The sequence below is a fragment of the Misgurnus anguillicaudatus genome, chromosome 7 (genome assembly GCF_027580225.2).
Source record: "Misgurnus anguillicaudatus chromosome 7, ASM2758022v2, whole genome shotgun sequence".
NCBI classification, from domain to species: domain Eukaryota; kingdom Metazoa; phylum Chordata; class Actinopteri; order Cypriniformes; family Cobitidae; genus Misgurnus; species Misgurnus anguillicaudatus.
In genome coordinates this window covers 29,888,042-30,010,000 of record NC_073343.2, presented here as the reverse complement: position 1 = coordinate 30,010,000, position 121,959 = coordinate 29,888,042, and the positions used below count along the sequence as shown (strand labels likewise).

At 37.2% G+C, this 121,959-nt stretch overlaps 3 protein-coding genes across 7 annotated transcripts; 2 read left to right on the top strand and 1 right to left on the bottom strand.

The window, feature by feature from the left end:
• The first annotated feature begins 618 nt into the window (after positions 1-618).
• Positions 619-66,690, top strand: luzp1 (leucine zipper protein 1). 3 transcript variants are annotated; one of them, XM_055171502.2, is made up of 5 exons: positions 619-948; positions 18,509-18,603; positions 51,043-54,158; positions 62,227-62,406; positions 64,803-66,690. In XM_055171502.2, exons 3-4 carry the CDS (start codon positions 51,264-51,266, stop codon positions 62,380-62,382), a joined length of 3,051 nt encoding a protein of 1,016 aa, XP_055027477.2. In that variant the 5' UTR covers positions 619-948; positions 18,509-18,603; positions 51,043-51,263; the 3' UTR covers positions 62,383-62,406; positions 64,803-66,690. The 3 variants fall into 3 exon arrangements, with proteins under 3 accessions (XP_055027477.2, XP_055027475.2, XP_055027476.2); XM_055171500.2 differs by lacking the exon at positions 18,509-18,603; XM_055171501.2 differs by lacking the exons at positions 619-948; positions 18,509-18,603 and adding an exon at positions 1,093-1,284.
• Positions 66,691-80,858: 14,168 nt separating this feature from the next.
• Positions 80,859-96,970, bottom strand: kdm1a (lysine (K)-specific demethylase 1a). 3 transcript variants are annotated; one of them, XM_073869712.1, is made up of 21 exons: positions 96,732-96,970; positions 95,483-95,795; positions 94,033-94,198; positions 93,797-93,930; positions 93,429-93,507; positions 92,435-92,527; positions 92,135-92,241; positions 91,973-92,054; positions 91,769-91,863; positions 91,401-91,418; positions 90,599-90,738; positions 90,423-90,516; positions 90,204-90,338; positions 85,748-85,818; positions 85,517-85,631; positions 84,945-85,077; positions 84,675-84,862; positions 82,961-83,075; positions 82,587-82,714; positions 81,997-82,143; positions 80,859-81,919 (listed from the first exon to the last, which is right to left on the bottom strand). In XM_073869712.1, the coding sequence occupies exons 1-21, from the start codon at positions 96,953-96,955 to the stop codon at positions 81,734-81,736; spliced, it is 2,763 nt and encodes a 920-aa protein (XP_073725813.1). In that variant the 5' UTR covers positions 96,956-96,970; the 3' UTR covers positions 80,859-81,733. The 3 variants fall into 3 exon arrangements, with proteins under 3 accessions (XP_073725813.1, XP_073725811.1, XP_073725814.1); XM_073869710.1 differs by having other exon boundaries at positions 94,033-94,202; positions 95,484-95,795; XM_073869713.1 differs by having other exon boundaries at positions 93,797-93,924; positions 94,033-94,202; positions 95,484-95,795.
• Positions 96,971-97,568: 598 nt separating this feature from the next.
• On the top strand, positions 97,569-104,274 carry tmem30b (transmembrane protein 30B). Its single transcript, XM_073869709.1, has 8 exons — positions 97,569-97,726; positions 98,440-98,632; positions 99,690-99,797; positions 99,886-99,993; positions 100,084-100,174; positions 100,267-100,411; positions 100,504-100,709; positions 103,491-104,274. The coding sequence occupies exons 2-8, from the start codon at positions 98,447-98,449 to the stop codon at positions 103,670-103,672; spliced, it is 1,026 nt and encodes a 341-aa protein (XP_073725810.1). The 5' UTR covers positions 97,569-97,726; positions 98,440-98,446; the 3' UTR covers positions 103,673-104,274.
• Positions 104,275-121,959: the final 17,685 nt, after the last annotated feature.

The following is a 121,959-nucleotide window of genomic DNA, read 5'->3' as shown; positions in this document are numbered from 1 at the left end:
GAAATGTACGAAAGCGACTGAGAAAAACGGTAATATTAAACTATATATTAATGATTCAAATTAATAAATAGCCAAAAATAGCAGTGGGGCTGTGGTACAATATTGCACTTACAATATTGCCAAAGCATCATATGTAAAACAAGATTTATAACAGCACAATAACAAAAAACAATGGATTGAAATTAAAGTATGATGCTACTGTAGGTGAAGACAAAAATATTACTTATTACATTTTAAAATTACATTTAAACTAAATATTATTTATTTAAATTATAGACCTATTTAAAAATAACTTTTTAGGATAAGGCAAAGTTTTTTTTGAGGGTATGTATAACTGATTTTTTCTCAATTTACCTGTTTGTTTGTCTGTCTGTCTAACTAAAAATACTTTAAATATTAATTTTAATAGCCTACATGTTTGTAACGTATGAACACTAAAATTAATTGTTTATTATAAATATTTTAAAAATTTTATTCAAATACATGTTTGTAAGATATGAACACCTAAATTAATTGTTTATTAAAAAAGACAATATAGGTATATCTGTTAAAGCGCGTTCCCGTTATTCCTCCAGCTTCCACTAGAGCTGAACACAGGTCTGACTCGTCTCTCTCTCTTTTTGCACGGGGAAGGCGGGACCGTATTAGCCGGGCAGGGCGTTCTTTTTGCGGTCACAGACAGCGTAGACGTGCTAGGGGTGGGTCTTTCTTGGCAAAGGAAAACCCACCTTTTTCATTGTTTGGATGTCGAAGGAATGTGATGGTTTGATCTTGCGGCGCAAGGGAGGGGGTGAGAGAAGGAACTAGCGCGGACCCTACTGAGAGAACTGCTCGGTTCAGTCCTCAAAAAGTCAAAATCGACTGAGTAGTTTTCCGAGTGCTACCTCACGGACGCTGACTCGGCCTGAAGACTGGTGGGAATTGTCAACGCTTTCCCGAGTGATCAAGGTAAGAGAAAACTTAACCGGATTTGTGAGGGGGGGGGGTTCAATGGTGGAATCTCGCCCCTTGTACACAACTCCAAACTGCGGCAAGTTTGCCATCCTCCTCCCCCTCCTGTTCACCGCAGCGGAGGTGCTTGATGAGACGGACTGCGGCGATTTTAGTCGGGATATTTCGTGTAGGATAACCTCGAGTTAACTTAACCGGGACTTTACGAGTAGCAGATGTTCACTAACCAACAGATAGCCGAAACATAGAGCGTGAATCAGGAGATTTCACCGGTATTCAGATACGGACTGTTTGTCATATGTGGCGAATGAAAGTTTTCGTCGTAACATCTGAGTAAGTTAATGTTCATTCACTGCCCGCTGAAAGTCTTTATTTGCCGCATGCCAACGCTGAAATGTCAAACTGATTGAAATTCATCGCCACGTACACCTAACATACGGTTTACTTTCAGTAAAAAAATTGGTTTTCAAACAAATCGACCTTTCTTACTTTGGGAAATTTGTGAGCATTAGGGTCGAATCACAATTTTGTATTTTCACACACATTTTCTTAACGCGTAACCACGGACGCGTTTTCTGACGAATAAGCAAAACGCACTCGGCCGATAAATCTACTGTGGGACAGTTAAGACTTCAAGTATAGCTCATGCGAACCGTGTTAAATTTGGATTTCTGTATTGTAACTTGTAGCTTTTTTGACGCAGTATGTGTCCTGACCTGCGGTGCTGACGGACACTAATAGAAAATGTATTTCAAGCTGAGGCTATTAATGTTGACAGCCGTTATTAGAGCTTGCATATGATGACAGGGACGATTAATCGCGTTTGATGTCTTTAAACAGAAGTTCGCCGTCGTCTCACATTTGGGGCCTAAATTAGAATAGGAAAGTGCTGTTTTTACTTATCCCACAAAACTGGTGCTTATTTTTGACTTGCATGCTTTAAGGTGACGATGAAAGGTCTGGATGTTGTAGTCTACCTGAGGGTTTTGTGGGCTTAATTGCGCATGCGCCATTGCGTGTGTGCAATGTGTCAAACCAAGGAGACCCAGGCACAAATACAGGCTATTTATTTGTCAGGTTAGCTGTAGTGCTGGTGCCTGGGGGTTGGGAAGCGTAGAAAACGAAAACATTAAACAAGGAGAACAGCAACCCCCATAGAAGCTCCATTACACTTGGCAGGTGGGGCTCATAAAGCATAAAAAACCTAGGGACGAGACAGCTAAGAGAGGACCTGCCGTGGCCTGTCCCAGACTCAAATGGAGAACATTGATGGATTTCCAGTAAGGCCCGAGAGGCAACGGCTGTGCGAGAGCGAGCGAGTGTTTGTATAAAGTATGTGAAGAATTGGCGGTATCTTAAAGGAAACACTGGTCCATTTACATTAGCTGTCAAAGAAATGCTATCTCTAATCTCTGAAGGTTCCTTTACATAAACTATCACCTAACATTTTACAAAATTCCATTAACATTTCTGTGCCTATTGTACTATGCTGCTTTGATTTGTAATTTGATTAATGTCGGAAAATAGTTTGGTTTATCAATGCTTAATTTTGAGAAATTTCCATAGAAAAAATGTGTCTGTATGGAAATAATTGGGAATGTCATAAAATCATTATTTAAAAGGGAGGAGGAAACGCGTCTAATATTTTTTTTTCTTGACGTCAAAGGCATGCACCCAATCACACTCAATGGTATTTTGGCACAAGTTTGTGTCACTTTAAGATCACCAAATTTGGCAGATGCCAACATGGGCATAAAAAATATGAGCTAAACTACATTAGGCAATAAATATGGTATTGTGTTGGGTCATCACTTGACACAAATCTGGGTCTTTAGCTTGCTCGATATTAGCTTTATGCTAGAGTCGGATGTATGTGCTTTCATTCAAACACTGACTGACACTCTCTGTTTATGCTTCAACTGTTTCTTTGTTACTGTGATTTGTTACGACTTCTCTTCTGAGCGTTTCATGACCTGTTTTGCAGTTTCGTTCTCATCTTAAAAGGGTAAAGGTTGCGTTCTGATGAACCATTGCTGTTGTTTATACAACAATGCATGTGAACTTTGTAAAGTTAAACAGGACGGGTGTGTGTGCGAGGGAGAAGGGTGCTTCTTTGTGAAGTAAAAGTAAAACAGTATTAAAGTCTCATGCAGTCTGATTTCTGCCCACCATCTGCACTTTTCTTTATGAGCAAGTCCTGCTTCTGGTTTTGCCAGAGTGCTGATGGCTTTTCCACGCAGAGCAGTCTTGTAGTGAAACTGATGTTTAATAGTTATAGGTGCCGCCCAATAAAGTAATTACCAGACTTAGCACCAGACCTGGGGATTACGGAAAGGCTAAATGACTAGTCTGAGGTTCAAATTGAATATTGCGGTTCTCTCCTGGTGTTCCCCCGTACTCTCTCCATCACTCACAATTGGCTAAAAGTTTCTGACACTGAACTGCAAATATCACCGCACCAGAATTAAAATTGTGGCTGATAGTGATAAGCTAAAATGTCAGAAATTGAAAAAGATCTGTACTAGTAGTTTGATTGAAAAATATAGAATAAATACTACACTCAATAGTTAAAACTGCTATGAGGAAAACAATGATTTGTTTTAAGGGCTGCTTAAGATGACCACTATGTTTAAATTAATCATGTTTAAAAAATAAACTAAGTGAGTGCTTTATGGCAGAAGAATCAGAAGGATCTTTATTGTCCAAGTAAGTTGTGCTTGCAAGGAATTTGTTTTTATACACTGTAAAAAGTGAAAAGTTGGATCAACTAAAAAATTACTTCAATTGGTAACACCTAAAATTTCACTTTAAAGTTTAAGTTGAAAAAAGCATACATTTTATAGGTGTTACCAATTGATCAAATTGATTCAACTTTGTGTAGTGTTGACGTTACTAGGGATGTAACGATTCAACCGTGTGTCCCATCAAAAATGCCTGTCTGAAATCGATTCTGAATCGCAAGGCTGCGATTCTTTGTTTCATGCACAGCTTGTGCGTGTACTACGGCATTTGGTCAGTAGGAAGTCCTTATCAGTCTAAAATCATAACGAGTCGGAGTCGTTTATAACGTGCATTTAAAAAAGCAACACTCATTAAACAAAATCATTTAAAATATTCTTTATTATCATGTAAATACCTGAAACAATTTGAAGAACAGTGATATAAATATTCCTGTAGACATTTCCTGGAATAGCATTCGTAAAGCTACTTCTTCTGTGGCACAAAGGGAGTTTCTGCACGGGAGCGCCCCCTGGCGTTCGGATGTGCCTGGATTTCACCGTATTTCATTCAAATTCATTCATTGAGAAAACGCGCATTTGCACGGTTAATCGTTACACCCCTAGACGTTACGTAGAATATATGTATACGTATATCAGTCCTTCCAGAAAAACGTAGAGTTTTTTTGTGATTGTTGCGGGCAAAAATCCTTGATCTTGCGGCACGTATTCTTAAAAAATGCTATGGAATATGCGGGATATTTATGCAATTTTATGCGATTAAATTGCAGGGACTTGCAAAAACTGCGGGAACTTGCAAAAACTGTTTGCAGCTTTTTATTGATGTTCACGTCGCATAATTACGTCACTTCATAACATTCCCATGACAACAGGGGACATGGCTGCACATGTGTGAATTAAATGAAACATTTTTCAGCTTTCTGTTAAGATATATATGGCTTTTTCCTACGGGGATTATGAAATCTTGCAAGCCACGCATATTTTGCGAGCAGAAATGTGCAATTTATGCGGCGAAAGTGCGGCGTATTTAAAAAATGCGGCCCCCGCATAAATATGCGGACTTTGGCTGATTATGCATTAAATCATGCAATCGCATAATCGTGTTTTTCTGGAAGGACTGGTATATAGTTGAAATATTTTTTTTAAATTGAAATGACTTTTTTTTTTTATTAAAATGTGGCAAAGTTTACTTTCATCTAAAGAACTTGTGATCTGACTCTAGTTTTTCTCCTCTCAAATGCGAAAGGAAGTGAAATTTGCCATGCTTTCTGCCAGACAGATAAAGTTACTTCTTACATGTCAAACAGGTCGTTATGAACGTCAATGGTGGATTAACTTTTGGCGGCATGTAAATGTCCTTCCAGCACTGCTGTTGACATTAAAAACCAGTTGACTAGGTTGTTTATCTAGGAAATGTCTATTTAAAAGGTGAATAATACTTATGTGAGTTGCAAAATGGGCTAAAATGTTCGTAGTTCATGTGAACTGCGTAATAGTTGTGAATAATTAGGTGTTTATGGATAGAGATGACCAGATCTAATGCCCAGCTAAATGTCTTTCAGTGTCTTGCTGTCAGGGAGTGGGAGAGTTCGGTGACAGATATTCTGCTTGTTGAGAAAGAGGTGTCAAAGTGTGAACATGTGAAGATTACAGCAGCTTCTCCCACGCACAAACACACTTAACCAGTACAGCTGCCCCAGTTAGCCCTGCGTATTGATTGATCTCCACAAAGTATCACAAGACTAACTGCCAACACGAGTAGGGCTGTAACGATTAATTGTCCAAATGTGCGTTTTCTCAATGAATGAATTTTAATGAGTTATGGTGAAATCCCGGCACATCCCAAAGCCAGGGGGCGCTCTCGTGCAGGGGCGCTCCCTTTGTGTCGCAGAAGAAGTAGCATTACAAACGCTATTCCAGGAAATGTCTAATTGTCTTTAGGAATATTTATATCGCTGTTCTTTAAATAGTTTTAGGTATTTTCATGATAATAAAGAATATTTCTAATGATTTTGTTTACCGAGTATTGCTTTTTTAAATGCACATTATAAACGACTCCAACTCATAATGATTTTAGATTGATAAGAATTTCCCACTGCCAAAATGCCGTAGTACACGCACAAGCTGTGCATCGATTCTGAATGGATTTCAAAGGCATTTTTAATGGGAAACGCAATTAATTGTTGCATTCCTTTACATTTGGAAAATACAGGTGTAATAAATTTTTTTGTGAGAAAGCAAGCTTTGCTCAGTGTAAGAGACTCCGATTTCCTTAAAAGAGAGTCAGTTGAAACAAAAAGTGCGTTCTTGTTGAAACATGATCTGTTTGGTCTGTAATCCATGTTCCTGCAAGTCTAGTTGATGTTACGTCACAGTTTCTTCGTTTTTTACCTGCACAGTTTGTCTGGCTATTACTGTATGTGTGTGATTTGTCCCAGTCACATGTTTAGCCTATATTTACCTAAATCAGTTAGTCATCACTGGCAAAACTGATCCAAGAACAGCACACCTTTGAGTCACAACTTTTTATATTGCAACGTATCAGTCAAGTAATTTGTCAGTGTCTGCTAATGATGTAGTTAATTGGATATTAAGTCAGTGTCTAAAGTTGGCTTCAAATTCCATGAGGAATTCCACAAATTCCTTGTCAATAGACGCTTTCAGTGGCAACAATGATGTGTATGTCTGCGTATACAAATACCACCTTTTCAACTGGACACAATACATTTTATTTTTAAGCAACATGCAACATGTATGCTAAAAATAAAGCCTTTAAATTTATAATTTATAAAGTATTTTTGTAATGTATATTAAATAGGGGTGTATGTTAGTCTCACTCTAAAATGCGTGTTTTAGCTGCCTTAAAGGTCCCGTTCTTTCTGTGTTTTTGAAGCTTTGATTGTGTTTACAGTGCACAATATACCGTGTGTTCATGTTTCACGTGTACAAAAACGTGGTATTTTTCACAAAATTCACCTATCTGTATAGCGCTGTTTTCACTGTCCTCAAAACAAGCTGATGTCTTCCTTGTTCTATGAAGTCCCTCCTTCAGAAATACGTAACGAGTTCTGATTGTCTAGCTTGTTTAGTGTGTTGTGATTCGATAGCAGCTTAGCTTGTTGTTAGCTTAGGCTATGTCCACACGAAGCCGGTGCATTCCCTATCCGTTCATTTTTTTTCCTTGCTCTAAAAAAATAATCCGTAAACACGAAACCACTGAAACCGACTGAAAGCGGTGTAGTATATATGCCGGACCAGTATGGGGCACTGCAATTCTGCCACAGATATACACTATACACGGAGAAGAAGACTTGAGCATGCGCATAACCAACGTATGGTGTTGTCCATTATCGCTTGTTGGTCACCACAATTGCATAGAAGCAATCGATTTTGCTGTAATAAAGCTAGTAGGCTTTAGTAGCTTCTGTAGCATGAACACAATCACATGGTCCGCCGTTATTGTTGTTGCTGTTACGTGTGACGCTTCCGACACGTGATGTGATGACGTTTTCGCTTCACAAAATATACGGATTGGCTGTACAGACGAAACCGCAAGGGTGTCGGTTTCTGATTTATCCACTTTAGGACCCGGTTTCAAAAAATAGCGGATTCAGTCTCCCAAAACGCCGGATCCGTGTGGATGAAACGCCAATATGATAACAAATTTATACGTATACAGTGATACGCGTCTCCGTGTGGACAGCCCCTTAGATGGCGACTGACGTAGGCCAGTGGGTGGAGTTTAGTCAATAAACTGTTCTTCTGACGTCATTAAAGCAGGAAGTAGTGGACTGTAGTCCAAACCGGCCATTCGCTATACCCTTGAAAGGCGTATTCTGTTCATTTTACAGGTATTATTTATGCTATTATAGCAACATTACACACTAACTAGGGTTTAAAAAATGTGATCAGAAAGAATGTGACTTTTAATATAAAAACATCTTGTACTGACACATCTTTAAATATATCAGTGGCATTGATTTTTTTCAAGATGCACATCAGTATTGTTTTTTTGTTAGGTTTGTTTGTAAAAATGACTTAAATGTTCTATTATAACTAAGACCTAGTCCTGGATTAATCTAAACCCTGTCCGGGAAACCACCCTATAATCAATTAGCAGCATATACTACACAAAACCGTAGTCCGCTGACAATCGGGGCAATTTCGCATGAATTATCGAGGATGTATCACCTGCGATAATTAATGCGAAATTGCCCCGATTGTCAGCAAACTATGTTTTTTTGTAGTAAATGCCGCTCCATCTTAAAACAGCTGATGGCAATTTACTATTACCGTAATCAAGGAACCGGCTTTACTGACGAAATGGGCATGACAATCCCCCGATATATATATTATTAAACAATTATTAGGACCAATTATGTCATTAATTTTAATTTTATGTAAACACAACTTAGACCTTGAAAACAGTATCACAGAAAATGTTAGTGGTCTTTGAAACCTTGGAATACCTTTGAAACCGGTAACCGGCCTATGCCTAATTTTAGATACAGATCCTTGAATTCTTTACTGGCTACCAAACCTAAAGTCTTTAGGAAACCAAAACTTTTTCCTTTTTGACCATGTATTTATTCCAGTTTAGCCAGTAGCCAGACCGATTAACAAACACAGACCGGTGTTAACTTCGGACCATGGACACCACATGTGTCCAATGAAGCCGTCTGTAAAATGTACACATTTTCACATTTTAATATATATATATTTTGTAAATGCATTGAGTAAATTTTGTCATGAGACGCAAGAACCAATGACACTCAAAGTTATTGAAGTGTCGCCATATTTGAATTTTCTGTGCAAATCTGTATGTTTATAGATTTGTGAGAAATCAATTGCTAAATTTTTTTTTCTCGTATTACTTCAGATGACACATATTAGACCGCTCCAGAAGATTTCAAAAGAAAATATTCCTTATTTGCTTCAAAACCTTTTTTATTACTTGACTAATGGATGCATGTGCTTTTTGAAGCTTTGCCATTTTGAGCCCCATATTAGAAGAGCATTTTCGTATTTTGATTCCTTTAAATAGTATTATTTGCATTATTTCTGTCATCATCCACTCTCTTATTGACACTGACTATTAAAAAAAAAAACATATCAGAAGATAGAAAAGTAGATTTTCTGGTTGCTGATGTACAAGGATACGCTCAGACTCGCTCCGCTTGAAGTGTTATACATCACAGAAAATACTTGATGGACTTATCAGAGTCTACAGCTGAAATGACTCAAGAGTCATCAGGAAAAGATGTCATGTCTCATCTGTGTCATGTCTCACCTTCAGAGAAGTGCCCAACCCTCTCACTCTCACCTGTGCACAAACACGCCCTTGTTTACACTTTGGTGTGTATATAGAAAGCAGAACATTTTGTATGCGGCATTAAAGAGTTACGTGCAGAAGGAATGAAGGCTGGACTTAATAAAGTCAGAGCGAGATGAGATGTGCAATGTGGAATTTAGACGTTTTGTCTACATGAATTCCTAAAAGATATACATAAGTTTGGAATCTAAATGATTCTTCACTGACCTTTAACAGTGTTTTTACTACAACCCCCCGTGTACTCCCCCAGGCGGTGTATCCGTTCTGGTGTCAAGGAGCATGGATGAGAGGGTGGGAGTGTGTTGATATTTCGAAGATATCCTGAAATAGCTCAGCCCGTACCAGAGTGATGCACACACTGCAGCCCACATGCCCTGTGATGGTGTAATATTCCCTCCGTATCCGTGACGGAACGCTGGACGTAAATGATTACATTAAAGTTTATTAGCTTCTGTGCGTGTTGGTGTGCATGTTCGTAATGGGTGGAGATGGGGAATTCCATCAGGGATCTGCTTAATGGCTTTCAACTGATGTTCTGGCTTCCTCTCTAAAGTCTAGTGTGCCACGGGGTGCTAATAGTTTTCTTTTTGAGCTTTTTTTTCCGGCTTGCCCAGTCTGCCATGGTTTGAAGACTCTTCCAGAAGATTTCAAAAGAAAATATTCCTTCTTTGCTTCCAAACCTGTTTGTTACCTGTTTTTACTGACTTATGTCATTTTAACCCCCAATGTTTTTCATTCTTGAATTTTTTTAAGTGTTGTTTCGCGTTTTCAGTGTATTCTTGATAAAGACCACCTCTTCAAACTTTAAAGGAAAACACCACCATTTTAAATATTTTACCATGTTCTTTCCCAAAATAGATGAATTAATACATACCTATCTTTTTTCAATGCATGCACTTAATCTTTGTACAGCGCACCGTGAATGTGTTAGCATTTAGGCTAGCTCCATTCATTCATTAGGATCCAAACAGAGATGAATTTAGAAGCCACCAAACACTTCCACTTTTCCCTATTTAAAGACTGTTACATGAGTAGTTACACAAATATTGGCGCTTTTCCATTGCATAGTACCCCATGGTTTAGGTCGGGTCAGCACACTTCACTTTGGCTTGGTTAGCTTTTTCATCGGGTTTAGTAAAACTTCGGAGTGAGAGGGATTATAGGCGTGTCGTTATATTTGTGCTGTCTACTGCTGCTTGATCCAATGAGTTTTTGAAAATGAGGGATAAGGGGGTCTGCGACATGGTCGCAGTATATGAAATTATGAAAATCATTTCCAGCTATTGTGGTAACAATGTCAAATCACTAGCCAGTTTGTAACCTTATTTTGCAGCTGAAGTTTAAGCAGTCTGCAGATTGTGCGCACACACTTAACTCGTAGTATTTTCTCATTCGAGGTTACGCGCCCAGGTTGCGTTGCTATACGCGTTGTCACAAAAGCTTAACATTTGTACGTATTTGACACCGCAGTTATAATTAAGTGATTTTAAGCCGTTGAAGCGCAAACAACAGTGCTGTATATGCACGCACTTTTTCTGTTTGAGAGGAGCGTGCAAGCCGCGCATTCGCTGCTTATTGAGTTTGTAGTATTTGTCCCGCTCTATTAGCCTTAAATACACACATGCATCAAAATTCCCAGCTTCTGCAAGTATCCGCATACACACGACAATTTAGGTCTTAAGAGAAAGTATAAACGGCTAAAAGAGAAAATGCATGTGTTAGATCTGGACTTTGGTCTTAAAGGGGAAGTTACCTAATATTGCTCCTGTCTGTCACTCGTGTTAATCAAACAGCATTGAGAGAAAATCTCTTACTACTCTTAACTAAATCAGTTTTCTACCTTTAGATTTAGATTAGTTTTCCCTCACTGTTTATTTTTCTTTTTTTATATAATTGTTTTTGGCCCATTTTGCCTTTATTTGATAGACAGTAATTACGAGATGACAGGAAAGTGCAGGGTGGAGAGAGGGATATGGGATCGGCAAAGGACCTCGAGCCGGGATTCGAACTCGGGTCGCCGGAAGTGCATCGGCACCATATGTCGGAGCACTGTCCACTACACCATCGGCTCGGACCACTGTTTATTTTTCTTGATTTACATTTTTTTCTTAGTTTGTTGTTGTAAATGTCCCAATTGGGACAGAGGTGGTGCCATTTTCAAAGAGTTTAATTAAACGTTCGTAAGTTATTAAAAATGTAACTGCTTAACTGGCACATAATATTAAAGTATTGATGAATTAATAGAATCAAATCGTATTGCATCGAAGAAATGGTTGATGTCTCCGCAAATATCGGCACCGTTGGCGGAGATAACCGATATTATATCGCAATGAACTGTCTGGTTTATATCCCTAGAATTTTGTATCACATTTTAATCCAATTTGTATATCCCATATACCCTTAGCTTTAATTTAAGGTCCAGTTTCAAATGAAAATGGCAATCAAGAAAGTGTAGAAAAGACCCTCTTTCAAACTCATTGGGGCTCTTAGACCCTGCACTGACCTGATTTCCATCCTTAAGAGATTCAGGCATGGCCTCCCTCCCCTTTTTCCGCAAAAAATCTCTTACGGATGCATGAACTAACTACAAAGTATGGTATTGACGATATGCAGAACGAACTCCCGTGTCAAAAATTTGTCTTTTCTTCGACATGTAGGGGAGGGTGGGGTAAGCTGTGCCGCAGTTTGTTATCTAGTCATGGGCAAATGAGACAGGTGAAACAACTACGACTTATGTTTCACGTTGTCAGCTGTCTTTTGAAATTAAATGTATACAATGTGCAACCAGAGAAATTTGACAGTGATAAACATGTATGTATTGTCATGCGCATGCACCTGCAATTGAACGCGCTATTGACCTAAGCTTGCCCCGGGCCACAGCTTTCCAACTGTCCCATCTTATCCTTCAGTTTGACAGTGATGACTCCATAATACCTCTGTTTACAGATAATACCTGTACTGTACAAATAAAGCGTACAGCATATTTACCTTTATCTTGAACATCTGCGATGATCAAATGCACGGGTGGGTTTGTACATTTTAGCGAGATGTTTTGGGGCTTCACCCGTACTGATTTTTATATTTTATGATTGCAGATGTTGTTCTTCAGCTATATGTTAAGATAGTGGGGATAATTGATGTAAATATTCTTTGAGGTGATTGATTGTTGCAGTAATCACCTGTGACATTGACGGGTCATTTATAAAATCCTACTTCATTGGCAGTGACTACAGTGTTGTATTCATGAAAGTCTTATTTCAAAGGCTGGGTGGGTGTGTTTTGGACTGGGAGCGTGGCTGGGGTTTAGCTGTGTGGTTTGGGATTTGGGGTGTGTTTTTGTGCAGTGCAGCATTTGGTTTTTGGCAGGCTGTCCCTTTGAAAGCACCTGAGGGCCGGTGGAGCAGCAGGTAATGGAGTGAACAAAGCCAATTGTCTGATGCATTATGAAGGATGTATATAGTGATTTCTATAGCTGTTTTTTGGTGTTGGGAAATTCAATATGAAATGAAATGAAATTAAGAAAATCAATTCAATCAATACCAAAATCAATTATAAAGTCCAATTTATCAAGACACAGGGCTGGGCGATATGGCCAAAAAATGATCAAGAAAATATTTTCCATATCAGTCGATATCGAATATTATCATGATAAATAACAAATCTTTATTCCTTTCAAATTTAAAGGCAGATTTTTGCTCCTGAAGAAAATTGTAAAAACCAGACAGTTAGTAGTAGTTTTAAACTACTTTTTATTCAGAACTTGACAAATACAAATACTAAAAATTTGTTTTAATGTTCAGGCATATGTTTTAAATGTAAATATATTTGATATGAAATCAACAGTAGAAAAATGTTTCCTCGCATTTGGATTCCGTGATTCCGTCTGTGTTATCCGCATTGCGAAAATCATTGGGCTCTACTAATTAATGCGCAACATTACGCACAGTGCGTAAACATTATTAATCATTTATTGAACGGTCGTTATCGTTTTATCGGAAAATTTTATATCGTAAAATTATCGTCATCGAATTATCGCCCAGCACTATAAAGACATTTAAAAAGATAAATACAAAAAAAGTTTATGTTTGGATGATATAGATTTTAGACATATGCATGAAAATTTGACAACATTGCTGTGGGCAATATCATAAATAAATAGGAACATTTGCTGTGTCCAAATTCGCCTACTTCCATACTTACAGTAGGTGAAAATTAGTATGCAAGGTGAGTAGCATGTCCAAATGTATAGTATTCAGTGTTGGGATAATGTATTACAAGTATATTAGTTTTTTAAACTGTTAAGCGTCGCCGTCCCGAATACGGGACACCTAAGTTTACATTAATATTGTTTATGTAAATTTTAACCTATCACTACAAACTATATATCGTTGGAAAGGTCTAAGCCTCCAGAATAGACATTTCAACAGTGTTTTATAAAATAAATTATGTAGGGAGAGTAATTGATTCATTTATGAAGAGAGTGTGCCTCAAAACAATCATTTTCTGCTAAATGTCACTGTCCCACCAGCAGGACGCCTACATTTACTTTAATGTTTGCATATGAATTCTTATCTAATCATGACAAATTGTATATTGTTTGAAAGCTCCAAGAGTGTAGATTTAACTCAATAGGGTGGGGTGACGCTTAAAAGGTTAATATTTAATATTACTTTTCTGAAGTAACGAGTAAAGTAACGGATTACTTTATAAATGTACACATTAACATTTGAGTTACTTTTTTAAAAAAGTAACGCGAGTTACTTTTCAGTTCAATTAATTTGATTTAAAAATAAAATAATCTATTGAATTAAACTGAACATATTAACATAAAATTACGCGCACTGTGCGCCTAAGCGGGAACAGTTTGAGTCCGAAACGGAGATGGCAGACCAGAGCTTGACATTTTTGCGGTCATAAAAAACACCTGCAAGGCCTGAAAGAGATCAAGCCTCAGCCAAGTAAGAAAAAGTAACGCAAAAGTAACGTAAGCATTACTTTTCATGAAAAGTAACAAAGTAACGCAATTAGTTACTTTTTAGGGAGTAACTTGATATTGTAATGCATTACTTTAAAAGTAACTTTCCCCAACACTGATAGTATTAGAGAATAGTAGGCGAATAGTACCCAGATGACCTACTACTTCCGGCTAGATTTTTAAGTGTGCATTTGATGGGCACTTTACAATCCTGTGAGGCCACTCGAGCCGTCAATATCAAGAAAGTGAATAAAATAAAAATACTGGAAATCTATTAATCTTGCGTCTCTTTAAGTGTTATAGGTGCCAAGAAATGTATTCCTTGTGATTTGAATTGTACTTGTAGATCAAAGTACATATGGGTCACATGACAATAAAAATACGGTAGATGCAGTATGTCCGAAATGTATTCGTACTATACCCAAAAAGCAGTAGGCACTTCTAATTCAGTATGTGTGCTTTCAGAGTATGCAATATTATTTTATTGGCAGTATGAAGTGCTCTCTGTGTTCAGACTGTGACAGCTGCATCCTCTTCCTCGTGCATTAGTCTACACAGGAGATGATTCAGCAATACACTATAAGACGATACATCAAGAACGGACCCTTCTGAGGCACAAGCTCCTTTTTACATTACATTGCATTTTGCAGAGGCTTTTATCTAAAGCAACATAGTGCATTAATTTTGTACATTTTATCAGTGTGTGTGTGTGTCCCTGGGACTTAAACCCATGATCTTTACCCATCAACTTTATTCTCGATCACCAAAATGCACCTGTGACAATGTGGACGTTTGTCTTGTGTGGTTTATCTGGAGACGGTTAAACTTTGCTATCTTTTATTAGAGGCAGTTTAACTGTGACCTGTGAACTGTGCAAACACATCGATAAGGTTTTCTATTCTGGTTCTAGGTCTTATCTCTGTCAGAAAACATGTTTCTGCTTTGGCGCTCTTTTGTAAACATTTTTGCGATGTTGGTTATGTAATGGTTTACATGTGGTAGAGAAAGTTTGGAAAGTTCTAAAAACTTTGCCCTACATGTTGCTTCCGATCCAGACATCACGGCCGAAACTTGTGAAACTTGTTCTGGTTTTACACCTGCAAGGAAATGTTAAAGAACATCACACTGAATTCTGTAGAGCTCGAGCTGTCAAGAGGAAACTATGAATGAAGATGAAACACCACAACGAATGAAAAGCAGTCGAGGAGATAACGGAGCCAATGAATTTGTTGTCCATTTAGGTTTTGGTGTCGACAAAGCCAAACTTATTCAGGATGTTTTCCAAGAATTTATTACAAAAGCTTTTTTAAGGCGCAAGCAAGGATACATGATCTCTAGAAATGGCACACATTGTGTGCAGATGTTCATATTATTGTATTGTCCCTTTACATAAATACATTTATTATAGGAGGCATAAACAAAATGAGTCTAAACCTTTTTCGCAGTATAAACTAGTAATGCACTGATCATGCTTTTTTATTGCTGATTTTGATTTGTTTATTGCTGATTCCGATACTGATTTCCGATTTTTTTCTTTACGCAGCAGACAAAAAAGCTGCATTCAATTACAGTATCTTCTTTCGTTTTAACACATCTCAAAATAAAGTGCTCTCAGACTCAGTCAGGCTCACTGACATTATTAGATGTGTAATTATCAGTTGTGAAACTAATTGCTGCTTCGGGATCGGCTTGTAACTGGCTGCGTGTGTGATAAGTAGGGATGGGCTCGAGTACTCGAACTTGGCATCGATAATTGATCTCGAAATCGATGATCTTTTTGGGTTTATTTATTAAATTTTTGTAATTATGGCGCCATTTGGACGTATGTCTGGTTAGCGTCACAAGCGCCTGTGGTCCATAGTAAAGACTGGGAGTGTGTTTGATGTCGTGTTGTGCTGCGCAGACGGCGTATGCCATGATTCAAAAGCAAAGGAGAAGTCGCTTCCAAAGCGCACCCCGTCCAAACAAAAGGACCGGCTTGGAATCGAATAGAATGTTATGAGACTGACCGTCCGTTTACCGATCCAGCTAATTATGCGTAAAATCTGCCAATTTCGGACTCTGGCTGGTCAATCGGTGCATCTTTATCATTTTTTTATTCATTTTAAATGCAGGGTTCCCACAGGTCCTAGAAATCCTTGAAAATTTGGGAATCTGGGGGGAATAATTCAAGGCCCTGGGAAGTTTATGAAAATATTCATACATAGATACAGGTCATTGAAAGTGGTTGAATCTATTTTATGCAAGAAGTTTTCTAGAAAAAAATCCATATAATTCCCCGTGTAGTGTAGGATAATAATATCATAAAAATTCTAGACTTTTAAGCACATGTGCTAAACTGTTCGCTTTAAATGGTTGTATCTTTTGGATGCGAATGTTTATTCATAACAAAATGCTTTTTTGCATAGTTGTGTTTGACACATGAAAACGTCTCGGGTTACGTATGCAACCTGAGAAGGGAACAAGACGCTGCGTCTCCCTTGCCATACTTTCTGCATCCCTGTAACGCCGTCTTTAATAGCAATATTTTTACTAGCGATATACTTCCTGGCTCCCGTGTCACCCTGTCTTTGTCGTTAAAGGGGGTCGCACACCAAACGCGCAGCGCCGCGTCAAGTCGCGTCTAGGACAACTCAGAGGTATCGTACACCGGAAGTGCACATTTAATAGCGTGAGCTTAGTCAGAATAGTTCAAAATGCCAAATGTACGTTAGCAGCCAATGTTAATCGCTAACGATTTGGGACAAATATGATGTTATTTAATGTTAAACTATGTGAGTGGCGCTCTGTGGTGCGACAGGGATTTGAGCAGTGTCCAGAGTCACAGGTTGCGCCTGTGTGCGTACACTCATAGAAAACAATGCGTTATGTTTTTTTTTTTTTAAGAATGGCGCTGCACGTCCGGTGTGCGACCCCCCCCCCCCATGCTTCAATATTGGTTGAATTTGATATACACATTGACACACTTACCCCTGGGTACCTCCGGGTTTTGGACCTGGAAAGTTCTTGAAAGGTCCTTGAATTTGAAGTTAACTAAGGTGTGGGAACCCTGTAAATGTGAACAATCTGCCTACAGGACTAAAGATGGCGCTGTACAGCGCAACATATTTCACATGATAACAGAAAATTGGTCTGTTAATTGATGATGAATAAATTAATATGAATGAAATAATTTACCACTATAGAGAGGAGAGAGAATGATTGACAGCTTGATGTCTTGTAATATAAATAATTGAAATGGGCTTTCTAATTTTTTTTTTTGATGAAACAAGTCTTTTACGGTTGTACGACCTTTCTTGTCATGTGTTTGTATTATGAGTGAGTGGCGCGTCCCATTATGGTGATGAGAGAGAGAGAGAGAGAGAGAGACGGTGAGAGAGAGAGAGGTGCTTATACAGCGGTTACCAGGGTTACCCTGTAAGCAAAGCAGGCATGTGTGCTTATAAACAGCATTTTATCAGACATTATACTGAGATAAGACGAAAAAATATGCAATCAATACTTTTCCCTTCAGAGGCGCATTTATATAACAGCTTTGTGATACAAATCGGCAGAAATTAAACACAAAATAGGTTCCGATTTATGGTCGGTCATTCGGTGCATCCCTAGTCTACTCTAAACAACTTATTTGCTCCATCTGGAATCTTAGTTTATTGGTGTTGCAATCATAAACTCAATTTGCCAACATACCCAAGGTTTCCTCTTGAAAAAAAATAACTTGAGATTTTCAGGCCTTAAATGGACAGGATGGCATTCGAAACATGAGAAACATTTTACACGTCTTAAGTGTTTCCCCAGGGCATGGATCTTCAAATTTGTTGCAGAAGTAGTAAAAGAGGAAAAAAGTTGAAATATCCTTCTTGTAAATTCCTATGTCACATTACTTCTGTTCTGAATCCTCTAGACCGGCTCATATATTTTCTGGCTGTGGCCTCAGTGGGCTTTTATCGGGTCCGTCCAAGTCTGTAAAGCCCGTTTTCTTTTCTAGTCATCAAAGCCACAAGTTGTCAATTCAAACCAGGCGGGCAGCAAAATGATTTCTCTTCCCTGCTCTTGTTCCTGAGGTATTTTTGGAACTTAATGAAAAGAGAAATCTGAACCGCTTGCCCTTAAAAGGGATGTCTGGGTCAGCTGAGTGGAAAGTTGTGTTATTAATGCGTTTGACGTCTCTCTTTCTCTCTGTGTTTGTGAGTGCAGAGTGTTTTGTTAAAAGGGTTGAAGAACACTGGAATGCTCTGGGTTGGATGGTTAAATTGGGTTGGACTCTATAAGGGAGGAAGAGGGGAAAAAGGGGCATAGTTAGCATTTTTTAGAAGCCAACCTGCTTGCTTTAAGGCCTACATTTTCCCGCCTCTCCAACTAGAACGTTCTTTGAAAGAAACTTGTACGTGTTTGCTGTGTGATACCTAGAATCCTGGTTGTGCAAAAGACTTGAAAGTAACTTACATGAGCATTTACTAGAGAAAAACAGCATGAGTTTGGCCATTAAACAAATCAAACCTGTCTCAGCAGAAACTCTGGGTTTTAACAGCTTGTCATGTGGACAGGGATCTTACCCTTGAGAGAGCCCATGGATTACTTTGGGAATTTTACAGTTCATGAACTGGGTAAGTTACAGTCCACTTCTGCTTCCTTCTGTTTCTTAAAGCATAACGAAATAAAGAACATTGTTGTAGATAATAATGGAGCAGTTGGGTGGTTTGCTATGATAAAATTTTTTGGTGCTTGATTGTTGTTTAAAGAAAGAGAAGGACAACTGCACTTTTGTGCCTGTGAGTCAAGTGATTTGACACATGTCAAGTGATTTGTGACTTTATCCTCTTTTTCTTTTTTTCTGCTTTAAAAGCTGGTTTTGGAGGTTGTATTCTGCTGTGTAATTTGAACTCTATATTTTGTATACTTTACAGGCCATGTAGTTTAGTCATTGGTTTCTTCTGTGTAGTTTAGATGCTGCTTTTGGGCAGGTAGTTTAGAGCTGCACTGCTTTGTAATGCTGTGTTCTTCTATGTTCAGTTTTATTAAGAGGCTGTGTTTACCTGTGTAGTTTAGAGGTTGTGCTTTACTGTGCAGTTCAGAGGTTGTGTTCTCCCATGTCTTTTTAGATGCTTTGTTTCACTCTGTAGTTTAGAAGCTGTGTTCCTCTATGTAGTTTAGAGGCTGTGTTCCACTCTGTAGGTTAGAGGCTGTGTTCCACTGTGTTGGTTAGAGGCTGTGTTCCACTGTGTTGGTTAGAGGCTGTGTTCCACTGTGTAGCTTAGAGGCTGTGTTCCACTGTGTAGCTTAGAGGCTGTGTTCCACTGTGTAGCTTAGAGGCTGTGTTCCACTGTGTAGCTTAGAGGCTGTGTTCCACTGTGTAGCTTAGAGGCTGTGTTCCACTGTGTAGCTTAGAGGCTGTGTTCCACTGTGTAGTTTAGAGGCTGTGTTCCACTGTGTAGCTTAGAGGCTGTGTTCCACTGTGTAGCTTAGAGGCTGTGTTCCACTGTGTAGCTTAGAGGCTGTGTTAAACTGTGTAGCTTAGAGGCTGTGTTCCGCTGTGTAGCTTAGAGGCTGTGTTCCACTGTGTAGTTTAGAGGCTGTGTTCCACTGTGTAGCTTAGAGGCTGTGTTCCACTGTGTAGCTTAGAGGCTGTGTTCCACTGTGTAGCTTAGAGGCTGTGTTAAACTGTGTAGCTTAGAGGCTGTGTTCCGCTGTGTAGCTTAGAGGCTGTGTTCCGCCGTGTAGCTTAGAGGCTGTGTTCCGCCGTGTAGGTTAGAGGCTGTGTTCCGCCGTGTAGGTTAGAGGCTGTGTTCCGCCGTGTAGGTTAGAGGCTGTGTTCCGCCGTGTAGGTTAGAGGCTGTGTTCCGCCGTGTAGGTTAGAGGCTGTGTTCCGCCGTGTAGGTTAGAGGCTGTGTTCCGCCGTGTAGTTTATAGTTCTAGTTTAATGAGTTATAATTCACTCTGTACTTTAGAAGTTGTGTTTTACTGTGTAGTTCAGAGGCTGTGTTCTGCTGTGTAGTTTGTGGTTCTACTTTAATGAGTTATAATTCACTCTGTAGTTTAGAAGTTTTGTTTCACTGTGTAGTTCAGAGGCTGTGTTCTGCTGTGTAGTTTATGGTTCTAGTTTAAAGGGTTGTGTTTCACTGTGCAGTTTAGAAGTTGTGTTTTATTGTGTAGTTTGGAGGCTGTGTTCTGCTGTGTAGTGTATAGTTCTAGTTTAGAGGCTGTGTTGTTCTGTGTAGTTCAACGGCTGTGTTCTGCTGTTTAGTTTATAGATCTAGTTTAAAGAGTTTTGTTTCACTGTGTAGTTCAGAGGCTGTGTTCTGCTGTGTAGTTTATGGTTCTAGTTTAAAGGGTTGTGTTTCACTGTGCAGTTTAGAGGCTGTGTTTCACTGTGTGGTTTAGAGGTTGTGTTCTATGTAGTTTAGAGGCTGTGTGTTTGACTGTGTAGTTTAGAGGTTGTGTTCTACTATGTAGATTTTGAGGCTGTGTGTTTCACTGTGTAGTTTAGAGGTTGTATTCTACTATGTAGTTTAGAAGCTGTGTTTCACTGTGTAGTTTAGATGGTGAGTTCTGCTGTGACGTTAAGAGGCTGTGTTTTACTGTGTAATTTAAAAGCTGTGCTCCACTGTATACTTTAAAGTCACTATACTGTTTTGTAATTTAGCCATACATTTGGGGACTGTGTTCCACTGTTTAGTTTAGATCTTGTGTTCTGCTCTGTCATTTAAGGGTTGTGTTTCACTGAGCACTTTAGAGGTTGTGCACTGTTACTTTTGTTTAACTGTTTTGATGGGTAGTTTAGATGCTACATTTTGCTGGGTGATTTGGACTCTGTGTTCTGCTGTGTAATTCGGACAGTGTGATCTGCTATGTTTTGTTAACGTGTGCCCACCTCTGTGCGTCACTGCAACAAGCTGGTTCTTATCTCTAAAAGAGGCACAAGCCCCTGCTGAATTGAATAAAAAACATTGATGTCATGGTAACCTTGACAACGCTTATGGCATCAAGCCAGGCTTTCTGAAGTATCTGTGATGCCTGGTGACCCACATTAGCATAGGAATGGCCGCTGTACACGTTACACATGCACACTGAGCATCCCACTTCCTGTCAATTGGTTACAAGGTAATTGGATTAAGAGCTGTCAGTCTGTCTAAGGTCTAAAGTGCTAAATAGACCGTCTGCCATTTTATTCCTTAAACAAATTCTTTACTGACTAATTACACAAGAAGCAAGTTTATCTTTTTCATCCTAAAGGTTTTCTGTCCCAAAGAGAATTTAACATTATGTGCCTGGTTCACAAAAGATCTGTCTCTGGAGCAAAAACATATGGGAGACAAAACTAGATGAATAGATAGAAATCAAAGGAGTAGAAAGAGGTTTTGAGAGAGAGAGAGTGGTGGCCGAGGCACCTGTATCAACATCTTGAAGCTGGTTTTCATAAATCCTGAGCTGTGGTGGGCCTGGTGCTCTGGGCAGTTATGAGAGGGGAAAGCAGCACAGACTCTTTGAAACAGGAAGCGGCATGTAAACAGAACACATGGGAAATTCAATCCCAGACAATTCATGAAACATGTTCCTCTTCTCTGCACAAGAAACTTGCTCTAGTAAACGCATGTCTAAGACAGATAGAGAAACTGAGAAAGGGCAATCAAGTAGAGCTACATAATTATTGACAAAATAATCACAATTATGATTATGGTTGCCCTTGTGATGATGATAAGTATTGCCACAAAATGTGAAAAGTGCTAATTCAGGAATATTCTGTTTAAGAATATGGTGTGCAATTGCCCCCCACACACTGAAGTACTTCACTGTACATTTAAAGTACTTTATATTGGTCTGAAAGGATTAGTTCATTTAGATAATTTATTCACCCCCATCTCATTCAATATGTCTTTCTTTGTTCAGACAAGGAGGAATTAAAGGGGACATATCATGAAAATCTGTCTTTTTCAGTGTTTAAGTGCTATAATTAATGTCCATAGTGCTTCTATCAACCTAGAAAATATAAAAAAGATCAACCCAGTAACTTCTCTGCAAGCATGTAAAAAAATAGGTCATTGTAATTTAGCTTCCCCTGTGATGTCAGAAGGGGATAATACCAACCACGGCACTGCCGTTTAGTGCAGAGATCAGCTCATTTGCATTTAAAAGGACACACCAAAAATTGCTAATTTTCGCTCACTCCTAAGTGGCAATTTTAACATGATATAATAAATGATCTATATGGTATTTTGAGCTAAAGCTTCACTTATGTAATCTGGGGACACCAAAGATTTATTTGACATCATTTGAAGTCTTTTGACTTTGTTAATGTCCCCTTTAGGTTTTTTAAGAAACATATTTCAGGATTTTTCTCAATTTAATAGACTTTTTTAGACCCCAACAACACTTTAAATGCAGTTTAAAATTGCAGTTTCAACGCAGCTTTAAAGGGCTCTAAACCAGTGGTTTTCAAACTGGGGGCCGCGAGATGGTGCAGGGGGGCCCCAGTTTTATGACATTTTATAAAATACATTCATTTATCATGAATTCTGTGTAATTAAACCTAAAAAATAATAAGCCAACTAACCAACAGCACTACTAGGTATACTTTTATGTGTTTTGTTTAATTAAAATATTACATTTGAAAACAGTTTTTGTCATAAATTTTCTTTCGGGGGGCACGCTGAAAAAGTTTGGAACCACTGCTAAACAATCCCAAACATGGCACAAGGGTCTTATCTAGCAAAATGCCGCAACTTGTCATCTTGCACCAGTCGTGTGACGCGCCAGCGCAACCTCACGTAATGCGTTATCACGTCAAAAGGTCACGGATGATGAATGCAAAAACTACCACCTCAGTGTTTACAAGTGTGGAGAAAATGGACCGTTCCAACATAGTTGTATGTGGAATGATACTAATTAATGTCTTGGTGTCAGTTTATTGTTTAAAATGGTCCACAAATGTGCATTTACATATGTAACGCGTGACCATTCGAAGCTGCATTGAAACTGCAATTTTAAACTGCATTTAAACTTTAAACTGTTGGGGTCCCATAAAGTCTATTAAATTGAGAAAAATCCTGGAATGTTTTCCTCAAAACACTTAATTTCTTCTCGACCGAACAAAAAAAGACATCAACATTTTGGATGACAAGGGGGTATTTTCAGGATTTTTGTAAGAAAGTGGAGTAATCCTTTAACTGTGTAGCTCTATCAAGTGTGTAGAGATGCAGGAGGAAACATGGGGCCAAGAGAGATATGGGGGCCCAAGACCTACCTGACTATCATTTTACTCTGCATCTGGAGTCCTAATCCATCATCAACCCTCAGCCTAAAAATGGCAAAATAACCACATGACTATTTTTCTACTTCAATGTTTTGTCAGTTTGTTGCTCTTTAAATAAAGAAGTTCATTATGCACATTGTTCAAATGACTCATGTCAGCAGGGTCTTTTGGTACTTGTTAGTATAGTTCAATGCATTCTCACTGATTTAAGATTATATTTTGATTATATATCTATATAAGTATATGAGTATACCATTAAATAATAGTGAGTGATCCAGAGACACAATTACTTGTGTTCACCAATAAAATGAAAGGATGCTGTTGTTTTCATACTCCATTTCTACTGACATGGTGTTGGTGATGGAACCTGGCCCTGTTCTCCATGTTTCCACCAACAAAATAGTGATTGTGGGTTGGAAAATTTGGCTTTGTACTGGTGGCAAACTTGCTTGCCTTAAACCAGTAAGTGCTAACATCAGTGGCTGTGTACAAGTACACTAGACATTCAGTAGACATGCCCAACATTAATTTGATGGATGCCGTGTTCCTAAACCACAGCAGAACCAGGTCCACCCAGAAGAACTGATGCGCTGTATGTAGTCAGTCGGGAATGAAATGCAGAAACACATTAAAGGCGGACACCTGAATTTATTGAAGTTCAAGCAGGTAAGCTTTAGTTTTCTTGCGTTTGCATTGTGCGTACCGAGAAGAACCATGAATTTTGACGGGTATTGGTGCCAACTACTGAAGTTTTTGTACCGTGACAACACTATTATAAATATTTGTGTATTATTCCTTTAACTTTTGTTTATGTATTTAAATAGCTTCTTCCAGTTAAAGGAAACACCACAGTTTTTCAATATTTTACTATGTTCTTACCTCAACTTAGATGAATTAATACATGTCTATCTTTTTTCAATGAGTGCACTTTTAATCTTTGTACAGCGCGTTGTAAATGTGTTAGCATTTAGCCTAGCCCCATTCATTCCTATGGCTCCAAACAAAAAAATTATTTTGTGGCACCATACTTATTCGTGTAATTGCTCATGTACACTGAAAAAAAACAACTTGTAAAATGTACTTTAAAAATCCTCGTAACAATTTGCACGAACTTTTTTAAAGTAAAATTTACTGCTTTTTTATAAGTAAAACTTACCTACTAAAATCAAATAAAATTTACTTAAAATTGCATGATAAAACATATGTTAAATAATTAATTAAATGTTACTTAATTATTTTATTTAGAAGTTAGATTTATTTTAATCATTTAGGTAAAAGCCTATTAGGTTTTTTTGAAAATTGAAGCATTGCTGTCCTAATAATATTAAATAAATCGTATTTTCTGTTTGTTATTTTCCTATGGACCTAGTTATTTTTAGTGTTATAAATGGCATTATAACACAAAATTCATGACTAAATTCATAAACTTGATTCGGAACAGAAACACACACAAACTGTGTTTCTGACATGCATTATCAGCACTATAGAGAGAATTACAATACAGGGTACAAATTCTGAACAGGGTTCATGTAAAGAAACACTGATCACCTGAACAGTGACTTCACAAAATTATTATTTACAACAAAACAACATCAATAGCTTAAACCAGGGGTCTCAAACTCAAACTGGCTTGGGGCCATTTCTAAGACAGAAATTTCATCGGGGGGCCGCAGTGCTATTTTAACATTCAAAGTACAATATTTCTGTAAATGTCATGTTTAATTTCTATTATTTAATGTATAATAATACTTGAAAATATATAAGCAGTGGTTTTATCTTTTTAATATACATTACTTTATAAAAGTAAGTAAATCTTTTCTTGACCTTATCTTAACTAAGACCTATTATAACCTTGCACTAAACTAACAAATTAAATTTCTGTATACATTTATAAACTATTATAAAAAATTACCACCAGTAAGTGTTTCTGTTTTGATTTATTTTGGATTGTTTTCAGTCATAGTATTGACTTCATTATGTTCTTTGTTATTTCAGTTTTAATTAATTTTCTATTATATGTGGGAAAATATTAATAAGTGAAAGTGATCCCATAACTTTTGAATGGGTAGTCCATGTTATATAAGCTAGTTGGATAAAAAAAAAATAATAATACTGCTCTATGTGTAATTGAATAGTAAGCTACATGATAATATATTATACTTCATTATATATAGCAGTATACATACTTTAATCTTCTGTACATTTCTCCACATCTTTTCTCTTTTCTTAACCTGGGCACTTTGATGGCTCTTTTCTTATCTGTAGTTTAAAATGTGTTGCATTACATCTAGCGCTCTGCCTCTCTATGCGGTGTCTCCATTAGATGCTGTGACTTGTTGATGTGAACTAAGCCCACCGCAGCTCGATCTTCCCGGAAGTAACAAATCTTCTCTGGACAAACACTACAAAGTCCCGACCAGATTAACTGATCGCATGGTGACAATTATATGATTGACGCGAGGTTCAGTTGAGGAATTAAAATCCGATCACGCATTCCGTTATCCTCGACATACGGAGCGCGTGGTTCATGGCTGCGTAGCAACGGGTGACGCGACCCACGCCACGGAGCGCAACTTCCGCTCCCGAGCACAAGTAAATGCTTTGACTCGTTTTAACGCGTTGTTAGACGCGACATGTGAACGAACACTAGAACGTTTAAATCAAAAATCAAACGAATATAAAACAAAGTAAATGAAAATTTTTCTGCGGGCCAGATTATGTTATATTTTTGAAAGGTGACGCGGGCCGCAGAGAGGGGGAGGGCGGGCCGCAAATGGCCCGCGGGCCGGGAGTTTGAGACCCCTGGCTTAAACCTTTATGACATTTTGCTAACAAATATTATAGTTAAAGTTCTTATCAGTTCTTATTCTGTGATAAAGCTTAAAAAATAAAAATATTCAGGCGCCAAGAATTGTGGGTATTCCTTACAACATGTGCAAATAAGTGTAAGTAAATTTTACTTAGATTTTTTAGTTTAATGGATTTAACATTTTTAAGTAAAATGAACTAAGATTTTTTACTTGAACCTGCTAAAGTTTTTGATTAAAATGTACTTAATTATTTTAGGACTATGTGCAGTGACTACAAAACAGTTAAATAATACAAGAAAATATCTAATAAGACTTACTATTCCCACACAGTTCATTTTTTACATGAATAAATTGTGTATTTATCATCATTTTACTTAGGAACATCTAGTTCTCAATAAATGTTAATATTATGTAGAAATTATGAGAGTTAATCTAATAATATTACTACACCAAAAAGTTCGTTTTTTCAGTGTAACAGTCTTTAAATAGGGAAAACCTGGAAGTGTTTGGTGGCTTAAATTCATCCCTGTTTGGAGCCATAGGAATGAATGGGGCTAGGCTAAATGCTAACACATTCACAACGCGCTATACGATGATTAAGTGCACACATTGAAAAAAGATAGATATGTATTAATTCATCTAAGTTGAGGTAAGAACATGGTAATATTAAAAAACAGTAGTGTTTTCCTTTAAGACTTGAAGGCAAAAGATCAAAAAAGATGTTAAGATGTTTCATGATTTAGGAATAAACAAATACCATGATGTGGCAACCTCCCAACGTCCTGGATTTTAAAGAGTACTTTCAAATCCAGACTGAGATGCCTCCATAATTGCTTTCCTTACTTCTAGAGTCTGGGTTTATATATCACCATGTCTTTAATGCTGAAGAGCTCTGGTTTGGATCACTTTGAGGTTCTTGGAGATGGTTGCCTGTTTGAGCTTGCAGGAGCCTTAATTTTCTTTCTTCCTATATCTTTTTTTTCTCACCATATGTCTCTCTCTCTATCTCTCTTTCTCTCTCTCTTACTCCCAGCATGCAAACTCAAGGCCCTTCTGCACTAGATTATTTTCCTCTGTGATCAGTGAAAATATACATGTTCTCAGACATGAACGTACAGGCTCTCTATGTACCTCTCTCGCACATACTTTCTCAAAACAAGTACAAAGCAGCATAGATTTACCAGATCTTCTTCTCTTTTCACCTCATAGTTTTTCTGTTGGGTCTGATAGATGTTGTGGTTTAGGCCTCCAAGACGAGCCATTTGGACCGTGATTAGTTTGAGGACTTTGAGGAAAAGTGGAATGTTGTTGATTTTGGCTTGTTGTGTTAATCGAGGTTTGCTGGGACTGTACACACACAGCAACTCATAAACAAACAACCTAAAACTCATAACAACACAGCTTGGTACCATCACCGCTTATGCATCTCTTCTGTATCACTTTCTTTCTCTCTCACGCACCCTCATCATTTTCCCACCAATCCTAATGTCACCTCACACCATTTAAAAATATTTATTCATTTCCTTGCCTGACGTCACTGTGGTCAGATCAAAGTCTCTCCTGTCCAGCCAGTTAAATAGGTCCTGATATATGTGTGTTCTTTTCCCTGTCATTAGTTTAATCATTTTATATATATATATATATATATATATATATATATATTAGGGGTGTAACAGTATGCAAAAATCACGGTTCGGTGCGAACCCCGGTTTTGAAGCCACGGTTCGGTTCATTTTCGGTACAGTAAGGGAGAAATGCAAACATTAAACTGCAGGTTGTTTATTACTATAAACTTTTTTTTACAATTTGTTTACACTTTTTTAAACACTTTTTATTAAAATATAACATATAAAATATATATAAAATGAAAAAATAATAAATAAAATACTACTGCAAAGTTCTTTTTTTACATTATTTTATAACAGAAGGTAACTCTTTTCTTAACCTTCTCTTAAACTTTTTCTACTAAAACCTTGAACTAACAAATTCAATTCCCGAATACATTTATGAACTATTAGCCTACATTTTTGCCACCAAAAATGTTCTGATTTGATTTATTTTGGATTGTTTACCTCACAGTATTGAATTGGCTATGTACCATCTCTGTATAAAAATAATATTACTGCTCTATGTGTAACTGCATAGCAAGCAACATGATGATATACTTATTATACATTCATTTTGAGATTAGTGAGTTGCATACCTAGCCATCTTTGATCTTTTGCATGTTTCTCCTAATCTTTGCTTGTGTCGTCAATGTAAGCTGTAACGAACCCCTCCGCAGCTGAGTAACAGCTGAGTAATCCCGGGTTACAGCTCTTCTCTGTCCCGACCAGCTGATCGCATTGGCACAATGATATGATTGACGTGATATGCAGATGAAAAATCTGATCACACATTCCTTATTCTCGCTGTCACAGAAAGCGCGTCTCATGAATGCGTACCAACGAAAGGCGCGCATCCTCTCACGCACTTTTGAAAGAACAAAGCAGCGCGTTGACACGCGTTTAACATGCGCTTTTAGATACGACACGTAAACGTTTACATCAATAATCAAACGGATATACATCTAAGTAAATAAAAATCTTTCTGCGGGCCGAATTATGTTATATGTTTGACAGAAGACTTGCGCTGAACGCGGAGACTTCCGCCACTTAATATGTTCGTGCGGAAACGCACGTATTATGTTCCGCACAGGCGCACACAAAATGCATTCGGCCTTTCGGTGCACGTGTGCACCGTGCCGAAAGCCCTGAACCGAAACGGTCCGGTTCGAATACACGTACCGTTACACCCCTAATATATATATATATATATTAGGCCTGGGCGAAAAATCGATTTAATGAATTAATTCGAATTTTTTGTTGTGGGCGATTTAAAAAATAAGTAATTCAATTTTTTTGTAATGGCGCATTTTTGGCTGCCCGGGGCTTCCGTAGCGTTATTATAGCAACATCAACAACATCATAGCACACGTGAAACAGCATCAGCAAGCGACATCATCATCATCATAGCACAAACACACGAAACGGCAACAGCAAGCGACAACATGGCTACCGGCGAGAGTGGGAAGTTTGTTCCAAAGAAAGGAATAAAATCATCTGTTGTTTGGAACTGGTATGGGTTTGCTGCGACAGACGTGGAGCAAGAGACCCCGCGCTGCAACATTTGCCTAAAGCCCATTGCAGTCAAAGGCAGCAGCACCACAAACCTATTCCAACACCTGAAACAGAGACATCCAGCCGAATATGAAAAATGCCAGTCTCTCCGTGACGAACAAAACCCCAGCGACCGACAAACTGCTAAAAAACAGCTAACTGTAGCGGAATCCTTTGCAAAAGGCACCGCATATGAGAGGAAAGGGGCACGGTGGAGAACAATCACTGAAGCGGTCGCTTTGTACATAGCCAAAGACATGGTACCCATATATACCGTAGAGAAGACGGGGTTTATTAATTTGATTAAAACCTTAGACCCCAGATACGAGCTACCCAGCCGCAAGTACTTCAGTGAAGTCGCCTTGCCCCAGCTGTACAACATCACATGAGCGAAAGTCAGCAAAGAACTGGAGGAGCTGTCCTTTTATTCAGCAACAACCGACATAAACTTTATGTTGTTATTTAAAATTCTATGCAAAGTGCAATTAAAGACAGAGTATTTTTTCTGTTTTTGGTTTGAAATATTTTATTCTGCTAAGAGTAAATGCAGTGCATGTTCATGCCATGTATCCCTGTATGTTGTTGCATTGTTTGGGCTAGATACAATGAAAAAATTCACTGTCTAGTTTTACTCAGATTTTAATGTATTTTTAATGCTTTCAAAAATGGTGCTACTCTCAAGGTTAATGTTTGTCTCCTTTTAGTCTCTAGACTACAAAGTGTGACTTAAAACACAGCTGGGACTTTGATTCCAAGAGGGTGTTTATTTATTTATTATTCATCTAAAAAATGGGGGTTACATTTGTCTTGTCTTGTACATTTGTCAAAATTTGCTTTAAGTTGTCTGCCGTTTGTACTTATTGCTTTTCTTAATAAGTGGGGGGGGGGGAATCGGAAAAAATCGGAAGTCGAATTAAAAAAAATAAAATCGGAGATTTTATTTTTAGGCCAAATCGCCCAGCACTAATATATATGTATGTATATATATATATATATATATATGTATGTATGTATGTATATATATATGTATATAGCCGCCACGCAACTAACACGCAACAGATACGCCACGCATCCGGTGTGAATTGGCCCTTATCCGTCTCCAACAATGTACACATCAAGCAGGTTCTTCTTTGGTTTTTGATACCCTAGGTTACACCTGTACCATTCGTGGACACTGCCTACTAGCCATCTGCATGTGTAATTGCACATCATTGCGAATAATGACGCAAAGGTATAAATTAAACTGCCATGTAGCCTACGCCTTAAAGACTACGATGCAAAAGCATAAATGAGCCTTTACTCGTACAGTAGATGACCTTAAAAGCTTATACGTATGAACTAAAACCCAAAATGTGGATATTTAAAGTACTGAATAGGAATTTTAACAAACTCATATTGCTCATTAATGTCCGTTCTTAAAATTCTTAGTCACGTTCTATATATACACAGACCAGTCATATGTCTTTCATAAATGGTGCAATCAGTCAGTTAACAATTATTATTTCTGTTTCTACTCACGACTCAGAGCTGTCAGTCTGTCAGCCTCGCTGCCTGGAACTACATGACTGTGGCCTGACTCATTTCCCACCCATAATAGGATATGGACGCAACCTCCTGCTGAGGGTTTGGTGAAACCGGAAAAGCCATGCTGCAGAATTCTTTTAGAAGTGTTTGTCCAAAGTAGGCCGAGCAAGCAGATTTCCGATGGCTATCAGAATATTCCCAGACAGTTTACCCAATGTCCAGTAACTTTACTTGAGGATGAGGCAGTTTCTTGAACTTCCCAAGAATTGGGAATGTTGACGGTTTGGGAAGTTGTGTTGCGTTGTTTGTGTGCTTGTGCGATTCTAAGACCGTTATACTTCAAAATGGCTTTTAAGTGTCCCATTAACAGATTACAGCTCTTCTGTGTGTGTTTTGCGTGTATGTGTGTGTCCACCCAAATTTTTAGGGTAGTGGAGAAATCTGCAAAAACATACCATGCATACAAGCAAATCTTTTTATCCATTCTACTTCATTCAGGATGGGGCAGATGGTGTTAAAGGTCAAGCATATTATAAGCCCACCCACTTTGATTGCATCTCTCTCTCTCTCTCTCTTTCTCTCTCTCTCTCGCTCAGGAAAATCTTTAATTGAGTAGTTTTATCTGTTTGGGTTGCTGTATTGTGTTTTTAGCTCCTACCAACCACCAGATGGATTTAGAGAGAGACTCTTTTCAGACCTTATAAGGACATGATACAAGCAAATCGTACTTTTCACATTAAGGCTTGGCATCTTTCTTGTTCCCCTTTTTTCTTTCACTCTTGTTTTATCCACTATCCATTTGAGCCAGATGCTTGACATGGATTATGTAAGGCTCACACTTATGCAAAAGCTATTCCTGAAGTGTATTTGAAGAGTTTGGTTCCAAAACGCAATAAATCCATTTTGACAAATTTTGGTAAAAACGTGTTTTCTATACCAAGAGAGTGACAAGATGAAAACAACTATTTTCTGTTACAAACTTTCACATAGCATCTTTAGGTTATAAAAACATAAAAAATTCAAATCCATAACTTGATTTTCAAAGATTTATTATAAAAACGGATTATTTTTTCCACAAAATGCAATAAGTTTTTATTTAAAATGCTATAAATCTATTGAATCAATAGCCTATATAAATGTGCATTCATCTTTGCCATGTTATATTCATTTAGTTGACTAGTTGTACACACTAATTAAAAATATAAACATTAATGTCATTAATCAAAACACTTACTTTGTCATATTAAGATCACTGTCATTGCGGTTACTTGACTTCGTCGCCTAACGTCTTTCACAGCGATAGGCTGTAAAATGTTTTTGGTCCTGCTCGACTTTCGTTGACTTTGAGTAAAATTATGGAAAGTTTTTCATAAGATCCTCTGGGGTCAATGTGTTAGCATGAGAAGCTTGATGCTGTCGGGAGAACAAGCACCCGTCTGGTGGCTTACGTTTCTTTCCCATCACAGAAAACCATCACAGGTTTAGCTATGCAATTAAAGTATTATTTTGTTTTGTTTGTTGATCACGAAGTACAAAGTAGATGAGGAAAACTAGGACTCCGTGTACTCAGCGCGTCCGCCATTGTTTGTTTACATTGCGTGACTGGTGGGCTGTAATATCAGAAATGGATTTATTGTGTTCTGTAAAAAAGGGGGAGTGGCGTTTATCGCATTTTGGGAAAAAAGGGAGAAAAGATGACAGAATAACACGGCGGATATTGGATTTTGCGTAAAATTAAGAATTTACTTTTAACTACTGACCTGATATACTACTGATTTTGGCAGTAACTCATTTTTTTCAAAAATGGCGTTTATCGCGTTTTGGAACCAAACTCTTTATTTATTTATTTTCTCTTGAATTAAACTGTTCTGAAGTCACAGATTTATATTTAGACTTTATCAAGCTTTATACCTAGTAAGGTAGGCCTAAAATTGTCTAAAAAAGTCTTCATTGTTAAATTAAATATTATTACTTTTTTTTAGCTACAGAAGTGATTTTCTCTTTGTCTTGGGTTGTTTGATTAACATTAATGACACAGACTTAAGTAGGTTAATTGAGGTTACTGTCTCTTTAAGGCCGAATTAAGCACGGCCCTGGTTTCTGCCTTTGCCCTATACACACACTTAACCTCATAAACTAATGTTTTTATTAGAGAAAGAATACTGTGGTATTTTGAGATACTTTACTTTTGTTTGTGTTTTGTCCTTTCAAGAACAGAAAGACTTTATGTTCACTTGCTTTTTGAAACGCGTCTTTCCGTCTATGCACTTTTCAGTGCTTTGGGAAGGAGATGCATAAACAGTCGCTTCACATAAAGAGGAAGTTACGTTGTGTATTTTAATCGACTACAGTATGAGACACAGTAGCACAACTCTCTTTAAAGTTTACACATCAAGAGTTCTGATCTTTGAAGGGAATAGGCCATAGGCGAATGAGCGTCTGTGCATACAGTAAACTGCTCACTTTGGCGTCGTCTTGTGGTTAAATTGTTTAAAATTGCTTGTGTTAACATTTGCAAGCCTTTGAAATGCAAATGATAAACGTTCCTATGTAAATTTGTGTATTTAATCAAATCGCATGTTTGCCAGACTGTGGAGCCTGGTCCATACGGATCGAGTGTGAACCGTTTCACCATTATTTATACAATGAGGCTGTTGAATGCTTTATTCTGATTGACAAATGTTTCACGGCTATGCATTATTTTTCGTTAAACGCACACCTAACCGTTAGTAGGGCCCTATAAAATCCGTTTTATATTTTCCCAAATTCCGTTTTATTTTTTCCCAAATTCCGTTTTCTCAGTTTTAATATGTGCAAATTCCGTTTTATCCGTTTTAATTTTTGGCAATTATATTTTTTACCCTTAACTTTTATTTTAGTCATAAAAAGAGTGTGCCTTTAATGTTAATGATTAAAATGTAAATGATTTAGGGGAAAAACTGGATAACAGGATTACTTAATGACTATAAAAGATGCATTTACACACGCACATACACACGCGTACACACAACTCAACTCAACTTTTGAAAAAAAAACTTAAATGAAGACTTCTGGTGAAAATAGTGGAAACTAATTAATAAATTTAGATACATATATTTCATACAACTTCTTAGTCCTAAATATTTAATGAATAGCAAAGTATGCCTAATAAGTACAAGACTGAACCACATAGATGTGAAATATAAAGGCTATCATGATCATTTTGCCAACAATGAACCATGGTTTTGTTAAGTTTATAATACGCCCTCTTCAAAGACCCCACCCCTTTTTAAACCTTGAGCTATCTAAATCCATAATTATTTAATAAGAAACCCATCAGAAATGATTGACACTTTATGAGACGAGGGGGAGCGGGACACAGGAAAGAGGGAGAGCACTGGAGAGATAGTACAGGTTTAGCCTATCTCTTTCTTATCAACTATATTTGAGTTTTAAAAATCCACATAATTACATACCATATGAGCCTCTGGCGACGACTGACGGACAATGAACCTTGACATTGCTCCATCCTGTGCCCGCAGCCTCTCGCTCCTCTTGTGATTATCTCCTCATGCGTGCTGCTTAATATCACACACTCCGCCGTGACAAACAGAAAAAAAGCGACGGCATATGGTACAATTGGCCTTGTATTCATTGCCCCTCACGCATTCCAGCCACAGGTAATCATTTTCCCATTCAATTTTATATTTTTGTGCTCGTTTCTTTTTAGCCGGCTGCTCGGATGCAGTAATTTTTACATTTCCCGCTGTTGACACTTGTCGTCATCGTTGCTATGATACGTGACATCACAATGACTGAAACGACCAATTAAAAGGGCATTCCCTGATGGGGCTGCAAGATGTTAAAAACGCTACGCTGATCATAGACAAACAGAGGGAGAAATGACCGCACCGTCAGGGTTTTCTTATACAAATGACGCGGTCTTCGTTCATGGCTGACATATTAGAAGCTATGTGTCTGTCATGTATTTGCAAAGAATTAATTTTCATAAAATACGGAACAAACTGCGTTCCGTATCAGTTCAATACGGAACAAGAATTTTATGTGTCAAATACGGGACGATTCCGTATTATACGGAACGGTTGGCAACCCTAAGTGAGACAGACATGGATGAGAGAGTGCATGTATCTTTGCGCTCACCGTGAACAGAGTGTTGACTAAACTTCCAAAATAACAGTTCTCCGGTCACATAAGTCACGTGAGACCTGCTCGGAACTAAGTGCTTAGCGTCGAATTTCTTATTTTTTTTCGCTGACGAAAGCAGAGTCGTGGAGAGCCGCTTCGCCATGGTTTCAGTGTTTTGGAGGAGGTCTGAAACGACGGGAGGGGGCGTGTCGCCCAGATTTACTTCCCCCGGTCTGCATTTCCCACAGACATACGTCCGTCTCCCACACAAAAACATATTTTTTTTCAAAATATGTAACATTCCGCAAAATTCCGCGTTAATACTAGATTCCGTGTTAATTAGCCAATTCCGCGATTCCGTCCGCGATTCCGTGATCGCGGAAATTATAGGGCCCTACTAACCCGTCAAATGTCTCGGAATAACAACCCAAGCAATGTATGTGGTAACCGTGGCATAAGTGGAATAATTGACTCTGGTCCTTTGGATTATTTGAAAATAATGCACAACCGCGGTGTAACACTCCCGTTGTGCCGCATTACCACCTTGGGTGTGGATTATTTTCGAATAATGCAACGGCCCATCGTCAATTATTCCTTACATAACAACTATATACATCAGTGGTTCTCAAACTTTTTCCGCGTGCGGCCCCCCTTGTGTACGGTGCATTCCTTCACGGCCGCCCTAAAGAAAATTTAATGACAAAAACTGTTCTAAAATTTAACACTTTAATTAAACAAAACATATTAAGTTATACAAAGTAGTGCTGTTGGTTAGTAGTCTTATTTTTTTTAGGTTTAATTACACAGAATTCATGATAAATGAATGTATTGCATAAAATGTCATAAAACTGGGGCCCCCCTGGGAGCCCCGGACCCCAGTTTGAGAACCACTGATATACAGAATTGTGCAAAGGTCTTAGGCCACCACCAGCTTTGTTGTTTTAGGAAAGTTTAAATGGCAATCCATATTTATTTGTAGCCCTCTTTATTAAGATGCAAACAGGAAATATGTACACAAAATTTTTCAAGTAAAAGTCAGTATTAAGTGTTGACCTCTCCTGAAGAGACTGAAGTCAATAGATTAGAATTAAAAATTAGGATTTCATTTCATTTAGGTTTAAAAAATCCTGCATAAAGATTTCCATTTTTTCCTGGTTGTATTTTAGGGAAAAAAAGCTAAAACAACAAATCTAATTGTATTATGGTGACCCAAGATTTGCACAATACTTTTTATAGTATACTGATTTTATTCACTATAAAACAAAGCTCTAACTTTTCGAGACTGTTCGTATTTTTACGCAGCATTCATCGTTATTGTTATAGCTGATCGTTGTTGTTGCCTAGCAACATTTTGTTATTGTTTACATATTAGAGACTATATCTAGATATCTAGACAAACTAGTAGGCCTCACTTAATGATTAGTTGAAGAGCTAGTTGACAAACGCGACTCATCCCTTTTTGCAGATCTGGATGGATTCCAGGCGAGTTTTGTCACCTTATTTGATCATTACTTGTATCAGTCTTCAGTTATTGCTCATCCAGTTGTAAAAGCCTGTCATTTTAAATCCGACTAATTCCTCGTGAGATGGGTGTGAGCGTTTTTCATGTCGCACAGACTTTGTGTGTAATAACACATTCCATAACAACATGTTCTTCAGGTCGGACACAGAAAAGAAGGCAGGCATTTTATTCAGCATTCCTGTCTGTCAGAAAATACAAAACATTCAGCTGCCAGTCTAATGTGGCACTAGACAATAAAAAATAAATTCCAAAGATGTTACAACGTTTCTCTATTCTTCTCTTTAATCTGTCCACTCACTCTTCCCTCCCCTGAGTTGTCTTTCTTTTTCCCTTTGCTCTCTCACGCACATGCTCTTTCGTCCGTGCCATCTTTTTAACCATGTACCTCTTTGGGCGTCCCGCATTCCGCAAGTTTAATTCGGGGCATTCCTTTCCTTCGCTTGCAGACGAAACAACAACAACAAAGAGAAAATCTCCGCACCGTGATCCCCTCACTAATCACTTACAGGAAATGGGCTCCCATACATGAGAGAAAGAGAACATAACAAGCCCTGGATGTATTGTGGGGTTTTGAAATTGAGTTTATGATCATTTGTGCTTCGTGGCTCCAGTTTAAAGTCACCAATAGCATTTCAGTTGGAATCTTGTGAGTTGTCGTCCATGTCAAAATACTTGTGCACAAGTTATTAAAGTTAACTTTTAGCAGATATATTTGTCTCTCTACCTCTTTCACACAGTGCATTGATTTAATAAAATGTCATAAAATCAGTTTGTGTGAACGCAATCACGTCCCAAAATTGATCCTGGGATCGCTCGCGTGATGGGGACCTAGTAACATTGCCGTAACAGTCCTGGAATGCATCAAAAGACCATGTCGTAAATGAGGGTGTCATGGTGAAGACGCATCCGTCGTGCAGTGACATTGTAATCGTTCAACTCTTTGGGGCTGTTTACACTTGGTATTAAGATGTGTTTTCATCGATCGGATCACAAGTGGACGAGAGAGACACATTACGTTTACACCTGGTATTTAAATCCGTCTCTTTTGTCCACTTTCGACCGCTTCTCTCCTGAATACTGTGAGGGGGTGGTCTGTTGTGAGACGGTGGGCGAGTCTCTCTGCTGTCATTCAAACCCGAGCGGGAGTAATTATGAGTTTATAAGGACGCAAACTAATTTTATGTCGGAGTGCACTGCTTGTTTAGCAAGTAAACATGCTGCACAGTGTTTTGTACATGAGTATGTAAGAGCTTTCTTTGAATTTTCAGCGCAATTGATGAAATAGGATCGCGCAACTTTCACACGCTTTCAAAACGAAACTACGGAGATCAGCCGCTTAGTTTTATCAATGAAAGGCAAATAATAGCGCTGTTCACCGAATGTTCACGGCAGAAGTCAAAAAAGACGTAAAACTTGTGTTTAACACCTCAGATTAGATAAAGGGGCGGAGAGAAGGCGGTCACGTGTGGCTGTTCGAACGCATTCAACCACATGTGCGTTCCGCAACTCCAAAGCGATCCGATCGAAAGTGGTTTCGACTACCTCGGGATGTGGTTGAAGGTGGTCGAAAGTGGACGAACTCAAAACGTTTTGAACACCGTTTACACCTGGCATTAACGTCGTCCACTTGTGATCCGATCGACGAAAACACATGTTAATGCCAAGTGTAAACAGCCTCTTTGACTGGAGTTAAATTCAGATCATTGTTCACAACAAAAAATGTCTGCAAACTGGAATGAAGCAGAGATCAGGGAAATCCTCACTATTTGCAATGAAGCTGAGATCATTTGCCAGATTAATAAAACTGTACATAATGCACTTTTTTGTGATCAAATCAGAAAAAAATTTAAGTTTAATTAACTTGAATTTACAGGTCATTTTTATCGTACTATCATTTATCTTGACTAGAAATTAGTTGCTATATCCTAGATAAAGTAATAACTAAGTTATAATAGTATAGGTAAAATGACTTTAAATCCAATTTGATTAAATAATAAAACAATTTACGGCAAATAATTGTTTACAGTGTGGTTTCTCGAAAGAGAAATCACAGATCATAAGCAAACTTATAACTGAGAAACAAATTCCACCAATTGCAGGATTACAATAACATTACACGTCACATTACGTATCTTTACGAGACTTGTGTGAACGCACACACAGATTCCAGAAAATCACTGGTGTGTGAATGAATCAAATAAAATGATCCCGGTAGAAATCACGGACACATTAACCGCATGTTTTCTGGAATCTGTGTGTGTGAAGAAGTGCTTTGGAGACTTTCCCTTGCATGTAAACAGGCTACGTAAAATATTACTGAACTTTGCTCCTTTCGACTTCCCTTTCAACTCACTAACAAGTAACTATTAATATTTATAGTTTTTTCTTAACCAAAGAATGAAGAATGAATAACCATAAATCAATATCTAAAGCCAAAGGAGAAGCCTTTGCTGGATCCCATCAAGTAATTAAATGATTTCACGGGATCTCCCACCACCCACGCTCTTTCTGTGTTAGTTTGTATTTCAGTTTGTTGAAGACGGGGTCTTTCAGTAGAAATTCCCAGGAGTTATCTTTCTGTACTACTACTGTAGGGCTATTTGACATTACTTTATTAAAGGGCTGACTAATGATTGGTTGCGACTAGTTGTTTGCAGAATAAAAGTTTTCGTATACATAGTATATGTGTGTATGGTGTATAACAGTGGTTCCCAAACTTTTTCAGCGTGCGGCCCCCCTTGTGTACGGTGCTTTCCTTCGCGGCCCCCCAAAGAAAATTTGTGACAAACTTTTCTAAAACTCAACATTTTAATAATAAAAAAAACATTAAATTATACAAAAAAGTAGTGCTTTTGGTTAGTAGCCTTATTTTTTAGGTTTAATTACACAGAATTCATGATAAATTAATGTATTTCATAAAATGTCATAAACTGGGGCCCCCCGGCACCATCTTGCAGCCCCCAGTTTGAAAACCACTGGTGTATAATAATTATGTATATATAAATACACACACGTATGTATAATTTTAAGAAAAATAAATGGATGTAATAAATATTTATTTATATTAAATATAATATAAATATACATAATTATACACCGTATATATATATATATATATATATATATATATATATATATATATATATATATATATATATATATATATATATATATATATATATATATAAAACAAAAGCTCTTATTAAGATTATGGATGCATAATGATTAATCGCGATTAATCTATATAGCAGAATAAAAGTTTTTGTTTACATCAAAACTTTGTATAGATAAATGCACACACATGCATGTATACTACATATTTAAGAAATGCTTACATATATACATTTGTATATTTATGTATAATTTGTATTATATAAATATAAATAATTAATATATAAATATATATTTTTCTTAAAATAATACATGCATGTGTGCATATTTATATACATAATTATTATTTACAGTTGAATTCACACACATATTTGATGTAAACAAAAACTTTTATTCAGCTATAGATTAATCACGATTAATCGTTATGCATCCCTACCGATTAGTCGCCACTAATCATTACAATGCCATACTTTATTTATTAATTTAGTCGACTGTTGTCTGTTCAGGAAATATAGTACTGTTTTTTCAACTTAGAGAAAGGACTGAAAATGGTTTAATTATCTGTTTCATTGAACAAGTATCATATTAAACATGTAAATAACAACAAATAAACTCTTGTAAAAGTACATTCTTTACCTCACCTTCCCTACTTGGTGATGTTGATCATGTAGTCTCTTCTCTCTCTTTTTTCAATAGGACACAATAACTCTGCACAGTTCACTGAATTATTAATACTGTGGACACACACACACACACACACACACACACACACACACACACACACACACACAGAAGGAAAAGAGAAAGTCAACGCATGATGTAGCAGGAGAAAGGAAGACCTACAACAAAGCACCGCAATTGGTCTGAGTGAGTGTATATGTATGTCATTGTATGTTCCTCTGGCTGATCTTTTTTTACCTTGACCAGCATCTTGACAAACAATTTAGTTTACTTGTTTAAGTGTAAAAGAGAGCAAAACTACCAACTACATCACCAAATATCCACAAAGTGGTTTTGTCATATTTAACAAATCTGTGGAAAGACATTTATTCCTAAAGCGAACCCACACAGTCATTCAAGTAACACTTGCTGTCTTGCACACAAACAATATTAATATTTAAAACATCAAGGCCTGGTTTCACAAAAAAGCCAGGACTAGGCCTTAGTTAAGACATGTAAGCATCTTTAATAAACATGCTGAGACAAATCAATTGCAATGGCTTATTTTAAGATGCAACTTTCAGTGCAAATTATTTTCACATCAAACATGTGTCTTAGTCTAGGAGTATGCCTTGTCTGTGAAACCAGGGAAATCATATCTTCATTAAAGTCATGGAAATCACTCAGTTGATGTCAAATATTTAGATGAGGAGAAATTCGAGATCATACCTGCAATGAGAGAGTGAGAGTGAATATTGTGTGTCAGGATCACACCGAGAATGTGATGCACAAAACATGAACTCAATTGTGTGTGTGTGTGTGTGTGTGTGTGTGTGTGTGTGTGTGTGTGTGTGTGTGTGTGTGTGTGTGTGTGTGTGTGTGTGTGTGTGTGTGTGTGTGTGTGTGTGTGTAGAGGGAAGGAACAGTGGCGCCGGGTTTAGAGGAAGTGACTTACAAAAGGGTTCAGATGGACTCTGAGACAATATACACACTAACAAACAATTTCCTTCTCCCAAACATACACACTAACACATGCACAAACATATTGGATATGTTAAATCTTTTGTACAATACAATAGGAAAGAGAAAATAAACCACACATACTTACCTTCCAGGAATACATCCTTTTATGTCTGTAAAGATGAATCCTTCGTACTATACAACTCTAAACACATGTAATTAAACAAAGCCATCAAGACCACCTTCACAAGAAAGTGAAGCATTACTAGGAAACATTATTTGGATTGTTGCTAGGGTTTTTGGGTGGTACCCAGGCCAGGGCATTAGTGCATTGCACTGGCCAAAGTCAATGTTGGAGATGAGAGAGCTGTACAGGATGCAAGTAATGTTGGCTGAAATCAATGCGTTTACTTTCACTGAGTGTGAGCAGCTTAATGCTTCTGCGCCGCTGGGGGGGGGGGGGGGTGTCGCAAAACGGCAGGTGAGTATCGCAAAATGTACCGAGGGTGGTGTATCGCGGGTTTTTGGTTTGGAGTATCATACCTCAAACATATTAATTTTAATATATATCGAGTACCCTAAAACATATTTTTTTATTTTTATTTGTTTTAAAGTTTATATCAGTAAAAATCAGTATTTTACATATTGTTATTATACCTGTTATTGGACTCTCATTTAGTAATTTTCTATTTATTAGTAAATAAAATCTAATTTTTTTATATGTATATCGTAGTGTTTTGTAATGGTCACATAACATACAGATATTTTATTATAAAAAAAATATGTTTTTGTTGATGTTTTATTTAGGTTTGTTATTTTTAATTGTATTTATTTACATTTTGTGATTTAATTTTAATTGATAATAAACCCCATGTGAACCACCAGGCGTTCGATGCGATTTTGTGAGAAAAATATTATTATTTAAAACTTTACAAACTAAAAATGTAGCTTCCGGTAAAGGGGTCAGTGACAAAAATGGTTTGGCAAGATGAGAAATTAAAAAATCTTGTTTTAAAAGCATGCATCAGGTTTATTTCAATGCACATAGTGTATTCATGTTAATTTTATGCAATAAAAATGACATTTTCACAATTTTTATGAAAGTTCAGACTGAATGGACCTGATAATGTCAAATGTTGTAACCGCAAATTGTGCCAACGAATGAGAAGTATTAAATATTTTATCCACCTTGATGGCATGTAAGCATAATCATAAAAAAATCATTTTAAAATATCATTTCATTAGTTATTTTTAAATGTAAATTTTAATGCGTTTTTGTAATATTTGTCCTGACATATGCTGAAAACAGCTCTGTTTTCTAAATAATCTTTGACAAATGATATAAAAAATGTATGCAAATATCATATTACACTCAACTAGAAGATTATATTTTATTCCACTTTTTTATATATATTATATATGAATATATTTATATTTTTATATTTATATATATTTTTTTAAACTAGTTACACCAATTGACTCAGACCGGTTACACCACACTGACATTTGTGCTTATTATCCCCCAAATATTCTGTCAAAATGAAACAAAACCACAAATTTTACATTTGGCCCTCAAAAAAGAGAATGTATGCAAGTAATCTGCACATTTATTTTGAAATTTTAACCCTTTTACATTTAATTGAACCAGACAGACACAAAATAATTAACGTCACGTTATTGACCCAAAGACCGATACACTGTTCACGAAAGAGTGCTTTTCCAGTATACAAAATTGCATCGATTGCTCGTTGAAGGCATTTATTAACCCCCTAAAGCCATTTGGATTACTTCTGTGAAGGATGGATGCACTTTTTTGGGCTACCATTATAAAGCTTGGAATAGCTAGGACATTTTTTAATATAACTCGGATTCTGGTCGTCTGAAAAAAGATAATTATATACATCGAGAATGGCATGAGAGTGAGTAAATGATGGGGTAATTAAATTTTTTGTGAACTGTCTTTTTAAAGTAAGTGTTTGTGATTTGGATGTATATACAAAGACTTTAAATTAACACATTACAAGCCAGTATTCCTGGGCCAGCAGCCAGTTATATAACCAGTTTGGCCAACCAATGGCAGGCAAGGGAATTATTTTGCTATTTAGCTTGGTCATACCAGTGCCGCAAAAATTACACACTTTCACCTTCAAATCATGTAATGGATGTTATTGACCTATAGTGCCTTCACTCAGGAATGCAGAACTGTATTGTTTTGTATTTGTTGCATTGTTGGCATAGCATGTTTGTGTACCTTGTTCACAATTCAGTACCTGCCATGTGTTTTCGGGTAACTATTGCATCTGTGTTGTGTTTTGGAGTACTCGATAGGTTGCTAGGTTTTGGTAACTGAACTTTGTCCAGAATGCTTCTCTCTGTTTTTTATGTCTGTCACAGTCAATCAATAATCTAATCATGTTTAATTCCTGCGGCGGTGTGGTTTTGGGTAATTGGCAGAATTATATTTTCCCTGGGCTTGTGTCTGTAGGAGGTTAATGGATGTTAATGGATATCCAGGACTAGCTAAGAGAGAGGAGACTGCTTTCTAAATTTGTTTTATTTCCTGAGACCTGATTTTTTTTTGGAAGGTAATATTTCCAGATTTATTTCAAGCGGTGCTGCTGGACTGCGCTGTAGCTTCGCTGTAATCCCTTAACTTTGCAGACAACTAAAGCAGGTCACCTACACAGAAGCAGACATCTTGATTTCTGTGTCATTCAGGGTGAAACCAGAAGCTGTGGTTTCCAGGTCATTGTATGCACTATGCTCTGAATATACTCTCTCTCTCTCTCTCTCTCTCTCTCTCTCTCTCTCTCTCTCTCGTCTCATTCAAGTGACTCAATTTTTATGACTTTAGAGATAAGATTTGCTGGAAGAGCTTCTCAAATTCACACACACATTATCGCATTATCACAGTCCAGCCCAAACACCCCACCTTTAAACTTTACGTCATTGTTACAGTTATTTGCTTACACTGTAAAAAATGTCTGTAGAAATTACAGTATTACTGGGTATTACTGGCAACTAGCTGCCAGTAACTTACTGTAGATTTTACATTTATGTTATTTGCTTGCAACAATTTGTTCAAAGTTAAACGAACATGAAACATTTTTAGTCTTTATCTTCTACAGTAGGTTACTGGCAACCAGCTGCATAATTACAGCAATTTTTTTACAGTGTACATTACATGCATAGATTCACACAATTTTGTTTAATTTAATGAATCTTTAATTTCTCATTTGTAAAGTCTTTGTATGTATAAAGACAGACGTTAGTGTCGTTTTGTCATTTTTTGTTTATAGTAGTAGACATTGTTTCATTCAGTTGCTTAACTTTGCCCTTCCTGTAATAAAAAATATTAATCTCTCATATGACATAGCATTAGACTTAATGGTTTTCGAACAGACAAACAGATGGTATTGGCTTAGTCACAGTACACACTTCCTCTGACAGCTGTTTTGTGGCACCGCAATGTGTTCTACAGAATACAACTCCTACACGGTTTTCTTTCAAACCATGTATGACTGTAAATAGCAATTATACACAGTTTTTTTAAAGTGTGTAACGTGTTACGTTTGCTGATTCTGAGAACCAAGTGCCTTGAAGTTTAGCGTCCATAAATACACAGCATGAAACTTTTTAGATACGTCAGTGAATTTTTGTATCCCTATAGATTTATTGTCTAGACTTAAAATCTCACCGAAACTCAAATTATAGCATAAATGCTTCTTAAGTACCTGCCACGAATGTGGGGACAATCCTCACATCTCTCTTTAGGCTTTCCTGCTTGTTTAGTATGGATATTGGGCTTTCCAGTTATGTTTATGTCTGTTGGTTTAGTGGTTGCTACATCAGTGTTTAATCAGAATGGATATGTAATTGTTTGGGTTATAAAGAATCTTGAGTCATAAGACATAAATAAAGAGGAATAACCCTTTAAAGGGGATGTATTATGAAAATCTGACTTTTTCCATGTTTTCACTGCTTCTATCAACCTCGAAAATGTGTAAAAGAACAACCCAGTAACTTAGTTTTGGTAAACCATTCTCTGCAAGCATGTGTAAAATTAGGTGATTGAAATTTGGCTCCCCTTGTGATGTCAGAAGGGGATAATACCGCCCCTTAATCTGCACTATCCAACCACGGCACTGCCTTTTAGTGCAGAGAGACGGAGAGAGAAAGAGAGAGAGACCAAATAATTGACAGCCCAAATAAGTTTAAATTTCAACAAACCGCCATTATGGCGATCAGTGTTTGCATTTCATCAGCTCATTTGCATTTAAAAGGACACACCCAAAATTGGTCACACCTACAAAGTGGCAATTTTTAATATGCTATAATAAATTATCTATATGGTAGTTTGAGCTAAAACTTCACATATGTACTCTGGTGAAACCAAAGATTTATTTTACATCTTAAAAAAGTCCCCTTTATAATGCCCCCTTTAACTATAACTAGGTTCCATTAAAACAAACCTGACGAATTGTAAGGAACCAGAGCATCAATATCTCTGATTACATCACATTATATCACCGTTTCGAAAGAAGAGGGTTTTTGGGGAGGGTTCGGGATCTGTTTATACTCCAGCACGTGTAAAGGAGATGGGACAGGGAGTGTCTGTTCAGGGCGGATGGAGGGAGAAAAATGAAGACAACGCAGTATTATAGTCCTGGGTCTTTAAATGCTTTGCATGCTGGTTCTGCAGTTTATACACTGTTGCCACATGTTGAGCAAGAGTACCAAGTAGAAATTACTTTAAATGCACACACTCAGCAGATAAGCCCATTCATGCTGGGCACAGCTGTGCTGATAAACTGTGCTGATTCTGCCATCTTTGTGCCAATGTATTCATTTATTTAGTTCTTAACGTCATTCTAGCATCTATTGCTGTATTTTTGTCAAGAACCGGTAAATCTAAACCAGAGTACCCATATTGACACAGGGAGAACATGCAAACTCCACACAGAAAGGCCTCCTGACCCAACCAAGGCTTGACCCAAAGACCTTCTTGCTGTAAAGCAACAATGCTATCCAATGATGAGCCACTGTGCCTCCCATTCTATAACTGATAGGCTGATATTTGAATCTTTGTTCCTTAAATCCTAATGAAAAGACATTTGGATGTAAACTCAATGTCTGGCAGACAGTAAAATGACCAATTAATATTAATTTTTCATGTGACATACACCGGGGAAAATAAGTAGATGGGGGCATCTAGAAGCTGTAATCACCAACAAAGGCTTTTCTACAACGTATTAAATAAGGTGTGTTCAATGCTTATTCCCTGTGTCATTTCACTTTATTTATTATGACTCAACTTGTATACTTAAATGTTCTGATTTCTTTGTATAAATTCAATATTTGGCTTGATGGCTACATCTGGTGGAGATTTTGTGTCAATAGCCCACTTATAAATCCCCTTACTGATAAAAAATGCTGATGTGTCAAATACTTATTTTTCCCGCTGTAGGTTGCTATACACAACAACAATCAAAGTCTTATTCAAACAGTACAGTGAGGTCTCAGATCCACAGTACATGTCTTTATCTGCATTTATCTGTTAGTCCCCCTGATGTTGATAATTTTATCAGTTAAAACTCATCTTTGAGCATCATAATAGCAAATAGTAATTTTTTTCCTGTCACCGTAATTTATATATGGTAACATATCATTTAAACCATGATAAAACATATCAACAAGTAAAATAAAACGTTTTGCATAGACTATATATTAAAAAGTACCCCTCCAGATTGTTTTATCTATTGTGGTAGTCCTTGGTCACAAAAAGGTTGAAGACCCCTGCTCTTATTTAGTATATGTGGATCTATGAATATGCAAATTAGTCCCACCTCTACTCAATTGCACAGCTCAGACCATAGATATAAATATGCAAATTAGTTTCATGCTATTTTCTTAAATAATGATGTTTTTCAGGCTGATGGTGCTAAAAGGAGGCTTGTGTTATTTTTTTCATGGTTGTCTAAATAATCTAAAGCACGTCTTCATTTTAAACACTCGCCCATTTGTCTCTCACCAGAGTTTTTCGTAGCCCTGCTTTGTGTTGGCACGTTCAGACACACAGTCCCACTAAAACATCCAGCTTCCTGTCCTAACTTTTCCATTTCTCTGAATGTGGTAAAGAGAGTGAAAGAAGAAAATGACACGACTGCACAGGAAACAACAAACTGAACATTATAGGCTGGTTTTCACTTTCATGGAAAAATCTAAAAAAATTGCTGCCTCAAGCTTTAGGTTGCTACTATTTTGCGGCTTGTCGGTTTCTGCCAGAACAGCACGAGTTCAGAAGAGGCCAAATACAATCATGCTCTCGCTCTTATTTATTCCTATTCGGCGTGTTGTTGTGTCTAGGATAAAATACAGGCATTAGTTGTAATATTTCCTAAAGGTTATACCTATTAAACGCAAATGCCTACACAAGTTAAACCATTCTAATGATCTGAATAGATCTATTTGTGTGATGGGTGTAGATCATCTGGTTGCAAGGTTTATTGTTAAACTCGTGATCCTCGAGGGTGTGACCAAAGTATTTTTAAAGTGTTTTTCTCTCATATTTTATGCGGCTTACTCTCTGCCTCACCTTGCATTGATCACAAATAGTTTTTCCTTTGGAAGCCATGTTTGTTTATACTTCTTTAAAGCCAGACTGGGCTTTTTTCTCTCTCGCTGTAATGTGGGTTATGATTGGCATTATTTCTGGGGTTGAGGAGGGTTTATTAAGGGGTGTTTATAGAGAATAAAGAGCTTCAGGCTGCCCAGCCAAACTGATGTCAAGTGCAGGGGAAAGTCTTTTTTTCCCCTTTCCTCTTGGGGAACAGAATGTTCAGGCGGCCCAAGGATCGCTTAGCGTGGCTTGGACTAATGATATGGTGTATGATTGCATATGTGGTCCTCTAGAGGAAAAAAGAAAAAGTGTGAGAGAGAGAGAGAGAGACTAAGCTAGAAGAAGCAAGAGAGAGCGAAGTCTTTCTATTCATTTTAGGTAGTTAAGCATGCCATTGGTATCTGTGATTTTTTTTGTTACATGTATGCATTTGACAGATGCTAACCCTATCCAAAGCGTCTTAAGCTATACATTTTATCCAAGGCGCAACCTTACGATCTCTCTGATAAAGCCAATATGAAAGTGACTTGGCTGGCTCCAAAAGGGAGTCAATTCCCATAGACCCCCATGTTAAAATGCTTACTGCCTGGTACAAAAAGTGTTTTTGGTCTATATAGCTCATTTTGCCCTTCATGACAACTGTGAGGGGGTGAATATTTTTGGAACTCCTTAAGCCTTAAAGTTCTGCATAAGTAAGGGCGTGGCCACTTGAGTGACAGTTGAACTGCCATTGCTGTCACTACATTCGAGCTAGGTGGGTGTGGTTTCAGCAACCAGCCACCTCAGCTTCACCCATCATTTACCCATTTTCGGTTATCCATAGAGCTGTGACGTTGTCATAACCACCCGCGGTGGTGTGCACATCACAAACTAAGAAAAAAAAAGTACAATCTCGCCAGCAAGATGTCTTCAAGTTTATGTGAATGCAAACGGCCAGCAGACTAGTGTGCTATTTGCAAGGGGAGACAACTGATATCAGTGACGACGCGCTGGCTTGGGGACGGAACAATGAGTAAGATATTCTAACTTGGTCACTCAAGGTTGGAGAAAGTATCAATCTGCGCTACCAGTACACTATCATAATGCGTTTTCAGCGTGGCTGGAAACATTATAACCCCTAAAAGATTTCTCTCTAAAAGGCAGAACGCGCACATAGGCACCGATCGCGTGGGTGCTCTGGGGCTTGGCTCGAGCACCCACCGAAATGGCCGAGCACATATGCTCAATAGCTTGTCGTGTCTAAAATCATATGGAAAACGTGACCATGCCACTCCATAGCGTCTTTCGCTGCTAAGTAACCTAAGCATTGCTTGACGTAGTGACGAGCACCCACTGGCGGAAAACACGTGGTGACACACTGCCAAGATGGCGACAGTAGGCTCCTCCAACTATTGGCTTTAAAAACGTTCTTCACAAACTTATGGGTGACGTCACGGACAATATTGTTTACAGTCTATGACTTTATCAGTACTATGTGTATTCTCTGAGTAACGAAACCACAACATTTATACTGTCAGCACAATGCTCTACCAACTGAGCCACAGACCAACTTTCTGTATGGGTTTGTTGTTGTCCATTTCTCAACTATAGAGAAAGATTAATTATGAATGTGCATATGGGTGTGGGAAGTCTGTGGTACAGAGATCCACATTTTGTGTGTGTGTGTCCCCACATGTTCCACAGAAACAGCAATGAGTAAATGTGTCAACACACAAATGTGTTAAATATTATCCGTTGAATAAATAAGCTTTGCATGACAGCAATACAAACTCCACTGCAGAAGCCCTGTTGTAGACTGATGCTGTTTGCACATATGGTTATGTGTGTTTGGCAGTGCTCTCTGTAAATCGTTGGTAGACAGACATGTTTGCTCTTACATGCATGCAAATCATTTGTGTGGATAGTCGTGTCCTTAGAAGCCACTCACTGAGGAATCATATTAGAGTGATTATAAATTTCATGTACCGTCGATGGGCTGGACCTCTTTCCTGCCTGGCTAGTACATTTACTCTTTTCCTCTCTGAACCCAAAAGTACTGCTGCCTTTACCTCACACACCATAAAATTATGGGATTAAGAAAGTATTATGAAAGAATTCCTGCAATCCACAACAGCAACTCATTACTTCAGGCCTGTCGCCATGTTGGTGGGCCTGCCAGTCCAACACTCATACTGGAATTCACTTTAGATTAAGTTGTGTAAAATGCTCTGTTAACTCTGGACCTGCTGTTACCACATTTGCGTTCAGTGTATTTAATGAGATATTTCATAAAACCTTGAGGTTTTTACCAAACAGGACAAGAAAAATTATAGTGGTTATTTGTAATTAGTGGAGCACTTTGCAAATACCAATGCATTTTGGATAAAACCTTATATGCGCCATTTGGAGTACTTTCAAGTTATACTGTATGTAGCAACAAAGTGAAAGACAGTGGCTGTCTTTAGCATCAAAATTTTAATTTCAAATGGCTATACCAGTTATATTTTTCATTTGAGTGTGGCTGTGCTGTAGGCTACTTATAGTGCACGTTGCTGTGGCCAGAACTGTCACTGGCTTATACAGCAAATTTGATTCAAAGTCCTGAGGGTGTGATCAGGGATGGGTGCCACTACCAGAGCTGCCTTAGTGACAGGCACATGGATTGAGGCTATGATCAGTGAATTGTGCTCCGTCAGCTAAAATTTCCAACAAGAAATCAATGCTGTATTATCATAGGCGTTGGGGGGGGTAGTAAATCAGTGAATGTCCTTTCTATTATGTCTTGTCTTTGTCCCCCCCGGACATCCGAGTTTAGAGGCCTAATCCTTTTAATGGCCTGTTTTTTAAGGCTTGCTACACAAGGTTTCCTAAAATCGCAAAATAAAAGTTTTTTAAGTATTTAACACAACCTTGTATTCCTAGTTAAAATACTAACATGACATGAAAATCCTGAACTGTTTAGCTGTGCGCATCAATCCACAATAATATTTTGTCTTCCGATTTTTTAATTAAAATCAGTTTGACCATTTGGGTTAACATTTGTTACCCCTGCCCTCCAAGCCTACTGCCAGCTCCATTTACTTTTCTTATTCCAGTCAACTGGCAGTGGAAAAAAACAGGCCACGCCCTCTATTTTTATCATGTGGTATTGAGTTTCAATTGTAAATACATCACAATGCTAAAATAAATTCGTCACAATTTCTGGTTCACGTGGTCTTTAAATCTTAGAGCAGCACTTTCTTTCTTCTTTTATTTTCACCCTTTATTGGTTTTAAATTACTTGCATTTTTGCTTAAATCACTAAATCTCCTTTGTTTTTGTCTTGCAGGTGATCAAAACTAACACGGATTACCTGTGACAGTGGGGACAAAAAGTGAGAACTTCCTCCTGAGGAGTAGAAGGGTAGACATAGGGAGCTGAACTTCAAGTCAGTTCTTTATTATTTCTGCTTGGAATCCCAAACTACCTTGAAAACACCACCATACAAATGTGTACCTCTCCATCAAACAACCATAAAACCCACACAGTAGATTAGTATCAGATAGAAAAATGACAGAAACATCAAATCGCCACCTGAGACATAAATTGCAGAGCTTGGGACGACGTCTAGATGAGCTTGAGGAGGCCAAAAGCAAATTGCAGAAAGCTGAAGATGAACTTCTTGAAATTCAGGACAAAATCATTCAGGCTGAGGGGAGTAATTCCTCACTCCTGTCTGATGTGGAGGCAATGCGGAAGAGATTGCTCAGAATTGAAGGCAAAGATGAGGAAGTACGGAAGGCAGAAGATCTTTGTCGTGAGGTTAGGGAGAAACTAGATCAGGAGGAGAAACTTGCCATGGATCTTAAGGTGGAGATCGAGAGACTTCAGCGTAGAATGTCGGAAGTTGAAAAGCTTGAAGAGGCTTTTGGCAAAAGCAAGTCAGACTGTACCCAGTTGTGCCTTAGTCTTAATGAGGAGAAAAACTTGACCAAAAAGCTCTCCTCAGAGCTTGAAACCTTAAAGACTCATGTAAAGGAGTTAGATACCTCTGAAGCTCGACTGGACAGGGCAGAAAAAACTCTTACTGCAGAAATGGAGAAACTCAAGAGCCTTACCCAGACATTTGTCACTGAACGCAAAAAGCTGCTGGAAAGGCAGAGAGAGGATGAGAAAATCATACTTAAGCTGACCGAGAAACTTGAACGTCAGAAAAACAAACTAGGCACAGCGGATAACAGTCAATTTCATTCTAGAGACATTCGAATTGAAGATGAGTTTTCAACCAGCAAACTGGCAAGGAAGAAAAGTTTGGACTACTTGAAGCATACAGATGATATAGATTTAAGAAATGAGTCAGAGAATGAGAAAAATTGCCTAGAGGGACAGGAAGATAATAAAGTTAAGGATCTCAGCCAAGAAGTGGAAAGGCTAAAAAATCGTTTGAAACAGCTAGAATTAGTGGAGGAGGACTTGAAGAACATGGAATCCAAGAATACAGAGCTTATAGAAAAGTACCAGCAGGAACGGAGCCGTAATCAAACTTTGAATGACCAGGTTGAGCAGATGAAATTGCAGCTAGCTGGTTGCAGCAATCATAATGGAAACCCTCCAGTTACCAGCACTACAAAAGTCGTGGAGAATGGTAAAGCTGAAAATGAGGAAATTAACGTACGAGGAGGCTTCAGACAGGAAAAACCTACATTGCTAAACAGGAGTCCTGCTACTGAACCAGTCACCTCAAAGTACAGAAGCAGAGATGGGTCTCCTCAGCAGAGGAAAGAGACCAAGCTGAAAAATAAAGACCTTTCTCACTCCACAGAGAGCTCCCCAAAGACTGTACGAAGGGCACTTAGTCCAGCACACAATGTCAGGAAAGTTTTGAGAACTGGCAGTTCTGATTCTAACAATGGGACAAAAGAAAAACTTGCAAGTGCCACACAGTCATCAAGCAACATCAGTGAAAGCAAGAAAGTGTCAGTCCTTAGTCGCTATCCTCCTGCTGCCAATGACAAGAAGTCTTGGAAGTCAACAGTCAAGCAAAATGACAGTGATAGCCAAAAGAGTCAAACTGAAAAGTTTTCCAGATACCATGGAAGTGATAGTGAATCTAGTAGTTCTGATGTGGCCAATTTAATTTCAGCCAGGGCTTCTAGCATTGCCTCGCCTGACAAAGGATTATCTGATCAAGAGAGTTTAGCGAACTCACAGGATTCTTCTGGAATGTTGAGTCTGTCAAAAGCAAATGGATCATTTACTGCCTACAGATCCCATGTGTCTTCATCTGCTCTCAGCGATCATGGTTCAGATGGTCACTCCTCAGCCTCAGAAACTGAATCCACCGGCTCTAGGCGATCAGTGGGTGAGCAGAGTGACACTTTAATGCAAAGTACAAGTGTAAGAACATCATCGGTTTACCCTAGATACTCACGTCTGCAAGATGGCACCCCAAAGGGCACTCTCAGTGAGGACCAACCTATGCCTCATTTGACAGAAAGGGAAACTCAGGAGACTGTACACGCCACTTCAGGTATTGAGGTCCGGAGGGTTTGCAGTCCTCGTGAAGCTCTTCGATCAAAAGCTATCATCCAGCAAGCAATCTATGAAAGTGACAGAAAGGAAATGATGTCAGGGGGAGTCACAGAGCCTTTGCCCACCAGTGGGAAACCCAAGATTTCTGCCAAACCAGCGGTGTCCAACAAGATGACCAGCAGCATCACCTTTTATCCCAATGACCCCAGCTCTTCTCGAACAAGCAGTCGGAGCAGCAGTTTATCAAGTGAGCCCTCTAAAGAACGGCACACTTCCACCAGTAATATTGTTATAAGCCCCAGCATTGAACACAGAGGCAGCTTTTCTATACCTTATGAGATATCCATACCTAAGAGTGAGATCACTCTGCATCAAAGTAATACTGATGCTGACTTCTCTGAACCTCTTCGTTTCATGGAGACTGCTCCTATGGAGGCAACACTCTTGTCTCAAAGCAGCTACAGCCTCCAGTCTTCAGAAACCGCAGACTTTAACAATGATGAGTCTGGGTTTGAGAGCACCATTGCTACGACCAGTTGGAAAAGTCAGAGTCACAACCACCACTCATATGATGACAGTTTGCCAGAAATGAGAAATGTCACCGTGAGAAGCACTTGGAAAAGCCGTGGGACAGCTTCTCTCGATGAATATGGCCGACCACTAAGGCAAGATGGCTCAGAGGATGAGTCTGAGTCTGCCTCCACATGGAAAGCGTATAGGGCAACTACAGTGTTAGATACTTCATCAAACTCCAATGTTCAATCGAACTATGGAGGTAAACCATCCCCTGCCGAGGTATATATGCGTAGGATTGGCAATACTTCTGTTCCTGAGCCAGGACGAAGGACCAGAAAGACTCCATCGCCAGAAAGGGCCATTGCACATGAGCCTGTCAGTGCTCAGCAACTTCAGCCAAGAAACCGTAAAGCCATGGTGAGTAATATCTTTTTATGTTAAACCATTATAACCAAAAAGATTTCTTCTACATACTGGAAAAAATAAAAGTGTTGGGAACCACTGGTTTACTACATTTGCATTTTTTTTTACAGATTTCCCTTCTCCTGTACTTATTATCTTACAATCTGTTTAATCCCTGTAAACGTTTTAGGTCATTCACACATATTTGGTGCCATCATCTTAAACTAATATTTCTTAGCCATGCTATTCAACACATTTCTTTCTTGGGGTTTGTTTGATTTAGAAGTCTTGTGCAACTGCTTTTGGAAGAAGGTGAAGGGGACAGATATTTTATAAGCATGAAGTATTTTTAGATCTTTCTCCATCTGCTGAAAGAGGAAAAAATAGGTCCTTGAGGAGTTTTGCTCTCCGTTCTGTTTTTCTTGTAATGGAATTTGTGCTGGAAACACTGTTTTGCAGTTGAAGTGGCCTGTGCAGTTGTTAATATTTCCTCATTTGAACATATTGTGCGTACATGCAAGATAAAGAGTGACAAATTTGTACAAGAGACAAACTGTGTGATATATTTAACGTGCATTATTAGCTCAGATTTGTACTTCAAGCCACAAATTCTTAAAGGAAAACACCACCATTTTTCAATATCTTACTATGTTCTTACATCAGCTTGGCCGAATTAATACATACCTATTTTTTTTCAATGCATGCAATTAATCTTTGTACAGCGCGTCGTAAATGTGTTAGCATTTAGCCTAGCCCCAGTCATTCCTTGGGATCCAAACGGGGATGAATTCGGAGGCCACCAAACACTTCCATGTTTTTCCTATTTGAAGACCGTTGCATGAGTGGTTACGCGAGTAAGTATGGTGGCACAAAATAAAACGTGGCGATTTTTTTAAGCAGATAAAAAATGAGAACTATGTTGTATGGCACTTAGTTTGTAGCACTTATCGTACAAGGTTTAAATTTGATGTGTAAAGCGATCGCAAAACAATGTATTACCATTGAGCGACATGAACACAAGCTTACCTTAGCACTAAAATACTGTAGCAGTAAAGCAAATAAATACATATGAAAGGGGGTGTCTGAAGGTAATGACCTACAGGTTAAAGGTCACAGCTTTGTTTTTAGCATTATTTGGCTTGGAAGTATTTTGTCTCTTAAATCTTTTTAGCAACTTAAGTCTGTCGTCACTCGAAACAAAGAGTCTGGCCAGTCAAAACAAGGCAAGCAGGACCTTTTTCACCAGCTTACACCCTCTTTTAACTTACTATGGATACAAGTAAGGGGCCCTTTATAAAGGTAAATATTTTTATGACACATTTTCAAATAAAAACAATTTTTTGGGCCATTTATTTACATAATGTACATAAAAATGGCATTTTGGGGCCTAAAACCCAAATGTTTAACAATCGGTGCCCTACTTTTATTGTTTTATTATCTGTGTAAACTACAAAAACACAAATTCATGAAAACTGGGACATTGCGCACATGCATATTACATGTGCAGACATCATGACATTGCCAACTACTGGCATGAAATGCGTATTAAAGCATTTTTAGTTGTTTTTGTGTGATAATTTTGACAAATCTGCTGGAAAAACTCCAAAGAAAACTTTTAGTTTTCGTACATCGCTGTTGTGAAAACATCCTATCAGAGTAGCAATTAGCATCACCCTCTCATTAAACATCACAAAGAGTCCAGCCCCCAAATATACCCACAAAGACCCCTGAAGCTCGGCCCCTTCCTGGCACACAAATTCAAAAACTCTTTCATTCCATCTCTCTTTACTTTCTCACATTTTGTTTCATGCAGTGTTTGTTTTCTTTGCCCATTGCACTGATGGATAGCAAACGCATGTGCACATATCTCAAAGACCCTCTCAGATAAATGACCAAGTAAATTCTAGCACTTGCACGTACAAAGGTCAGATCATTTGTCTTTCTTCTCTCTATCAGTCCGTGAATGCCCGCTTTCTCTGTACTACAAATGGTTCCTCATGCCGTCATTGCAGCTGTAAGTTAATATACCGTTATTGTGAGCACACAATCCTTCATTCCCTCTCATTTCATTTTGTCCAGGATTCCCTATCATTAATCTTTTATCTCTTTTTAGATTAAAAGCGTCCATCTGTAGATGTAAATTTGGTTTATGCTGTCCTCCCTGCCATTAAAATGGTTGAAAATAGGAAAACTGATTGGTCTTACGAGTAAACATATTGTCTAACAGACTTCAACATTAGATTGAAAGCAATCTTCATCCGTACCCGCTCAATCTGGAGTCTATTAGGAAGGATTTATGTAAAATTAGACTCGGTCAGGCCTGCATTGAACTTTATCTTCAACTCATGTGATTTTCTTTTGGCGTAATCTTTTTAATAAAAACTTTGCTTGAGGATATCACCATGATTGTGAAATACACACATTGTTAAAACCTCTAATGCACGGTGTACATCATTGTATTCTGTTATTTACACCAGTGGGCCGCGAGATGGTGCCAAGGGGGCCCCAGTTTTATGACATTTTTATAAAATACATTAATTTATCATGAATTCTGAGAAATTAAACCTAAAAAAAGGCAGCACTACTTTGTATAATTTAATGTTTTTTTTAATTAAAATGTGAAGTTTTTTGTCATAAATTTTCTTTGGGGGGGGGGCACGAAGGAATGCACCACACACAAAGGGGGCCGCACGCTGAAAAAGTTTGAGAACCACTGATTTACACGACAAGTACCTCTTCTTTTGCAATAGACAGATGTGAAACTACAAAATACATTAAAACGAGAGATTGGGATATTCGTAAGTAAAAATACACATTTCAAATTCAATATATTGTCATTTTTACTGTCAATGTCTTTATTTAAACCTTCAGAGACTGAATCTCAGACAGTATATGATCAATACCACAGTGATTTAAGGGGGGGTCTTAGCTGCCCATCAATGCGTGGTATTATTGTGCTGATCAGAGGTTTTATCTCATTTATTATTAATGAAGGCACGCATGCTGAACACATCAAGGTCATCGGTTTAAAGTCTCTGACATTAAGCCTATGGGAGTCAAATATACACGCTGATGTCAATAATACTTCTGCCGGTCAGACTACAGTAAATAATCCTGCTCAGCCAGATGCTGTGTTTAGTAAGGTTCATCCTCGCTTATAGGAATACAAAGATTTATGTCATTTTAATCCATTTTTTGTTAACCGAGTTTTTATATAACATTCAGATGTTTTCTCTTTTTTTGCCACAGGTTAATATGAATTATTCATTTTATTTTTTATATTTGTTTGGGGTGGGGGGTCGGTTCAGAAAGAGGAGTAGTCTGCTGTTAAGAAATGATGTTGCTTTAATGTCACCTGATTAGTGTGTAAAAGCCTCTCGCAACGTGTCTGGACAATGTGACCTCATAAATTGTAGGGCTAGCTTTGCACTATTGTTTCTGTTCCTTTTGCTTTGTTGTTGTCTGTTGGATATGTAAGAAATAATGTACATCTAGCCACGTGTTATCGCAGAATAAATCCAGACGAGGGGGATCACGTCAGGTATTTGTTCGATGATAACTGGCTGGATGTACGTTATGCTACTTATTGCACAGGATCTTTGCCACATGATTAAATGTATGGACACAAAATATTTTAGTTTTATATGTTATATGCTCATTTATAAGAAATGCAAACCTTCCATGAAGAAAACTTGTTTCCTAATGGCTTTAATCTCATATGTGACCCTGTACCATAAAACCAGTCATAGGTAGCACATGACTATATTAGTATTTAGTATATTTGTACAATATATTGTATGGGTCAACATTATCAGTGTTTTTATGCCAAAAGTCATTAGGATATTAACTATTTCCCCGATTAAGAGAAAACATTTTCCTGCCAATAACGCTTTCCTGATGAGTTTTTATTATATTCTGTTATTCCACTAGAATGGGCGCTGTTACCCAATTAAAAAAAACTGATGCAAAAACTAATTTAATACATTTTAAACTCTGTGTATGTCTGATCTGATCTCTAACAAAATTCCTTTACAAAAATGCAATTATTTTTGCTTTTTGCTCAAAATGAATCAAAAAAATATATATTTTTTTAAGAAACCTACCCATATTTAAGAGGTTATTAAAAGAGAAAAAATGAAGATAGGATGAAACTTTTTTCCCTGTTCTTTTTTGTTTGTTTGTTTGAAAGCAGAGGATCTGTTCTTTTTATTTGATATATTTGTATGTTTATATATTTATAGAAGAAATTTTCCTTAAAAGCTGGCGGGGAATGAGTTAAGTAAAGATCATGGAAAATTTTGTAAATTTCCTACTGTAAATAAATTAAAAATGTGTTTATCATTAGTAATATGTGTTGCTAAGGGCTTCATTTGGACAACTTCAAAGTTGATTTTCTTAATATTTAGATTTTTTGCATCCTCAAATTCCAGATTTTTTGTTATAAAAATAGTTTTTTAATAGGTTTTTTAATTGCATCTCGGCTAAATATAGTCCTATATCCTATCAAACAATATTTCAATGGAAAACGTATTTCAGATAATGTATAAATCTCATGTACCATTTTATAATAGTATAATTAATGTATTACTTAATATGTGCTATTAATTACGCATATTTAAATTGAATTTATTTGTAATAAATTGCATGTGATTTAATGATTTAAAGATAAGTCTCTCAGTACCCCCAAATGAGGCTATTTTATTAGTTACAGGTTATATCTGGGAATAACAAACCTTGGAATGTCGCCACTGGCCAATCAGAATCGAGCATTCCAGAGCACTGCGTAGTAAATAACTGATAATGAGTAATGAACAAAGAAGAAAGACAAAAACTATTGTGGTGCTATTTATAATTTCCTGGAAATATTAGTTGTGGATTCATACTTAACTCTCATATTTGCATATACACACATACTGTAATAAAGCAGAAACATTTTTGTTTTGCTCAGTGGTAAAGCATTGTGTTAGCAGCGCAAAATGTCATGGGTTTGAACCCAAAGAACACACATACTGATGAAAATATATACCCTGTAAGTCACTTTGGATAAAACTGTCTGCCAAATGCATAAACGTAAATGTTAACATTTGAATCCAGCTCTTGCTCTTTATTCTGAACACATAGTTGAATATGTTCTTGTGGTCAGGAAACATTTGCCATTTCAGCACAATCACTATAAATGTTTGCATAATGTGGCTTCATCTTCCTGTGTAATGAACTTATATGGAAGCCGTCCTGCCATGACATCTTGCTTTAAGATTGCGCTCGGGTCGTTTCCACCCATTGCCCCTTCCTGAACGACACAGGAAGTTGCAAGGTTGCGCCTGCCCATTTGGCAGCCCATGCATCGTAACTGGTTTCCTGTACACCCACCCCTCGTATCCCAGCAGGCCTTACGCCCTATTATGGACAATTAGCATCTGTCTGCTGCGTATGAAATTCCACAGCAGTGTGTGGCATATCCTGAAGCCTCATTTGGGAACTTTATGTAACTGACGTAATCAACCATTTGGTTGGCTGCGTAAAGTCTCCACATTCATGGTAAAGAAAAAGACAATTGTTCTATATTAGGACTTGTTATTAGGTCTGAGCAATATCTCTCGCTTTATGTATACCTGATAAAAGAAGGGCATATACAGAAATAAAGAGCTTTTATATTTCTGATTTTTCTGGGGACATTTTTTATGAGGGTAACAACATAAAATCTTTGTCACAACAGTGCTTACTTTAACATATAAAACCATATAAGTCATGAGTCGCAGGCATATTTGAAGAGTTTGGTTCCAAAATGCAATAAATCCATTTTGACTAATTTCAGTAAAAACGTGTTTTCTATACCAAGAAAGTGACAAGATGAAAACCACTATTTTCTGTTACAAACTTTCACATAGCATCTTTAGGTTATAATAACATTAAAAATTAAAATCAGTAATTGAAGAGTTTCGTTGCAAAACGAGATAAATCCATTTTTTAACATTTTTGTCAAAACATGTTTATTATTATGTTATCATGTTAGTATTTTGTTTTATGGTGCTACTTAGCTGTATTTTTTAAGTTATGAAGGTTTAAATCAAAACAAACCAACTGCAGTTGCATTGAAATTAATTGGAATGCACAACCAAAAAATGAGATTTCTGAACAATTAAAAAAACGGTGGTTATCTCGTTTTGCAACGAAACTCTTCAATTAGATTTTCAAAGATTTTTTTATAAAAACTTATTTATTTTCAGAATGCAATAAATCCATGACAAGTTTTTTTTCTTCCAAAATGCTATAAATCTATTGAATCAATATATAAATATGCATTCACCTTTGCCATGTTATATTAATTTAGTTGACTAGTGGTATACACTGATTAAAAAAATAAACATTAATGGCATTAATCAAAACACTTACTTTGTTTCATATTAATAACACTGTCATGGCAACTTTTTTGACAGCGTAAAATGTTTTTGTCCTGCTTGATTTTCGTTTTTCATAAGATCCTCTGGGGTCAATGTGTTAGCATGACAGAAGCTTGATCTTGTCGGGAGAACAAGCAACAGCCGGTATTTTTTAGTCTACCGAGTGCCTCTCGCATAAATTATTAGATTTTGATGGCTTACATTTCTTCCCCGTCACACAGAAAACCACCATAGTTTGGTTTACAATGCGTGAAATGGTGCGCTGTGATTTGTTGTGCAGATTTATTGCATTCTGCAGAAAAGGAGGACTGTTGTTTATCGCGTTTTGGGAAAAAAGAGAGAAAAGATGACAGAATAACATGGGGAATATTGGATTTTGCATAAAATTTAAAGGAATAGTCTACTCATTTTCAATATTAAAATATGTTATTACCTTAACTAAGAATTGTTGATACATCCCTCTATCATCTGTGTGCGTGCACGTAAGCGCTGGAGCGCGCTGCGACGCTTCGATAGCATTTAGCTTAGCCCCATTCATTCAATGCTACCATTTAGAGATAAAGTTAGAAGTGACCAAACACATCAACGTTTTTCCTATTTAAGACGAGTAGTTATACAAGCAAGTTTGGTGGTACAAAATAAAACGTAGCGCGGATTTAAAAGAGGAACTATATTTTATGGCGTAATAGCCCTTTTGGGAGTACTTCGACTCGCCTGAAAAGTCCGCTCCCCTTCTTCCTCTCATAATGGGAAAGGGAGGGTGTTACTGCGCCGAGTCGAAGTACTCCCAAAAGTGCTATTACGCCATACAATATAGTTCCTCTTTTAAATCCGCTTAGAAAAGCGATACGTTTTATTTTGTGCCACCAAACTTGCTCGTATAACTACTCGTCTTAAATAGGAAAAACGTTGATGTGTTAGGTCACTTCTAACTTTATCTCTAAATGGTACCATTGAATGAATGGGGCTAAGCTAAATGCTATCGAAGCGTCGCAGCGCTCTCCAGCGCTTACGTGCACGCACACAGATGATAGAGGGATGTATCAACAATTCTTAGTTAAGATAATAACATATTTTAATATTGAAAATGAGTAGACTATTCCTTTAAGAATTTACTTTTAATACTGACCTGATACAATACTGATTTTGGCGGTAACCCTTTTTTTTTAATGGCATTTATCGCGTTTTGGAACCAAGCTTTTCATTTGTAGCAAAAGCCAAAAATGTTAAAATTATTGATATTTCTTTTATGCCAAAAATAATTTGGATATTAAGTAAAGATCATGTTCTATGAAGATATTTTGTAAATTTCCTACCATAAATCTATCAAAACTTTTTTTTTGTGAGTGGATGCAGTTGCTAAGAACTTCATTTGGAAAAATAAAATCATCTTACATAATGTTAAAAGGACATTGTGTGAAAATATTAATATATTAAATATTGAGTAAGGTAATGTAAAAAGATTGAAATTAGTCTCAAATCAATGATTGAAATCCAACATGCTCTAAATCTCATCATTAGATTATAAGACTTTAGCCTGGATTTCACTCACAGGGTCACGGGTATCAGCACCCTTCTTCACTTTCCTATTGAAGTCCTAGTAAATTCAGACCCTGGTAATAAGCATAGCATAATCATACAGTAATATATATTTTAATTTTTTTCTCTTTCTTTCTATCCAGTCTGTAGATGATCGAGAATCTTCTCTCTTTTGGAGGCGACAGCCACCTGGTGACGTGGACCCATATGAGAGACCTGGGAGTCGTGAAACATGGTCCAGCAGAGGCCGTTCCATCGATGGGAGCCGCTTGTATTCGAACCGCCATCAAGACAACTGACCCGGATTACAGACCGTTTCAGAGGTGTGTGTTTTTGTACTCCTAAGTATTCCTAACATTTGATCCAGTCTAGCTGAAGTCATTTTTTGTAATTTACTAATTTCTACATAAAATCATCCTACATAATGTAAAGAAAAGAACATCCCTAATTTTCAATTAACCGTTAACTGATACGTTTTTAATATTAAATTGTCATTGAGTAAAAATAGTTTTTGACCCAGTAAAAACAATCCAAACATTTTATGTAATGTGAACGTGCAAACAGCAGCAACAGATCAACAACAGAACCAGGATTTATACATTATTCAATTTTCACGCAAAATTACCAATATCACGCGATCAGTCCAGTGAATTAATATCCAAAGAGGGCAGATTTTGCATCTGGCCATATTTGTAATTGATTAACTTACATTCAACCACTTCATAACATGATTTTAGATAACTAACATAACTTGGTAGGAAGTGTACATGCACAAAGTTGACAAGTCCCGCACACGAAACCCATAAGCTTGATAATCCCCTATTGGACACAACACACCGCTGGGTTAAAGTTGACCCAATCCTGGGTTGTTTAAACCCAACTGTTGGGTTAATATAATCCATGGTTGCATCATAGCAACCCAACATTGGTTATTTTTAAAGGAACACGCCCAGATTTTGGCAATTTAGCTTATTCACCGTATCCCCCAGAGTTAGATAAGTCCATACATACCTTTCTCATCTCCGTGCGTGCTGTAATTGCCGAACTGAATTGTGGATCCGTCAACATCACATCACTGCCATTGCTCGCAGCAGAAGTTGAACATGTTCAACTTTTCAAGCGCCAACACATGCGTCAGCCAATCAGATCGCCTTATGCAAATAACCTAGTGCAAGCCAGCCAATTACGTTTATGCAAGACCGGAGCATGTGTTGCAGTACAATTCAACTGAAATTGCATTAAAACTTGTTGTTTTAAAAAAATTAAGTTTAAAATAAGTTTTTTTACAACTACACTTAAAAGAACAGTATGTAGGATTTTGGCCAAAACTGGTATTGCAATCCCACAACTGGTGGCCAATACACAAAATGACAACAAAAACATCAGTTGAGGGCTGCAATTCCACTTTTTAAATGACAATATCCTGGCCAGACCACTGTTGTGAGTGATATAAGTATTTAAAATGAAAATTATTTCTTAATGTCTAGTGACATATCAGGGCCATTTTATGATTAATTCATATAAATTTCTTACATACTGTTCCTTTAAGTTCCCTGTTATGGGCAACTCTTTTCAAATTCCCAATTTATTACCAATAATTCCAGTTAATTCCAATAAAAAGTTTTCAGCCTTGAAAATTCCCATAATTTTGCAACCCTATTTCTCATAGAAATTATTATTTTACCATACCGTCAGGGCAGCAATAATTTGCGTCATTTACAGGCCATTTACAAATTAAGGATAGAAAAGTAGCAAAATGTCTGTAGGCACGTGTGGACACGCACTACATTTTTTAAGTAAGGAATAATTGACGACGGGCCATTGAATTATAAGAAAATAATGCACACCAAGGTGGTAATGCGGCACGACGCGAAGCGGAGTGCCGTTACACCGCAGGTGTGCATTATTTTCAAATAATTCAAAGGACCGGAGTCAATTATTCCGCTTATACCATGGTTACCACAAACATTGCTCTGGTGCCTATTTTTAAGACATTTGAAAAGATAGGTGTGCGGTTTACAGAAAAATAATCAACACCCATAGAACATTTCTCAGCCAATCAGAATGCAGCATTCAACAGACCCGTGGTATAACTGATAATATTAATCAGTCATACATTTTTACCTTCGGTTAACCGGTCAATATGAACATCACTAGTGAAAATATAACCTTGATATCTTTAATATTAATCGAGTAAGGTCATGTCAATGTCAATGATTAAAATCGATCTTTAATGTTCCAGATCTCATCATTAAATTATGAAACCTCAGCCTGGATTTTAGTGCTGCCTCACGATTAGTCGCGACTAATCGTTTGCAGAATAAAAGTTTTTGTTTACATAATATATGTGTGTGTACTGTGTATAATAATTTTGTTTATATAAATACACACACATACATGTATAATTTTAAGAAAAAAAATTGTATAATAAATATTATATAATAGATTATATATAAATATAAACATGTATATACACATGCAAATGTTTCTTAATTATATACATGTGTGTCTGTGTGTGTATTTATACATAATTATTATACACAGTACATCCACATAAATTATGTAAACAAAAACTTTTATTCTGCAAACGATTAGTCGCGACTAATCGTGAGGCAGCATTACTGGATTTCCCGGCTTACATTTAATAAAACGCTAGACGATTCAATTCATTCTCATGACTCCTGACCAAAAGTGTCCTTGTGTGTTTTTATTATCTCAGATCTTCCATCTCAAAATGGGTCTCTGAGCAGAAGGAACGAAGGTCAGCTCATCTCTTCCTATAGTTACGCCGCGTCTAAAAGACTCACCAGCTTCAATGATTTCTAGACCTAAAGGACCTTGGGAACCTCAGATTACTCTTACACCAGCCACATCTGTATGAATCCACTGTCATCCAGCTGTCACATGTTCCTACACCAACGAATCCTCTTCTGCTTCCCGTAGTGTATTAAGTCGTCGGATGTCGTGACAAGGGAGAGGTGGATGGACATGTGATGATAGGAGGATTGGGCCACACAGACACCGATCTTAGTAGATGTCCAAACTTGATTTTTTTTGTTTTGTTTTATTCTAACAAGGAGCAAGTTACCGCTCGTGGCTTTTCATTTCGTTTGACAATCTCACACGTTTTGTTCATTCTTCATTTTCGCAGCATGATGCTTAATTCAGGAATTAATTGGGATTATATATAATTTTGCATGTTGACAACCAGAGTCAAACCATAAATTTAATCTATATATTTATATACGAATGCCCAGTTCATCCTGAAAACATCTGGTGTTTTATTATCACACAACCAAATTTATTTTATCCAATTTGTAATTTGCTCCTTGTATCTGATCAAGTCCCTCTTGTTAGTATTGTTCTGGTATTATTAGTGCTACACTTTATTTTCTCTCTAACTGGATTTGGTGGATTTGATGGTCCCCATAACCAGCATTATAAATGAACAGGACCACCACATGGCTTAAGGAATTCTGGGAAGCTGGAAAACACATCTGTATGTCCCTTCCCTGCTCCAGTAACTCCGACTTCGGATCCCAACGCTGGAGAATAATCATAAACTTGCGTCGTAGGTCCACGGTGTGACCTCGTGCAGAACATCTAAGCAGGATTAACCCAAATGCTGGACATTTCTGGAGGATTTTAAGAATGGCCACTCCGGGATTCCCCAGGAAAAATTTGCACAGAAAGACATCGATACAAACTCTCATGTGCTGAGCACTCAGTTATAGGAAACCAGTGTTTGGGATTTTGATAGTCCGTGTCAGCCCCCAGACGGGTCGTGTTTTTGTATGTTATTTCAGCTGTATAGCTTGTCGAGCCTTAGGGGTGGGTAGCATGACACCACAGAAGATCCAGCATGCCATGGATAAATGGCCAAAACCTTGGAAAAATCGGAATGCCCGTCATGCACCTTTTGAAATATTATTGAATAGATATGCTGAGGTACTGTACCTTGTAGTTTTTAAAGCCCAGTACAGTTTGGGAAGCTGTCGAGATGCAGCATCGGGTCCTCAAGAGTCCGTCTGTATCTCTCATCTACTGCTGTGGCATGTTTAAACCCCGTGGTGATACCGAAGGGTCCATAATCCCTCAGGCCGCTCCAATTTCACTGGAATGTGGGATATTTTATGTTTTGTCTTGTTTTAATCTGATGCTGTACGTGTAATGGGTTGATGTTCGTGTGGACAGGGTCGGTCTTTTATGTTTTCTCTCTTTGCAGCATTCGGTTATGGCTTTAAACAAATCCGCACCCCACAATCATGGTCAGTTCTGTTTCGTTCTGGGTCTGTGTGTGATGTACAGTCCGTCCGGGTTCGGCCAGACGGATGGAAACGAAAATGGATGTTGTTGTGTATTATTCATTTTATTTAAGTCATTCTAATGAATTTGTAACTGCACTTAAATCATTAAAACAGTCTTATAAGTAAAACCAAAACAAGGTCCAGGTCCTTGTGAAAACGGGTCATTTCTTATTTAAAAATACATCACTGTATATACAAGAAACCCCAAGTTTATAAAAGCGTCTGAGACAGACAAAACATTTTCCGTTTTCTCTTTGGCTATACCAAGTCATATTTCTTTTATTTAGTTGTTCAATAACTCTTTGGGAAGCACTTTGGCTTTGTACTTCACAGACTCGTCCTTAGACTTTCCTCTCTCTCCAAATGCATATCCCAGACTTCACCTTTGCTTCCTGCTCAGAGGTCTTGCAATCATGCTGTCTCCTGTATCTCCTGTACCCCTGACTTCCCAAAATACCCCAGTGCTCTGAACCGCTGTAATCCAATCTTCTAGCCATTTTATTGGCTGATATATGGCCCCCAGGTTTATCCCAGGTCAGAGGCCACCATTACGTTTGATGTCCCTTAGTCTGGGGGGTTATAAGTTCAGAGGGTTTTTGGGATCAGGAACAAGGAAACAAAGTGGGTGATGTGTGAGCTTCAGCGTGTTGGGATGGCATCCAAATAGCACCAAGAGGGTGAACCAAGAGCAATGCTATTCCCAAATTCTATACAAGTCTTTCCATAATAAAATCGGTAGTCAGACCATCGAAGCTGAGATGGGATTTTAAAGAAAAGACCGGAAGAAAGAAAATCAGTAGTCGCACTCAAAGCTGGCCATTGTTTTCAAATTGGAGCATGACCCAGGTGACCAACGTGATGATATAGTGCAAGCCTGTACAGTTTTAAAAACTGGCCATATAAAGGTCTCTCAGCTGCTCCGTGGGTTCTGCAAACCACAGCCGTCGGAAACTGTAGATTTTACAGCTTGCGAGACAACTCCAGAGACGGGTTTCTCAAAGAGGTCTTTTTTAAAGGGATGTACCGTAACCGCAGTTCTCCTGGAATCCTTTCTTGTTTTCTAACTCCATTCACTAAAGTGTGTCAGTGTGCCGTCCAAAGTCATCTAACACATGTATCTGATTTTCATTCCTCCGCCACTGTCCAAGGCTTCACCTCGGTGTGGAAATGATCACTGGGAGGTTGGGTTACGCATCTCAGAAGAAACATGGAGTTTACAAGCAGATCAGATGTTATAAAGTGAAGTGCGGCCCGACCCATCTTGTTTACAGATGCGTTTTGCATATTTGAAGAATTTAGCCCAATGAAACTTGTTTTTTGATCAACCTCACTTGGTTTTAAACCAATACGACTTTATTTATTCTGTGAAATTAATTTAGAAGAATACAGATGCTGTATTTTCAACGCTATCTCATTGCAATTTGTACGTATTTTACGAGGTTGCTAATTCGTATTAACTTGTACGACCGCATTTGTACATTTTCGTGCAATTTCCCTTGACCCCTGTGACGTTGAGGTTAGGGGTGGAGTTTCATTATCGTTTTTATAATAATCACGTTTTTGCAGGGTTAACTTCATACGCATTCATACAAATTAGCCAACTTGTAAAATATGTACAAATTCTCGTGAGATCAGGCTGGAATTTTTATGTAGTGAATATAGGTCATGACTGAAAGTAATAAAGTTGTGCAGATTTGCAAAGACGAGGGCATGCAATGAATTTTCAGCCTGATATCATGTTATTTCGTACGTATTTTACGAGGTGGCTAATTCATAGTTACTTTTCTTGTACGACGGCATTCGAATATTTTTGTTCAATTTCCCTTGACCCCCGTGACGTTGGGGTTAGGGGTGGGGTTTCGTTATTGTTTTTTATAATAATCACATGTTTTGCATGATTAACTTCGTACGCATTTATACAAATTAGCCAACTTGTAAAATATTTAAAAATTCTTGTGAGATCAGGCTGGAATTTTTATGTAGTGAATGTAGGTGGCAACTGAAAGAAATAAAGTCGTACAGATTTGCAAAGACGAAGGCATATGATGAATTTTCAGCCTGATCTCATGGAAATTCATACATATTTACGAGGTGGCTAATTCGTATTAACTTGTACGACTGCATTTGTTCATTTTTGTACAATTTCCCTTGACCCCTGTGACATTGGGGTTAGGGGTGGGGATTCGATATTGTTTTTTATAATAATCATGTTTTTGCATGATTAACTTCGTACACATTCATACAAATTAGCCAATTCGTAAAATATGTAAAAATTCTCGTGAGATCAGGCTGGTATTTTTATGTAGTGAATGCAGGTGGCGACTTAAAGAAATAAAGTCGTACAGATTTGCAAAGACGAAGGCATACAATGAATTTTCAACCTGATATCATGTGATTTCATACGTATTTTATGAGGTGGCTAATTCGTATTAATTTGTACGACTGCATTTGTTCATTTTTGTGCAATTTCCCTTGACCCCTGTGACATTGGGGTTAGGGGTGGGGATTCGATATTGTTTTTTATAATAATCACGTTTTTGCATGATTAACTTTGTACACATTCATACAAAGTAGCCAACTCATAAAATATGTAAAACTTCTCGTGAGATCAGGCTGGTATTTTTATGTAGTGAATGCAGGTGGCGACTGAAAGAAATAAAGTCGTACAGATTTGCAAAGACGAAGGCATACAATGAATTTTCAGCCTGATCTCATGGGAATTCGTACGTATTTTATGAGGTGGCTAATTCGTATTAACTTGTACGACTGCATTCATACATTTTTGTGCAATTTCCCTCGACCCCTGTGACGTTGGTGTTAGGGATGGGGTTTCGTTATTGTTTTTTTATAATATTCACGTTTTTGCAGGATTAACTTCGTACGCATTCATACAAATTAGTCAACTTGTTAAATATGTAAAAATTCTCATGAGATTTTTATGTAGGGAGTGTAGTAGGCGATGAATACAGATGAATTTTCAGCCTGATCTCATGGGAATTCGTACATATTTTACGAGTTGGCCAATTTGTACTATTGCGTACGATTATTAGAAATAAAACAACAATGAAACCTCACCCCAACGTTACAGGGGCAAAAGCAAATCGTACAAATTAGCAACCTCACGAAATGTGTATGAATTGCCGTAAGATTGTGTTGGAATTTTATTTTATATTAAGCAAAATTTATTTAAAATAAAAAACATCTTTCTGCCCCAAACCTTTTCCGCATTTTGCTTTCATTTTAGAAAAATTAAATCTATGTATGATAGCAGTTAGTAAACATTACCATTGTCAAAGTCTGAGATTTGGTGATGACTTAATGGTTTTTAATAACTATTTTTCTAAGTTTTATTAATTTTATAAATGTCAGTTGGAAGCAATAAAATGATATTGAATGTACAGAAGAAAAACTGATTTTGAAAGCAGCGTGAGCTGCTATTGGTCCTGTAGGACTCAAGCTATAGGAAATTTCACAATCCATAATCTGCACTTAACCAGCACTTATCTTAAATAACTCTTGCTTCTTGTCTTTATCCCTTTTGCTTTCCTCTAATTAAATGAATGTTCAGTCATCAAGTGCGTGTGTGTGTATAAATGTACATGTGTTTTTGCACTGGCCAAAACTGAATTACAGAGTAAGTTAACTTGCGGTTATTTGTGAGAGCTGTGGGTGGAGAGATGGACTGTCCGGTTTCTTTGTACAGACTGCAAAGTATTTTGTTATTTTAATTTGAATCATTAATCTCTATAAAGGCCAAGTGCTTTGTATCGTTTCAGTCGACACGTGCCAAAAATCATTCCAGTGTATTTTTCTAGTTTACAATGAAACGAACCGCTTCACAAAAGCATGAATGAAATATAAAGGGTAAATATTTTAAAACTTCAACTATATCTGGCAACGTATATATTTTAAATACGAGATAATGTAATCGGATAAGTTTTATTTAAAAAATCTTGTGATTTTTTTTGTTAAGTGGGCCTTTAGTTTTTTACTTTTTTTAGATGTGTACCTTATTGGGCTCCTGGAGAGTGGTTTTTGGTATATTAATTTCCATTTTGTTTGTGTAAGTATTAAAGTTTGCAGGATCTTAATTCATCAGCTTTTCAAAACATTTGCTTTTAAGTTCATCTGGAAAGTCACTGGGTGATTACGGGGCCAGGAGCTCTGTATAGTACGCTCCTTAATCGCACCTCATCTTTTATTATCCACTCAGACTTGATGCTTACTGTTGTTTCCTACATTCATTCACAGTTCTTTTATCTCCGTGCCGTATTAAATGCGCTGCCAAAGAAAGATTTTCAGGCCTTAAACACACAAATCTAGAAAAGATTGGTAATCTTTGCTTTCACCTAATGTACATATAAAATACAGGTATGATGGAGAAAAAGAGGTGGGAGGTTTTTGGTAAAGCAGTGTTTGTGATTGGCTGTTCCTCTCTGGGAGCCAATCAGATGCTGGTGTATTTCCTGCAGCGATGACAGATGCTCAGTGTATTCAGCCTGTCGGTCAGCATTAGCACACGATTTGTGTTTCAGTCTCACACCTTTGTACTGTAATATTTGTGCATGTTTCAGCTTAACCATGTTTCAGCATTTGGCATGAAGCTAGAAATCTCTTAAGGCTGAACTGCAGACTGTATGTATTCCAGCTAAAATAATAAAGCAACTTGTTTGTAAAAGTTTTTGTTTAATTATTTGAATGTAAATTATTGTTTTTAAGTTGATCTAAAAAAAATTAAATATACATTGTAAGAAGTTGGATCAGTTTAAAAAATTGGTAAATTTTGTGAAAAAATGTAATTGAAAATGTTTCAATATTAAATATTTCTCACTTAAAGTGGGAAAATATAAGTTTATAAAACATTTTTTTAATGGAAGTAGGTTTTTTAAACTTTTTACAGTTTTCAAACTTAGAGAAGTGCATTTTATATCTATTTTATAGATTCTGTTCACTGTAAAAAGGATTTGTTGGTTCAACTTAAAGTTGATTTGACTTAAAAAAATATTAGTTGATAAAAAAATATTAGTTGACTCAAAAAAAAAGAAGTTGTGTAAAAATATTGTGTTTGTGTCAATGTCAACTAATATTTTTGAGTTGAATTAACTTAACTAATTTAAGGCAACCAAACTTACTTTAAGTTGAACCAACAATTTTTTACAGCAATAAATAATAATAAAATAAACATTATCACAGTATATTTTAGGCCACATTTTTATAACCGTCACTTTTTTATGCAATTCGTCCACACGAAAATGAACAGTTTGTGTTTTCAGTGTTGTCATGTAAACAGTAAAACCGAGGTTTTTGCCTTGCGATGTCACTTTTGTTAGGCTTCTGATTGGCCAAGGTGGCTTTACAATTTGGGTTATATCGCCGCCTGCTGGTGTGGCATGCTCCTGAGAGCGCTTATAGGGTGTTTTTGCTTTAATGTAGAGGGAGATTTCTTTTAAACCGAGCATGTGTGGATGGGATTTTTTTTGGAGGAAAAACTCCGGTTATAAAAATACCCGTTTCCATGTGGACTAGGCTTGAGTCTTACACTTTTTGTGGCGGTTTCCCAGGGTTTAGATTAATTCAGGACTAGGCCTTTGTTATTTTAGGACATCTATACTTGTGTGCATCTTGAGACAAAGCATTGGTACTGATGTAAGTTAAAATACGTTTTTTATTTTATTTTTATTGTAATTAAGGCAGCTCAAACATGCTTTTCTGGGACTAGGATAAGCCCGGAATAATGCCCCTTTATGTTTAACATATGAATCAGTTAAAGCAACAAACTGGTCTCAGATTGGACAGCAAACATCTCTTAAAAATAATGAGGGGTTCTGCTTTCCTTAAGTTTAAAAAAAATGGAAAATTCTAATAAAATCATACACAGGAAAACATCATGATCAAGGAGAAAGGCACATATTCAAGACATGTACATAAAAGCTCCTCAGTTCTTTGAAAGCCAGCCTCTGTCACCATTTTTGTGCTTGTAATCTTTGAAACAGCTGCTGAAGTGCTAATGCTGTTATAAGAATGAATTACTAGGCTACATAACAGGAAAATTGAAAGAAATTCACATTTTTGGACAAACTGAGTAAGAGAAAAGGGTCCAGACAGAAGAGGAACTATTAAGCACTTTAATGGAGCATTTAACTCATCAAAAGGCTGAATAGGCGACTGGAAAAAATTTAATCATCTATGAGCACTTTATTGCATCATATGTGGGAGTGAGAGTATACGAGAATAGCTGTGCATTTACGTTCATTCTGTGTAAAGTACATCTACAGTACTTTGTGCATATATTATCTTTCGTGTGGGACTTTCACACTTTAAAAAAAGCTGGGCTGTTTTAACCAATGCTGCGTGGGTAAATATTGGACACACTGTTGTGTTAACAACCAATGCTGAGCTTTTGTTACCTAACTATTCCTTGGTTTCACAGACAAGGCTTAAGGCTAGTCCTAAAAGACCAAAACACGTTTGAACTGTCTTATCTGAAAATAATTTGCACTGCGGACCCTGTACCGGGTCCAAATTACTTATTATGACTTAATATAAAATATTCCTTTAATATTTAATGGTCTGTCATGGACCCAGTATCACATATGAGATACTGTTTAAAAGCTTAGAATCTCTACTTTCTGCAGATATGCATCACTTTGACATATATTTTACTGTAAGAAAGTTATTTACACTTAATTTACAATATCCCCCACACAATTTTTTAATATCATTTAATATTCACATATTTCATATTTTTCAAGTATGACAGACATGGGCAAGTCTTATATCAAATGACAACTCTCACTCTCAGGATGAAGGCTATATCATTTTTTTTGTTCAACACATATCCAACAATCATCAAATGAATAATGAGGTAAAAAATCGTCTTTTGTAAATTTACATGAAACTTAAGTGTGAACTGCCTCAGATAGCCACAAATGATACACCATCTTTTCTCTTAGGTCCTACTCTAAAAAATGAGTCCATTCACAGCATTTTCTTTGGTTGTGTGCATGAATAATCCCTTGCTATTTATTATATGTGCAAAACAAAGTATTTTTATATGAAAAATGTATTTTCACTTCCTTCAGTAAAATAAGAATAACTTTTGAATTCGACATGCTAAAGAGTTCATTCTTTTTTGGGTGTTTACTGTCTGCTGCTGCTAACATCCAGAACTGTCTGCAGTCTGCTAGAGCACCCAGAACCAGAGTTATACACTATCAAAGACAGTATTTGCAACATAAAAAAAGAAAAGTTGGGGGTTCATCATATGAAAAACAACATAAAGCATAATATTTGTCACAAACAGCAGCTTTTTATGTAACCTCAAAGGGTTTTCTGTAAAATGATATAAAAATATTGCATTTATTCCGCTGTATGTGGTTATGGGAAGACTTCAAATGTTTTTAGGCAGAAATTGAATGCAAAAATGGTATTATTCCTTCCCTTCAATTGGAATAGAATAACTTTTTGCATAGATTATGATAAAGAATTTTTTCTTTTTCCTCTGTAAGCTGACATTTGCTGGAATCAAACACAACTGTCTTCAGGTTTCTGGAACACTGAGGGCCAGAGATATACACTTTCAAATACAAACTTTAGAAAAAAAACACAAAGTGCCATTTTATTTTTGCGTTTATTAGACGACTGACACATACAACCATGTTTAGCACTTTCAACAGTGTTTTATTCAATTTCAAAGGGTTTCCTGTAAAATGATACCAAACATTTGTATGTACTCCTCTGCATGTGGGTACGGGAAGCTTTTGAATATGGGTATGCCAAATACAGGTGGAAATCCCCAAAATAATCTCAGAGCGTGACTGTGCCAGTGCCACTGATTTGTCTCAAGATACACATGAGTAATGTCTCTTTCCAAGGCATTATTATAAAAGATACTTAAGCATCTTAATTTAACTAAGACATAGTCCTGGCTTTAGCTAAGCCGTGTCTGTGCAACCAGGGCTGTGGGTCGTAATCCTTTTTAACCCAGCAGTGTGTTCTGTCCAATATTTTCCCAGCATGGGTTAAAACCAACCCAGCGTGTTTTAGAGTGCAGTGTAATGGGCACAATGTTAATTTGCTTTAGTGTGTGTGGGTAAGTTTAACATCTGCCTGTGAACAGAATGAGTCAGGTTTGAGTTCTGACACGCTCTTCTGTACCGAGACCTTACATACTTGTTACTGAGACGCCTACGTACATCAGATATAATCTGAAAGTAACATAAAATATTCACCTACGGCCCCTAAAGGCACACAGGTGTTTGTGAATTTTATGGCTTTTCAGTGTTAAAACTCTGAATAGCCATTTAAAAGTCAAATAGATCAAATGTAACCCTGGACTACAAAACCAGTCCTAAGTCACTATGTTAATTTGTAGCAAAATCCAAAAATACATTTTAATATATACATCAATTTTTCTTGTGAGTTAATGTAGTTGCTAAGGACTTCATTTGGACATCTTTAACGGGGATTTTTTTACACAATTACATTCCAGATTTTCAAATAGTTGTATCTCGGCCAAAAATTATCCTACAAACCATAAATCAATGGAAAGCTTATTTATTCAGCTTTGATGTATCAAATTAAAAAAATTAACACTTATGACTGGTTTTGTGGTTCAGGGTCACAAATCAGTTTTTAGTTTATAAAACCAGAAAGTAGATTTACAAAATATTTTTAAAAATTCTTATTTTCCTTCTTTTTCCTAAGTGAAATTTAAGATAAATGTTAAGAATATTTTGTACACTTCAAAAAAGGATTTTCAAGAAAAAAATTCTTAGTATTATTGTCTTGTTTTTAGTAAAAATTTCTAAAAATTCTTAAATTAAGATGCTTTTTCTTGATGAGCAAAACGACCCAAGAAAATAAGTCTAGATCTAAATCTAGTTTTTAGACCAAAAATATCAAAGTGATTTTGTGCATAAAACAAGCAAAAAAAAAATCTGTAAGCAAAATCTAATGTTTAAGAAAAATGTTCAAGATTTTTTTGCTTACCCCATTGGCAGATTTAAAAAAAATTAAATATATTTTTGAATTTGAAAATATATTTAGTTTTAACCTTTATATATTAACATATTTTAGAAAAAATTCAGGGAAACAAATTCATTTCTAATTTTACAAGAAGTAATGAGGATATTCATATTGTAAAAAATGATCAATCTTACTTCACTAATATTTACTTTTTACCCATATGGCAAAAAATATATTTTCCCTGACCAAAGTATAAAACTTTGTATAAAATGTATAAAATTTAAAGAAAATTTTTGTAGTTAAAAATATATATAATTTGTTTACATGTTTGTAATACAAATGCACGAGAATATAAATGCTTTAAAATATATTTATGTTTAAAATAATTTAAAATATAAAAAGAATGGCGAAATATATTATATTAAATCTATTATTAAATATTTTGGCCAATTTTTGTATATTTTCAAATATATATATATATATATATATATATATATTTTTTTTTTTTGCCGTATGGGACCAGCTAAAATGTAGCTAACATTTGGCTTTATATTAATTTATATATTAATTATATTGTGTGATCTCACAATTATCAAGAGAATTAAAACAGCATGTGTAATGAGACTGCTTTGGTTTAATGGGGAATAAAAATGGAGAGGGTGGATTAATTTTTATTGTAGGATTGTTATGTTCACACACTGCCAACACACATTCATGTCCAAACACATTTCAAAGTGGATTTTGCATAATATGGGCCCTTTAAGAAAATCCTTGTACTGACGAACACTTATTGAATAAGAACTCCGGTCCCATGATTCTGAAGTCTGTCCTGAGTTTGTGTAGCTCACGAGTGGCAAAGAGTGCCGTTTTGTTTAGCTTCAGAAATGGGATAAAGCCACTGATCTATATAAATGACTGGATTGCGCATAGAACGCTTAACGTAACAGCGTGAGGTGAAGCCGGCGCAGAGTTCGAGCCGCCATCTTGGTATACCCAACCGTCAGAGGGTGTCATTGACTTCCATTCAAAATCATGTTTTAAATTCACCCGCTTTACAGCGTATCAGTCACGCAAGATTATTTTGCGGATATGTGTACGTAAATTAACTGTTATTTCTGGTGTTATTTTCAATGTTTATGTTTTAATCGGGCAGGAAAATGGATTTATAAAAAAACGTTAAGGTGAGTGTTTCTGCTGCGTTCTGTTAATGACACGGGTATAAATAAAGTTTTTTTTTGAAATTCAGCTACACGGTCAGCGTTATTTCTCTAAATAAGTTAAGGTAACTTGTAAGTTTAGATAACATAAAACCAGCAAATTATTACATGCACATACGGTACAAAGTATGATTATTTATATAGATTTCAGAAGCACGTTTGTCATTAATACTAAATGCTGCGGTCTGTCTGCTGATCTGATACTGTAATGATGTATAATAACTGATTAAAAACTAAAATGTACAACTTTCAGTAAATAACTATGTACATGCTTAGGACGTTTGTGTTGTAATAATGTACAGAGTAACTTCAGATATAAAAACGAAGACTTGTAAAGTGATGTTTTATCATTAAAATCTGATCGCGTCCATTGATTTTATGGAATGTTTGGGTATACCAACATGGCGGCGCGGTGGCTTCACAGTTGTGACGTCATGCGCAATCCAGTCATTTATATAGATCAGTGGATAAAGCCCATGGCAAACAACTCTAGAAGAACTCAATAAAAATTGGTCACAATATTTATTCAGCTAAAGAGATTAGTTCCCCAAATAATATGACTTTATATTCCAAAGCCTCGTTTCCGTAGTTAGATTTAGCTTCACAACACGTTACAGTTGCGCTATAGTAGTTCACTCATAATTTCCTGCTCTGGACTTTAATGCTGTGGCTTGAGGAAAGTCAATAAATCTAGATGATCTCAAGAGGGACCGCTCCCGAATTTGCCTGTAGTTAACAACTTAACATAAAAGTATCCACAAAATAGCATACGATCTGAGTGAGATTCAGTACTGTGGTCAATGAGCGGAACGTGCTCACATTATCAGAACCGAACCGGACAACTGTAGCATTATGAACTGGAGGATGGTTATGGCATTGTGGTGAAGGCTGTGCAAGGCTCTAATCACAAACCAAACTGCTGGAGCTAATATCAGCTCGGGTCCTTCAGACTCCCACAATGCAATGCAGCTGCCAAGACCTAAACCACACAAACTGGAGCTGTAGCCAGCGGTCTGGAGGGGTTACAGACATGAGATGAGAACTTATGGGCCAGGATGACATGAGTTTGAAAATATGGGACAAAGATTGGGGTTAAAAAGAGGCAGGTTGGTCAAGAAAATATCAACCGTAGCATATAGATAAACAAACTTTATATGAAATGAACAGATGCAAAACCCTCTAAGTGCGTCTGACATGTTTTCATGGAAATGAGCGTTTTTTTCCAGGCTTTTATGTTTAGGTTCAGTAATTTCACTTTAAAGGAAACCGCCACCATTTTTCAATATTTTACTATGTTCTTACCTCAACTTAGACAAATTAATACATCCCTATCTTTTTTCAATGCGTGCACTTTTAATCTTTGTACAGCGCATCGTGAATGTGTTAGCATTTAACCTAGCCCCATTCATTCGTTAGGATCCAAACAGCGATGAATTTAGAAGCCACCAAACACTTCCATATAGTGGAAGCAATAGTCAAAATATATTGTATGGGTCAAAAATATTGATTTTTGGGGAAAATCTTTAGGATATTAACCTCTTCAGACCCTGCGTCCACTGAAATGGACATCACATGTTTTATAATACACACTGATTTAACACCTGAAAATTCGGTCTGAAGGGGTTAAGTATGTTCCATGAAGATATTTTGTAAATTTTTTACCGTAAATATATAAATAAAAAAATTATCATTACTAATATGTGTTGCTAAAGACTTCATTTGGACAACTTTAGACCCCCTATGAAATTAAAATGTAACTTTTTAGTATAAATATGTTAGGCTTAAGAATAAATATAAACTAGTAAAAACTGGTAAACAGTCAAAACCAGACTGATCTCACGGAAAGTCGTGTTACAGTCACGCAAAATTTTACTAATTTATTCGTGTCCATGGCATGAAATTCTGCTTTTTTCATGCCTTGAGCACGAATGTCTTTTTCGTGTAACTCGCATGAATTTTTATAAATAGTTTTTCGTGTCTATTGAACGACTTTCTTTTTCATTTCATTTTATGTATTGTTTTCTTATTGTTTTTTCCCCTATTTTCTTACCATTGTCGCCTGGGGTTGAGGTTAGAATCACTTTCTGTTACATTTTTAGACATCCTAACCCAAACCCCAACTCCAGACGAGAATAGTTTTAAAAGCGGAAGAAAAACATGTAGAAACAAATACATAAAAGTATATTCTAACCCCAACTACGACTGACAATGATTTAAAAATAGGGGGAAAAAATGAGAAAACAATAAATAAATGACACAAAAAGGAAAGTCGTGCCACGGACACAAAAAACGATTTATCGAAATTCGTGTGGGTTGACACGAAAAAGACATTTGTTCTCAAGGCACGAGAAAAGTACAATTTTGTGCCATGGACACAAATAAATTAATCACATTTTCGTGACTATAACACGACTTTCTGTAAAATCGTGTTGCTTAAAACCTACAGTTTGGCAAAGCTAAAAAAGTCTAGATTTTTTATGACATCACTCTACACTTCATCTTCTCATCAATGTTCCTGTCCAATCAAATGCGCTTTAGATTAGGGGTGGGGGGAAATCGATTCTTAGATGCATCGCAACGCGGAAGTGGACGATTCTGAAGTGATTTATAATGTCAAAAAACCATTCTTAAAAGTTAGTTTACGAAATAATAACGTGATTGCACGACGCACACCGCACGAGTACCTACAGCAAAGCTTCAGTGGGCATTTAAAAGATTTTCTCAATATTTGAATTTTGTGCACCGTCAGATTCCAGATTTTTAAATTGTTAAAGGCACACTCCACTTTTTTTTGAAAATATGTTCATTTTCCAGCTCCCCTAGAGTTAAACATTTGATTCTTACTGTTTTGAAATCCATTCAGCTGATCTCCGGGTCTGGCGCTAGCACTTTTAGCATAGCTTAACACAATCCATTGAATTTGATTAGAGACCATTAGCATCACGCTTAAAAATAACCAAAGAGTTTCGACATTTTTCCTATTTAAAACTTGACTCTTCTGTAGTTATATCGTGTACTAAGACTGACAGAAAATTAAAAGCTGCGATTTTCTAGGCAGATACAGCCCAGTCTCACGAAATTTCGTTATATATTCACAGATTTTTATTTTTTCGTGATAATATTACGAAATTTCGTGTCTTTTCGTGATCGTATGGCGAATTCCTGGTTTTGTGTGGTTGTCACGTATTGGTTGCTCAACTGTTTTGTCCTATTTTCGTACCATTGTTGCTCCGGTTTAGGGTTAGATTTACATAAAATGACATCCCTACCCAAACCCAACTCTAACCCTAATGCCAGGCGACATATAAAAAAATAAATCCGAAAAAAATAGTATAAACCAATACATAAAGTGACATTCTAATGCAAACGCCAAATCTAACCCTAAACCGAAGCGACAATGGTTTAAAAATAGGAAAAAGCAGTTGAGTAACCAATACGTGATAATCACACGTAAACAGGAATTCGTTATACGATCACGAAAAACCATGAAAATTAGTGATATCACGAAAAAAAGAATAAAAAATTACGTGACTATATCACGAAACCTTGTGAGACTGGGTAGGCAGATATGGCTAGGAACTATACTCTCATTCTGGCGTAATAATCAAGGACTTTGCTGCTGTAACATGGCTGCAGGATGCGCAATGATATTACGCAGCAGCCAAAAATAGTCCCCTTAGTATCTTTCAATGGTTGGGGACTATTTTCACACAGTGCGTATTATCACTACGCCTGCTGCAGCCATGTTACATCAGCAAAGTCCTTGATTATTACGCCAGAATGAGAGTATAGTTCCTAGCCATACTCGGCCTAGAAAATCGCAGCTTTTAATTTTCCGTCGGTCTTAGTACACGATGTAACGGCAGAAGTCAAGTTTTAAATACGAAAAATATTAAAACTCTTTAGTTATTTTTTAGCGTGATGCTAATGGAAAAATCAGATTCAATGGATTATGCTAAGCTATGCTAAAGGTGGTACCGCCAGACCCGGAGATCGGATGAATGGATTCCAAAATGGTAAAAATCAAATGTTTAACTCTACGGGAGCTGGAAAATTAGCCTACTATTCCCTTTAACTATCTTGGCCAATTGTTGTCCTATCCTAATAAACCACGCCTCAATAGAAAGCTTATATTTTCAGATAATGTTTAAATATTAATTTCAAATAATTGACCCTTATGACTGGCTTTGTGTTCTAGGGTCACACAAATCATCTGTAGAGCCTTTATCCTCCAGGTTGTGTGAATGTTAAAGGTTCTTTATGGAACCATACAGCAAGACAAAGAACATTTGAACCTTTATTTTTAAGAGCGCACATGCTTATTCTTGAATACACCCCAAAATAAAGATCACATAAGGTAGAGATCATATTAATTTTAATACCAAAAAATAAAAAACAAACAGATAATCAAAATAAAAAATAAAGCTCATAAAAACTATTAGATGCTCAAAAAAAGACAATACAAAACCAGCTATAATTTACTTTCTAATATTTAACAAAAACAAACCTATCAGCAACACAATGTGCATTTCCAGCTAATATAATTTTTTCCCCAAAAACATTGAAGCTACAAGCTCAGTACAGGCAAGCTATGATTCATCAACATATCCTTTACTTTATATTATGAAAAAATATAAGGGAATGTGTTAACAGTATGCAATAGATTTATTAAGATGCATCCATCTCTTCAGTCCTTCGGCAACAAAAAAAGTCTCTACTGTGGTTTGTACTGTAATGTGCCTTGATACTTTGCGAGCAAAAACGTCCAGAGTTGCAGGTGAGCCGAGTTATCAGTTCTTTGTGTTTTTCCGGAGAGCAAACTAGGAAAACAATCCCAAGAATTCTTTGTGAACCGTCCACCCGTCCTATTACACTATAGATGACCTACAGTAAGTATTTAGTCAGTGAAGCTACATCAGCAGGAGGGAACCGAGTGAAAGGTTTCATTAAATCCCAGCTTCAGCTCCCAGATTAGTGAACTATTTCCCCGACGGCATGTTCTTACAGACACTGTCCCATAAACACACACACACGCATTCCCAGTCTAAGGAGTCACCCAGTGTCCTCACTTGACCTACCGCAAGTTTATCTACAAAGATATTTTTATCACAGATCATCCCCATGTCATTTCTCTCAGTTGCGTTGTGTTCAGAAATGTATTAGACGCTGGGCGAGGGTTGTGGGTTTGGGTTGGCCGTAGCTGGACGTGGCATAGTGTACATGGCCCCTAGGAACTGATCCGCAATTCTTCCGGCTTCCCTCAGCCCGCTCAACAGAGCGCCGTGGACCGTGGCGGGATAGTTCCTGATGGTGTGTTCGCCCGCGAAGAACAGACGTGGGACGGGCTGTGAAAGAAACGCAATAACATTAGCGATTTTATCACCGTAAGCATGAGATGAGATGAACAACATTACTGTCTTACCTGTGAAGCTCCAGGTATCGCAGGACCAGGTGTGATGGGCTGGGCCATGAGATCATAGTCATTACCAGACGAACCGGCGGCTACGTACGAGTAAGATCCACGAGCCCAGGGGTCGGCACGCCAGCGAGTCACGACCGTCTCTTTTGGCTGCCATGGTGACAGACACAGAACACACATTTAGTTTGTTGTCATTGGAGGGCGGCCAGCAGCCCTGCACCACTGGAATGAGCTTCAGTCTCGGTGTGTGAGTTTACGCTGCGACATTCCTCTCGTGATTGTTATTCACACAGACATTTGCCGTACAGTGATACAACATGAAACTAAATGAATGTAGGCTTATTTTGCAATCATGACATGCTGACTGTGCATAATCCTGCTTCTCATACAACTACTTGGCTACTAGAAACTTCTAGTAAACTTATCTATTCATTTTTTTTACTGTTAAACTATTTTATGATAGTCGGTAACATTTAAGAACATAAACCTGTATGAGGTCAGATTATTCAGAAATACCTGACTGTCAAATTTTTCAATTGACCAATCAGGATAAATTTTTTAAAAGTGTAATCATCCAAGGCATTTGAGCTCACCTGTGGTACCGCACTGCTTCCAAAAATTCCCTTGAGGATTGCCAGACACCGCCCAACGATGACATCATCACTTATGTTCTCCATAATGCCAGCGGCTTCTCCTGCCATCAATGCCAGCAGTATGGGAGCTGAGAGGATATAAAAAATATCAGATTATTAACAAGGTGTTGATTAGGGATACCTGGAAAACGCAACCGGATGTAAAGTTCGGATCCAAACGTGTATCGCGTCAGCACACGTGCGTCCGCTGAAACCGTCTATGATTGATTTTAGTTATACCTATTTTATTAGATCAATGAACAATAACAAAATAAGACACATTAATTTCAAAGAGGAGTGTGCTGAGAATCAACTTAAATCAAGATGACAATCACCTTTGTAAAGGTTCCAGAAGAGAAACAGTTCCCCTCGACTGGCTGTGGTACTTCCCACGTGACCAAAGAGGTTAACACTGGGGTCCCAGAACACTCGATCAAAACACAACACCACCTAGAGACGTGGAGGACACAGGTTAGGTCAAAACACTATTTTAAATACATTGGTTTCAAGCGATTGCTTCTATGTAAGAACTACACTTAACATATATACTTGCTGTTTAACCAACTCGTAAACACTCTGGGTGTCCCTACACAAACCAAAATCATAGAAAAATAAAATGTGTGTGTTATTGCCATCAGTATAATGATAACAAACTATACAATAATTAAAACATTAATGTGAAAGCAGTTCTGTGAACATACAGTATATAAAGACAGTGGTTTCTGATATAACAGCATTGTGGACACTATGCCCTCTTGTGACAGAAAACAGGAAGTGGTGTGAGATAATTGCATAATACTGCAGTATTTTTCTGCTGCAGTTGATGTGAAGGAGAAAGAGTGCTTGGGAGTATGATGATGCATCCAGGACTCTCAATGTGTGTGTGAGTGTGTGTGTGTGTGGGGGGGAGGGGGGTAAGGATCTTACACAATAAACACACACACCCACAACTACAACATTAGCTATAATCTGACCGAACCTAACCACAACTGTGTTAGCAGTACATTAGTGCATTTTACTGAAGTTCCTAGCAGAAGTCAACCGATTAATCGATTTTAGCAATTAATCGGTTTGCAAAAATGATCAGTCCCGATAGCAGCTTTTAAAAATTGCTTTTGATCTGCCATTAAAAAAATACCATTACAACTGTGTTAGCAGTACATTAGTGCTTTAAGATCAAGTGCATTTTGAATGAAGCCCCTAGCAGAAGTCGAACGATTAATTGATTTAAAAAAAATCATCAGTGCCGAAAACAGCTTTTAAAAATTACTTTTGATCTGCCATTACAAAATATTATTACAACTGTGTAAGCAGTACATTAGTGCTACAAGATCAAATACATTTTGAATAAAGCCCCTAGCAGTAGTTGACCGATTAATCGGTTTTACCAATTAATCAGTTAAAAAAAATTATCAGTGCCGATACTTTGAAAATATCATCTGCCATTAGAAAATATCATTAATGTACTTGTACTACTTACACAGTTGTAGTGCTTTAAGATCAAATGCATTGTAAATAAATCCACTGGCAGAAGTTGAAAGATTAATCGGTTTTACCAATTACTCGTTTTTTGTTAACCAATCAATCGGTGTAGACAGCAGCTTTTTTAAACTGCTTTTATCAGCAATTAGCAAAAAACTGGCTAAGCAGTACATTATTGGTTTAAGATCTAATGCATTTTGAATGTAGTTCTTAGCAGAAGTTGTCCGATTAATCAGTTTTACCAATTAATCGGTGCCGAAAGCAGCTTTTTTAAACTGCTTTTGATGTGCCATTAGCAAAAATCAGCAAAAAAGAACAGAATTGCACTTTTTGTTTTACATTTTGTGCATTTGGCAAACGATTCGTACAAATTGACCTACTTTTTATCAATATGTGCAGGCACGTGCAACGGGGAGTGGGCTGTGGCAAAGGGTGCTTGAGCCCCTGCCCCTTTTCCCAATGTGCCGTTTTTGATGCCCAAATTGCCCTTTTAGCAAGCAGATGAAGGGGGACCCTCCACCCCAAAAAGGCATTCGCTTTGGATTGACAAATGAGAATTATTCGCACCTTGTTAAGGTTCCCGAACCCCATTCTCTGAATAGCAGCGGTCTTCCATTCCGGCAGTGGAGGCACGAACTGCACGGCTGGCGGCTGTTGCTTCATGACCCCCAAAGGCAGAGTGCACAGCACAGCATCACACTTATAAATAAACGTCTGTGTAGTGGAGCGTGTATTTACAGCTATCACCTCACAACCTGAGACAGGAAGAAAGCTACGGTCATTACATATGCAAATAAACATCATCGCAGACTGCAGAGACAGCACTGATCGACTCACCGGATGATGTGTATCGGACTTGTCTGACTGCAGTGTTGAGTTTGATGTCCAAGCCCTCGGCAAGGGCCACGGGAACGCACGAGTACCCGTTTCGCACGGTCAGGTGACTGCCGGTAAACTCAAAATCATCGTCCTGCGTAAAAACAGGCCGAGATAAATGCACATAAACACAGCTTTATTCACTTATCACTACTAAGCAGCATGATTTGTAATTATTTTAGCTATGCTTTGCAAAATTTTGGCAACCTCACGTGTTTAATCACACAACTTGAACCATCATGTCTGCTTGTGTTATTATAGTACTAAACAGGATTGTGCAATTTAGTTACTTCTTTCAGTTTATCCTTCACCTGAATAAGTCACGCTGTGATATATCGATCATCTATTGGTCACACATCTTCACATGGGTCGAATGTGAACTTTGTAACGGATCGAAATGCAAAGTTTTGCGCTTGTGTTCCAGGCTGTCACATTCACATCCGTATGAATACAGTCAATGAAACGAAAAGTCTACTATGAGCGTGGTATTACTAAAAAGTCCATAAAGTAAAAAGAATAACACGTGGTAGTACCTGATCCCAATGTTTGAGCGAAAGCGTGGATAGAGGTGTGGCATTGGCAAACTCCAGATTAGCAAAGTGCCAGTCGAGAATCTGTCTGTCTCTTGAAGACAAATACACATCACTGAAAAGAGAGAAAAAGAATGAAAATGATGATGCATGGTTACCAAAGCAAGTTAGGCAACTATCTTGATCTTGCTAAACTGTGTTTGATTATTGAAACGGGTTTCATACACATCACTGGGTGGGTTGGCCTCCAACTCCTGAAGTCTCTCCTCCAGTTTAACCTGCATCTCCACCAGCTCATCATACTCCTGCGGCAGGGACACAGGAAACACAGAGACCAGAAAATGTATGCATATTTAAAAAAAAAAACTTTGTGGTTGTTGAACAGGTGGATAATAGAGTGCCAAACTTGAGTCCCAAAAAACCTACACCAATCGCCTTTAGGTGTGCAAGTCTACACCATATATTATCCAAGAATAAAAGATCCACACACATACAAGATCAGCCACAAATCTTGTATATATTTATTATACAGAGGCCATAAACGTTCAAAAAGGTGCAAAAGTACAGTAGAAAGTTTCAGTGTCATGTGCATCCAAACATGTACCTGCACAGTCATTAATGCACATATATTAATTAAATATGTGTGTTAATTACCTTTTTGCACCTTTATGGTCTCTGTATAATAAATTAATTTGAGCTTTGTGGTTGATCATGGATGTGTGGGAATCTTTTTGGGGTCATTCTACAAAAAGGTGGAAATGCTTGTCCCTTGCTTTTGCAGACCCCTTAATCATTTAATTTGGCCCAATAATCCCATAATGATATATATTAAATAAATATAGACTGTCCTTAAAATGATGAGAGAGTTTATTTATTCAATTTTCTTTTTACCCCCCTTTTTTTTTAAATGTCTGGTCCTGAAAATTGCCCTGTCCCTTTGATCATACATGAAAGTTGAACTGTGTACTTATTATTTAAAGGAACAGTATGTAAGAAATGTATATAAATTAATCATAAAATGGCACTAGACATTAAGAAATCATTTTCATTTTCATTTCAAATACTTATATCACTGACAACAGTGGTCCGGCCAGGATATTGTCATTTAAAAAGTGGAGTTGCAGCCCTCAACTGATGTTTATTTTGTCATGTTGCATATTGGCCACCAGTTGTGTGATTGCAGTACCAGTTTTAGCCGCAAGATTTGTGATTGCAATACCAGTTTTGGCCACAATACTACATACTGTTCCTTTAAAACCATGTTTTTTATAAAACAAATCTAATTTACATTTACCTTTAACCCTGTATGAATTTACTACAACACTGAAATGGTAAAAATACACTATTACTATGAATAATATCAAATAAAAATGTGTCCCCCAAATTTATGTTATTGGTGTTACCCTACCCAAAGCACTTTTATTTTGAAACAATGCATCAGCTCTTTTAAGTTTTTCATGGGTCAAGAGGTCAGTGAAAGAAGTGCAGTGGAGGAAGGCAAAAGGTTTGTGAGATGTCTTACCTTATTTGTCTAAAATATCATGATATATAAGATTTTTTGGATGTCATTAGTGTTACTCTTTTTTATAGCTGGGAGTGTTAAGATCTTTACATAAAAATACATTATACTGAATAAGTATCTGATTGTTACATCACTGATGAAATAGCACATGGCTAATGGCAGCCATTTCGTTAAAAATTTCGTTTTTTCTGCAAATTGTCATTGGTGTTACCGTCATTGGTGTTACTTCTCTAATGAGTACGTCCTAAGCACTATTCCTTTAACTGACCAACATAAAAGCATAAAAACAAAACACGATGGAAAAATGTTTCAGTTTATAAGTTATCTCATATTCATTATCTATTATTATACTCATTTTGTCAGATATTGAAGATGCAACGTCATGGATTATTTATTCAAATTTACTAAAAAGTTAAACATAGATTAAGCTCCCCGTATGGCGGATTCATAGATTTGACAAGTTAATTAATGCTACTATAGAAGTTTTGGGTATTCATTTAAGCAGATTTCCATCACCCAAATTCCACATTTTCTGTAGAATGACCCTTTTATTATTGGTTGAACAGGTGGGATTTTTGCCCTGTGTGGCTCATGCCAACATCTAGATGCTGCTTCTCTTCATGCATATTTCATTTGATCTTATTTACAAAAACCTAGCAAAGGAAAGCATCCTGTAGTATTATCTATTAAGTGTGAGTTTTCCCTCATGTGTATATTATGTCCTGAAAGGCACTGCAGAGGGCAGCAGCAGTGGTTTGGTTTCAGAAGGCAGAGTCATCCCTCTGAGGAGGCCAGCTTTTCAACAAACTAACCAGTCGGAGACTATTTAAAGCGAAAACCTTCCCTTCAGCCACATCATACGGCTCTAAAATACCCTGCCATGGTCTTTCTGTGTCCATCTGTTAACATAAAGTCTGAGAAAACCTGTTTTTACTCTCAAGCTCAGTTACACACAATGGTCGGTATTATTCTTACAAAGCTCCAAATGTACTTTTATAACCATATAAATAGAGAAAATTACAGGTGAGAACACATTTCTGCTGCTCAGTGACACTTTTTAATGGGACGTACCACGAAAAACAAGATTTAAAGAAATAGTTCACCCAAAAATGAAAAGTCGGTCATCTTTTTCTCACCATCATGTCATTCTAAACCTACAAGAATTTATTTTTTGTTATGAACATAAAAGATATTTTGAGAAATGATGGTAAGCACACAGCCGATTGTAACTATTGACTTCCATAGTAGGAAAAACAAATATGATGGAATTGAATGGGTACCGTCAACTGTGTGCTTATCATCATTTATCCAAAATATCTTCTTCATCATTTATCATAATGCTTCAATGTTATTTGTTTTCCTACTATGGAAGTCTGTGTGCTTTACCATAATTTATCTAAATATCTTTTGTGTTCATTGAAATAAAATAAAAACTCAATACAGGTTTAGAACAACATGAGCAGGGCTCCAGACTAACTTTTAACACTAGGAGCACAGTGGTCCCCAGCTCAAAATTTTAGGGGCACAACCAGAAAATTTAGGGGCACACACTATAAATTAACATGCTAACCAAATATTCACATTTCTACCAATTTCCACTGTATCACTAATAAATGTTAATGATAGACGCAGAAAGTATAATGTGCTGTTTCAAATTTAGTGTCACATCACAAAAAAAGGTGAAATTTACTGGTTGCATATGTCCAACTGGATGTAAAATTCAGTGGCACACTCTCAAATTTTGGTGGCAGTCTGGAGCCCTGAATGACGGTAAGTAAATGACAAAATGTTCATTTTTGGGTGAACTATCCCTTTGATTTGATCTTCTGAAATCAAAAGGATCATTTAGGGCAGGGATGGGCAACTTCGGTCCTGGAGGGCCGGTGTCCTGCAGAGTTTAGCTCCAACCTTAATTAAACACACCTGAATTAAGGTCTTACTTGGCATACTAGAAACTTTTAGGCAGGTGTGCTCAGGCAAGTTGGAGCTAAACTCTGCAGGACACCGGCCCTCCAGGACCAAAGTTGCCCATCCCTGATTTAGGGTTAAGATTCATATAGGTTTAGAATAACATGATGGTGAGAAAAAGATGACAGACTTTTCATTTTTGGGTAAACTATTCCTTTAAATCTTGTTTTTCATGGTACGTCCCATTAAAAAGTGTCACTGAGCAGCAGAAATGTGTTCTCACCTGTAATTTTCTCTATTTTTATGGTTGTAAAAGTACATTGTCAACTAAATGAATATAACATGGCAAAGATGAATGCACATTTATATATTGATTCAATCGATTTATAGCATTTTGAAAATATTTTTTTTGCATTTTGCATAAAATTATAATCAGTTTTTATAAATAAATCTTTGAAAATTAAATTATGGATTTGAATTTTTTATGTTTTTATAACCTATAGATGCTATGTGAAAGTTTGTAAGAGAAAATAGTGGTTTTCATCTTGTCACTTTCTTGGTATAGGAAATCTTGGTATAGCGTTTTGGAACCAAACTCTTTATATTTTGAAAAATAATGATAAGCACACAGCTGATTGTAACCATTGACTTCCATAGTATTAGTTTTTCCTACTATGGAAGTGAATGGTTACGGGCAGAGTAAATAATCACAGAATTCTCATTCTTGGGTGAACTATCGCTTAAAAATCTTAGTTAGACAGGAATCGCACGCTATAAATAAGCATCTCAATTAAACGTACAAAATTAAGTCGAACACTAGCCAAAATGCCCTGTTTCGACCATAAATGGTTTGAGCGTCTCTAATGGGATACAATTGCAGCTGGAAGTGAACTGAGAGTGATTATGTGAATTAACATGCTAAAATCCAAACAAGGAATGTAACTTTCTGCTTTGTGGGCGCTAAAGAGAGTCTGACAATATTAGACTGTGGTCTGGAAAATGTACTAAAACAACTGCAACATCGAGCTGAAATAGCATTACGCTTCATTACAGAGTGTGGAGGTGTTTGGCAAAAACTTCTGCGCTGTACAAAGATTTTCAGCAGGCTTTCATTAGATGATGCATCAGTGAGGAGTACTTCTGTTCCCCTGGCCTTGTTTTTGTCAAATTAAACATAGCATTCAGTGATCAGTCTATTAGCTTGTGTTTTTTTTACGAATTTGCATGGGTTTGGTCAATGTTGGACGTTTGGTGTACTACCTTGCAGAGTGCTGTGAGGTCTCTGTGTTTGCTCTTCACCAGGAACTCGGCTGTGATGTCTCTGGGTGGCTTCACCTCGCTGGCTTCTTTATACTGCTGATGCAGCTCCTTCACTTTCTCTTTAGCAGCCACCATCTGAACAAGTGAGCGAAAGTATCTGTGTATAATAAGCATGCGATAGCAACAAAGCTGAAGGTGAGGGGTGTTTGTGTGTTTTACCTTATTGAGGAGGTCCCTGAGCTCCTCTTGGGTCTTTACAATCTTCTTCCAATGTTCGATTTGTTCATCTTTCACGTGCTTTTCCTGCAGCTGTTTCAACATTTTAATACAGGGATTACTATCTTAATGTTTCAAATACAAACTGTAAGGCAAAAAGTCCACGATCCACTCACTGTATGACGACTTCCAGGGCTTGTCCCAAAGAGACGGGTTTATTGTTAAGAAAGTTGAAGTCAAGCTGGTGGCTGAGGTATGACGTGGCCTCCAATAAACGATTGAACTCCTGCTCTACCATCTCGTCCTTTTCTTTAGGGACCTTAAGCAGAGTAACAAGTATTTAAGGATTACTTCACACGTTTATACTCATTTCTGTTTCGTTTAAACCCCCCAAAATGTTTTTTTTGTTTTGTTTTTTAGAACCAAAACAAGGATTTTAATTAAAGGTGCACTGTGTAGATTTTAGCGGCATCTAGCAGTAAGACTGTGAATTGCAACTAACGGCTAATAAAAATATGGCAGCACAAAATGGTGACTTCCACGTAAGGGGACCCGTTGTATAAGTAGATAAAAAAGGGCCATTCTAAGGTAATAAATACAATTTGTTAATGCACACACATGCATGTATATATTTAAGAAATGTTTACATGAGTATATACATTTGTATATTTATGTATAATTTATATTATATATAAATACTTAATATATACAAATTTTTCTTAAAATTATACATGCATCTGTGCATATTTATATATACATAATTATATAATTATTACACAGTTCACACACATATGATGTAAACAAAAACTTTTATTCTGCTATAGATTAATCGCGATTATTCTTTATGCATTCCCACCATAAAACATTAAAATATACTAAAAAACACCTTGTGCTATACAGGCTGCATATGTCTAATATTGCAAACTTTAAAATATTACAAACTTCCTAAATTAAAATGGTTTTATAAACAGAAATACTTACACTTGTGCAGCGCTCCCCCTGTTTAAGAATTTTGAAATTGAGTGAAAGCGAGTGAAAGAAAAATTAAAAAAATAAGGAAATGGGAAATAGTACCAAAGGAAAAAAATGGGGTTGGGTAGAAAGTGAGAGAGACAAAGAGAGCATTAGATTATACTTGTTTTGGCTTAAATCAGTCTGAAATTTAAATTGTAAACACTGGAGTGCCAATTATATTAACTGAGGAAGATCATGTCAAAGATTAATATCAATCATTGAAATCAAACTTTGATGCTCTAATCTCACCATTAAATTATGAGACTTTAGCTTGGATTTCACAGACGGGGACACGTGTCATATGCATGTTTTTACAATGTTTCTAGTGCACTCACCGCCTGTCCATTGGCTTCATAAAGTGGACACTTCTGTTTAATTTTGGCCAGCTCCATGTTGACCTGTTTGCTTACTACAGCCATCGGGTTTCCACCTGAAAGAGACAAGATGAAGTTTCACATACCTGCCTAAACAAATGGACCATTCAACTTTTAAACAACAGTGCCACCTCCTGGAGAGAAAGAGTATTTGATATTTCTTACCCAGACCAGTCACCACCATTGCTCCAAGGTCAGCAACATAGTTCCCTTTTCGGAACGTGGCCACGCGCCCACCTACACGATCCTACAGAGAAAACGAAGACAATCAAAAATCTTGCATCTCTCCTCTCTGTCCTATAACTTTATTTAGCAGCGTGTACTCACTCTCGCCTCCAGAACGGTCACATCCATCCCAAAACTCTGCAGCTGTCGTGCGGCTGCCAGCCCTGATACGCCGCCTCCGATTATAATCACCTTTCCTGTCTTCTTAGCTACAAGAACATGAGAACGTTTTATTAGAAACTCAGACGAACAAAGCACTTAAAGAGCATGTCTTGCTCTGATTGGCTGTCACGTCTGCTTGTGTTCATGCTGTAAACAGGCTGTCATTCTTTTCTGTGCCTGCTATTTGTCATAGCTTTGAGTATTCATATAACATCTATTATAAAAGGTTAGGGCAATTACTTGGCAGAGGCTTTACTCTCTTGTAGACACCAAAGTTGATAAACCCATGTCTTTCCAGGTAGCTGTGTATCCGGTGCACTAAAACAGCATCACCTGCAGAGGTAAACACATGACCAAACCAAGTTAAAACATGCATAGCTGAAACTATTTTAACGTATTGTACGTATATAAACATTTGTGTGACTGTCTCCATCATCCCAAGTCACCCTGATCCAGAAATATTTGAGGAGATTTATGCAATAACAACATTATAAGAACACAGACTGTCCAAATTTCCATTTCTACTACATTGCAATAAATAATATGACACTCAAGATGTAATATTAGTCTCATGTGTCCCCAGAATGTGCATGTGATGTCCAAATACCCCATAATTAATTTATTATACCAAGGTAGTTGCCTGAGGAAGATCAGTCGATCGAAACGTTGCAACACAACAATTATTACATTTTTATTACCATGTTAAAAAGGCACATTTTGGGTGTGCAGGAAAAAGTGTGTGTGTGTCTCTTTAAATGCAAATGAGCTGCTGTTGCTTCCATCCTCATTTACGATTATCTATACCGAAACCATACGGTGCTTTAAATAAGACAATCACCTTACTTTACTGTTCATAGTGAACGTGCGGTAATGAATTATCTAAAGAAGTTTTAAAATAGAAACGATGACCCCCAACTGTGGTCTTTGGCCGGCTGTGGGCGGATCCTGCGCAAAGTGACATCAGTTGGCTCAGAAAACGCCAATAGCTTGTCTCAATAAAATATTAGTATTTTTTCGCGAAGTTGACTAGTGTTTTAGGTGTCAACTAGTAGCAGCTGTACCAATTAGTCGACTAGTCTTGCACATCCCTAGTACACACAGACACACATATAAAAGTGTATTTCTCATATTACGTAACCTTTAAAGTCTAAATATGGTTCTGTGCCAAAGTGACTTAAAATAATGGATCAGGTCTCAATTACAGGTTATTTTTTAGTGAAATAAATTAACTTACTGTTGTATGGCGCTTCTAGCTGCTGGACACAAGACTCGAAGGTCAGCTGAACTTTTGGGTTGTCCAACCAGAGCTGAAGCTGAAGATTTGAGAAAAAATATTTTAATGACTGACTTTTTAATATTGACTTTGTTTACATGTGCACCAATAATTGCACTAAGATGTTAACATGACTTCACTCCTGTTAACATGCAATTTCATTATTCTTATTATTCGTTAAGAATTTGGGTTATTATTCATATACCTAGTCACTGTTTTAATATTAACGTCAAATGCCAAACACGTTCCCATGGATGTATTTTGTTATTCAGCACATACATCTTTCTGTCAAGTGTCTTCAGCAGTCAAACACATTGTGGTGTGCTTACCGTACGGTTTCTGATGTATAGGAACACTTTCTGAGTATGCTGTGGTCCACTGATGATGTCAGGGAAGCATGCAGCTTCCTGTGATGTCATACGGTCATGTGGAAGACGGCTCTGGAATGCTGCCCCCTCTACACCTGACAACAGATGCTAACCATTAAGATTCCCGAAAGCAGAAATACAGCAAATAACATTCTGGAAACCTTGATATTTGTATGGACCATATGTTCACTCTACACCCGATGGCTCCTCTGGTTCGCTGTCATTCTCCTCCTCTACAGGTGGAGCAGGTGGAGGAATCACCTGCTTTCTCTCTTTTTCGGCTTTAGCGTTCCTCTCCTCTTCCGAGTAGTACTCATCCTCCGAGAGATTAGCAAGGCTCTCGTCCATCTCCCTGTACTCCACCTGCAGCGGAGGCAAAATAAACACCATTAAAACCTAGCCCTGGCTCAGCTGGGGTTGAGACAAAATTACTCCCTATTAACGTAGAATCAAACATCTGATCTTGGATTTAAATTATACATATAGATTCGGTTTATCCAATGAAAAGATTAGTCAGATTAGGCTTGTCAGGTTTTGTGTGAGATGCAGCTTGGTCACAAGTAGAAGCTGACTTGGGTTGAAGTGCACCCATTTCATGTTATTTTGTGCATTTGGTATAATACAATGTAGGGATGCTCCGATCGATCGGCCGATAATGCTTGCTATGTTTCTCAATGAATTACAGTGAAATGCCGCTACATCCAAAAGCCAGGGGGCGCTCTCGTGCAGAAACTCAAAATGCGTTGTAGACGAAGAACAATACACACGCAGCTGTAATGACACACAGATTCATGAAATGGCTGAAGGATATATTTATATTGCTGTTCTTCAAACCTTTTCAGGTATTTTCATGATAATAAAGAATATGTTTAATAATTATGTTTGACGAGTGTTGCTTTTTCAAATGCATGTTATAAACGACTCAAACTAACAGTGATTTTAGATCGATAAGGACTTACTGATCAAAAGCCGTAGTACATGAAATAGCTGTAATAAGATCGGCTGTCCGATTCAGAATAGTGATCGGCCACGTATTATTAGTGGAGATCGGCATTGATCAGAGCATCCCCAATACAATGTGTTTGCGTTATTTATGGTTCCACATACCGTACATTTTTGTAGCTCCAGATTTCACTCTCTTCCTGAAATGGACTGATTTGGCACAAAACTCATCAATTTAAAAAAGTGCCGTGTCCCTGATTGGCCAGCTAACCTGTATGTTGATTGGCCTGAATACCTCTGACGTCAGCTGGAAATATGCCGCTCCTTACCATGTTTGAAAGATTCGGTCACAATGCAATGCTAACAGGAGTTAACTTACAGGCTGTGAGTCCGAAGCAGGAGGAATTATGATAATGCCGGTCTTGTCTACATCACCAATCCAGGAAGTAAACTGTTGCCTACAGTCCGTGTGTTTGTTGTAGTCCAAGAAAAGAGATTTACGTTGGAAACGATAACTCACGTCATCGTTTACTTTGGGGTTTGTACCTTTTGCATATCGTTAACATGTACGAACACACACATACACACCAAAGGAAATGTAAAAATGTGAATCGGACAATAGTTGCCCTTTAAGCAGCAGATTCAGCACCGCTTCTAAAAATGTTTCCTGTCCTCAGGACAGGTACAGCTAATATTGATGTTTACCTTGGCTCTCTTGCGGCGACTTGTCCTGCGGCCCTCTGCGGAGTCCAGATCGATCCCTCCTGGTCCAGGAGGATGCAAGAGAGGAGGTCCACCTGGTTCTCCACTAGGGGAGGCTCTCTCTTTCTTTCTTACATCTGCTGAACCTGGACCACAGATACTAACAGCCACAGACTGGGGGGCAGAGAGGGTTTCAGGGGCACGGTCACCACCGTTACCCCCAGAGGAAGAGGAGGAGCCTGGGTCTGACTTCTTACTGGACAGCATCACAAATGAAGACAGGTGACTCTCTTGAAATGCGGAGGGGAGTGGAGAGCTAAGGAGATGTCCAAAAGAAAAACAAGACACCTCATACAAAGAGTAACGCCATATGTTGTATTAAAAACAAAGGACAGTGAGAAAGAAAGCAGCTTGTAATTGAGCTAATATAAAAGTGAGAAAACATTCGTCCTAAACCCAGTAAATAATATCATTGACCAATGTATGCTTGGTTTTAGACCAGGCTCTATAACAAAACATCTCCATGCCTCATGCTTCAGGTTTATGGAAAAGGTTGCATTTCACTATATAATATTTAATGAAGAATATACGCATATTTTGGACAAGGTACTTGCAGTATAGTCCTAAAATACCGGTATATATATATCTTATAACTAAAGACCTGTTTCATGTTCTGGTGGTGCACCTGCTCTTAACAAGAGGCATTTATGGATATTCCTGCTATAAGATGATCTGAGGGATTTTAAATACATTAATACTTTACAGAATCAATGAACTTTTCTTATTTTACTAAATTTATCTGCTTGAATTCATCACCAACACAATAATAAACAGATCACCGTCTAAAAACACTCACAAAAGCTTGAACTTACACGTTTGGGTCAATACTAGCGCTAATAGCTAAACGTTACAATACCGGGAATATATAGGACATTACCAACCAACCACGACTCTAAATGAGACTAATCCTCACATACTTCATCAACTATTTAAATACTAAACAACACATTTTTTTAACAATGAAGAAATAAGACAATAACTGATGGGATCGTGTGCTCGTTAGCAAACATGCTATTGCTAACGGCACGAGCTCTTATCCCTTATTAAAGTCTAGAAAATCTCTAAGACGCTCTTCTACATTGTTTATCACGTATAAATATTGAATATAAATTGCTAAATATGCATAATGTGCTACGCGTAAGCATCGATTTACGTATTGTGCTCTGCTAATCAAAATATTATTCATATTTACCTCCTCGCAGCTGCCGTAAGTAAAGCACAAAGAAACGAACGGCTACTCCAGTAGGAGCCAATGCATCCAATCAGAGAAGCCGAAAGTGTCAAATGGGCGGGATAAATCTTGTACAGCTCTGTAATTGGACAAAAATCTAATCGATCAACCCTCGTAGTAAAATCCAGCTGTACTGAAGGATGCAGTTTACGCAATTTTGCCATAAATATTTTAGCCATAACCATGCCGCATTGACCGATCATACAATGTAATGTATGTCACATAAAACATAGATATCATTTTGCCCGCCTATTGTCATTTTTGAAATCCCATTGGAAAATGAACCATGGTTTAATTCTAGTAAAAAGCTAACCCTGCTGTGATTTTAAAGGTTTACCATTTACGTGGAGTGCACTACTAAAACAATTTGGTGAAAAACTGCACATCCTTGGTTGCACTTTTTCAGCCACCCAATAGGTGGCGCTGTCACCAAAAACTATGTTTCCAAAAATGAATTTGTTTTAATGTGATTTTTTATTTATTTAATTTTTGTATTTGTTTATTATTATATTTGACATATTTTATATATGTAATAGGTACTCTGTTGCTCTTTTATGTTAATAAAAAAAGAAATACAGTTCGGAATGCTGAAGCTTCAGCCTCATATATTACGCTACTGGAAGCCATCAGACAAAATGATTTTTTCACTCTTGACCTTTGAGAGTCACATTATCATTAACAGAAAAAAAGATAATAATTTATTTATTGAACAAATAAGAAAAGACAAATTAGATAAAAATTAATAAATGAAATGAATACCCTACTATCAGCAGCAAAGTGAACGTGGGAGGGGCTAGACCGTTGACGTATGGACTGTGGGAGGGACACAAGCAAAGCGGAAAAAGCTGATCCAGGTGCGGTTGGGACAGGTAAAGCAAGTACGGGATTTCGTGAGGGTGTGCCTATTGTTTTTGCTTGGTTTTATAAATCGGACTAAACCCACTGCAGTTTCAGAGGTAAGTTTTGATCTGATATTGAGTTGGTAAAATTTCTGATATCAAGACTGAGAGAGTGAGTGATCGCGTGCATGTTTTGATCCAACTCAAGAAACACTGGGCTTGTTTCCTGCGACGTCACACGTTGTTGTCGTACAGATGCGATTTCAATAAAACAATCTCATCCATTTAAAACAACTTAACTTAGATTTACAATTTTAACTAGTCGACCAACAACAACCAATGAATGTATTGTTTGCTTTGATTTTAAAGAGTGTTAAAGTTAATGTAATTTACTCTTGAACAATCAACGTGTACCATATACATAATTTTTTAGGATCATGTACACTGCAAAATTGATGTGATCAGTTATTCATGATAACAAATGTTTTTTTTTTACATTAACTTACCAAAATAAGTTAAGAACATTTTTAATAAGTCCACACAACTCATTACTTGGATTTGAAATATTGCGTTAAACAAGGTTAATTGTACTTAAAAAATGCAGCAATTTTCCACCCAATCCTGTTATTATTTATCATGTGTGTCACAAAAGATTTTCTGTCATGATCTTGTCAGCCTAACCTAAAAGTAAACACTTCTGCACATAGTGCAGAATATTCTGACCTTTTACTTGCTTGTAGTAAAGTTAACAATAAAACTGCTAATAATAATTGCTAGTGTAGAAAAAGTGTTAAAGGTCACACATTAAACCTGATTTTCCATTTGGACAGTATCACGATGAAGAAAGAAGGAGAGACATCTGAGAAACCTGATAACACCGCATTTACTCAGCAACGGCTCCCGGCATGGCAGCCTGTGCTCTCCGCTGGCATTGTCATTCCTGGTTTTCTCATCATCGGTTTGGCCTTCATTGGCATTGGAATTGCCCTCTTTCTAACCTCACAGACCATCCAAGTGGTAGAGGTAAGAGGAACAATAACAGTACCATGGCATTTACAGTAAAGATTACTTGCATTTTGAGGTGATACCACGACGAAAATAACAATACAGATTCTAATAGTTTCCATTACTCATGAGTCATCAAGTGTTTACCAACAAAACCATTAAAAAACAAACCATGGTCGTATTCCAGTAAGATTTAATAGATCCAGTTTCCAGTAGAGACCCATTATAGTTTACATTAAAACCATAACGATTCCCATTATAATTTCTATTGTTTGAGTAGCCCCTCATATAAAAGATATGTACTGATTTTAATTTCAGTTTTTATGGTACTGAACAAATTTAAGGTGTAAACAACATAATTTTAAGCTAGCTACACACCTTAAATGAGTGCACACTGTAATGTCCGCTATGGTTTTGGACACCACTAAAATGGATGTTCCCTCAAATAGTGCATTGTTTAAGGGTATAGGGGGCTATTTCGGACACATCCAAGGTCTGTCACTATCGCCTTTTTACCGATTCACCATGTAAAAACTGTGGTGCCGCTCATTTGGGAGTCAGATCGTTGTATTTGGCTCTTTGGCACAGCTGACCTGTGCACAAGAAGCAAACCAGAAGTGATGAAGCAAGCAAGCAATGAAGTCAAGCGAGTGCTGCTTTGTTTTTGTTATGTATCCCAGCAGTCACTCACTAGCTCCTCTAGTTTACCGTTTTAAGTTATGAATACTAACTACTGCCACCTGCTAGTACGATAGTTATCTTATCACACGCTGGCGCGTAACGTGCATGCTACTTGGCCAACGTCAGTTTGGTTTGTGAGGGCAACTTTGGATGCAGCTGAATGACTAGTGCCACCTGCTGGTACGGATAGTAATGTTATTACATGCTGATGGCATGTAATTTTGGCCAATGTGAGCCCACATAACGGTCTAGCTACTTTGTTGCCGTCGGTTTGGTGAGTCCCTACCCTTTCGGAGACATCAGGCAGCTTTGTGGTTGTAGATATTGTCACACTGGGATGTTTGGGAAAGGTGAGAAAAGTTAATGAAAAATTAATGCTCCCTTCATGTTGCAGATGGATTACACGGGGGATAAGACAGACTCACCATGTTTCCCCTGTACAGATTCAAAAACAAAAAACTGCACCTGTGAAATAAAGTTCTCTCTTGACAAGCTGGTTACGGTACAGTTTTTAAATTATATTTCATTTTGCCTCCCATTTGAAATCTTGCAATTTCAATATCATGATTTGTGATTTATGTTATCTCCAGGGCCCTGTTTTTTTCTACTACGGCCTGACTAACTACTATCAGAGCTTTAGAAAATATGGTGTTTCAAAAGACGATTACCAGCTCAGTGGTGACACATCATACTTCACGGTTTGTGTTTGTCATGAGTTTTTAACTTTATTTAATTTGATGTAATAGACCCTACGTTCCATGTTAACGTTTTTTTATGTTTATATCCAGAGTCCACAAGATAAATGCTCTCCATATAACTATGATTCCAATAAGTTCCCCATCGTCCCATGTGGAGCTTTAGCAAATAGCATGTTCAATGGTAAGATTGTTTTAAAAAAACTTCTTGTCATGCGTTGTCTTGTGACATTTATAGTGTCATGGGATTATTAACTTGTTATTGCTTCCCCCAAGATACGTTTGAGCTCTTTCAAATAGTCAATAATACAAAGAAGCAAGTCCCGCTTGATGGTAAAGGTATCGCCTGGTGGACAGACTACAACATAAAGTACAGGAACCCTGTGCCGGTGAATGGCTCCTTTGCGAAGGCTTTTTATGGGTATTTATCTTTAACGTTTACAATAATGCAAATTATTTACGCTGTACGATTTAGACTTTAACTTAATGTATTGAGTTTTTAATTGTTAAAGGTACGGTGAAGCCAATACACTGGCCAAAGGCGGCATATGAGCTGGACACCACAGACCCGAACAACAATGGTTTCTTAAACCAGGACTTTCTTGTGTGGATGAGGAGGGCAGCACTACCTCAGTTTAGAAAGCTGTATCGGCGAATCACAGAGGGGGATTACTCCGGAGGACTTCCTGCTGGGGATTATTCTCTGACAATTCATTACAGTATCCTTTAAAATCAAAATACTCGACACAAAAACAGAATTAAAGATATAGTTCACTCAAAAATAGAAAATTTAACTTAAATTGTACAAAGCTGTATAATTTCTATGTTTTGCTGAACACAAAGGAAGATATTTTGATCAATGTGTTTAACCAAACTGTTTTTGAGCACCATTGACTTCCATAGTTTTTTTCTTTCCTACTATGAAAGCCAATTGTGCCCTTGTTTCCTGCTTTACAGCTTGAGGGGGATTTAAGTAATGACTGAATTTTCATTTTGAGGTTTTATATTTCCATGCAATGCAAGTGGATAGGGACTGATGCTGTTGGTCACTAACACTTTGGTTAAAGGGGCCATGTCATGACTTTTTTAAGATGTAAAATAAATCTTTGGTGTCCCCAGAGTACACACGTGAAGTTTTAGCTTAAAATACCATATAGATAATTTATTATAACATGTTAAAATTGACATTTTGTAGGTGCGAGCGAAAATGTGGCGTTTTTGGGTGTGTCCTTTAAAATGCAAACACTGATCACAATTTGTTGCAATTGAAACTTAATTGTGCTGTCAATTGTTTACTCTCTCTCTCTTTCTCTCTGCACTAAATAGCAGTGCCGTGGTTGGATAGTGTGGATTAAGGGCGGTATTATAATAAGATCTTCTTATGACATCATAAGGAGAGCCAAATTTCAATGAGCTAATTTTTCACGGGCTTGCAGAGAATGGTTTACCAAAACTAAGTTACTGAGTTGATCTTTTTTACATTTTCTAGGTTGATAGAAGCACTGGGGACCCAATTATAGCACTTAAACATGAAAAAAGTCAGATTTTCATGCCATGGCCCCCATTTGTAATGGATTTTAAACAACAAAGGTGTTTGTCATATCCAATCTTTATCACTTTAGTTGTCAGATTGTTTGTGAGTTGTTTGAAATATTATTAATTCTTTATTTTTTACAATGTTGAATTAATTCAAAGCAGCTTAACATGAAGAGAAAAGAAACAACAGAAAATGGTACAATTATTAATATATAGTATAAAGAATAGAATAGAAATGCATGGTGTTATTGCAAATATTATTGTCCTCATAAATTATTCATAATCTACCCATGTGGAAAAAGTTGTACACCTCCATAATGCACTTAAAGGGCTCTATTTTTGTGCACTGATTTTGTACTTAATATACTAAGGGGTGGTTTCCTGGACAGGGCTTATCCTAGTCTCAGACTAAAATGGATGTTATATTTTATTATATATTTTAACACACATCAGCTCCATTGTTTTGTTTCGTATTGTTTTTTGTAAGGTTTGTTTGTGAACAATACTTAAATGTCCTAATGTAACTAAGGCCTATTTCTGGATTAATCTAAACCCTGTATGGGAAGCCGCCCCTAAAAATAATTTTTAGTACTTCTTAAGATGTTTTTAAGATTATCTAGGTGTACCTATTTGTGCTATTTTGAGACGCCGTGAATATGAGCTGAAATGTGCTTTTAGCATACTGTCTCTGTATTAAAATATGTGTTTAATTAACACTTGTTTTAAACTTGAACCCAACTTGCATACAAAGATGGGTTCAAGTTTACTACAAGTGGTACCCAAATACAGTTTTTATACATTTTAGTTCATATTTATGGCGTCTCGGGGTGGCACAGAGAGGTGCACTTGGATGTTTTTAAGATTATCTTAAAGGTATAGTTAAAAAAAATGAAAATAATGTCATTAATGACTCACCCTCATGTCGTTCCAGGCTCGTAGGACCTCGGTTCGTCTCCGGAACACAGTTTGGGGTGTTGTATATTTGGTCGGAGAGCTTGTTGACCCTCTATTGAAAATCTACGTACGGTATACTGTCCATTTTATTACCAGAAAGGTAATAAAAAAATCATCAAAGTAGTCCATGTGACATCAGTGGGTCAGATAGAAATTGTTGAAACATCAAAAATACATTTTGGTCCATAAATAAAAAAATCCAACTTTATTCAGCAAAAAAAAAAACAGCTGAGGGGCACCAGATAACACGTCAGCCACGTCAAGAAGAGAAGACAATGCTGAGTAAAGTCGTAATTGTTGTTATTTTTGGACCAAGGTCTATTTTCGATGCTTCAACACATTCTAACTGACCCACTGATGTCACATGGACTACTTTGATGATGTTTTTATATCCTTTCTGGACATGAGCATTGTACCGTATGTGGATTTTCGGTGAAGGGTCAACAGGCTCTCGGACTGGATCTGGAGCATCTTGAACTGTGTTTCGAGGATGGGCGGAGGTCTTACGAGTTTGGAACAACATTTTATTTTAAATTTTTGGGTGAACTATCCCTTTAAGAAGTACTTGAGAAGCATTTTTAGTCTGTTAGTGCACTATGGAAGTTTTTGCCCTGATAGTTAAACATATATTTATTTTTAGTTTAATGATGTTTGTGTTTTGGCTGTTTCTCCATAATACAGCAAGGCTTTAGACCTGTTTTAAGTATCTGTGACACATCTGCCTGTGTTTGCCTGTGATCCAGGTAAACAGGTTTTACTGGTTAGGTGTGGCTCAGCCTCTCCCCAGAAAAATGTTGAAGCAACAAAAAGAAGGTTTTGAATATGCATTCTTCACCTATGTAAATCGCTTCATTGCTATGACAGTCAAAGAAGCTGTATGAAGATTTGAAAAGTTTTGTTTGGGAAAAGGTAAAGATTTGTTTCAGAAGCATTGGCTGTAAACACAGAGGAAACGTCATGCTAACGTTGAAGTCCAAATCGTGTTTGTTCCTTAACCATTTTGTTTCCAGACTACCCAGTAGTGAGTTTTAATGGACAAAAGAAGGTGGTCTTCAGCAACGTGTCTTGGATGGGAGGAAAAAACGACTTCTTGGGCATCGCATATTTAGTGGTTGGGTCCCTATGTGTGGTCATGTCTATAGTTATGCTCATTGTTTACGCCAAATTTAAATTTACAGAAGATGATGCGTGAGATTTTCTGTGCATACTGTATATATGCCACGTCAAACTAGAAAGGGAAAAACAAAGTGCAGAATTATAAAAGATGTTCAGGATTTATTTGTTTATGAAAGAAACTATATGTGTAAGGACTTCTTGAAACCTTGTTTTAATAATGTTGAAAGAAATCTTTAGGTCATATCATTTGTACAATTTGAAGATCTGAATTGGTTACTTTAGAGGTCAGGGACATTCAGAGACTTTTACAAATGTTACTACATAAATTCTTTCACTGTCTCAGGTTGTGTACAAGCTAAACTATCTGTTTACTTAAATTTGTTGTTTTAACAAATGTGACGTTTGGGTTTGTTCTCGTCACCGGTGCACTTTGCAAAGCTGTTTCATTTAGTTTCGGTGGCTGTAAAACTAAAGAAGCATGTTGTAGTTTTAAAACTTTAACTTAAAAACACAAATAACTTGACTAATGTTTAACAAGGTTTGATCTCAGGTGCCATGTTTATCGGTCAAATGCATAGCTTGGTATTTAAGTTAATATATTGAAAGTTAAAATTGATCGTGAAGAATATCTGTAATAAGTTAAATGCTGTTTTTTTAATATTAAAAAAGTTTGCACGAGCCCTGTATTGCTGTGTTTTAGGGTTGCCATAGTAGACCAGCACCAATGTGACTCAATTATAAATGTATACAATTTTTATTTTCAAATAAAAGAGAGCGGTGAGTATGGAGTCCCATTAGTAACAAAACTTAAATATAAAAGTGAAAAGCCTTTGTTTTGAAAGAAAATCTGATTGGAAAGGATCGTCGTGTGATGCGTCTTGCATTGGTTCAGTTATGTAGTGTTTAAAATGGATATATAATCTTACTCAAGTTGAAATAGCTATTTATGAAATCCTAACGTGATCTCATGAGAATACGTGTGTATTTTACGTTTCAGTGTGGTTGTACCATACGTACATTTACTTGCGTTTAAAACACACTGAAACGTATAATATCGAAATTTTGACAGGACTAATACGTAAATTATTTACGTATTTACAGCTTTTATTATTGCAATAAATATGTTGTTGTCATTACACTTGTCTGTCTATTATGCTTTTTGTAACAGTAACGCTACATGATTTTAATAAACTGTTTTGCATAGGACTGTAGTGGCTTAAAATATCTTTTAAATGCTATGTTGTTACTAAAATGTTCCTAAACGTATCTGTACGTTACATTGCATAATATAAAAAAGAATACATTATGAGGTTTTGGGTTTAGGATAAGGGTTGGGGTAGGGTTAAGATGGTAAAATTATCGCTAAAATGGTTAAAGGGAAATTATACAGCAAACTTTATGAAATGAAAGATATGTAAATGTTTTACGTTTATTAGCTGTAAAAACTTAATAATGTAAAAAAATCTGTAGAAATTACAGTGTTACTTGCAGCTGGTTGCCGGTAACTTACCATATATATTTAAATTTATGTTATTTACTGGCAAGAGTTTGTTCAAATTAAATAGATTTTAAATATTAACAAGTCTTTATCTTTACAGAATAAAACTACAAAAACAGCCTCATGCAAAGCATTCTGGGAACCAGAAATCAACCTTTTTCTGTTTTTTGCTTCAGATTTTGTTTCCCAGAATGTTTTGGTTGATGCTGTTATTTTAGTTTTATTCTCTAAAGACAAAGGCTTGTAAATGTTTAATGTTCATTTAACTTTGTTGCCAGTAAATAACACAAATTTAAATGTACAGTAAGTTACCAGAAACCAGCTGCAAGTAACATTGTAATTTCTACTGATTTTTTAACAGTGTATGTTTAAATGTTGTAAATACGTCTACATTGTACGTTTCAGCATCTATGTAAACATACAATTATTATTATTTTTTTACGTAACAGTGAGACCAGGCTGGATGCTACACTACGTCTACAATGTATTTTAGTGTTTATCATAAACCTTTAAACCTTTAATTTTTTTTAAATTAGTGTTACAGATTTTTATTTAAATCAGGCACAAAATAAACATCCATGCATGCAGCATTTGGGTAATTGGGGAGGGTGTTCCCATGATGCTCATGGGTAATAACAGTGCTATAACAGTCTAAAACAGCATGTGCTAAGTGATAAATATCCATGTGGTCATATGCAAAGTCTGTAACACCCCTCTAAGTGCACTAGGTGGCATGCTTGGGCCAAATTTACCATTGTGTTTATACACCTGCCGCATACATCCCGTACTAATCATTTAACCTTGGAAATCTTTTGTCTTTCTCTATTTCTCTTTTTTTAGACTTGCATCTATTGTCTAAATATCTAAATTGATCCATTAATTCTGCTATTGGCTTTTTTATTAAAGCTAAAGTTGAGATCCTCTAAAATCTCTTAGTTAGTTTAACAGCATTAAAAGAAACAGAACTTCATCTTGGTAAATTGTAAAGTTTTATGACTTGATAGGCCAGAACGAGATTTAAGGTTTAGAGAGCCAACCAATTTTCATACTGATGGCTGTGTGCCGTCTACACCGACTTGTTTTGGCCATGCTGCTATCACTGTTTTTGTGTTATTAGGGTGTGATATGGGTGCCTTCATTTCCTGTTCTTTCAGATGGGTGAAACAGGCCCGATATTGGAAAAGCTGAAAGGAGAAAGGTACATCTCTGTCTCGTGCCTTGTTTTTCCTCTTATCCTAATATAAGCCTAGCATTATAAGTGCATGTGGTGATGGTTTATGTGTGGCACAGGCTTTATGAAGAGAAGAGAGATTTATTAGACCCTTCTGGAAAGCTCCACGTATCTTGTTTCTTTATAGCCATCTCATTTTTTGGACTCCCACCAATAATAGAAAGCACTATCATTACTCAAGTGATAAGTGTTGCCATAACAACCGATTCTTTACGTAGTGACCAGTTTCATGACCGTAACAAGAGCGACAGGGAGAGCAGCGTGCTTCTGGAGTGCCATTAGCATCGGAAAACTTAAATGAAAGGGAAGGCTTGAATCTTTACAGACTCGCCGAGACTTTATTAGCACACGTGGGTGTTATTGATGCCTGTGGAGGAGATTCGAGTGCAATGTGTCCTCACAAGGGTTCGGTCATGCAGTGTTTGTGAAGCGTGGATAAACAAAGGTTCATTCAAACGAATTCAATCATTCAAAATGCTCTCTCGTCGTTTCCCTACTGAGAAAACAGTCTTATTCAAATGAGTGCGCAACTTCTCTCATTGTGTAATAATGTGTAAACACCAAATTATCTAGCAATTATACACCTGTGTTCATTTATCTAGGCGGACTTGATAATGCATGCCGGGGGTGGGGGTTAAGGGTATCTGGTGTACACAGGAAAGGTTGCATTCCTCTGAACATTGAACAGCTGACCAACTAGGATACGGGCAAAATGTGAAATGAATGTCAGGAAGTCTAAAGCAGAGAGTCCTTTGATAAAAATCTGAGTTTATGTTCAATTTTTTTAAAGGGAGAATAGAGGAGAATGAATTGAATAGCATTGCCACATGACTGAGGTGGTGAAAAGTTGTGCAAATGTCATGTACAAGTATGCATACTTCTGCAATGCATATGGTATACGCTACGCATGCTACATTATAATAAAGTGCCATTATGTAATGTGCCATATATGAGTGATTATATAATTGCAGTTACATGTCAAAGTCAAATTTTATTTCTATAGCACATTTAAATACAACAGGGTTGCGCCAGAGTGCTGTACAGAACTACAATATACAAATAAAAAGCAGAGAAATAGATAAGCAATTACAATTATAAACGCATTAAACCCAAAACAATCCATTTAATAAATCTTATACAATCAATAAAAAAGCGACTTAAAAGCCAATGAGAATAAATGAGTTTTAAGAGCCGTTTAGATAATGACGGAGCAGATCTCACAGCAAAGGGCAAACCGTTCCAAAGTTTAGGTGCCGCAGCAGAGAAGGCCCGACCCCTTTTAGTTTTACAGCAAAAGCGTGGGACAGTAAAAGAAGCTGATTACAAGACCTAAGAGTTATTTGGGGGTTGTACAGAGTCAGCAGGTCACATATGTATTTTGGTGCAGCACTGGATAGCGCCTTGTAAACAAAAAATGCACTTTTAAAATCAATTCTGAACTTAACCGGCAGCCAATGTAAAATTTCTAGGATAGGACTACCCAGTCTCACGTAGATGTGTAAAAATAGCACAAAGTGTAAAAATCCTGCAATACATATGCCAAATTCCACTTTGGCGTGCATATGATACGCTAGTCCCTCCCATTCACTTAAACGGTGCATCTTTTTTTGTCGTTTTATTTATTGGTTTCTCAATTTTTTCCTGTTTTTTAAACCATTTTCCCTTGGGTTTAGGGTTAGATTTTAGATTTGCTTAATGAGGTTATTTAATATACAGGTTTTTCCATGTTTTTGTCCATATTTAAACCATGGTCGCTTGGAGTTGGGGTTTGGGTTAGGATGTCATTTTTATATAACAAAAAGTTGTTCTAACCCTAAAAAAAAGCAAAAAAATTGAAAAAACCAATAAATAAAACGACAAAAAAAGATGCATTGTTTAAGTGAATGGGAAGGACTTGCGTATCATATGCACGCCAAAGTGGAATTTGGCGTATGTATTGCACGATTTTTAAACTTCGTGCTATTTATACGCATCTCCGTGAGACTGGGCTCGATAGGAGAAATGTGAACTTTCAGCTGGGTTGCCGGTAACTTACCGTAGATTTAAATTTATGCTTTTTACTGGCAACATTTTGTTCAAAGTTAAATGAACATTAAACATTTACAAGTCTTTGTCTTTACAGAGTATAACTAACAAAACAGCATCAAGCTAAACATTCTGGAAAGAAAATCTGAAGCAAAAAACTGAAAAAGGTTGATGATGATTTCTGGTTCCCAGAATGCTTTGCATGTTATTGTATTGTTTTATTTTGTAAAGATAAAGACTTGTTAATATTTAATATTTATTTAACTTTGAACAAAGTCTTGCCAGCAAACAACATAACTCCAAATCCACGTCTAATTACCGGCAACCCAGCTGCAATAACATTGTAATTTCTACTGATTTTTTTATACAGGAAATTACATTAGTCCAGCCGTGATGTAATAAAGGTGTGGATTACAGTCTCTAAATCTTTTGGAGACAAGAACTGTTTTCTTTTGCAATTGATCTCAAATAAAAGAAACTGCCGTTTACCACTGAGCTGACTTGTTTTTCAAACTTAAGTGCCGGATCCAATGTAAATCCGAGATTTCTTACGCGAGGCTGGACACTGAAGGAACTTGATGGGCCTAAAATCAAAATTTCACCCTTAGTTGTGTTAAGTTGTAAAAAAATTATTTGCCATCCAACATTTGATCTCCTCAAAACATTTTTGTTTGTTTAAAGGTGACCAAGAATGTAAAACTGTATTTACCTCGTCATAGCTGAAGTATACGCACAACCGGCGCAACGTCATAAAATGTCTCTGAACAGGTTCACGCCCACTTTTGGGGGAAAGCAGACTAGACCTTCCATTAACTTCCATTCAAAACAGCGGAACAAAGCAACGTTCGTACACAGCCGGCAGGCATAATTAACTTATGAAATCACTCAGATTAAACATGTTGAGTAATTATCTGTCCACCCTGTCTGCCATAGAGCGTGAAAGATACATTAACACATTTAATTTGGTCAATATAAAAACATGTCCCTTTCATTCTCACAGTGTCAAATTTGTGTAACAACGCTCCCTATTGGCCAGAAGTATCTTACCCGGACATTTACTCGTACCTCATCGAGTCAACAGGGAAGCAAGTGAATGATCTTACTTCGTATTTGAAAGTTACTTCATATTTATATATTATGTCTTTATATTTAGAGTAATGAGTGCACTTTTCCGTCGAGCCATACATCTAACTGGCTTGGCGATATTTCCAGCAATCACTGGACGGCGTTGTTACACAAATTTGACGCTGTGAGAATGAAAGGGACATGTTTTTATATTGACCAAATTAAATGTGTTAATGTATCTTTCGGGCTCTATGGCAGGCAGGGTGAACAGATAAATCCTCGACATGTTTAATCTGAGTGATTTCTTAAGTTATTTACGCCTGCCGGCTGTGTAAAAACGTTGCTTTGTTCCGCTATTTTGAATGGAAGTCAATGGAAGGTCTGTTTTTTCCCCCAAAAAGGGGCGGTGACGAAATTTACAGTCAAGTTCCCGGATGTGCCTGTAGTCCGTATTAGAGCTCTGTATATGCTAGTGACATTTTGTGAGCCTCAAACAGTAATGTTTCCTCATTCTTATGTAAATCTCGTGAACTTAAAAGTCAACCGAAAAACAGACCAATCTCAACATAACACCGACTGTGACATAACTGTCGAGATGTACGCCCCCAACATTTCTATATACCCGCCCATATTCTAGGCCAGCCGGACGTAAACAGCAGAATCATTCGAAGTTTAGCAGGTATGGAGAAGAAACAAGCAAGGACGTTAATGGCAGAACATGGATATAAATGTTATGTTTCAGGCACAACTAAACACCAGAGCAATTCAATCTAAAGCTGTTTGCTTACTCTGGCCATTTCATCGCGAACAGTTCTTTGAACCTGGGACAATATAAAGCAGGCTTCGCTCAGCATTTGATACTGAAAAAAGGGGGGACTATGGCAATTACAACAAAAACTACCACAAACCATAAGTATTTATTTTATTACTGTTGACTTCGGTTTAAATGTAAAGTTTCTTAGTGAGCGAACAACATTAACGATAATTTACAGTGTTGTCGAGATCGAACGTAAGATGCGTCTGTAGTAAAGTTGACCTCAGCTATTGTTAACTACCAAACTAAATGGCATAGATTGTATGATGACCTATTTAGGCGTTTGTTAATATGCATTACTGCCTGTGTTTTCATATAATTCAACTAAATACTAACTTAACTGAAGTGCGCGTGTGTTTATGTCACTCACCTTAAGCACAAATTCAAACTTGATATTGGGAAGTTTTCCCTGAGCTTTGTAAACACAACTTGCTGACAGCAGATTGCCTTCATTCAACAAATCCTGGGGTTGTAAATGGACATGTTAAACCGTCTCTGGATCATTTTTTCACTTAAAAAAGCCACATACCTTTATATTTAGATACCAAAGAACAATGTAACATATCATTTCAATCCATTCTTGGTCACCTTTAAAAGCAGAAGGTCTGTTCTTTCATTTAATATATTTGTATGTATATATAAATATTTTAGAAGAAAATTATCCTGGAAGGCAATTTGTGAAACTTTGGTGAAAATCACAAAAAAATGCTGGTGGGGAATGAGTTAAAAAATCTCTGCTGTTTAAGACGTATAGGTTGCATCTCTTCTCCAGTTTCGTTCCATTTCAAGTCACCTACAATGTTTGGTCATTGTAGGCTCCTCCCGAACGTACGTTTAGAACTTCATAAAGACGAAAAGTTTAAACAGCACATTTTGGTATTTACTGGTAAATTAATTCTGGTAAATTCATGGTAATTAGTGTTAGAGAGGCTATTGCTTTGTGTTTTAGATGCTCATTTACACCTCTAAAGGACAATTAGTGCTCCTGGTGACGGTACACAAATGATAGTGTTTAATACCCCGAAGTATTCAAAGATTCTCCCTAAATTGCTTTCCATTCATTTTGAATGAAGCAACTTAAATGCTCGCCCTGCAGGAAGTTTGGTAAGTGATCATCAATCCGGACATTAATTGGATAAAGATTCCCCCAAAGGTAACGTGTCCATCTCTTTAGCCAACGTGCAAGAAAACTAGTCAAGGCATGCAATTCTCTGTTTGGGAGAGACATTATCGTAAAACCCATAAAAAAATGATCAGCTGTGACTAGGAGCTTCTTCATTTGAAAATATCACTTCCATTACAGAGCAATATGATGAGGTGATCTGATTTATGATCGGATTTGAATATAGAGGAGGAAGAGAAAGAAATAAAATCTTGGGGTATGCAAAGAGTTTAAAGATTTCAAGTCTTGACCTCGATCGGGATACACTATTATTTTTCTACATTGTCTCTCTCATTAAATCTCGATTTTCTGCTAATTGGAAGTAAATGGCGGCGGTTCATTGTTAATCACTGTAATTTGAGGTCTCATTTAATGTGCTTGATAACTTTGTTCTGACATCATCAGTCATCCATATGCGAGAGAGAGAACATTTGAGTTATATTCAGCAAATCGCCCACACCTTTTGTTCAGAAAAGCGACAATGGAGCTATAATGCCCTAATTTGTATTATATTGAATCATTTTATTTTCATGCTGAAGTGAGTCTGTAAGTAAACCTGTGCTGCAGATTGGAAAGTTATGACAGTGATGAGATTTGGCAGTTTTATTTTGGATCATGTGAGCACCCAAGCTCACCCCTCATCGCCTGGCCAAAAGATCCAAAGTTTATTATAAAGCAGCGTTAAAAGGATTGAATATTGGGTTTTGGCTGGTGGTCGTTTTCTTTCATTTTGTGTCATGTGGTGCCACATAGCCGAATGTTTCTGCAAGCGTTGCGTAAAGATGGACTCCATGCAAAACAGGTGTTTGTTGCGAGTCGCATCACTGATATGGACTTAAAATTTGCGTCATGGCCATGCATTGAAATAATGCAGTAATGTCTTACATGTTTTGTTTTGTTTTAGTAGTCGGATTTGTATCATGTTTGGTGTTTTTGTGATGCTTTAGGTTTGATTATCATAATGAGTTGCCATGTTATTCATTTTTTGTTTCTGTTCTTTCTCATCATAGACTGTTTTGTTTAAGGACATAAATTAGGGCAGAGTAGCCTGTCTAAAGCCGTTAATGAATTTTAGCGGCCACCTCCCTCTGACACGCCTCGACATGTCAAGTAGACAATTGTAATAAGATGAAATGAGCCTTGACTTCTCAATTTTTATTCATAAAGGATATTTAACTTTTTTTGGAAAGCATTTTAAAGGAATCACAGCACTGAAAATATGTTTTTGTAGTTGTTTTTCCTGCAGTGGTCTCTTTATTTTATTTTTTGTTTCTTTTTTAGGAGGCACTTGAGATGTAATCATGCAGCTTTGCTTTCTAAAGTTGTTTCAAAATTTGTTTGCTTTCACCATTTCACGGTTCACTTACCATTTTTCATGTTGCTGTGACCTTGTGCTTGGTCTTTGAATGGCTTGTGGTTGACATCGAAAGCAACTTTTAATCAGAGAAAACTGACACTTTAAGAGAAATAATTTTTTTTAAAGTTGCTTTGCTGTGCCAAACTTTTAAAAATAAAGGTGCTACATGAAGCCATAGAAGATGCATTTTTTGCTGTATGAAAAAAACAATAAAACCATTACAGAAAATTTGAATGGTTTTATTGGGAATTTTATTGGTTTAATGGAATATGGCCCAAAACACACTACGGTGTATTGGTTTTTGTTGGTCTCTAATGGTATGTATTGGTTCTATGTATTGGTTCTAATGGAATATGGCCCAAAACACATTACAGTGTAGTGGTTTTAATGGTAAAAGCTAATGGTTCCTATTAGTATTTTAATGGAAACCATTAGAATTTTCTGGAATGGTTTTATTGTTTTTTTTCAGCAGGGAAAGAATCTTTAAAGGGATAATTTGGCCAAAAATTAGAATTACCCTATTACCCTCAAGCCATCCTCAATGTATATGAACAACTTTTTCAGACACAATATTCCAAGCTTTATATAATGGTAGTAAATGGTGCTTCTGATTAGAAACCCAAAATATTCCATCCATCCTTCACAGAAGTAATCCACACGGCTCAGGGGATTAATAAAGGCCCGTTCAAATGCACATTTAAATTACTATAACTCTGGCATTGTTTGGTTTAGAAGCAAAATCTTGGTCTTGTTTTAAAGAAGACAGTTTAAAGTTTTTCACTGAAGTTGTGAATATGTTTGAAGTTGTGAATATTTAAAAAAAAAATATACCAGTTTAAATTTATTTGAAATAATGCAATAAAGTATATACTCCCTAATGAAATGTATATCAAAATCTTAATGTTTTATTCCCAAAACACCACAACAATAAAGGCACAAGTCTCAACTAGTTCTGAACCAATTTTCAAGTTAAAATCACAAAAAAATTGGTTTCTGTCGCACTTTTAGTGGTTTTACCAACGAAGGCCACTAGGTGTCAACGGTTAGCTGCATTATCTTGTCACAAATTAATAAACTACTGTCTCTGCATTGTTTTTAATGCAAAAAGGTTTTCAATATGCATTCTTAAAGATTTCCAACGATATATAGGTTGTCACAATATTTGAAGATTCATAGATTTGTTTAAAGAATATTAGAATTATGTATATATACAAATTCATATGTACTCCTACGGAGTCAGTGACAATTAACAATTGACTGTCACTATACAATTTCTATCATCAAATGGCCTTGAAATATGAAATCTACATTTCCAGACCTTTCCAACACAACAACATATAGTTTGTCAAGGTTATTTCAGGTTTATAATATATTTATAAATAAATATGTTTTAACACCTTGGACGTTGGCTTGCGACATTTTAGAAAATTACTCTTACAACATATTTTTTTGCAAAATGGTGTTGAAATATAAAAACTACATTCCTAGAGGTTTCCAACGTTTGTCAAGATTTAAGGTTTAGACTATGAAATTATTGTTTTAAATATGTAATGCCAAACGTCCCACCTGTGGGACAGTGACAGTTATAGGGGTTGGCTTAGTAAATCAGTTGGTAATTTTCATTTTTGGCGGAACTACTCCTTTAACATCCGAATACTCTTTTTGTTGTACAAAATGTTCTTTAGACTATAAAGAAAGAGAGACTGTTGTTTTAAGAAACTTTGACTAAATGGTTCTTCTATATGGTATCGCTGTGAAAAACCTTTTATTCTTACCTTTGTCTATGTTAAATGCAATTGTCATTCTCTATAAGATGTTCTGCTTCAAATCGACTGAGGTAGTAATGGGTATTTTGTCTCCTCAAATGCTGTCTGGTCCCTTTCTATAGAGTCTTTCAATAATAATCTATTGGGAAGCATTGATAATGAGGGTCCACTCCAGGGAAAGTGCAGAAATTAGCCAATGTTATCTATTATCCATGTGTTATTAGTTGTCTCAGAGGTTCTCATTAGGATAAATAAAAACAACAGAACTGTAACATACAGGCACAGTGTAGTATGGAGCTATGAAATTAACACTAATTTGATTTTGGAAGATTTTTTTTTTTAATCACAGATATGATGGCAAATCTTTGCGTAAATCCTTTATGAAAAATGTGCTTCTGAATAGCTCAGTGGTAGAGTATTAGCTGCACAAAATAAAAGTGTCAGGAAAATGCATGAATGCAAATGAATATAGGATATTTTTTTCCCAGGAGAAACACCTGGGAAACAAAAACTCCCATTTGTTCCATTGAATCTCATTGTAGTATCTCAAAAACAATTAAGGATATCTAATTAGGAAGTTTTCTTGCCTTTGGAATTGAGCAACCTTGAACACTCATTTTCAACATTTTGCGATGTATCTACAGTCGGATTTTTAGGTGTCAGTGTGTAATGGTGTGAAGCATTGAGAGAGATGAGGTATAGCTCTGTATGCCACACTGCCACAAGCACTCAAAGCTGAGCAGATGACACTGCCCTTCACACACACAGTCTTCCTCTGCTCATCACGCCTAAGGCTGTCTCGCTCTCTCAAAAGATCCCTTTGGACTGACGGAGAAGCTGTCAGGTTGTTGGATTGTGGAAAGTGACTGGAGTGCTATGGCAGAGAGAACGAAATCTAGCAAAAACACTGACATCATGCAAAATGCATGATGCTGTGAAACCACCTCAGTTGGCGTAGCAGGCATGCAGGGGAAGTTGTATTTAAAGTGTTTTCAGCCCAGAGCTTTTGACAAATTCACAGGTTGTTGTCATCAGCCTTCAGGGCGGTCTAACTGTGCTTTTGTGAGTAGCAGATATATGACCTTTTATTGATTTTTAATGCATAAATAAAACAACTTCATCGTGTCAAATTTTTTTCTTTTGTTTTTTTATTATAGGGGTTAGTTGTGTAGTTATAGCCACAATTATTGTCACATGGATACAGCTTGTTCCTGCAGCTCATTTGTTAAAATATTGCATTATCAGCACAAGGGGGAATGGGTTTGATACCAAGGAATAGACGTAGCAAAAAATGTCTTAAATTCATTTTAGGGCTGCAACTAATGATTATTTTCATAATTGATTAATCTGGTGATTTTTTTTCCAGATTAATCGACTAATCAGATAAAAACCTAAATATTTGCGCAATTAAAATTTTCACTTATTATAGCTAAATAAGGCACTACATTAGTGTATTCACATGTAGTTGTGTACTCTTAAAAGTGCAAAAGCTTCCTACTACTACAAAGTTTTACAAATATAATCTTTTTGATTTTGATATTTTAAGCTTTAAATAAAAAAAGGTTTGTGCAGCTTTAATGGTAAAACTTATTTAAATGTCAAAATAATAATAAAGAAAACATACTAAGTCTACAGGAATGTGCTGGTGAATACATTTTGCCACAGATTACCCTTAAGAAAATTAGCCCGCTAACTGGTGCCCGTACTATCCGACAGTGGTGGGGGGAATGTGACACCACAGAGCAACTAAACAATAATGAAATTCGTTGACAATGAATTTCATATTCGATTATTATCGATTTTAATCAATTCGTTGTTGCAGCAGTAAGTCATTTTGGGTAAAAATGTCTGTCAAAAGCATTCATGGTGTTACATCTTTAATGATATCCTTTTAACTAGCTGAAAAGCCAGCCTGATCTCACGAGAATTTGTACATATTTTACGAGTTGGCTATTTCATATGAATTTGTACGAAATTAATTGTACAAAAGCAAACAATTATTATACAAAAACGAAACCCCACCCCCCTTATTCCGCTCTTAACCCCAATGTCATAAGCAGTGGCAGCCAGTAACTTGACTTCTTAAGCTGCGTTTACACCAGCCACGGTAGAGGCGGCAAGCGCGGGCGATTTACATGTTAAGTCAATGCAAAGATGCGATTAGGCATCCTGTGGCGCGGAAGGTGCGTTCCACGCAAATTGAGCGTTGCCGCGGGAAACGCACAAGTTGAAAAATCTGAACTTCGGCAGATTTCCACGCCGCGTTAACCAATCAGGACCTTGCTGTAGTAGTGACATGATTACACGAAGCGAGCGGATTGGCGGAGTCTCAGCGGAGTCGCAGAAGCCCCTCCCTTGACGTGAATTTCCGTGTGAATTTCTGGAATGACTAGAATTCCACTCGCGAATGAAGCGAGTGAACTCAAATGTTCAAGCGTCCAACTACGCGCGAATAGCACGTTTTTGCCGCCTCTACCGCGGCTGGTGTAAACGCACAGTCAGGTGTGCGAATTCAAAATATGTGTTCGGAGTGTAGTGTGTTGCTCGTCATTTCAAAATATGTGTTTGTTGCATCATGTCTCTTGTCAAATGTGAGCCTGCTGCACACGTGTCAAAAGGATTCATGATAAAAGAGACGCTCATGCAAAATACTCGCAAGACACTCCCTTAACAGTAAACTCTGATAATGCATGAGATTATTTGAGTATCTGGAAAACGTGGACGTCTCTTTGATCATAAACCTCTCAGACGCGTCTGCAGCAGGCACTTATTTTGACATCACACGTGATGCATATACGTTTACGTGACATGCTGAACTCATATTTTAAAATGACAAGCCACACATGAACTTACATACATAAAAAAAGTCACTGGCCGCCACTGGTCATAAGGCAAAAGCAAATCATACAGAAATGTTGGATAGAATTGAAACTGCCAATAAATAGCTAAAAGTTTTTTCCACAGTCTTCTGTTGGGGCATATTGTTACAAAAGTTTAATGAATCAAGAACATCTTTTTCCTTGGGTAACAACGGTGGGCCTGTTCAATAGATTTATTCTGTAGTCAAGACTTTGAAGTATGTGACAGAAATTGATCCTGAGAAATATTTACCAAAAAAGCATGAAAACAACAAGTCCCGGTCCTCTCTATTACACTTTCACGGTTTGTATAGACTCACTACAAACACCTGTGTGAAATAGTGTGAATAACAGCTTTGCCCTACAGCAGTTTTCAGTTCTAGTACAAACGGTGAGTACCTGCTGGAGGTGGTTAAGAAAGTCAGAGCATGAAGGAATGCTGAACAGAGTGCCTTACATTTCCACAGCCCCTGAGGCTTTGACCCAACTCTATTAATATGGTTCTTACACATGTACAGCATGTAAAAAGCCCTTGAATCTCTGTGGCGCGTAACCTCCGACTACAGCGTGACGTGAGGAATCGCATTAGACTGCTGTCTTTCCTTTGTGCTGACAGCGGGGCGATAAAAGGTCAGGCTTTCCGTCATTCTGGTTAAGGGTTCGAGTCTGCCAGGAGCTCATCATGCTGAGCGAGACGTCATTCTTTTGTCAACATCATGACAGCTCAGTTTTTTAGGGCGGTTGAGGGGCTGTCAGGTGTCAATCCTTTGGACTCCCAACTTCCCAAGCAAGCGTGTGTGTGTGTGTCTGCTGTCTGCTGTTTGGTTCTGAGACACCATATCTATTTACCTTCTCAGTGAAAACCTGAGAGACAAAAAAAGAGAGACTGCTACTGTTTCTTTTTAATATTTGAGCTTAGAAAAGAAAGTAAGATATTACCTGAGGGCAACAGAGAGAATATTTCAGGGTTTATGATAAAAATGTGTGTGTGCTGGCACACTACAGTATATCATTGTTTCCCCATATTTTTTTAGCTAGTATTGCTTCGTATGACTCACTTTGGGGTATTTCCACTATGTACACAACACTTTTTTAGTACAACCTCGGTTGAGGTGTCAATCACGCCGATACTAAAACATGACATGTAACACTGCAGATCACTGATTGGTCAAAGAGAATCATCACTATCAGCGGCATTGCTAAATGCAGGATTAGCTTAGCCTTGCGCTGTTGAGCAAACCAAGTGATGTCGTCGTTTGTGCTTTGTTGTACGAGTTCCCAAACTCCATTTTAGCAGTGAAAAACATCCACATGTGTGCAGAAGGCATGAATTTTGACATGACGCATGATGCACATGGGTTGACGCACCGAACACATATTTTGACATGACGAGCCACACATCTGACACTCCGAACACATAATTGAAATTCCCGCCCCTCAGAAGAAACATAACCGGCCGCCACTTTCAACGGCACTCTGAAACGGTACTAAATTGCAGTGGTAAAGCAAATTGAGCAAAAGTAAAGCGAGACGTGTCATAGTCATACCATGCAATGAAAAAGCGCTATTAGCGCTCTACATTGCACCAGTAGGGTCCACTACAAAAACAATTCCTTATATTTTACTGAATATAGTTAAGAATTATCATTAAAGGACAAGTTCGGTATTTTACACTTAAAGCCCTGTTTTCAGATTGTTTATGATGAAATAGAACGGTTTTTACTGAATTTTGGACATATGATGCTGGCCCGAGAATTTTCGGTTTCTGTTGGATCACCCCACTACCTCTACAATAGGTGCACTGCAACAATCCTTCCTAAAATGCATTAAACTTTCGTTTACAAAGACGTGAAACTCACCGAGTGGTCAGGGGTGTTCACTGATATGCTCACACAAAAATCACTGCCAAAGATGCTTTCCATCAGGTGTAACCTTGTGGACCTATTTTTCCTAACGCCTCACACCTGTACATTCTTCCGTTGAGAGCTTGAATAATAGTCTCTCCAGCCCAGTTGGTGGCGATAATCCTCCTTTGCCAATTGCAAGAATAGAAACAAAGTTCCCGGCGCGGACTAATACCGTACCTCACAGCACATCTAATACAAGTCAATGGAGTTGGACAAAAACTACGATAAAATTGTTGGAAAGCATCTTTTGCAGCGATTTTTGTGTGAGCATATCAGTGAACACCCCTGACCACTCGGTGAGTTTCACATCTTTGTAAACGAAAGTTTAATGCATTTTAGGAAGGATTGTTCACATATTTGGGTCTTTAGCACGCTGAAATCTATAATGGTTACATCTGAAAGCTATTGCCCCATTAGTATGAAAAGGTCCTAATATTTTCTTAACAATTACAAAATGATAAACAAAGCACATTTTGTTATATTTTGACTCTATTGTCATACAGATGCAAAACAACATACAACGAAAAAATGCACGAAAATAGCCAAAGCACTAAATTTCCATCAAATGTGTGTTCGACTTCATGCGCAATGCGCAGACCGATCGGCAGCTTGCTTGAAGCGCTGCATGCCGGTTAGAAAGTCTGTCGGACTTGAGCTGGCACCGATGGCATGTGACTGTGATGTATGGCATTTAAGTACCGCGAGAGCGATTCGACAACAGCTAAGTTCTTATAACAAGACAGCTCTTCGTGATTGGTCACCTCACTGATGAAGATCACGTACGTTTCATTTTTTAACCCAACCCTTAGTTTCATTAATACATGTTTTGTGAACATTAAAAAAGTAAAATGAAAAAGACTAAATTGGTATTTTAATAATCTAGGCTTATGTTTACCGTTATTTTCGAGCATACAGTATAAGAAGCAACTAAAATATTAAAGGTGCAGTGTGAAAATTTTAGCAGCCTCTACTGGTGAGGTTGCAAATTGCAACCAACAGCTCAGTCCACTGCTCACCCCTTGCTTTTAAAACGCATAGAGAAGCTACGGTAGCTGACACAGGACAAACATGTCATCATTGGAGACAACTTAATAAAAATAGTTTTTCCGTTAAGGGCTTCTGTAGAAACATGGCGGCACAAAATGGTGACTTCCATGTAAGGGGACCCTCTGTGTATGTAGATAAAAATGTGTCATTCTAAGATAATAAAAACATAACGGTTCATTATGAAAGGTCTTTGTACACCCCTGATAATATAGTTTTGTATATTATTATTTATATAGATTTGCTGTTTGCGTTAGGATGTCACTTTAAGTATTGGTTTATACAATTTTTTCGTATGCTTTTTAAACCATTGTCGCCTGACGTTAGAGTAAGAGTTGGGTTTGGGTAAGGATGTCATTTTATGTAACAGAAAGTTGTTCTAACCCCAAACCGAAAGAAAATAGGACAACAGTTGAGTAACCAATACTCCGTCTTCAACTCCTCCCTCGACTGCAAGCGGCAAACGTTGTTGATCGGTCTGCACAGAGTTGCATGAACCCGAACACACCTATTATTTTAGTCACCATAACAAAAGAAAAATAATGAAAATATTTTATGTTTTTGTAATTGACCTCATTCTCATGTATACCTTGAACAACATGATCTCACAAAGTTCCGTGCGATAGTCACGGAATCTTTTGCTCATTTTCACGGATTTTCGCATTTTTCTGTGGCCCTGCCACGGACTGTCTTTTTCCGTGGCATTTTCACGGATTGGTTACTCAACTGCTTTTTCCTATTTTTAAACCATTGTCGCTTCGGTTTAGGGTTATATTTGGTGTTTGCATTAGTATGTCACTTTAAGAATTGGTTTATACTATATTTTCCAAAGAGACCAAAAGTAACTTCTACATACAATTTTCATTGAACTATTCTACCTGTTTGGTTACCGTTAAATAGTTTTTTACCTTTTGACAGGCTCAGTATTTTTATTTCAAAGTAAAAAATGTTATAACTTCAGCCAGGCAGACATCACAAATATTCCAGATTTCGTCCATGTGCCCTTTGGTGTACACGGCTACACGCATGGCTGGTTGTGAATCGCTGCTCTTTATCTCCGATTTGTGTTGATCGCAGTTGGAGTGGAAATTGAGGAAAGGATTATGCTTTCTGTTTCCGCTCTGAAGTTCTCTACTCCTGTGTCCAGATAAAGTTCAGACACTATGCAGTGCTGCCCACCCTACCATCTCCCACCTCTCATGTATGTAATGGGCCGTCTCCTCATCCCTTTGAGTTTCCATTTACACGTTCACTGTCTCCGGCCTTCATCTCTCTACCTTCAGTCTGTTTTGCTGTCTCATTGTCCATCTCTCTCTCTCTTCTTCTATCGCCTGCTTAGTCAATCAGTTTTCCCATTCTTCATTTCTTTCTATCTCTCTTCTGTCATTTCGAGTTTCATCACATGTTCATTGGCTCTTGGCCGATATAGCGCTCAGACTCTGAGATTAAGTGGCTGTCTGGCCTAATCTGGGGTGTGCAGCTAGCTATGAAGTTCAGGTTGAAGCAACGGCCAGCCTTTCCAAAGTGATAAGAGGCAGACAGAAGATTGGGAATGTGGAGTATGGTATTTGACCTATAAACAAAAATGATAACCAGTCGGGACAAAAAATATCTTAAGAACGCTCTATTTTTTGTT

What these genes read in the sequence shown, in the direction of transcription:
- luzp1 (XM_055171500.2), top strand. Translation starts at nt 51,264, where the DNA reads ATGACAGAAACATCAAATCGCCACCTGAGACATAAATTGCAGAGCTTG. An exon ending in CAAGAAACCGTAAAGCCATG is followed by an intron (nt 54,159 to 62,226) that starts GTGAGTAATATC and finishes CTTTCTATCCAG; the next exon opens with TCTGTAGATGATCGAGAATC.
- tmem30b (XM_073869709.1), top strand. Translation starts at nt 98,447, where the DNA reads ATGAAGAAAGAAGGAGAGACATCTGAGAAACCTGATAACACCGCATTT. An exon ending in AGCAAATAGCATGTTCAATG is followed by an intron (nt 100,175 to 100,266) that starts GTAAGATTGTTT and finishes GCTTCCCCCAAG; the next exon opens with ATACGTTTGAGCTCTTTCAA. An exon ending in TTCTCTGACAATTCATTACA is followed by an intron (nt 100,710 to 103,490) that starts GTATCCTTTAAA and finishes TTTTGTTTCCAG; the next exon opens with ACTACCCAGTAGTGAGTTTT.
- kdm1a (XM_073869710.1), bottom strand. Translation starts at nt 96,955, where the DNA reads ATGGTTATGGCTAAAATATTTATGGCAAAATTGCGTAAACTGCATCCT. An exon ending in CTTACGGCAGCTGCGAGGAG is followed by an intron (nt 95,796 to 96,731) that starts GTAAATATGAAT and finishes ACATCTCCTTAG; the next exon opens with CTCTCCACTCCCCTCCGCAT. An exon ending in AGTCGCCGCAAGAGAGCCAA is followed by an intron (nt 94,203 to 95,483) that starts GGTAAACATCAA and finishes TTTGCCTCCGCT; the next exon opens with GCAGGTGGAGTACAGGGAGA.